Source organism: Gobius niger (genome assembly GCF_951799975.1).
Source record: "Gobius niger genome assembly, chromosome: 4".
NCBI classification, from domain to species: Eukaryota; Metazoa; Chordata; class Actinopteri; order Gobiiformes; family Gobiidae; genus Gobius; species Gobius niger.
This window is the reverse complement of record NC_136855.1, coordinates 34,438,487-34,582,665: the sequence shown is the minus strand read 5'-3', so window position 1 is coordinate 34,582,665 and position 144,179 is coordinate 34,438,487. Positions and strand designations below refer to the sequence as shown.

Sequence of the window (144,179 nt, the reverse complement as noted above, 5' to 3'; positions counted from 1 at the left end):
TCTGGGGCGGCGTCTAAGCTCATTACTCATTGGATTTGGTTTACTACCTAACCGCATTGTTTACTTTGTTATACGAAGGTGAGCGAATCAAAAAGGCTCCAGATAACAGAATGTGTTTGACCCCGCAGCCCTGACGAGGACACAGAGATCAAAACGTATTTAGGCTTGAACAAGTACAGGGTGTATACAGGTATTATTAAAGAGGGGGTATTATGCTTTTTTCAATCACATAGCACCAGTCTATAGCACACTACAATGATGACGAAACCTTCTGTTCGTCTGTAAATGCAGTAAATTAGAATAACTGCCTTGTATAAAATTGCTCTCTCAAAATGGCGTTAGCAAATGTCTTGAAATAGGCCTCTGTCTCTTTAAGAACCTCTGACCCTTTCCGACACGCCCCCTCCAGGAGGTGGAGGCGTTTCTAGGAGGAATCAGGCAAACCTATCCCTAAAATGGCCGCCATCAGAGTTTTTACAGATTACTCAAAAATGTGTGAATGTGCCAAGGAAACACTTCAGGCATGTTTTTAATGAGGGAATGACCGATTTTGCAAAATATCCCCCCTTTAAGGCATATTTGCCCCAAGGCTGTGTGCTGAGCCCCCTCCTGTTCACTCTGCTGACCCATGACTGCGCTCCAAAGTACGACTCAAACCTCTTCATCAAGTTGCAGACGACACAACAGTGGTGGGTCTCATCAGCAACAGAGACGAGTGAAACTACAGGAGTGAGGTGAGCAGTCTGGCCTTGTGGTGCACACAGAACAATCTCTCTCTAAATGTGGAGAAGACAAAAGAGATAGTTGTGGACTTTCGAAGAGCGTGTGTCCAGCATGCTCCTCTAACAATCAATGGTGCTGCTGTAGAGAAGGTGACCAGCACTAAGTTCCTGGGTGTGCACATCACAGAGAAGCTCTCCTGGACCATGCACACTGGTCAAGAAAAGTAATCACCGTCTGTACTTTCTCTGCAAGTTGAGAAGAGCCAGAGTCCCAGCCTCCGTTATGTGCCACTTCTACAGAGGGACTATAGAGATCATCCAGACCAGCTCCATCACTGTGTGGCACGGCGCCAGCACTGCCTCCTGCCGAAGGAGCCTCCAGCGCATCGTGAGAGCAGCCTCTCCCCTCTACTAAGGACATGTATTCCACCCGTCTCACCCGCAAAGCCGTCAAAACCACCAAGGAACCTTCGCACCCATCACACAGTCTCTTCAAGGTAATGCCTTCAGGGAGGAGACTGCAGAATCTACGGGTCAGTTCCAGACGACTGAGGAACAGTTTCATACACAAGGCCATCGGGAAGCTGAACTCCCTGCCTTCCCTTCAACTTATAATTAACTTATAATTTCAAACCATTCACATGGTTTGAGAAAAAAAAAAACTTGAATCTCTTAAAGTGATAGCCTGTAAGTTTATGGGCCTGATCTTCCGCCTGGTGCAACAACAGCATTGCTCAAGATGAAGTTGGAATCTCGCTGCTTCCCCTTCGCTTTCCTCTTCGCTTTCCTCTTCGCTTTCCTCTTCTTCGTATTGTCCAGTACTGATTGTTGATTATGGTTAGGGACGGCAAATGTGATGTAAGTTGTGTTTCTTACACATAGTTTTAGAAAATGGAAGTTCTTGGCTTTCAAATGAGGTATCACAATGGCGTCATTACGATTTAAGATGTGGATCTGCATAATAAACCTATTTTAACCCTTTTTTTTAAAAAATCTCCCCAAGGGCTGGATACCATTACAAATAAAATATATATATAAAAAACTGAAATAAATGTCAAGTGAAGTCATGTGTGTTTCCCTTTTATTTTTAAGATTGTGAAGCTGTGTGGTAGCGCCATTAAATTCACATTAGCCTTCAGCTTCATGGCCAAAACACTTGCAGTTATAAACACAGAAGTCTCCACTTTACATCCCGAGTAAAATTGCAGCAATCATCCAACAGCTGCTTGTTTTCTGCTATGAACTGTTTAATATGTATTTGTTTCAACAAGACTCCCTACAGGAATAAACCACAGACAAAAAACTTACCCCTTTAAGTGTTTACTTGAGAGCTGTTGCACCAAGTGAATTTGAATCGAATTGAGTTCAACTTTATCGTCCCACTAGGGGAAGTTTGCTCTGGGCGCATTGTGCAGATACAGCTGATAACATACAGACAGAATTTCTTCATCAATAAAGTTCTATCTTATCCTATCTTATCTTACCCAGGACACCAGCATCACCTTTTCAAACGCGTGTTTTATTCTCAAAAAAAAAAACGTACCTGGTGCTTGCTTTGTAATCCTTCATGCTGAGGTCGTCTCCTTCGGAAAAGTTCCAAAATGTTTTATTCTATCGCTCCGCATCAGACCACCTCGCACTTTCTTTAAAAGTCCAACCATCTTCACCCAACTTTTCTTTTTACCGCGATGAATTTCCTGCCAGCAATACTGATGCTTTCAGTTTGCGCTCCTATTTTTGGCCACATTAAGACCGCTTCACACATCCATCTGTTGCTAGCAGATAGCGCAGTTCCTGTTTTTGTGCTTTTAACCAATTTCATATGCACTGTAATCACAGTTCAGCTATAATTTTCTTTTGAGTGCAGATGTTGGCCGACTGCTCTCAAAAGTTGCATCACAAGTTGTATCGTAAGCTGTGAAACACGGTGTGCAAAATATATCACCTTTAATAAAGCAGTGGTGTCGCTACAAAGCAAATATTTATTCCATGTTAAAGGCGTAACACTCCCCTTGAAATCATTGTGAAAAGTCCAAATCCATGTAAATAAGTGCTTCAAAAACACAATAATATAGTGTTCGACTTCACATCCTGTAAGGCAACGAGACGGGGGACAGACCCTCTTCCTTGTTGTGAGCCAGTAGCATTGAAAGAACATCTGCCTTAGCCCATGTAGCCACTGCTGCCCTGGGATAAACTGATGGAAGCACGGCTGCCAATCTGCACCAAGCTACCTGCTATTCTTCACTCTCTTTTCTGTCATTCACGTCCCATAAACAAACTGATAGCACTATGGTCTGAGCGCGACTGACAGCGATCAAACAGGGACTATCTTTTCTCAATACAGTTTGCCCCCAATCAAATACAGTAACGTAGAAACGTGGCAAGGCAAAGCAAGTTTATTTGTAGAGCACAATTCATACACGAGGCAATTCAAAGTGCTTCACAGTTGCATAAAATTACAAGAAAACGGATCAAATCAATAAAGACATCAACATAAAATTAATCATTTATAGTAAAAGGCAAAGAGTCATATGCATGGGAAAAAATAACTTTTCAGCTTTTTTTTTTTTTCAGAGTTGAGGCCTGTCTCACATCCTCATGAAGACTGTTCCAGATTTTAGCTGCATGAAACTAGAAAAGGAAAAATCTCTCACACACTGTATACTTGCAACACCAGTGTTCTTTTATTAATGCGACGTTTCGGCCAGTGGCCTTCGTCATTTTGCTTCCACCCCCCCTCAGTGCAAACCCTAACCCTATCCCTGATACTCCTACATGTCCCTCTGGGTCAGGTAGGGCGGGGCTACTCCAGGTACACACATAGGAGCGCAGCACAATCCTTGCATACAGTCAGTGATTTTCCCCCCTTAATTCTGATTGGCCCTTGACTATGGTAGGCCCCTGGGCTCCAGCCCCTGCGAGCCCGTTGGATAAGGTGGCTCTGAACTTGACTTAAACGATCACACAAAGACTAAAACTAAGAGGGTTGCCAAAAACAACAGTGGTTCACAGTGTGACGAAGGTAATACGCTTGACCATGTCCATTCGTAATCCCTCATTGTGTGTCCACATTGTTGCATATATAGACGGCACCTTGCGCATGACCACGCACTTTTACTCCCATGAGTACAATTACCTCTGCTAATCTATCACCCAGCACGCACGCCGCCCGCATGCACCGCCTCCTTCCTCCCTTCCCTAACGAATCCAACCTGGACAGCCCCCACGCACAACGCTCCTAATCCAACTCGAGCATTTACATTTAGAACGCTTTCCGCTTTATCAAATCATGCCGACATTGTGGTAAATTCACTTTCCCTAAATCCCCCCCCCCCTCCTTTGGAAGTGGAGATTAAAAATGGCGGAGCGCGGCAGGTCAGGGAGAAAATAAAAGCAAATTGAAAGGTGCTCATTTGTCTGTTCGGACGCTTTCACGGAAACCGCATTGTGTCCGAAATGTAATTAGCGTTCCCCGGTTTAAAAAAAAAAGAAAAAAGTGCGGCGTGAATTCCGCGGGGCATTCACGGGCAGGCAGTGTGCAGTGTCAGACTCTAATGCTTTTCTGCTGTACGGCCTATTGACTGTCCGCCGCAAACCCAATCATCCAGATATAATTATGGACATCCAATATTGAAAATGGGGCGGCGCGGGGGCTTTTTTTAAAAGAGGTGGCGCTGACTTATGATCTCGTTCATTTTCCAAGGGCCCTTCGTGGCGCGGAGCGGGGCTAATGGACGGGCTAAGTAAAACGGCACGTGCCACTGTAAACACTCGGAGGGAGGAGGAGCGGGCAAGTGCAGTAGACAAGAGAGACAGAGGCAAAAGTGAAATGGTGCCAACTACTCATGACTTAAAAGGCCTGTAGCCAACCGGATTTTTCAATTTCTAGTTGTGAAATTATTTGCGGTTTGTCCTCCAGAAGATATAATGTAAAGTCCTTGCACGCTATGCATCTAATTAAAAAGATATTTTCTGTGTGTTGAAGGGATATTTCAGGATTTTTTACACAGGTGTTGCTGATTTCTGGAGATATTTTTTTTTGTAATTCATGCAGTTCTTATATTTGAAGAGTCACGTGGCGCTAGGCTTGTGCTAGGCTAGCGCATTTCTATGGTATCAGCTACACTGCATTAAAAACAGTCTGACCCACTCCACAGTGCACCTGAGGCAAATCACTTATAACGCCAGACTAACCAAATAAATATCTGTGTCGATCGAATAATTTTTGGAATATAACTGACCTTGCATCACATGAAAGATCGCATTTTGAGGGACTATTTTCTAGCAGATCACTCCGCCGCCGCATAGCTTATACAACCACAAAGCTGATGCTGCTCAAATATAAGGTATTTTAAAAGAAAATTTGTTAAAATTACAATTTTTCACAGACATTCATATGGTTAGTCTGGCGTTATAAGTGATTTACCTCAGGTGCACTGTGGAGTGTGTAAGACTGTTTTTAATGCAGGCTAGCTGATACCGTAGAAATGCGCTAGCCTTGCATTAGCCTAGCGCCACGAAACTCTTCAAATATAAGAAAAAAAAGAAAAAAAAATATCTCCAGAAATCAGCAACCTCTGGATAACTAGGAAATGAGGCCCTGTGTCAAAAATCCTGAAATATCCCTTTAATATGTTTATTTGGGCGCATCCAAACACCGTTTGTCACTTTTTTGCCTAAATTGTTTTCTAAATGTGGTCTGATCGTCATCAAAATTACAGGAATTTATTGAAATTGATTAAATAGTGTCTGCTTAAACTAATACCACCCAAACATTTACATTTTATCATATTTTTGTGGTCATAAACATTCACAGAAGAGCGTGGAATACGTACGTACACCATCAATCAGCTATTTAATACACTACTATTCACTTACTTTTTCCACGCTGTTGTGAATTTCTCAAGTCTTTCTGCACAATATCTGGATAAAGTTATGAATTCATATTTCTATTGATGATAGCACATTGTCCGGGCCCTGAGGCAACAAAACCGCCCCGCACCATCATTCCCCTGCACCAGACTTCATAGTCAGTATAGGGTTTTGATGTTGATGTGCTGTTCCATTTTTCCTCCACACATGACATTGTGTGTTCCTCTCAAACTATTCAACTTTGGTTTGCAAAGAGGCACTTGGATGCTCCACAGCACTACTGGAAAAATATTCAGTGGACTGATTAACCCAAAGTTTAATTTTTTGCGTTCTTCCAAAATTTTAAGATTAACTTTTTCTCTAATTACGCAGGATGAAATTAATTGTTTTTGTGGGGGCTTTAATTTACTCATTTTATCTGAAACGCCAAAAATAATTGCCTCCAGACCAGGGTCCAATGTGCAGTGAAAACCTTTAGCTAGGATGTCAAATACTCTAGACCAAGAGTACATGAATTAATGACAGTATTGAAAATTATGGGCTAAGGTCGCTACCTGAAATCCACATTTCACACAACTGGGATAAACATTTGAAAGATCTTATGTAGTTTATCATTTGAGTGATATGCAGGTAGTCTATGAATGACTTTGAATTGAAGTAAACAAAGTCTGGAATTAACTGAGGTTTTGTGAAATTTGTATGTCTAAAACTGAATCCCACGAGCGTTTGTAGACTTCAGAAGAAGGAACCTTAACATTTTGGATTGTATCATAGATAAAGGATAAAAAATATCCTAATATCCCAAAATAAATAAGAGTTTTTTTTATCTTTTTGTTTCTCGTATCATCTATGATAATAGAAGCGTTCCATCTCCTTCATCAATCAGAGTTTGTTCTGATACAGAAGTCTATTCCTGTGACATACTGAAGCAGTCAGAGGTGACACGGCCGGTCTAGTGATTGGCAATGATTTTTCTTGATGCAAATCCTGCTGATTGGAGTGGTCCTGCTTCTCATTACAGGAAACGTAGTGCTATGGAAGGTGTAAAAAGGTCAAACAAGCAGCATACTTATTCTTTTTTATGACTTTGTAGCAACCGTTATGACTAAAACACCGAATTATATGATGCTCTCTTGGCGAATGTTGAATCATTCTTGTTTGTGCCTCTTCTGCCTGTGATTCTCCCACATCCAGGTCTCTGTCATCAGGCCAGCACAGCAGCCGCAGTCCCACTCCTGTGCTGCTGGAATCCAACACCTGCAGAACGAAACACCATGAGAGACATGACTGACTGTGACAGGGAGAGCATAGACATATTAATTAGGATAGACCGCTATTCCTCCTCATTTCCATCAGTAACAGGGAGTCGAGAGAGGAGGAAACTCTAACATTAGAAACAATAATGTTCTTTGGAACCAGACTTTAAAGTTGTTTTTGTTTTTTTCCCATAGGATTACATGTTATGCTGCTCTTTCTGGAGTTGTGTGTCGCCACTAGGGGGCAGTATCACAGCGATGTCCACTTACAGACAGACACAGGCAACTCAATGCTCAATGGAAACAGATATGCTGCTTATATTACTCTATGTTGTGTCAGACTCCTTTAAGAATGGCTCTGTTATCTGGTTTGCATATATATATATTTCGTGTGATTGCATCTTGGTTATGAACTGATTTACACAGGTAGATTGTGTTTATTACAAGAGTAAGTGTTATTTATCATGGTCAACAGACATATGAGCTAATACTGAAATCCACAGCAGTAGGTCTCGGAAACTCTGAGGCTTCTATGTAAATCAGCCGACTTCCAAAAGTGTGGCGGTTCATAAGATCGGCTGCTGCAATGTGTGTCACCAACATTACCATTCACCGAAGAATTTGGATCTCTATTTTGTTTCATCGTTCAGAAAGGCTTAGAGAAATGAGGAACAAGGGAGAGTTATGAGGGATGTTTTGCTTCCTACTTCAGTCACTTTCTTTTAAATGTAAAAGGTTTTTGAACAGCTGCAGCACACAAGCAACAAATGTTAAAATAGCACCACAATCTGTTTTTGTATTTTCTTGAAAAGCAGTCTGCTTTAAATTTGAAATAAGGTCACTCATTACTACTGATGGGCAAAATCACTTTTAATTTTAAACAATACGATACCAAGGCCGGTTATTTATAAAACTGGTGATTTTATTAGGCTACATTAAATTGTTGATTTCACTTGTTAGTTAAACAAACACATTTCTTAAGGATTTCAGCTGCATCAGAACAGGCTGGTCAGATGTTTATCAGTGACGGGTAGATGATACCTCAAAGTGTGTGTCTCACTGCATCACACAGTGTTGGTACGTGAAAAAGCATTGCAACAGTGAGCCTGAAAAAAGCAAACTCAACACTGACTGAGCTCATTTATTCTTTTATTCATTTAATTAGAAATGTGAACCAAATAGTCTTTTTAACCAGCTGAGAGTGATAATATAGAAAGAGGAAAACTGCTCCGGATAATGAGAATAGAAACAAATGAATGAGAATTAAAGATAAGTATCTATTAACTATTTAACTATTAACTTTTAATCACAGTTCAAAATGTCCTGGGCTAAAATATTTCTATTTGCTGGTTTCTGGTCTGACGCACCCACTACATCTGCTCAGTGATGGACGGTAAAGACGCTTCACTTGGCTAACTGGGGACTAGGTTTGCTTCAAAAAGAAAAGCCTACTGAAAAGACTAATGTTTGACTGTTTAAGGCGATGCTTTATTGCCTTTTGCTTTATTTACAATGGAAAACGAGGCCCTATACATTTAGTTACTGTTTAGTTACTGTTTACAAGCTACAGGAATGATCCTGAAACACTTGAAGCTGAATAGCTATTCATGCAGTTTGCACCAATCTGTTGGTTGAAGCTTAACAAATTAATGACAATAAATAGATCTGTTGTTGAGCTCATGTGTCTATCTATTAAAAAGGGTTTGTTTTTAATTATGCTTAATTAATTGCAGACCCTGTAAAATTGAATTACTTGAGTTGTACTACTACTTTAAAGATAATAGAACTTGCAACTCCTGTCATATAATATGGATGCATCAGTTCAATACTCTGCTGTGGGGAGATAAGCCATCATTTACGTCTACAATTGCTTCCACACCTTTTATTTTGGTATATACTTGAAATGTAGCAATTTTGGTGCTGATATATCAATACTATGAAATTGATCCGTCCATACTCATTACACATAAGTTTAAAACAAGGCGTATTTCTAATGGCGCCTATGCCTCCAGATTCCTCCTCTCATTAGGCCGGTACAGTTTGACATACAGTTGCTGCCCTGGTGTTGTTTAACTGCGGGGTACATTAGACAGTATAGGTCTGTGGGTGTGTGCCAGTCCTCTGCTCTGGCGGCTTCCATGACACTGGCTTTGACGGCAGCACTCCAGCCGCCCACACAAAGGCTACAATCTGCACTGCTCCTGCTCCTGGTTTCACAAATACAGTACGTTAAAGTGTAGCTATTCCGTTTGCATTAATGCTCTTCACATTTGTCAAGCGCGAGTCAGAGCTGTCAGTGATGCGAGGTCAGTAATTGTAATAATAAGCCAAAATGGAAAATCTAGTAACTCTATTTATATTTGGAGGAAAACCTTACTTCATTTTACGGATGCACCGACCCGATACTGGTGTCGGATATCGGAGCCGATATTGGAAAAATTATGATGTTCGGTATCAGTTTCAAATATCCAATACTGGACCTGTTTTGGCTCTCATCATTTTAGAAACACAACTTTAACCAACTCAACCTTCTATTTATTTTTGTTTATTTGGTTGGGACAGTGCATGTTAATGATCATGTTTTCACATTTCAACCCTAACCCTACAGTTTGCTAATGCAACACATTGATGGTTAGCTACATGAAGCATAAACAACAAACTAAATAGGTGTCTGGTACAGTGGGGCAAAAAAGTATTTAGTCAGCCACCAATTGTGCAAGTTCTCCCACTTAAAATAATGACAGAGGTCTGTAATTTCCATCATAGGTACACCTTAACTGTGAGACGGAATGTGAAAAAAAAATCCAGGAATTCACATTGTAGGAATTTTAAAGAATTTATTTGTAAATTATGGTGGAAAATAAGTATTTGGTCAATAACAAAAATTCAACTCAATACTTTGTAATGTAACCTTTGTTGGCAATAACAGAGGTCAAACGATTACTATAGGTCTGTACCAGGTTTGCACACACAGTAGCTGGTATTTTGGCCCATTCCTCCATGCAGATCTTCGAGAGCAGTGATGTTTTGGGGCTGTCGCCGAGCAACACGGACTTTCAACTCCCTCCACAGAATTTCTATGGGGTTGAGGTCTGGAGACTGGCTAGGCCACTCCAGGACTTTCAAATGCTTCTTACGGAGCCACTCCTTCGTTGCCTGGGCGGTGTGTTTGGGATCATTGTCATGCTGGAAGACCCAGCCACGTTTCATCTTCAAAGCTCTCACTGATGGAAGGAGGTTTTGGCTCAAAATCTCACGGCCCCATTCATTCTTTCCTTAACACGGATCAGTCGTCCTGTCCCCTTAGCAGAAAAACAGCCCCAAAGCATGATTTTTCCACCCCCATGCTTCACAGTAGGTATGGTGTTCTTGGGATGCAACTCAGTATTCTTCTTCCTCCAAGCACGACGAGTTGAGTTTATACCAAAAAGTTCTACTTTGGTTTCATCTGACCACATGACATTCTCCCAATCCTCTGCTGTATCATCCATGTCCTCTCTGGCAAACTTCAGACGGGCCTGGACATGCACTGGCTTAAGCAGGGGGACACGTCTGGCACTGCGGGATTTGATTCCCTGTCGTTGTAGTGTGTTACTGATGGTAACCTTTGTTACTTTGGTCCCAGCTCTCTGCAGGTCATTCACCAGGTCCCCCCGTGTGGTTCTGGGATTGTTGCTCACCGTTCTCATGAGCATTTTGACCCCACGGGATGAGATCTTGCGTGGAGCCCCAGATCGAGGGAGATTATCAGTGGTCTTGTATGTCTTCCATTTTCTGATAATTGCTCCCACAGTTGATTTTTTCACACCAAGCTGCTTGCCTATTGTAGATTCACTCTTCCCAGTCTGGTGCAGGTCTACAATGCTTTTCCTGGTGTCCTTCGACAGCTCTTTGGTCTTGGCCATAGTGGAGTTTGGAATCTGACTGTTTGAGGCTGTGGACAGGTGTTTTTTATACAGATTTATAACGAGTTCAAACAGGTGCCATTAATACAGGCAACAAGTGGAGGACAGAAGAGCTTCTTAAAGAAGAAGTTACAGGTCTGTGAGAGCCAGAGATCTTCCTTGTTTGAAGTGACCAAATACTTATTTTCCACCATAATTTACAAATAAATTCTTTAAAAATCCTACAATGTGAATTCCTGGATTTTTTTTTTCACATTCTGTCTCTCACAGTTGAAGTGTACCTATGATGAAAATTACAGACCTCTGTCATTATTTTAAGTGGGAGAACTTGCACAATTGGTGACTGACTAAATACTTTTTTGCCCTACTGTATGTTAACGTCACATAATCAGAAAACCATAGCCTAAAGAACATACCAAACTGTTGATCTCACTCCAAATCACTAAATCTATTGAAATCTTCATCCTCGGTGTCACTTCTGAATAATCGCGATGGCAACGACCTGGGCATGGAGGCGTAACTGCGCTGTTGACAAGCCTCTCCCGGCAGCACGTTTTTCAAGCTCTCATTTGCAAACTCGTTCCTCTCACTGTGGCCATTTGCTCTGTTTTGTGTTCTTCTCTACGAGTAACCTCCGCTTCTCACTCACTCCAAACTTTCTTTCTGCTGCTCCATTCCTCTAGCGGCATGCAAAATTATATTTTGAATTTTTAAAAAGGATAAAAAAAATCACATATAGTGTATGTATGAAACACAACACCTATGAAAAAAGTGTGACTTATAGTCCGGAAAATACGGTACTCTTCAAACACCTTTTAATTCCATGACATCATCTCGTGTACCCGAGGCTGATGGGAGATGTAGTCAGAATTGTCACCATGAGTCAACAAATATGACATCAGCAGCAGATTAAAGCAGTGAGCTGTAATCCACAGTGGTAAATCCTCGGGCCGAAGAGACACCACCCCTGACACGGAGTGCTCTATTAAAGCTCACACCACTGAACAAAATCATGCGTCTGCACATCTGGAGCTGAAAGAAACAACAACAGGGACCCAAGACTTTGGTAAATGGTAAATTCACCCATTCTCATTCATACATCAGTGTATACGGAGACACTGGGGGCAAGGTGGATGAAGTGTCTTGCCCAAGTACACAATGACAGTGTGCACCTTAAGCAGGCGGGATTCGAACGCCCTTCCAATCATAAGACGACACGCTCAAACAACACTTTGCCCATTCTCTTGAACTGTTTTCCTTTTTCACATCACATACTAAGACAGGCAAGTTTGAAATGTCATAATTAATAATTTAATAAATGAACTTGTATTTTAAATACTCTTGTTTAACCTCTTAACCCCCGCCATAACCAAGTGCATTTTCTCCAGTTCAGCTTTACCAAAATCTACCACTACTACAATCTAAACTGATCATTTGTTACTCTTTTTTGGCTTTGTCGTCACACATTTTTGTCACTTTGTCATTGCCTTTTTTCACGTTATTGTCGCTCTTTTGTGGCATTTTCTTCCTCCTTTTCATAATTTGATGTATTTTTTTTCCCGAGAAGCTTTTAGATGTGGGTAAAGCCAAACTGGACAAAATGCACTCAGTTCAGGTGGTGGTTAAGAGGTTAGGGGTTTGAGCACCCAAATGATCACGGAGCTCTGTTGTGGGGTCTCCCATGGCAAAAAGGTCCAAGGATGACGGGTCAGACAAAGAGCGGTTCAGAAGCCCCTTATGAGAGACCGACAGGCCCGGTTTGAATCGTGAGGCCGTCCTTCTGTGGACCCACCACCTGCAGGAGGAGCCATAAGGGCTGGTGCAACCCGGAAACGGAAAAGTGGAAGAAAATGGATGGATGGATGGACAGACGGACGGATGGATGAAGCTATGTGAGGTTGAGAGATTGTTGTAGGAAAAGACAACTTATGTGCAAAGACAATAATGTGTGTTGGTTACAGGACGCCCGCAACTCACTGCATGGACTCTGATTTCTGCTCTGTCTGTGTCCGAGCCATAGACTGTATATATAAATGGACAGCTTCTCCTCACTCCTCCCCGTTTACCAATGACCACGCTCGTGGGGGAATTCATGGCGGATTTACAGACTCCCCCTCCCGAGCTCTGACGAAGCATGTTCCTAAAAAGGACATAAGGGCGGGATCTTCACTGTAGACTCGGCCCTTGCGTGACGTGTAGCTCGCGCTGCTCCAATGCTAACAGTCCGACCCTCATTAAGTATGAGATTTCAAAAATTCTTCTTACGAAAACCAGCCTGGTCCCCTTAATGGTAACTAACCCAGCGTTATCACAGGAGGAATATCTAGCTCTAGATAGTTCCAAAAAAAATTGGGACCAGGCTTTAAAGTTGTTTTTAACGTGTCTAAAGTCCAATGCTTTTCAATGGGGGACCAGCGGCGATATGGAGGTACTACAGCAATGGCGGAGCAATGGCGGCCTCTAGTGTTGTGGGCATAAAGCTGAGCAGCCAGCGCCCATTGGTCCGAGCTAGAAGCCTTACAGCACATCAACATCCACTGTGTAACTGTAAACCAACTATTATCAAGTGTTTTGTCAAATTGCCCTATCCTTTTCAAACAAACATATCTACAAGTGTGTCTACAAGTTTTATTTTCCATCCACATTCAGTAACTCCAAGAAACACCAAGTCTAAAGTGTTCAAAAGGACCTAAATGTTCTCGAATGCCAAATACTTGCAGCATCATTATCCTCCTCTTGTCGTGTCACGTTACTTGTTGAGATTATCTTTCTGCTGTGTTCCAGTTCTGAGTAGGCCGACTATAATCTTGCCCCGCTCAATGTCAAGAGTAAAACACCAGTGCGGGATGAGTCATGTGGGCGTGTTCACGGGGGATCGCACTGAATAGGAGCCGCTGAAACAACACAAACACGCAGTTAGCTTTGACCTTAGCTGCTTCTACGCAGAAAAGTTTGGAAACATGACATAGTGTTTTCTGTCATGTTGGTTTGTATCCTTTGACACAAGGACAGTGTGTAAAACAAGTACAGGTAAGGTACAAGTACTGGTTGTGTCTATTTTTGGACTACACATTACCTACATCTAAATGTCACAAAGACCAAGGAGGAGTTAGAGGTAGATTTCTGACCCAGCCAGACGGACATGAACATTGTGGACAACATAAATATCCAGGAGTCCACATAGATAACAAACTGGTCGAAAAACACAAATGCTCAGAGCTGACTTTTCTTTTTGAGGAGAACCTGGCCCTTTAAGGTATATAGGACCTCCTGCAGTAATGACTGAAAGGACAAGATTGGGGATACAGGTGGCCAAAATGAGTTTCCTTCACAGTGTGGCTGTGCCGCTGCTCCTTCACGTCGAGAGAAGCCAGCTGTGGTGGCTCGGGCAACTGTTTCAGATGCCTCCTGGTCGCCTCCCTTGGGAGGTGTTCCAGGCATGTCCTATTGGGAGGAGGCCTCGTGGAAGACTGAGAACAAGCTGACCAGCCTGGTGTTGCCTCGGGGTCCCCCTAGAACAGCTGCAGGAGGTGTGCATGGACAGGGAAGTCTGGGCATCTCCGCTCAGACTGCTGCCTCTGAAACCCTGGCTAAAGCGGAAGAAAATGGATGGATGGACCTTGCTGCAGATGTTTTACCACTCCGCAGTTACCAGTACCATTCAGAGTGGTGTCCTGGAGAGGTGGACACAAGTGGACACTAACAGGCTGGTTCAGTCCTGGGTCTATTGGGGGAAATGTCGGAGACGCCGATGCTCAGATTAATCAATTATTTAATAAACCACGTAACTACTGATAGTCGCCATTGCATCATTCGTGTGTGGTTGATGGGCTAAGATCGGCGTCACATGACAAGCAGCCGCCGTGTGGCGTGACCATATCCATTGCATCCCATACGTCCCATTGCGAGCTGCCGGAAAGGCGGTCACCAGTCCCCGAATCTGACGCCACAATGTTTTCACCGATAATGATCTAGTTTTTCTATTAGCTAAAATATCAAAATTAAACATGGTAGATCTGCTTTTATTTATATTTTTTAGTATTTAAGTGAATAAACCATCAATAGACTTTTAAAAAATTAGCCCAAGAGCCCAAGAGCCATAAGGTTAATGTCAAACCCTGGTAACAACTCTAATCCACACATTCAAAGTTTTTCAAATTATATGTCCATAAATGCTGTTGTGTGTAATAATGTGAAGAAAAGGCTTTTATTTGTGAAACCTAACCCTGCTTGGGTTTTGTTTGCTCATTTCTTTGAAACTACTTATAATAGGGACAGGGGAAATAAAAGTTTTTCCACAAATAAAACTAGATTGAGTTATTTATGTTACGATGCCGTTCAAAACATCCAATTTGGCTGCTCACTCTGCTGTGGGCATATTAGTCTGCGCTGTGTTATCCATCTGACCTTGTTTAACCTGGACCCAATCGGCTTTCAGTTTGTGCGCTTGTGCGTTCTGTGTGTGTGTGTGTTTGTGTGTGTTTGTGCGTGTGTGTGCAATGGCTGCCGGCCCGTCAGTCGTGTCAGATCCCGCTTCACACAAACTCCGAGCCAGATGTTCGCTGCAGCTGCCCCGCACTGTTTTAACCCTCCTCCCATACACTTACACTCAGCCCCTGCTCAGGAAGGGAAAGTTTGTTTCTAAGTTTATTGAACTGATGAAAATTCAGACTTACCATACATAACTTGCAAGTCCTGTTTGTGTAGCCTGTTGTTAGCTGAACAAAAGGCTCATGCATCTATCCATGACATCTTCAAAAGCAGCTTCAAGAAGCTAGCTGTACCTTGACAGTGTACAAATAATTAAAGCCTGTTGTCTTATCAAAAGGAACATTGATTATGAAAGGCTCATGTATGGTCGGTGCCATGCCCATGGTCCGACAATCCATTAGCCCGACGTCTCAATATTCCGAAAATGTACCATTGAGCAGAGGTGCCATTAGTCCGACATCTCTAACCCAGTTGTGTTGTGGATTCGAGAGCCATATACAACCATTGACCCTAACTTTAAGGCAATTTGAAGCCTTTTTTTTTTTTTTTTAGAAAAGCTTTTAGATTTGGGTAAAGCTGAACTAGAGAACATGCGCTCGGTTCAGGTGGGGGTTAAGAGGTTAAAAGAGGATTATATTTTTCACTGGAGTTTAAAAAAAAAAGTGGAAAAGTTATGTCCCCTCCTGGAACCGCCACCTTAACATGGTGGAGGGGTTTGAGCACCCGGATGGCTTCGTGCCCCTGGTAGGGTCTCCCATGGCAAACAGGTCCTAGGACAGGTCAGATAAAGAGCAGTTCAGAAGTCGATGAACTCTTGCATGAACCTAGTTTTATCTTTCAACCCCTACTCAATGGGACATTTTCGGAATAATGAGACGTCGGACTAATGGGCCGATCCCTGCAGTCAAAATCCATAAAGAGTAGAGCCTCCTTTTGTCTTCTGTGTTCATTCTTTTCATTCGCTGTTCTGTTTCCTCAATGCATGTGGATGTCTAGACTACATGAGGTAACTGCTGAGCCGTCTTTCATTTGATGTTTTATAAGATAAGATAAGCCTTTTATGTTTCACGTCTGCATCTAAGAATATTCCAAGTTTGTGGACCTGTTCACTGACAATGGCCATATAAGTCGTCTACTAAAACAGTGCCCCCAAGCTCCCATTGAGGGTATGTACATTACATTTAACCCAATTCAGAAACGACTTTATTTTACGTAGTGTATCTGACCAACTTTGACGACGATTCCAAAAGTCAAGCGCAAAGAAATTAATCACAAACTTGCAAAATTAGCCCCAATTGCAATATATGTTAGGGCGAAGTCCCAGGTCTTCAGCCCTGTTATTACGCCTCACAATATAGTGCCCCTTTTTATCCGATTAGAAAATCGATATTTTATTTTGTGTAACTAGACTCGGATCATGTAAAGGCTCATTGGGCTGTATCTAAAGGAACAGGCCACCGTTTTTCCATACTGAGATATGTTCTTACCTGAGCTTAAGGGAGTTGATGCGTACCTGTGTATATTCTTTGTGAGTGCCTGTGGAAGAGCTTGGTTGCTTCTTACTTCACCCCATTTGGAGCTATAAGAATATACTGGGAAAGGCCAAATGATAACAACATTTTTTGGTCTTTTGGCGTGACTGAGGGCACACAGTTCTTCCTTGCTGTGATATGTTCTTACCAGAGCTTAGCCGAGTTGATACATACGTGTCTGGTCTTTGTGCGTGCCTGTGGAAGAGCTTGCTAGCTTCCAACTTAACCCTCGTTTGGAGCTATAGGAACATGCTGGGAGAGGCCAAATGCTAACAACAACTTTGGTCGTTTTGCGTGACTGAGCCAATGGGCGCTGGCTGCTCTGCTTTATGACCACGACACTGGGGGCCGCCATTGCTCCGCCATTGCTGTAGTACCTCCATATCGCCACTAGGCCCCCATTGAAAAGCATTGGAGTTTAGACACCTTAAAAACAACTTTAACGCCTGGTTTCAATTTTTTCAACACTAGACTAGGCTAGATATTCCTCCTGAGACAACGCTGGGTTAGTCACAATTTAGGAAAACCAGGCTGGTTTTCGTAAAAAGAATTTTTGAAATCTCGTACTTTGAAATCCCGCCTGTATGCCCTTTTTAGGAACATGCTTCGTCAGAACTGGGGAGGGGGAGTCTGTAAATCCGCCATGAATTCCCCCACGACCGTGGTCATTTTGGTAAACGGGGAGGAGTGAGCATAAGACGTCCATTATTTTTTACAGTCTATGGACTGAGCGCACGCACAAAGACCAGACAGGTACGTATTAACTCGTCTAAGCTCAGGTAAGAACATATCTCCGTGTGGAAAAACGGTGGCCTGTTCCTTTAAATAGGGAAAACGTGGAACAGCTTGGTAGCTTCTAACTTCAACCCAGTTTGGGGCTATACCTCTGCTGGGAGAGGCTAAATGCAAACAACAGTTGCGTGACTTCGTGCACGCGCAAAGACCAGACAGGTACACATCAGGTCGTCTAAGTTAAAGGAATAGGCCACCGTTTTTACAGACTTCCCCCCGCTCACTTCCGTCAATAACCTTTAGGAGTTACTGCGCGGACGTTTTACTCCTCGTATCATTACGCCTCACAATATAGTCCCCCTTTTTATCTACTTATAAAATCGACACGTTACATTTCTGTGTAAATATACTTCGCATGAAAACACTTCACGTAACTTTATTTAAATAGGGAACACGTGGAAGAGCTTGGTAGCTTCTATCGTGAGCTTTTTTGGAGCTATGTGACATGTGGGAGAGGCTGCGTATGTGCTCCGTTTGCCTGGCAGAGCGCACGGACAAAGACCAGACGGGGATATATTAACTCGGCTAAAGTGAGGTAAGAGCATATCTCAGTATATAAAAACGGTGGCCTATTCCTTTAAGGTAAGAATATATCTCAGTATATAAAAATGGTGGCCTTTAAGAGAAAAGGGGGAACAGCACATGGCAGATTGATGTTACGCAAAGAACATTAACAAGCGCAAAGACACTATGTACAGACTATTCACAGTTGAGCAACACACACAGCACATGTACAGTACATACAGAGACAACTGAGAACAGAAAATGAACATGTGAGCACAAAAAAAAAACTTGTGCGTCCTCACTGACAGCGGAACACTGTGCTCGGCCGACAGGATGCGTTTGATGAGAGGATTTTTTTATGATGAATTTGTGTTTCTTTCTGCTTTTTGCTGTTTGCTCGAATGTGCTTTCTCCCTCAACCAATCAATCAATGCAGACTTCCTCGCTCTTAACTTTAATCAAACCAAAAGCAAACCACTGCAGAGGTTCCCCCGGCAGGAAGCAGATTTTCATTTTTCGTCTACCCCTATGTCATTTTCTTGAATTATTTCCACAAATGTGATGTAGCTTTCATACTGGTTTCAAACTATTCAAACTATTCTTCTCCCATCAAGCTTACAGCAACCGGTATTCCCAACATAAACCTCACACTGACATTTGGACAGTATATAGTAAACGCATTGACAATACCCAGCGACTCTTTCAATGCACACATCTGTTGACGTTGTAAATGGGGGCGTAACAATGGAAAAAGCGTGACAGGGAAGCAAATAAATTATGATAAGCTAACAGGGTAAGCTCCCCGAGGCAGCACTTGAAATGAAGACATTACATTTGCAGCATTCCTTCTGTGCTTTTTTTTGCTTCATTCCTGTCTGGAAGCGGCACAGATAAAATGGCTGCTCTGCTTGAATTGTTCATTGTGCTGGTGTCTCTGTACGTTAGCCAATGCCGTGTGATGTTCCAGACTGCAGAAGGCAACACAAAACAGGGGGAAATATATTCTGTGCTCAGACTGAGGTGATGCTCTGTAAGCAATCCAAGGGATCCCCTCTTCAGAAAGTATTCCTGCGTGTAACTGTCTCATATGTATTTCATTCCTGCCAGTTCAGTGTTTAAATGTATAGAATTGCACTTAGAAAAACAGATTCGGCAGATATTTTTTACAATTGTGTTGTAAATGATGACTTGAATTGTGTACAGTTTAGTGTACGGTGCGGAGTACGGTGAGCATATGGGTAACAACTATGTACATAAAGAAATATTAGTAAACAGCGCATTTATGAGTAAAAAAGACAGGTCAAACTTACAATTTATTGTCAGAAGCTCCTTTCTGCCTCCGCTCGGAAATCCATGATCCAAATATCCGTGTGCACAAATACCCTGGTGATCCTCTGACAGCTGCTCCATGGCCGCGTGTCTCTGTTTTGCGGGATTGTTTAAATTAGCCAAGTTAGCGCTAAGTTTGTAGCTGATTTTATTCAGAAATTCAGATTTCCCACCCTGACCCTGGCTGACACCTGATTTCCTCTTATTTGGTTCGTATAATTTCCTGGGCTTGAACAGAGAGTGCTGCGGCGTCTGTCAAAAATCTCTCCACAGCATTAGCAATAGCGGCGTACAAGCTGTAACTTGGTGCTAAGTGGCTAACTTTAATCAAACCAAAAGCAAACCACTGCAGAGGTTGCCCCAGCAGGAAGCAGATTTTCATTTTTCGTCTACCTCTATGTCATTTTCTTGAATTATTTCCACAAATGTGATGTAGCTTTCATAATGGTTTCAAACTATTCTTCTCCCATCAAGCTTACAGCAACCGGTATTCCCAACATAAACCTCACACAGCGTTAACTGGACTCAACATTGATTTTAATGATTTTTGATTTCTCGCGAAGACCGCTCAAGATGCAGTGTGAGCCTGAGGTTAGAGCTTTTGGTGCCATGCCATTGGTCCGACAACCCATTAGCCGACGTCTCATTATTCCCGAAAATTTCCCATTGAGCAGAGGTGCCATTAGTCCGACATCTCTCTAACCCAGCTGTGTTGTGGATCAGAGAGCCATATTCAACCATTGGCCCTCACCTTAAGGTCAGCGGACTCTTGCCTGAACCTAATTTTATTTTTCAAGCCCTACTCAATGGAATATTTTCGGAATAATGAAACGTCGGACTAATGGGTTGTCGGACTAATGGGCCGACACTGAGCTTTTTGTGTTTGCGCTAGCGTAGCATTAGCCACTTAGCACTGAGTTACAGCTGTGCTCACATTTGTGGACAATAAAGCTAAACAGTCCCACCCACTCCCGGTCACATGTCTGGATACAAAGTAAAATGTTCCATGTATTTTTAGCATGGAACAGTTTAAAAGCAGTTTAATCAGCTATGTGCAAACTACTGACCATTTTGCAGGTATTTTATTTAAGAAAGAAAACACTCAATACTTGAAAATACGACAAAATTATTTTATAACTTTTCAGTTTATGACGTTTTAGAATCTTCAATTTAACCTTGTGTGTTTTATGTCCATGAGTAGCACATATAGCTGATTAGCCGGCTGTTAAACTCTTAATATTTGAATTATTTAAAAAATATAAATAAATGGGACATTTTACGTCGGATCCTGACATGTGACCGGGAGTGGGTGGGACTGTTGAGTACTAATATTTAGAAAAATACAGCACAGTATTGGTAATTGGTCTCTCCCAGCATAAAATCTAAAACCAATATCTGAAGTATGACACCAGTCAAGTTTTGGATTTGAAAATGTTGGAAATATTCCGGCGCCCACTGTGAACCGTCCCACCAGCCCAACCAAGCTCCAAGATGAGTCAAGCTATGCAACCTCGCGACAACTGCTCAAGCTTCTGCAGGTGGCATTTCTCGTGAGGCTAGTGGCAGTTCAGTTTGGAGGGGCAGAGGAGTGTTTTTTTTAAAATGTTTTGTAATAATATGGGAGTCCTCCCCTGGACCCACCGCTTGCAAGTGGAGCCATAAGGGGCTGGTGCAGTGTGATATGGGCAGCTCCAACGGCTGCCCCCACGACCCGGCAATGGAAAAGTGGAAAGATGGATGGAATAATACGGGAAATTTTCGGGATAAAACTAACACGGGAGGAGGATGGGAAAGAGGGGCAAAAAACAGTAGTTTCCCAGCAAAACTGGACACTTCTGTGATGCAAATCTCTGGTACGTCTGAAACAAGCAAATTAAAAAGTCCGGGTGAATACTCAATTCTGACTGGCTAACTTGCGTGTGTTAAAACTGTATAACGCACAGTTATTCCGGCAACAGTTAGATCATGTTCTATATCACTCCACTCCTCTGAACTAGTTTCAGGTAAAACAGCTTTAAACATAAAATAAACTCCTGCCCCGGGCCACACTGAACAGTTTCGGTTTGTGTGACCATGGAATAAGCGGATTAAACAACTCGGAGCCGAGCATTATACAGTTTTAATGCACTCCGTTGAGGAACACTTGCCCCCACACCGGCTCCGAGTTGTTTAATCCTTACTGAAACAAACAAATGAACACGTTGTTAATGACTACCTACTCCTCTCTTTGTGAATCATTGGATACGTTTTGCAACAGAATCCTTGCACAATACATTTCCGGGGATATTTAGGTGGACATCTTGCGTCTTATGTAAATCCATCCTCGCTTTTTTTGCGTGTTCAGATTAACTCAGCAGACGATGCAGCGGCGGCCTGTGTCTGACGTGACATCTGGCCCCAGACGTATAATCATCTCCAGTTATTATCTCCCCGGAATTTAGTGTAACTCTTCAAGGCATCCACTTTTTAATTTGTGTTTTAGCCCCTTGCAATTATTTATTATGTCTTCGGATTTCTCTGAAAGGAACTTGAGTGACACTGTGCGGGGTGGTACAAGTCTTCTATTTATTGCACGTCATCGTTCAAGGCTTGGGGTAGATTTGAGATTTTGGCACAAAAGTTTTGATGCTGTATGAGTTTTCTAACAGACCAGCCTGTTTTCTACCTTAAACAACATATAATGCATGGTCAAGGCTTAAAACATTATTATTTTCGCTAGGCTATTGATATACATTGGACTAAAGCTCCTCCTGTAGGCGGCAGTGAGAATGACAAAGTGTTAGAACAGTGAAAACAAGCTTTCTCCTGGTGGTTCCCAGAGTCAATAATAAACACGGTGAGGCTGCGTTTCAGTTTCATGCAGCTAAAATCTGGAACAGTCTTCACGAGGATGTGAGAAAGGCCTCAACTCTGACAATGTTCAAATCCAGGCTGAAAACAGTTATTTTTGCCTGTGCATATAACTGAAAGTATTTTATCTGCACTCTTGCCTTTTACTGTAATTGATTCATTTTATGTTGATGTCCAGAGGAGAAGGAGCGACAAAACAGAGGTTAGGTAACTTTGTGTGAACGAGCAAGAAAAATAGTGCTCAAGACAGAGCGAAATAGTGCTCAAGACAGAGCGAGTCCAAACAAGACTTAAAAATAGTGCTCAAGACAGAGCGAAATAGTGCTCAAGACAGAGCGAGTCCAAACAAGACTTAAAAATAGTGCTCAAGACAGAGCGAAATAGAGCTCAAGACAGAGCGAGTCCAAACAAGACTTAAAAATAGTGCTCAAGACAGAGCGAGTCAAAACAAGACTTAAAATAGTTCTCAAGACAGAGTGAGTCAAAACAAGACTTAAAAATAGTGCTCAAGACAGAGCGAATCTAAACAAGACTTAAAAATGCATATAACTGAAAGTATTTTATCTACACTCTTGCCCCTTACTGTAATTGATTAGTTTTATGTTGATGTTTTTATTGATTCTATTTGCTTTCTTGTATTTATGCAACTGTGAAGCACTTTGAATTGCCATGTGTATGAATTGTGCTATACAAATAAACTTGCCTTGCCTTGCCTTGCCTTTCTCTTTCTGCTAATGGCCTGGTTGTGCCGTGATGAACACTCTTTGAGCGCCGAGCTGCTCAGAACACGTCCGGAGATGGATTAATGACTTTAAAAATGTGGAAGACATCTATTATGCAATCACAAACAGGGATACAACTCTTTATCAGGAGTTGTGCCTTTGTGCTCTGCCCTTGAAGGCGCTCATTCGGAAACACGATTTTTAAATTGTGAATCTTATCAACATTTGGAAAGAGTTGAAAACACCTACTCTAAATCTTTGGCCTTTCTTTATCAATTCTCCTGGTATTTAAGGTTATACTCAAAGTCTCAGCTAACCTTTGCTTGTTGTAAGAACCTCTCTTGTGAAAAGAGGCTATTTGGGGGGGATGTGAAAAGGTCAAGGCATAGATGAAAAAGCTGGAAACGAGGCACAAAAATGCACCCAGAAGAAAAACTGTCAGAGTGTTGTTTATACTCGATGATTTTCCTAAGCCTTAGTTCAGCAATTTGAAAAGTTCATTTCACATGGTATTCCAGATCAACCCAAAGTAATGCAAATCCTCTAGCTAGGTCTTCCTCCTGATACAGCATGAAAGAAAGGATAAGCTGTCAGGACTATCTGCACTTTCTATTATCAATGCACACATTTGGCTTCCCAGAACTGTCAGTTAATTGAACATAGTGGATTTTTTTCTCAGACAAAAGACATAGTTAATGTGGTTTCTCCTTCATTAACATATTTTTTATTTTATTGAGTGCGATCTCTAGAGGTCGCGATCCTTCTTTCCCTGCCATTCTCTCAATAAGGATTAGCGATGTCTTGCACAAATCTACGAATGGAAAACATCACAGACAGTGAGAAACTGAAGGCACTGGCTACGTGTTAAAAACTATACATTGGATGTACTATACTTCACTGCAGGAAAAGTCTGTTCATTGAGGAGTTTTTATCTCAGAGCTAATCAGGGACGTACACAGATAGAGCCCAGGTGGTGCTCAAGCACCTGCCCCTTTGCCCTGTGCCCTTTAAGTGCCCTTCTCCAGACCTGTTTTTTTCTCTCCCCAATATTAAGTGTTATTTCATTCATATTTCATTATTGTTGTTAGATATTTGCCCTGCTAAGCCAACATGTGCTGAAAATACAGTTTTAATTCAAATCGCGCTTCATTCCTCCTCTGCCTCTCGGGCCGCGGCAGCGCTGACGCTTCTGATCCCAGAAGGGCAGCTGTGCTGTCCCCGTGTTTCCTTGTAAGATGGTACAGCCCATCTAAGACGCGGGAGTAAAGTAAACAAAGTAAATTCGATAACTTTATGAACGAGCCAGCGCGACATGACTGGATTATTAAAGGGAAAGGAAAGGAAAGGGCCAACAGGGCGAGGAAGTCAGCGCCGCCGCGCGTGTCGAGACCGTCTGGACAAAGTCAGCGGTAACAAGTCAGTCACTTTAGCGGTTCTGTTTTGTCGCGCTATAAAATGATCTTAAAATGAGCTGTATTATTCAGACTAAGTCAGGGCTGAGCGTAGACCAGGGCCAGAGCAGTGTGAGCTGAGGTAAGGGAGAGGAGGAGAGAGAAGGGTGAGGAGGTGCCTGTGTTCTGGACACTGTGCATCTGTGGGAGGATTATTGTTATTTAAGATATTTTTGACATGGACAAAGGAATGATATTGACAAACCAGATGTTTAAAGTGTAGGCTATAGTACCTTTCCATTTGGCCTATTTTATTTGTATTTGTGCTAATCTTAAGTGCAGAGCCTTGTGATAGTCCTACATTGTCCTCTAAAGTCTATCTAGTTTATTAATATGTCCACATAATTGGACATTTTATGTTGCTGTGTTAATCAGTGGTCTGTTAATGTCACTAGTTACAGATTTTTTTTTTGTTGCGGGGCTGCCCTTATGTCTTGGTTGAGCACCTGCCCCTCAAAATGTCTGTGCACGCCACTGGAGCTAATGGTTAGTATCAAAAAACATCACCACAAACATCAAACAACTAAAACGTATTAACACTAAAGACCTATTTTTTTTTGTTGGTGTTAGCCGTTAGCTTAAAAACTGAAACACTTGATAAACAGGAAGTGCCCGCCAGTGAATCAGAATTGGTTTTATCGCCATTGTCAGTGAACCGGTCCACAAACTAGACATTTTCTTTGGTCCAATTGTGCAACATGAAGCATGCATTTTGGTTGAGATAAATAATTATAATAAGCTTGAAAACTATGAGGGCATGCCTAAAGTAGATTATACAATATTGAAATAAAATCAACAACAGTTTGATACAGACTAACAGCGTGAATGGATTTACAGGTGCATTAAGTGTTAGCAGTTCTGAGTGAGGACATACCACATAATACAAAAGAGCAGTGCAAATGTCTGAAACAGGTTATTATGTTCAGTCAGTTCAGTTATTGGGTTCATGAGTCTGATAGAGAAGGGGAAAATACTGTTTTTGTGGTGTGAGATAAAAGGTCCGGGGTGAACAGTCCGTATCCAGGGTGAGAAGGGTCAGCTGTGATCTGACCTACACACCTCCGGGTCCTGCAGGTGTACAGGTTCTTGAGAGATTGAGCCTACAGCCAATCACCTTCCATTTGCTCATGAGGCAATGTTTTTTTTTAGCACGATGATAGTGACTGTCCACTGCCTGCCATATAATCTTGAGGGGCTTTTTTTTTGGACAAGACACCGCTTCTAACCCATAGGGAAATAACAAGAAAGGAAGGAACCGTCTACTGAGGATCGGAAAGCCCATTGATCCAACAAAAAGCCGAAAACGTCAAAAGTGTGGATTTAACTAACTGTTCTGATCTGGGGTCGCTGCAGTGGGTGAGGTCGAGGTTCAACACTGGATCTTTTGACTTTGCAGAAGCTTATTGGAACAATGCCACAGCGAATGCATGTTTTAATCAAAGCTAAAAGCACTACAACCAAATATTAAAGCAAGTGGTCTTTTATTTGTGCTGACCTTTTTTATATAGCTCTGATGCCACTGTTCCCGCTAATGCAAAATCTCAATGGTCTCTACAGTCTGTACTGATTTTCAAGCAGGATATGACATCACTTAAATGTGGGTGACGGGTTGACAACGGCCAAGAAGATATAGCTGTTGTCAACCAATATGCAATGCGTAAGAACTGAACTGTCTTGATGCACTAATTACCACCATTCCCACTATGTTATCCAAATCCTGTCCATCTCCACTGTTTTGTATTACCATCACCCACACTGCAGCATGCCTGGGCTGCTTGTATCTGTCCACTGCTGCAGCTCCACACTCTGGTCAAGGCCGACTGGACAGCTTGGCCCCAGCCTCCCTCGGGACCTGGTCGGAGCTCATGCGAAGGTGGGTACTGCCAATGAGTTTGGATTTTCTCTTCTTCCGATAGTCAGGGTTTGGGTTAAGTCTGTCTGACCGTGTGGAGTCAGACACTATTCTCGGGAGGCAGATTATGAGAACTTTATTTATACTTAAAATGGCAACAACAAAAAAAGGACCTCATTTTAAAAGTACACATTTTTTTATACTTTATCCGTGTCCGGTGTCCTCATCTCTGACCATCCAAATCTGTATTCTTCCTCGCACACTGGCGCTCCATTGCTTTTAGACCTATTCAGCTCCTAAAAAAAAAAGAAGCAGGAGCCTGACTTTTAAGAAACGCTTGGACAAAAGAGATGGAGGCAAGCGCCAGTTTTTCCCATTCTGAGGTCAACAAAGCCATTACTTTAGGCGCGTCACTGAAGCGTCCCCGTGCGGACCCGCTGCTCTGTGCCTAAGGTGCTTTGCAGAGTGCTTGCTTGTGCATAATGAAGCCGCAGCCTCTCCGGGACTGCCGGTGTAATGGCCTCTCAAACACGGCCGGGGACTCGCCGTGTTCCTCAACTGTGACGTTCAGGAAAGTCTCCAGAACCACTCGCTGCACTACTGTACTCATCACTTTTTCTGGGGATGGTCAGATTAAAGCATTCGAGGCACTGCGGGTGAAGAGGGGCGGAAGTTTTCTTGGGATTTTTTGTGTCTGCGCTTCAGATTCTGCTGCATCTTTAGGGTGTTATTGACTTGTGTCCAGAGCCAGTTTGTAAAGACCCCCACAAATCTTCTGTCTTGGTATTTTTTTTATAACGGTTAGGAAGGTTTTTTTCACTCTGTTGAAAGTATTACGGCAAACCCTGTGCAAAGAAGGTAATTACCAGCTTCTTCTTACAAACAGTGCTTGACATTATCTCTTTTACTCTCACTATCCACTTAGACAAATGAATTGTAAATTTGCTTTGATGGGATTTGTTCTATAATACAAATGATATACATTTATCTATATATAGTCTAAATATAAATAGGCTTTTGTATTGAGCAAAAACATCAAATTAAATTGTGGCTAGTTAAAGGTGCACTATGTAACTTTTTATGTGAAAAAAAAGACTTGCTATTTGCGTGTATTTGACCTTTTAATGACTCAGTGGCTTTATGGGTGAAGCACGGCACCTTTGCTTTCCCTCACAGTGGCCTTGATGATGCTCCAGAATCAATTGTTTTAGGGTTTCTGGACAGTCTCAGGTACGACCCCTTACATGGAGTCAATATTTATTGACTAGGTTCGGGAGCAGGACTACGCCTCAACCTATCACCCTTTGCACACCAACCACTCTTGCTTTCACCTAACCACGCCTCTTATTACTCACGAGCCATTATATGCCAAGCCAAGCCTCGTCATCTCAGTTTGTTTGAAACTGTCGACCCCAGCCTCCTTCATATCTGTTCCATTTCAGCTATGATTCGATTCTCCTGCTTAGAAGGGGGGTCCCGAATAGCTGGGTTCATCCGAGACGGAGCCCCCACCCACAGTCTCGCCCAGTTTCACTCTACACTATAACCTTGTGAATAAAGTCTTAATTGCACTTTGTTGTGGCGTGGTCCTTGCTAGTGAAAACATTTGATCCTGGACTATCATAGAGGCCACTGTGAGGGAAAACGAAGGTGCCATGCTGCACCCATAAAGCCTAAAGTCATTAAAAGGTGAAATGCACACAAATAGTACGATTTTTTTTTTTCACCTAAAGCGTTGCATAGTGCACCTTTAAAATAGTACTTGCCATTTTCAAGCTCTGGCAATAAAGAATTGCGAGTTATTGAGAATGGTAGTGAGAGGGTGTATAACTCTGACCTGCGTTTGGCCTCTGACCCCTTGTGCTTCCGTCTGTCCGCCTGGTGTGGAGGTGGTTCAGTCCAGGGCTCCTCTGAGCAGGTCAAAACTCAACGTTTCTGTTGTTTGACCTATTCATTTAAATTGTTAGCCCTAACCCGAGCTCTGTGTTTGGTGCAGATGTGGGCCGGTGGCAGTACATGATGTTCCCTATGTTAAACAATGGATCCAAAAGCGGTGTGTGCTCTTAATGGGAGTGTGCACTCAAGACGCCGTAGGTTTAGAGGCTAACTCTGCATTTTTAGGAATCTGCACCTGCCTGAGGGGCAGAATCCTGCGCCAACAACCATTGCTGCTTCTGTGTACACTGACGATAAAGTGTCTGTACAAACCTGTGAAGGAAGACTTGGTGTATATAAATAGTATTTAAGGAAATGTGATTATCAGTCGCTGAAAGTGGGCTATCAAGACTTAATCTAAAACCTGTTTGTGCTAAAGTAAAATACCCACTCAGTTTCATAATTATCTACTTAGGTATAACATTGATTTGTGACAGATTTAATTATGGCTCTTTTTATGATCATTGAATGTAACATTTGTGTTTGCAGACTTCCTTCAACTCTCCCACACGTAGGGAAAAGATGCCTGATACCTGGAAATGCATGGAAATGCACACGTTACGGTTATATCTGAAGTAAAATGTCAGACATTCAATCAGACATGATCACATAAGGAAAAGTAGAAGATAAAAGCCATCCATCCATAGTCCAAGTCCCAGCTGCGCGGCTCTCTCTGCACCAGCTCCTTGTGATTCCACAGGCGGACGGCCCCTCGATGCTGCCTCAGGCCCAGCCATGAGGCCCGGTCACCAGGCGCTGCCAATCCGGGCGATGCAACCAGCCGTTTTGGTCTTTCATCATAAACTGTAGGACCCGTTTGCCCGTTTGGGAGACTCCAGAAGCACAAAGCCCATACGTAGGTCCTAGGATCATTCGGGAGCGCAAACCCTGGATAATAATTCATTACTTTTGTAGTCACACATAAAGCATAATGTGGATTTAAACAGTTTGTTGTCTGTGTGCTACCATTCAGACCAAGTTTTTCCCTTTTAACATTTTATAGAACTCCACAGAGACCAAAACACCAAACTAAGCAACTTGGCCCAGAGGCAGCTGCATAAATATGAGCATTTGTCAGTGATTGAAATTTAAATTATAACAATTTGTAAAACAAATTGTAGCAATTCAAGTTTGGCTCCCAATAAATTTTAATACAGTATTCAGAGTCATCTGAATGCAGCGAGAGGTCAGGTCACTTGGATTGGCAACGGTTTGCTTTTTCCTTGTTTGGATATTTGTTTCTCTCGTAACTGTACATTTTCAAGTCAATTTCTTTTTCTATTTGTCTTTGACATCCAGTGTGACTGCATGTTGCTGATCAATCGGATGCAGCTGAATTTTTTAATGTGCCCATGTTAGTTTCACCCTTTGCATAAAATGGGACTCTCAGTTGGACGTTTTGATGAGATCTGAAACGCACTCCTCCATTGAGCCTAAATGAGCAGAACAATGGTTAGCACTCATGCCTCACAGCAAGAAAGTCCCAGGTTTGATCTCCGGCTGGACGGGGCCTTTCATGTCCCCCCCGTGTCTGCGTAGGTTTCCTCCGGGCACTCCGGTTTCCCCTACCACTAGACAATAGATTCCTCTGTGGGGCCAGGACTCCCCTGGAAAATGAGAATCCTAATCTCAGTGGGACTTCCCTAGTTTAATAACAGTCAAATATATAAAAACAAATTAAAGCGGGCTGCACCAAAGTGGCCTTAAAGGAACAGGCCACCGTTTTTCCATACCGAGATATGTTCTTACCTGAGCTTAGACGAGTTGATGCATACCTGTCTGGTCTTTGTGCCTGTGGAGGAGAGTGGTCCCTTCCAACTTCACCCCCGTTTGGAGCTATAGGAATACATTGGGAGAGGCTAAATGCTAACATCGTTGGTCGTTTTGCGAACATCAACTCGTCTAAGCTCAGGCAAGAACATATCTCAGTATGTAAAAATGGTGGCCTGTTCCTTTAACCGTCGAGATGAACCGGTAGAACTGAGCCTAAAGTTCTCATTCAAGCCCAGATCTTCTTACTTTGATGTAAAAGTGCTCACCAGTCGGCAATCACTTTATTACTTTAGACTACTAGATTATAGCCTCATGTGCTTCATAATCTCGGATGGACTTTAGCTCCAAGTCCAAACATTGGCCACTCACAAAGGTGTAGCCTCACAGGGTGATTCTGGTGTCCTCTTTACAACCCCACAATGAGCAAATCTAATCTCCATTATTACTTGAGTAAGAGCACAATTTAAAAACCCCTTTGAATTACAAACGCGCAGATTGTCATTTTCCTTGTTGGATTTTGTGATAGCTTAGTGTTAGTTCTGATGTGGATTTAGTCCTGAGGGTTGAAAGATCTGAGCTCAGCAGAGTGCAGCGCACATGAAAGCCCTGTCGTCTAGGGCGGATAATTGTCTTCATCAAAGAGCCATAATTTAGTCCCCACATCAAACCTTACATTTAAATCCCTTTGTACCAAAAGACACCTTCCTGAACAGCGCCGCATGACGCTAGTGTTTACCCAAAGAGCTAATCTAATGAGGATTACCGTAAGTCTGTGAACGCTGGCGCTCCCCGCTTTGTTACAGGGGACATATTGTGTTATTGACTTTTTTTGTACTTTTAACCTAATTTTCTTTCATAAACCGGCACTTTCTGGACTGAGATGTTGGATGATTGTTCCTGGGATGTTTTGCTGCCATTCCTGCAGTTTGGAGATGTCTTCGCCCGCCTTTTCCAGCTCTTCTTTTGGGGTTTCAGCCTCCTTTGCAATACAATAAAATAATACAAATATAGTAATTTCCTTTGTGGAAGATACCAAATGAGAAATCGTCATCTGAAAATAAGGGAGTATTATAAAATGCTCTATTACCTAAACATTTTTCAGTCTTATACTTAACAATATTTGTTTATATTTATTTTTTCAGTATCAAATTCCTAGCTTTGAACCCACTATAAAAAGGAGGAAAAAAATCCCTTTTTTTTTCTCTCGTAACTGGCTTATTTGTTATGGTCCAGTCCAGCTCCTCCTCCTTTCTCCGCGACAATTTTTAAAAACTAAACCAGATCAAATCCACTCTAAAAGGAACCTTTTGATCTTATATGTCAACAAAATAAAACCATAAACTTTATCCTGGCTCTATCAATTCAATTTGCTCACAAAAAATATAGACATGTTTAGCTTTTCTCGATGAATCAATAAAAAGAAGCAACAAAAAAACGTCATAAACGCAGCGACAATGTGACAAAAAGTTCAGATCACTTTCATAGGTCTTTAAATGAGGCATCACAATGTTGCTCTCCAGTTAATAAGCTTTTAGATTTGGGTAAAGCCAAACTGGATAAAATGAGCTCGGTTCAGGAGGAGGTTAAGAGTTAAAGTGGGCATATCATGCACAGTCGACTTTCTTGAGGTTTGACGTTGTTCCCTCGTCAAAGATAGACCTGGAGTTGTATTTCACAACATTCAAGCCTCAGACAAAGCTGTTAAACGTAGATGTTTCTTCTTCTACGGCATCAGCGCCTCGTTCTGTACTTCCTGAATACAATTACATCATTGTTCAAACCCAAAAACTGTCCTCACATTTGAAAGCCCATAATCCAACATTATCGATTTTGAGCCGTTCTGTGCTCGATGGGTGTTTACCACACACTGCTGGAGCTGCTCATCCAACCGGGAAGTTATTTTTAAAGAAAATTATTCCTACAGCTGCCAGCAGGAGGAGCCCCAGTCCAGATTTTCACCAGCTCTTTCACCTGCATTTAATTCTTCCTATTTCATTCTTACATACTAGACATATTTTCCAATGAGAAAACTTAACATATCAAATATCAAAATGAGGGTTTTAAATCAATTTTTAAGCTCCATATGCATAACATGTCCACTTTAAGGTATTTATTCATGCCTTAAAGGGATATTTCTGGATTTTTGACATAGGGCCTCATTTCCAACAACAGTGTTGTTTTCTGGTGTGTTTTTTTTTTTTTTTTTAAATTCATACAGTCCTTATATTTGAAGAGTTTAGTGATGCTAGGCTAGTGCCAGGCTAGTGCATGTCTATGGTAACTAGTAGCCTGCATTAAAAACAGTCTGACCCAAGCACAGTGCACCTGAGGAAAATCACTTATAACACCAGACTACCGATGTAAATGTCTGTGTTGACTGAATAATTGTTTTAATATAACCATTTTGGATCAAAAATAACTTATATTTGAGCAGCATCAGCTTCCTGGTTGTAAGCTACGCAGCGGCGGAGTGATCTGCTAGGTTACCGGATCTACAGTAGTTTGTTTACCTGCAGTCGGCTTTACTACACGTGGAATTCACAAAGGAGATTTCTACAAATCAGATATGGCAATGTTTGGAGGACTACCTGAGGATTTTGAAGAGGTTTTTAAATACAGGCTACTAGTTACCACAGACATGCACTAGCCTAGCACTACCCTAGCACCACTAAACTCTTCAAATATAAGGACTGCATGAATGAAAATTAAAAAAAATCTCCAGAAATCCACAAGACTCTGGATAACTAGGAAATGAGGCCCTATGTCAAAAATCCTGACATATCCCTTTAAAGATCCTAACCTGAGGATCTTGCCAAAAATGTAACAAAGTGAGCAATTTAACATAGATTATTCAGTATTTAGTGAAGTGTTTGTTCTAAAATAAAGCTAGAATACTCTCAAACTATGACTAAACTAACTTTTCTTTGAAAGTAATATTGAAACTGTACTCAGTTTCACATTTTTTTTTTTTATTTTATTTTTTTTTTTAAATCTGAAGCAATTCCAAGTACCCCCTGCCAAGTGCTGGATGAGAAACGCTGCCTATTTCTAAATTTAGCCTTAAATCAACTTGAAATATTAATGCAGAGGCGCTCAGTCATAAAGCATGGGACCACTTTGAGTTACTTCATGAAACATCACTGCAAATATACCCACAAGTATAATATAAAAGTATCAAATAAAGACGCCGACGCACCCGTGACACCTTTTCAAGTCTACCTTTTATTACAAAAACAATAAACCTTCATCTGAACCGCGGCGGGCGAGATACCAATAAATCTATTTGTCTTGAGTAGAAATGAAATGTCTTCACTTTGATCACCATCGATTTAATAAAAATAAACATCATTGGAGGTGATAAACAACAACAATGGTCAGGTGTGCCTTATCGTAATCAAAATAGATCAGCTTATTACTCAGTGTTTACATGATGGAAACACAGCCATGAGACAAACGTGTTGGCTCCGTGGAGTGGACAGCAGACAGTGGGACAATAGCGGACTCTCGCCTAATTCCCAAATAGAAAATACATTGAAATTCTCAGGGCAACATTGTGCAACTTTGCTTGTGTCAAAATAAATCAAAGAAATGCACTTTTCTGAATTGCGCACCTCGCGTTACATATTGCAGTTTCTCAGTGGCAATTATTATTATTATTCTTTTTTATTATATCAAAGAACCATGCATGTGATTTTGAGGCTATATATGTTTTCAAATCAAAAGTTAAACAATGTTGCACTGGGTAAATCGATAATCTTTGCGGCGCAAGAGTAAAACTTGATGAGACATATTATCAGGCAAGATCGAAGAGGCACAAAATCATCTGAAATCTCAAAGCGCTTTATTGTTTTGTCCCTGATTTGTTGTTGACCTTCTCTGACAAACTCATTGATCACTTTGTTTAATGGTTCAAGGTTTTTGTACATTTCAGCCCTCACTGTCTTGACAAGTTGCCCTTTTAAACGCTCTGTTCTTGACATTTTTAGTCAAAGAGTGAAATCCTTTGTGCCCCAAAAGGTACATTGTAAAAGCAGTAATTTGTGGATGAAAAGAGAGAGCGCTGCATGCTGTCTGCATCGTGATATGATTATGAACCAACCTAGAAGGTTTTGTCTAAGGTCAAACCAACTCAGCGGTTTGCGACAACAAGGGGTTTAACTTTTTAGGGCTGATTTTGACGCCAAAGGACAAACATCACGGTAATAAGTTATTAAAGGCAGCAGCAAGTTTAATGCTTTTAAAGGCCCAAATATTATATAATAATTGCCACAAATGCATACAAAATCTGTGCATATTTCTTTTTGTAGGATTTGCAAAAAATCTAACAGAGATGAGGGGAAATTTCAATATTTAAAATCAAAGTAGATACAACTGGCAACTTTTGGACAAAACATTTGGGCGCTCGAGCTTTACAGCTCGAAGGTCCCGGGTTCGATTCCCACTTGGATGGAGTGTGGAGTTTGTGGAGATACAGTTCTCCCTGTATCTGCATAGTAGGTTTCCTCCGGGTATACTCCGGTTTCTCCTACCACTAATAACATATACAATAGGTTCCTCTCTGGAGCCAGGACTCCCCTGAAAAGGAGATTCTTAATCTCAGTGGGATTTAAATAGGGTAAAGGTAAAAAAAAAACAATTATGTGCAATTTCAGCCCAAACTTCAATCGACAATTTTTAAAATATTTTTGACGTATCTTATGCTGTAGAAATAGCTGAGCATTGTCATTATTTTCCAAGAAATTTAGTTTTAATTCAATTTAAAGCAGTACTAAGTAACTCTTGGCCCTAGAGGCCATAAGTGCAACTGCAGGTGTCGTAGCAAGTTGCGATTTTTTAATTTATTTATTGTCTTGGAGAGTAAATACTACACTGACAGAAAAGACGAAGGGACAGAGGGATATTGTACATCCAATTATACAATGGAAATCTTTAATTCACTCAAACTTGGCTGTAAATACTGTTTAAAGTGACGCTAGCCAGCAGTTAGCTTTGCCCGTTAGCCTGTTAGCTTCTTCTTCGTGATTTTATTAGTGTGTGTTGGTGACTCCGGTCCGGTGGCAGTCAGGTTGCAAACATGGTTTTCTGGCCAGAGACACCAGGGGGAGATGAAAGACCCTCCAATCATCCCATAAACACTACTACCCCCACAGGGACTACGAAAATGATTTATTAAGGTAAACATGTTACTTAGTACTGTTTTAATGCTTTTATAATAACATTTAAGGCCTTCATTTTGGCACATTTCACTAAATGGCTTTAAATGCTTTGTCAGATGTTGACAAAAAGGTTAATGGTAATGTTATTGAGTATTGAAAGCTTTTTTCTTTCTTGCTTTTCTTGCTTTACTCCCCACATTTGTCATAACTAATACAATTATTTATATGCAAATGTTGTTAGCAGTTAGCCTCTACCAACAAAGGTGTAGCTCCAAATTGGCGTGAAGTTAGAAGCTACCAAGCTATTACTACCAAGGTATTATTACGCCTTACAGTATAGCACCCCTTTTTTAATTTTGTGTAACTAGACTTGGATTGTGTAACTTTTCATGTCAATGTATTTAAATAGGGAAAACGTGGAACAGCTTGGGAGCGTCTAACTTCACCCCAGTTTGGATCTATACCTATGCTGGGAGAGGCTAAATGCTAACAACAAAAGCTAAGGTAAGAATATATCTCAAACGGTAGCCTATTCCTTTAAATATAAGTGAATTACATGTGTTACTTACCCCCCAATCTGCTGCCTCTGCCCGTCTTGCACATCAATTCAAAGAAATAGACCCCAATACTGACACTTGTCATATTAAAAAACATAAAATCTTTCCTTTTTTTCATCTCCACAACTAAAACCACATCACCCATGTCCAATCACGCACCCGCGACCAATAGCGTCCAGTGTTAAACGTAGCTAATTAAACCTCACGTCTTCCGACCTTCATTCTTTACCCGAGCTTCCTCTTCGCGCCTTCCCACACACAGCCCACTTTTCTCCCACTGTCTGCTTTCATCTGCTAGAGTGGACAAAAAGTACATTAGACCAACACAGTCTGAATAATTTCATCTCCCGCGTCGTGTTTCCGAAAAAAACCTTCTCCTCTTTTTCCCTGTTAAAAGCAAAAACGTAACACTGAGATCACACGATTTTTTTTCCTTTTTTTTTCTCTTTTTGTTTTTTTGTTTTTTTTACTTTCATAAAACAGATGTCTCGAACCAACAGAACGGCTCACACATTATTAAAGTGACTGTGTGTTGGTTAAAAGCAGGATTTCACAGTGGAGATGCTTTCGAAAAAATGAAGAGAAAAAAAAGAAAGAAAAAGAAGAACGAAACAAAAAAACAAAGATGGACGTATAGTAATAATGAGGAGGGCCATGCGTGAAGCGGGTGCTATGCAAGAGTAGAGGCAGCGCTTCGCCTGGCCGATGTGCATCCCGTAAAATCCAGCTTCGTTTTTTTTTTTTTTCCTCTCTTCCTCGCTCCGAAAACATCCACACAGGCTCGAGTAGAGTCCCAATAGTCAGTGTTCGCTCTTTTAAGTCCATTCCGTTTATATATATATTTATATGTACCCCCAACCCCCCACTTGAAGTCCTCGCTTGCTGTCACTCCCTGCTGTGATGAGTGGCGAAGAGTATAGGAGAACGTGAACACCCCTGCCTTGACCCCACCGGCTGCTCGTTTGGTATTTTGGTTGTTTATTTTTCTTTCTTTTCTTCTTTTTTTTTTTTGGAGAGAGTGAGAAGAGAGTAGTAGTGGTTGGTCGGTTGGTCGGTCTGGCAGGCGGGCGGGAGTAGTTGGATTTTGGTCAAAATGTCTTCAGTGGGCCAGAAGGAACGGGAGGAGGTTATGCAGGAAGAGGAGGGTGATGCAGAGCAGGGGGTCCACCGAGCTCAGGAGGCTGCAGCCTGGAGGAGACACAGAAGAGAGGCGGGGTCAAGTAACGCACGGTTAGCATTAGTGGCACATGTAAAACACACTCTGAGATTCAAAAAGGTCTTGGTCTCAAATCTTTAGTGCAAAAAACCAGTGGTTACCGTAAAGTACATATGTCGGGTGTTCCTGTTTTTCTCATTATGACTTTGTTCGATGCGATTGTGCCTGTGGTAAGTATTGATCATAGTTTTATACCAGAAAAGCAGCAATTTAATGAAGAAAAGTAACATATTTTTTAAAATGCTGCAGTTTATATGATCTAAAATGGTTCACAAGGCCAAATGTCTGTAGTAAAGGTAGGGGTGGGAACCTCTGGGTACCTCACGATTCGATATGATACATGGTTCGCGAAAACGATATTCTCATGATACGCCGATACTGCGATAATTGATATATTGCACAAAAATAATATACAATACATCCCAATTTTTTGAAACATGCCATTTTTAACCTTTATTTTGATATACTACATATTATTCATCATATACATTTTGTTTCCATGTCCTTTGTACCCCTTTTTCTTAAATAAATGAAAAACTGATCCCTGACTTACTTACTTACTGGGTCTATTGATCTGTCAGTGACATCACATCATTTGCATTTAAATATAGAAGAAATCACAGTCCTATTTCAAAAGGAATAAATCAACCCAAAATTAATCATATTTACAATTATATAAACTGTCATTAAATCATTAAAAGTAATATATTTGTGTGACAGTGTTTGGTCAAAGTGCTTAAAACTGTAGCACTGCCTCCTACTGACTGAATTCTTGATCATTATTGGCCTCTATTGACTGTGAAATCAGCAGAGCCGTGCTACCTCATTAATATGCATGACGTCATCAAAAGTATCAATATTGGAATAAAAAGTATCGTATCGTCCCGCAAAATATCGCAATTTATCGAAAAATCGATATATTATCACACTCCTAACTATATTATATAATAACTGGGTGTAAACTGTCTAAACTAGGGGGGGAAAGCCTGACATAAATACAGAATACTTGAGTATTAATTACATTTTCCCTAAAATTACAGATGACCCTGAGTACCATCCAGATTGATTGATTGATTGATTGATTGATTGATTGATTGATTGATTGAAGAAGCTCAAGTGTTGCAAATTAGCAGTTTTGCTATAACACTAAAAATGCTGTTGTTATGTCCATATCAAATAAACAAAAAAAGAAATAAAAAGTACTACCAGCAGTGATAGAAAGAGGGAGCATAACTTATCACCACTTACAATTATTATCAAAACATTTATGTAAAAAAGACACACTCCACATTAAGACAAATGAGGCACACCACTGTTCTGATGACAATAAACAGTGGAGGTGCATCATATTAGACTTTTTTAAATAATAGATTTGATTGCATTTAGATTAGATACCATGTCTGTGCCAGGGAAGCAAACTAAATGATAAGGATGGAGAAAGAAAGTTCGGCCACATTTTGATCTAATGAAAACAGCGCATCCATGTCTCCAAATCGGTCACTCACAGTGCCACATTGATTCAAGTATTGGAAATATTTTATTGAGTTTATTTATTCTATTTTTATTTTTATTTTATTGTTTCTCATTGAGGGTCACATATTGTATCCAGTGTGAAGGGATCAGTGGTCAGTGTAGAGAAACCGTGCCCTATGCCTTAATTTAGGCTTGGACTGACCATGATGTGGCCCTGTCTCACAATAAAATGCAAATTTTTGAGGTTTTTGTTGTGTGAAATTATGAAAGTAAAATTATGCAGTAAAAAGTATGATGTGTGTCAATTCAGCAAGAAGTCTCAGGGCCACCAAAAATTTGGTCTGAAGGCTGCATTTGGCCCCTGGGCCACACTTTGGGTAACCCTGATATAGCACATTTACAAACAGATAAACTGTCCCAAAGTGTTGTTTATTTTTTATTTTTTTCCCTTTATTTTACCAACCAATTCTCATTCACAATGACGACCTGGCGAAGGTGCATTAGAAAGCAGTACAAAGCATAAAACATTTAACAAAACAAACAAAATTAGGCTACAGCAAAATTATTAAAAACATTAGAAACATGTGGACTGATCCTGGAATAATGTAGTTTTTGAAAGATGCAATTGACGCAAATTAAGTGAGTTTTAAAGTTTGCTGTAAATTATTCCAGTTGTTGTACACACAATCTACAAAACAAAAATATGAAAAACAAAAATATAAAACATTTAGTGTTACATAAATATCTCACTCAACTTAAAAGCCACCGCAACAAAGTGAGTTTTAAGCTGCGACGTGAAACTCTCCACTGAAGTACCTGCTCTGATGTTTACTAGGAGAGAATTAAAAAAGTAAGAGACAGTCTAAGAGCAGCACAGGCTTCAAAACACGTGATAAACTCCGTGGCTTTGACTTATTGTGCGCTCATTTGTGCAGTCGAACAAAACAACGTTCTAATTGCAATCTATTTCGATTCAGCCCACCCTCGCAACTTTCCGAGCAGCCTTGAACACGAGCACACTCTCCTGAGAAGCAGCTCAGGCACTGCTTCAATCTCACTGAAGTCACCTGTGATTAGGGCTGCAACTAACGATTATTTTGGTAATCGATTAATCTACCGATTATTTTTACGATTAATCGATTAATCGATTGGCTGTGAATGGTGTATGAAAATTGTATTTTTTCATTTATTTTTAATCACATAAAGCTAAAGTGGCATCTCTTGAGGACATGTTGATGGAGTAAACTTAAACTGTGTTGTAAAGTGTTTTTGTAGTGCCAGTTCTGCTTTATTCATTGGATGAGACACAGACAGATGTCTACGAAATGTTCAATGTACAAAACTCTACAGACCCTAACTTGAAAAACAAAGTAGGTTTCCATCAAAAATAAAAAATGTTCATGTAATTTTTGCTCTTTTTAAGTCTGTGTTTACTAGAAAACGATTAATCGATTACTAAAATAGTTGACAACTATTTCAATAATCGATTAGTTGTCGATTAATCGATTAGTTGTTTCAGCCCTACCTGTGATACGCCATGGTTTCCTTCAAACATTTCCAGTGCGATGATGGTGCACACTTTTGGCTGGTCATCCTCATCTTAATCAATCAGCTATAGCCGACAAACGCAATCCCATCAACTTTGTTTTTCCCGTTCCTGGAGACTTGGACGAAATTGTATCTGAGTTCATGGGCAAAGTCCTCACTCTCCTATTACACAGTTTGTGCAGAGCTGTCGCATAATGGATGGTAAATCATAGAAATTGGAGCACTTTACACCACATTAATCACATGATAATAGGATGAAACCTCGGGATAATGTGGGATAATGTATTTAGCACTGTTTCCATATTATTACCATGAAAATACTCTTGGTAATTTGCATCCTTTAAACCAACAAAATGCTATAATTAATCAAATTATTACACTTTTAGGCACCCTGCTTTTCCTATCCTACCATGCCATTACTGTGCTTTAAAAATAGAGTGCAACTTATATCATTCCAATAGTTTATCGTTGAAAATAAAGCAATATAAAAACCTTTCACTGTAGTTTATAATGTCTGCCTTGAAAATAGTAACATTTAAACAAGAATTCCTTTTAATTTCTTTGTAATACCGAAAAGGGACAACATGTACTTTTCTAATCACCGGGAAATGACTGTAACGACTGCTTTCACAAACGCTACGCAATTATCAAATGTCAAAGCTTTTCCAAATCTCTACTAAAATGTGTTTTTTTTTCCTCGTTCCTCGCAGGGCATTTGTGCAGCCCGGCGATATCCGACCCCGAAATGCTGTAGTTCAACTGAACAAAGGATAAACCTGGCTGTGCGCGGGTGTGACACGAGGCGCTGCATTTGGCTTTTTCTGTATTTGCTACTCGCTAAATAAAGTCCGGGCCTTGAGTGCAGCCGGCCTTGTAAATTGGACAAACCCGCTCACATCTGGTCACCTCTGCACAGCTGCTCCTCTCCCTGCGCACAAAATCCTCTCTGCGGCGTCGGGGGGATAAATAAGCTCGAGTCGGTAACACACTTTCTCATTAGAGTCTCCCCTGGCTCCAAATTTACACAAAATCACGCACGACGCCAAAACAAACAACGGCGTCGTCAAAGCGAGGGAAAATAAGTGGACACCCGCACGTGCACATGGATTTTCGGATTTTGAGAGGCAACACTGGCTTTGTTTTGTTTCATGTCAACAGTAGTTTTTTATTCCTTTTTGAAACATTAATTTAAAATATAGGGCTGCACAATTGGATACGCTAAACTTTACTTGTATTCATTTCCGATGGAGATTTGCTTAGAATCGTTTGAATAATTAATCCTCTGAAGATTTTGTGGTGAATAGTGAATTCTAGTGAGTTCCAGGTATGCGATCACTTACACAACTTGAAGGATGTAATTGTAAATTCTTTAGCGGAGGAGATGTGTGCTTTTAGAAAAGTCGTCAAGGCTGAAGCTGTAGGCAAACATGCAATAAATAATACAATTATGGAGAAGACTATTGTTTTTTTTATGTAGATTTGTTCATATTTGCATCACTACCGTATTTTCCGGACTATAAGTCGCACTTTTTAAAGGGCCTATATCATGCAAAATCGACTTTTTGGAGCTTTTAGCCACGTTGTAAATGGTAAATGGTCTCAACTTATATAGCGCTTTTCCACCTATATTAGGCACTCAAAGCGCTTTACAGCAAGGATCCACTCACCCATTCATACTCTCATTCATACACCAATGTACGCAGACACTGGGGGCAATGTGGGTGAAGACGACCCGCTTTAGCTTCCTGAAACACCTGCTGATCTTTATAAACACAGACATCTCCTCTGCTGAACTACCATGTATTAATACCAATGTATAAAGAAGAAAAAATGTGTACTGGTCTATAAGTCCCAGCTGTTACAAGCACCATCAGTGCAATGGAAATACTGGACTTTTCTCTTTAGGCGCTGTCAAATTTTCCATGAGACCTACACGTACATTTACCTGTAGTAAAGTGTGTTGAGAACTTAAAAGTTTATAAATTTGCGTATGTGAACATGGCCTTGGGTGATTCCCGCGAGCTGGGTCCGTGGTGAATCGCTCGAGGCTGGCTTTTGATGAGCTCGCGCTCCGCTTTGTCCCTCCATAATATTTCAGCGGTGAGATAATTAATCTCATATATTTTGCACCCGAAGCCACGTTGCAGGCGCAGGAGGGCATCCTGCTGCCGCCGTCCCGGTGTGCAGTAAACACTACGGAGAGAGCTGGAGGAGGACAGTGATAGGGTTTGCCACCTGTCCCGAGTTGTTGTGCAGATGAGTGGGGTACGTCCAAAATGAACCACATGAGCGCCCCATCGTCTACAAGTTTGGATTTGGAGCTGCTCTTAAGTCTTTCTCACCTCTGAGTTAGTCATTAGAAATAGCCGAGTGTTTTGGACCCAGGTGCATTATTATTGATAACACATTGATAACAGGACACAATATTCAGTATGACCGTAAACATCTATAAATGGCAAAGAGCTACTTTTACTTCGGTGGCATGTGTAAATATGCGACTTAGGTGGAGTTCAGAGGATATTTCAACACAATTTACTTTGAGTTTACGGCTTATTCTTTGCTGTATTTAATTGTTTGCAGTCTATGTTCAATATGTTCAGAACAAAAATTAATCTTATTTAAATGTTACTCATCAAGCAAATGTAGAAATGCCTTCGCTAGAGAATATGATTATTCATATGGCTCTAAGATAAATTGAAGAGGAAATTAAGTGAAACAGGAGGTATTGGCACTCACAGCAATCTCAACCTGCCCAAAAATATCTGAAAAACCTCCCAAAAATACATGGCACGGCTGGAATTTCCTACATATTTTATTTGTTTACACAGACTCCTCTGATGATGCGGAACCACCTTGTTCTCTCTCTCTCTCTCTCTCTCTCTGAAAAGCTTTGAGAGCCTTGGATATGACGAGATTTTGTCTTTCGAAATAGTGAATCTCATCCAGAAATAATTTATATTTAAGTTTTTTTTTTTTACATAGAAAACAGCATGAACCAAACACGCATTTTTGAACCAATTCTTGGCATACATGTGTAGCAGATGTTTAAAATAAATTATGTTGTCACAACGCCACCCAGTATAACAGGGCCAAGGCAATTGATTTGCAAAAAGGTACCAATAATTTTCTATATGCCCTCGGACCAGCTTCAGCGTGCCTGCGAGGATAGTACATAGATACACAAGCTCACAACTTCAGGTCAGACTAACTAGCCACATTGTGCAACAAGCCAATAGACTAAAAATGCAATTTTAACAGTAGCATTTCACGAAACTGACCAACACCTTGTGAATTTGTGTAAATTCAACCCGGAAGACCTACCTGCAGCTCTCCATTGCCTTATCGCCGACTACACCTCACCAATCACCGCTTCATCTCAAGCCGCACCTCCATGACAGCCTATCACTGCCCAGGATTCCCCTCTTAAGCCACTTAAGTTCACTGCCTCGCCCTTTTCCCAGCGTGCTGCGCCCCACCTCCGCCTCTCCTCCACCTGGCCTCGCCTCTGCTCTTCTCATTGAGGCTCGAGACCTCATCCTCTACCACCACCACCAGTGTCCAGACTCTCCTGCATTCATTCGTCAGGCCCATGCATTTCATACAGTTGACTCACTGTCTTCTGCCGGGCTCTGAGCGCCAAACATGATTCCTACAAAACTCTCCTCATACTGCTTTATTTCTGTGAGACTTTTCGGGTTGAATTAGTTTTGTTGATAAGTTTGATTCCAGTGTTCTCTCAAGCTAATGCTGCTTGTGTGTCTATAATTATTGCTGTGCTTCTTATTTCACATATTCTGATTAGTATTGATACCGGATATCAATTGTAATCGGCAAACAAATCAACTCAAAGGCACTGCTAAATATATGGTAAATGGTAAATGGTCTCAACTTATATAGCGCTTTTCCACCTACATTAGGCACTCAAAGCGCTTTACAGCAAGGATCCACTCACCCATTCACACTCTCATTCATACACCAATGTACACAGACACTGGGGGCAATGTGGGTGAAGTGTCTTGCCCAAGGACACAACGACAATGTGCACTTTCAGGAGGTGGGATTCGAACCCCTGACCTTCCGATCATGAGACGACCCTCTCTACCATCTGCGCCACTGTCGCCCCGTATATAGTATACAATATATAGTTTTTTTGTCCAGTCAAATGGGTAATTATTTTCAGCAACATTGTCAAAACGGATTGACTTGGATAAAGGTGAACTGTCTCCAACTCAGAAACCAGTCCAGATGACCATTTTTTCCAACAAGATTATCGACATCGACTGTATCAGTGAGGGAGAGCACTGTAACGGGGATTTTTTCATCAGTTTGTGATTGTATAGTACCATGTGTAAGGCCATCTCAAATATGAACAAGCTACTTTATTTGCATGTACTGTGAATAGGAAGCTCAAGGACGGGCACATTGCATAATACCTCACATACCCCATTTCTGCAGGGTCACTGAATTAGTCAAAAGCCTGAATTCTTTATATGAATTTTTCGACGCTCAGACCTTGGCCATTTTCTCAATTCACTGCCAGCCGACGGTAAGAGAATATAAAAAAAAAATCCACAGTATTCACGTGTTTTCAATTGACTTGCGTATAATGGTACATCAACCTTTGGCATAGTAGCTTTAAACATAAAGTTTGTATCTCGAAACATGCCCGGAAGAATTTAGTTTTTTGTTTCATTACATAAGTCATCCAGTTCAGTGAAGTGGTCCTGAATTTGTTAACTGTCCTCTATTGGGTTTTTCTAACTATTTTTGAAAAAATACTAGTGCGTATTTGACCTTTCAGTGACCCAGCAGCTGTATGGGTGGTCAGCTTGGTGCCTTTACTTTCCATCCCAGTGGTCTCTAAAACGCTCCAGGGTCAATTGTTTTTTTTATGTTTTCTCTGCTGATGTAACTGTGTCCATGGTTACGTATACATTACATCCAGAAAACCTAAAATATCTCATATAAAATTGATACTGGGGAGTCGAGGTCACCAGGATGAAAAGCAAAAGGTGCCAAGCTAACCACCCATACAGCCGCTGGGTCACTGAGAGGCCGCACCAATATTAACTTTTCTTCCACGTAAAAAATTGCATAGTGCACCTTTAGTACTGACCGCCTCTGGTCTCTGCATACTGTTCAAACATGCTTCACTCACTCCCCACACTCGCCAGCATCTAATTCCTGCTGTCAAATTTACATTGAAAGAGCAAGCGCTTTTTCAATTGAAGCAATGATGAAATTGAAATGTATGGAGGGTCACAGTGGTCAATACAGTCATTCATATAATATATATATAATATATTCAATAAGGTGCATTCAAGAGAAATCGTTCCTCACATCTTTATATAGGCCTGGGACTTTGATGCCAACTCTATCTCACATTACGTTCACGTCACATCACACATTCTCAAGAGCCTATTCAGCTTATTCCGGAAGTTTGCGTGGGCGCCGCCAAGAATTGTGCCCGCCCCTTTTCTCTGGAGAAGTCCAGATAAAATCAGTTACTACACGAAAACAAAGCCGGTTTTTGGCCGTGCCTAGAAATGGTTCAGTGTTGACATGTTGGTGCAAATGAACATTGGCCATTATACACAAATCAATCTACTAAACATCAGATTTGAGCGGAGAATATTTTCCCTCGTTCTTTAAATGAACGGGCTTCGCGATTGACCGGAAGTGTCTGTACAACGGAAGTGCCAAGAGAAAACAAAAAGTGGCAAAAGTGGGTGGGGCGGAATAAGGTGAGACAGACAGCATCTCTGGAATTACCCATATATGGTCATGTTTGAAAACAGTTAAGAGGGAAAACAACTTTGAGAAAAATCTAAACTTTCTATCTAAATATAGATACAAAGACATGGAGAGGAGCAAAGTGTAAGTAAGTAAGTGGTTCAACAGCCCAAATAAAGAACGGAGAATGCTAACATGATGCTTCATGTTAGCACCGTGCTAATGCTAACGGTAGCTAGCATTAGTTTTTTCGCTTCTACTGAACAATCTGCTGTGAATAAACATCCATATGGAGCCAATTTAGACATGAATTTATTGGTATGTAATAAATATGTTTATATTTCGCCAGAAAATGTCTAAAAAGAGTGAAAAACTGTGTTTCCTAAAATATTTTGTTTTCCCCCTCGGCGAAGCCACGCCCCCTTCTATGACGCGATGCCGTCTGTTTAAAATTCAGGGCAGCTGAAAATTCCCTGGTAACTATGGTAACTGTCGAACTGCAAATGTTTTTCTTACTTTTTGTCTAATATCTTCATCCTCATTACTGGGAGAATTTACATGAAACAAAAAACGCCTCAAAGTTCATTGTCTTCTCTGTCAGCTTGTATAAACTAAGCTCCAATTATTTTCTTTAAAAGGTGTTGTTGGTCAGTAGAAAGGACTTTCTGCTATAAGAATAATATGGCGGGTTTGTCAATCCAATCACAACCAAACATTGTCCAATAGGAACAACATTTGTCCATTTTCCTTTAGGAGATTTCTTACAAAAACTGTTCCTCTCCCATAGATGTATTAGCCCCTGCCCTCCATCTGAGATTATGACATCATCACATTCTAGAACGTGAGCGCAACCAATAAAATGTTAGTTTTTGAGGTTTTAATTGTGTAAAGTTGCAGTAAAAAGTACCATCTGGCAATGTGTGCCCATCCAGCAAGAAGCCTGAGGGCAACCAAGACTTGATCTGAGGTCCCGGGCCACACTTAAGGCACCCCTGCACTAGAGGATTACAATTTTTTCCAGAACTATACGTGATATTAATAGCCCTTCAAAAATGTCTGTACAAATAAAGACACAAAATGTCCAGTATATCTAGCTCAAACACTATATTTACATCCATAGTTTTATCATTTTGGATTTAGGTGGAAAAATCAAAGAGAAAACTACATGCCCATTTATTGTACACTGGATTCAACTTGCCATCCCCACCCAATGACTCAGAAAGCTAATGGCTAAGTCGGAAATTGGAGAATTCCAGCGATACATGTTCTTGAAGATTTACATGCCTCCCCTCCACGCTCCCCCCGCTGATGAACTGAAAGCCGCAGAGATCTAACATGTGAGCGCCGCACTCACTAGCGGGCCTTGTTTATGGAAATGCGCGCTCACTCTCTCTCATATCCACTGAAACGACCCCAGTCATTACTTTATGACACCCGCCGCATCCCTAAGCAGTTTAGATGCCCCGGCTTTCTCACTTACCGACTCTGCCTGCTCATGCCTCTTTTGTATGCTTGGATGTGCACAAGTCAAGTATATTTCACGCTTCAGAGACATAAATTGTTTGGGCAAAAATAGACCTCAGCATATATAACATGAGAGGAGCGGGGAAAGGAGAGCGGCGCGTGTGAAGTAAACAATATTCAGGCGGCGGCGAATGGCATCTGGGAATGAAAACGTCTTGGGTCCATAGCCTAGATTGGGTTATTTGGAAGCCTCTGTTATCGCTGACATTAGGGGAGGACAATAAAGGGATTGGTTTATTGACGGAGGTATGAGGGGGTAGCGGGTCACGATCGCGGCCGTGCGGTTTGGCACTGCCTGACGTTAAAGATAAAATGGGCCTATTCAGAAATGCACGGCTTTGATGCACCAAAACATTGGCTTTCATTTCTATAAACAATTGGATAAGGCGAAGGTGCTTAGCCGAGATAAATTTACCAAAACAAAAGGTAAAACATTATGTCAAAAAATGTGTTGCCTTTGGGTCCTTTTTTTTTTCTTGAGGATTTTTTGCACTTTTTAGGCTATCAGATCTTTAGGCCTTTAAACTATAGCATGGATCGATATTTGTTCAGGGCAGCCATTTGACTACTTGAATGCTTTGTCATTATTTGGGTTTGAAATGACCAATGTGGCTTCATAATTGGCATACAGAAATGTGGCTACAAAAATAAAATAAAATTATCAATCTCACTCAAAAGGTAATATAGATATGCACATAATCAGTCTATGGTTAAAATAGGGACCAGTGCAATAGGGATCGGTGGAATAGGGATCAGTGTAATAGCGGTCATGTGTTTCTCAAATTCAATTAAAAGATGCTCTGTAATGGGAGGATGTGCTATACATATGAATTCGGTTCTTTGTTTCTCTGTACATGTCTTTATCCTGTGCTGTATGTAAATGTCTGTGCTGCTTTTGTGTACATAGTCTGTGTATATAGTGTATAGTTTGTGATTCTGTGTCTTTGTGACATCAACCTGCCAGGGGGTCTGCAGACACATTTTCTTTAAAATGTTCATTAATATGTATTGTTCCCCCTTGCTCTTAAATGTAATAAATAATAATAAAAATGTCAGTGGTATTATAACATTGAGTTATATAAATGTCATTACCAATATTAACATAAAATTGCCAATAGGAAATAGGTAGATAGCCCACCTCACTTGCTTTAAATGGAGGAGTTGAAGTACCTTAAGGATGGATCGGTGCAGCATCTGCAGTGCTGCGGTCTTTATACTATCAGACTGTGGTGAAAAACAGTCGATTTACTGGTCAATCTACGTTTACTACTGTGGTCATGAGCTCTGGGTTGTGACCGAATGGACAAGATCGTGGATGCAATCGGTCGAAGTGAGTTTCCTCTGCAGGGGGGCAGAATGCACCTGTAGGGTACGTAGCTCAGTCAACCGGGACGAACTCGGAGAAGAAGTTGCTTCCCCCTGTCTCCACGTGCAAGTTTTCGCAACAAAGACTATCCAGAATCAATAGAAACAAGCAGCATCTTAGAACGCCCACAAATAACCACAGTTGAGAGGGAAAACTAAGAGGAAAAATAACTCTTTCACCTATTTCTCAACCACTTATTTCACAAATGTTGAATTATGGATGTGTTTTCTACTACATTAAGTTTCAGAGACATGGAGAGGAACAAAGGGGTTCAGCAGCCCATAAATACATACATACATAAGGGAGAATGGATAATGATTTTGTTATTTGTTATTCTTCTATTGGACAATCAAGAAAATGTAAAAAAAAAATAGTATAGCCACAACTAACAATCAAGTAAAGTAAAAGTGGCAGCTGCCTTTTATCTGTTTCTTTCTGTTTCTTTAAATTAAGTCTAGCAACAGGTATATGTTTTGGCCCTGCAACTGTTTTTAAAGCAACTCATCTAGACTTAACTTCTGGAGCAACATGTAGAGAAGAAACTATTATTCAAACAGTAAACTTTTCATTACACAAACATGACATGCTTTGTTAACTGAGAGCTGTCAGACATCCAGTCAACCAGATGTTGCACCCGTATTTCAATTATCTTTGTTTATTGTCTCTTGTTTTGTCCACCATTTGCTTTTATGATAAGATGGCCACAATATTTTATCTGCCAATGCTTGCTATTATGATTTGTGCTCACCAGACTTTGAAGGTTGATTCACAGGTTCTGCATGAAAGATCAATGATGTGCTTTTAGTGGCAAACATTACAAGTGTCTGGGACAATACTGGATGTGTTCATTGTTTCCTTTGGATGCAGTGGATAAAAGCAACTTTATATCAGAGAGTTTTGAAGTGAAAGGTTAACTGGGAGGCTAAACACTAAACTAACTTTTCCGCTGCTAATCTGTAAGAGTATTGTCTTCTGTTCCCAGTCCAATTTTTGTCATTAAACTTGATTTGCACCTTTGTGGTTTAAAATCATGTTTTTAAAGCTCCTCCGTGGTTGAACAGTAAACTGCAATTTGGATTTTGGATTGGAATATTATTGTTTCTCAAGATAGTTTCCTCCTGTGATAATGAGGGGTGTCATTTTTTAATCATGCTTACTTTGTAGATTAGATGACTGGTTTTCCATAAAACAAATGAAGTTATCTTGAAGGAACAAATGAGGTAATGCTCACTCATTATAGGTGACTGTATGTAATGGTCAAATGTCCATAAAGCATTTGTGACATGATGAGAGGAATAAACAGTTAAAATATATATATATTTAAAATATATATATATTTTAACTGTTTTAAATATATATAATATATATTTAAAATATATATATATTTTTTTCAGATTATGCTAATTTTGTAATCGTTTAGTGTAATAATCGAAATTGTAATCACATTTTTAATTAATTGCACAGCCCTAATTGGTTACACCATTGGTCTACTCTGATCGTATGATCTTATACAGTCTGTTTGTATAAATACCATGTCCTAACTCTGGACTGACAGAGCATTTTTGTACAACCTGTGCAAAATGTCTCTCCATATGCATATGTTAAATAAACCTGCACGCTTGATTCATGACAACCTCTCTCCGGTTTTCATTTAATGTAGACTCAGTGTCTACCATAGCAGGGCTCATATGGTTTACAGGGAATTATAACACTACCACTGTCATGTTGATAAAGGGTATGCTACAAGTTTTACATTTCAAAATCCTTCATCCCAAAAAGTTGCCAACAGATTGTGATGCCATCCCAGGAGAAGAGCAGAGCAAAGTATGTAACCATGGTTCTATGAGTGAAGTTAGTATCATGATGATTGTCTGAAATGAATGGTAATTATATTGATCCCATATTAACATTTTGTCCATGTTGTTATACGAGTGAGGGAGAAAAAAATACAGCTAAGCCTGTTTATCTGCTTCTTTTGTTGGATTGTATGAAAAGAAAGCACGTAGCAGCCGGACAGTCTGCTCCAGGCCTGTCTGTATCTCATTGTAATCTAATGCTAGCATCACCCAGAGTAACCTGGCACTGAGAGCACCCAAGGACAACTCCATCCGCCATTACACCAACATGTTTTTAAAGTTATATTTCTAACTGATGCAACGGAGGCTTACATACATCGTGCTTACTTGGTGAAAGGTATAATCCTGGCATTCAAAGCAGTGGCTCCTTCCTTTTCAAAATAGACTGCATTTCCTTTTGATGAATGCATCCATTTTCCTCCAGCGTAGACAAACAATCGAGGCAGCTCCAACATCAGAGTGCGGATAAATAAGTATTTAACCAAATCCAGGAGAAATGATCTGCGTGCACTGCCATGTCAGACGGCTTCAAATGGGCTCATTTACTGTATTTCCTCTCCTGTGTCCCGTGTAATGAGTTTAATTTCCCCCGGGAAGCCTTGAATGAAAAATGCAATCTCATTTACCATTAGCACATTAGCATGAAGGGGCTTTAAAACCTCTCCCAGTGAGCAGTACATAACACCAGGGCAACTGTTCAGAAAGGAGCAGGTTGTCGAACATAGTTAAAATTTAATATGCTTAGATACTTGTTAAAGCAATAATGAAAAGCTGCAGGAAAGTGACTCCAAATTGAGACAACTGAGATGTGGACATCATAACTGAGCTAATAGTTCCAGACCAATACAAGGTTCAGGCTTGTTTATTTGATCTCTCAACAAAAACGTCTTGCATCTCTGTTAAGAAATTAGCACCTCTAACTCAAAGACCATGATTCTAAATGAGAGTCTCCAGGCGAGTTGGGTTTAAGTACAATGAGCATTGAACCTTGGTATAATGATGCTTACACCTTAAAAATAAGACTCCGGCTAATGTGTTTTCAGAGGTATATTTTAGATGCATTCTATGTATTTTCCTACATTCCAAACACTTCAAACACAATAGCAGTTTGATTTATTTTTGTCCTGCCCCAAGACCCTGGAGAATGATCTTTTAAAATAACTTTATGTCGTGCTTAACTGTGGGTGTAAACAAGTTTGACAGTAAAAAAATTTTTGGCTTTGCGTGGTGTTTGTCCCTAAGCAACGTCTTGAAGGAAAAAGTAAACCGAAAAAGTGTCGCTAAAGTAAAGTGTGATTAATGCAGTTTTATATTCTTAAAGGGATATTTCAGGATTTTTGACATAGGGCCTCATTTCCTAGTTATCCAGAGTGTTGCTGATTTCTGGAGATATATTTTTTTTTGTAGTTCATGCACTTCTTATATTTGAAGAGTTACGTGGCGCTAGGCTTGTGGTATGCTAGCGCATTTCTATGGTATCAGCTACACTGCTTTAAAAAACAGTCTGACCCGCTCCACAGTGCACCTGAGGCAAATCATTTATAACGCCAGGCTAACCATATAAATGTTTGTGTCGATGGAATAATCTTTGGAATATAACTGACCTTGCATCACATGAATGATCGCATTTTGAGGGACTATTTTCTAGCAGATCACTCCGCCGCTGCGTAGCGTATACAACCACGAAGCAGATGCTGCTCAAATATAAGTTATTTTAAATGCAAAATGGTTAAAATTACTCTATTGACACAGACATTTATATTGTTAGTCTGGCGTTATAAGTGATTTGCCTCAGGTGCACTGTGGAGCGGGTCAGACTGTTTTTAATGCAGGCTAGCTGATATCGTAGAAATGCGCTAGCCTTGCACTAGCCTAGCGCCACAAAACTCTTCAAATATAAGAACTGCTTGAATTACAAAAAAAATATCTCCAGAAATTAGCAACACTCTGGATAATTAGGAAATGAGGCCCTATGTCAAAAATCCTGAGATATCCCTTTAATCGCACTAAACCTTGTGTAATTAATTAATCGTGATTAATTCGGAAAAAAAAGTCCCGTCCCTAATTATTAGCACAAACATATTGATTTAATTATTGATCAATATGAGTTCTTTTGTCTTGTTCAGCCCTTGAACAGCAATTGAGTAATCAAGCCAAATCCAAGAAAACGTTTCCAATCCCCTGGGGAAATTCACAGACCCATGCTTTAACATGCGCTGGTGGGGCGACATCTTATCTACCCATTAAATAGCAACATCCAACATCCTCACATGTCTCACCTATACCTACACAATGTATCGGCTTTAAACTCAGTTCCCATGGTAACCTCACATGTGATGGAGTACTGTTTACTCATCGACGTAATGGTGAAAACAATCAAGCCGTCTCTCCCTCCGAGGCTTTGCGTGATGGAGGGGACACACACGAGCCGAAACGACGACAAAGAGATAGAGAAGAGCAGAGCCAGTGGGACGTTACATTTATTTTATCTGCGGCCGATCTTAAAAGTCACCCATGCGAACATCTTGTCAGGTCAGGATTATTGTAATTCTCTGCGCTTGAGGTTCAGCCAAAATGCCACAGCCTGCCTACAGCTCATTTTGATGCTTTCCAGACTTTGAACAAGAAACATAACTCTCTCCCGTTTCAGGGCACACGGAAAAAAAAAAAAATTAAAATCAATATCAACCTGTCTACAAATAAATTACACGTTTATAGGTCTGTCGACTATAATTAAGTCATATAAACCTCCCCTTCTATAAAACCGCGGATTTACACTGATTGTCTCAGCTGCCACAGTCTGTTGCGGTAAAAGGAAGCTTTAAAGGCTTTTATTGGAAACACGGGAGCACAGCTAGTTCGCTGAGAGGTAAGTGAAAGTTTGGGCGAAGTTTGGGCGCTTGATGTAGTGCTTCAAATAAACAACTATGTAGCTTTGAAAAAAGTTGCTGGAAAGGGTTTTGCGTGTGGGTGTGTGTGGGATCAAAATTGGTTCTCAGTTCCAACGCGGAACACTTTGTAATTTTGAAGGGTCAGATAGTAGAATAAACTCACATTTACAATTCCTAAAATCCACCAGAATGCTTTATGAAAGCAGTCACAGATCGTTCCTAGATGGATTTATTGTAAAAAGGATAAATATATTCAAATTCAGCTGAATGATGCGTGCAATGTGCTCCTGCGGGAATCGAAATTGCAATCTCAATTTTGGTCAATCTGAATTTTTGTTATATAATTTCAAAAATGTTCTTCATGAACACTGGGCGGGTTAATTAAATATGAGCTTCCACATGGATCCACTCACCTGACTATAATAATGCATGTGCCTGGCCAGGTTGAAGTAACGCCTCGGCTTCATATGTTCATACCTGCGCTGAGACGAGTTGATACGTACCTGTCTGGTCTTTGTGTGTGCCCTCAGCCATGCAAAACGACCAAAGATGTTGTTAGCATTTGGCCTCTCCCAGTATATTCCTATGGCTCCAAACAGGGTGAAGTTAGAAGCGACCAAGCTCTTCCACGGGCATGCACAAAGACCAATCAGGTACGTATCAACTCGTCTAAGCTCAGGTAAGAACATATCTCAGTATGGAAAAACGGTGGCCTGTTCCTTTAAGACCTGACCAGTAGTAAACCCAGATTATAACAGTTAGTTACACCTCGGTAGCAATGTTTTTTCTGGTCAGGCAGTGTAGGACAATAGTAAAGCACATGCTCAGTAAACGTCTGGGATGAAAATCATGATCCAGCGGTGAATATGACACTGCTCCATGGATTTATAATCTATAGAAGAGACGTGAAAATGGATGTTGTACCTCAGGTCTCGCTCCGCTTTGCTGTCAGTGAACAAACTGCTTTCATCTGCCCAAACACACATGGTAGTGGTGGAGTTTTTTGTCTCACTTGTTGCACTCGGTGGAGCGGAGGAGCGCAGGATTTCGCAGTAAAAGCCATAATAAGGTCAGTGGATTATTCATTACACAGCACTGTTGCTGTGATGTCCTTGTTTAGGCGGTTGTAGCAATGGAGCCGCGTAAACAATGTTTTGCGATCCACTCTGGGACTCAGTTTTCATTTTGTATGTTTGAAAAAATCTTGTTTTTTGTGGATGGGGCCTGTATTGTCAGGTTTAAAGCTAATCCTGAGGCAGCAACAGGACTTGGTTAGGAATTTGGAAGTAAAATACAATTCTTTTGCGTTAGTGGAAGCCTTCCTTAACTGTTTTGAGCTGAGGTTTATTTAAAAGCTCTGTCATAAGATCAGTCAATGCGAGCGTAAGATCCCAGGCCCATTCCATATCTGTATTCGCGCTCACAAACACACTCTCATTCAAACACTGGTGTACACAGACACCAGGGGTGTCCAAACCTTTTTTCATTGAGTGCAAATGTATATGGTGTGGAGGGCCACGGATCGGTGGTTAATGCTGAGAAAAAAATTCAACTTAGTGTGTTCAGTTGTAACTCTTGTCTAACACCTGTATTTAGACTAGGAACCTTAAAACCTGCTCATTCCCACAATAACAAAAAATAGTGTTTGAGGTTAGAATTGTGTTGAATTATGAAACGTGTAGAAAAAATTACAACCTCTGGTGATGTGTGCCAATTCAACAAGAAGCCTGAGGGCTGCCAAAAAATGGTCTGAGGCCGCATTTGGCCCCGGGCCACACTTTGGGCACCCCTGCTCTGAACAAAGTGGGTGAAGTGTCTGGCCAATGACACGACATTATCTTCCGGTTGAAGCTAAGCTGGACATTTTGATCCGTGGATGAAGGCTTTTACCAATCAACTCAATAACACTGGCACACTGACCTTAATACTTTGAGGCAGGAGAGTGTGCGTACGTGTGCGTGTGTGTGTGTGTGCGTGCGTGTGTGTGTTTTTTGCCAAATACGCAAATGCACATTTATTATATGGTTGCACACAATTTAATATGCACACACAAGTTTCGTGCAATCAAACTAATAATGAGATAAGGCTAAGTGGAGTCAAAAAAGTTCACAATGTATTCATACAGGGGAAAATAAAGAGGAAAATATTGGTAATGAGTCGCGTTAATGTTGGTTTGGATGAATGGAAACGCCGAGAGCTTAGTCACTGACTTTTAACAACATAATGAATTAGAAATAATCATTAAGTACTGAAGGTTGTGCTGTAGTTTGTTTTGTTTAGCCACTGAATTGGAAGTATTTGAATACATCCTTCATCCTTTGTTTGCAAAAATAAAAGCATTAGAATTTAGGTGATGTATCAGTGCAATTAATGACATTCTTTAAACAAAAAGTTAAAGCAATTAGTTCGAAACAAGGCTAAAATGTTAGTAAAGGCTAAATTAGTAAAGCTATGCCTAAAATGGATATTCAGTGCAGGCAGCACGGTGGTGCAGCGCTTAGCACTTGTGCCTTACAGACGGTCCTGGGTTTGATTCCCACCTAGATGGGGCCTTTCTGTGTGGAGTTTGAATGTTCTCCCAGTGTTTGCGTAGGTTTCCTCCGGGTACTCCAGTTTCCCCTGCCACTAAAAATCATGTACAATAGACCAGAATAAAATGAGAGTGTGTTTGAGAGTGCAAATTAGCCCATGGCTACAATCCAGAGTGACTAGTTTATTAACATGCCCTGTTCCAACCAAATAGACCAATAAATAATAACCCCTGAACGCCGAGTGTTGCTAATTTACGACATACCTCTTCCTGCAAGAATTTAGCCTCAGCTTGAAAGCAAAAGCACATCCAGTCTCTGAGTGAGAGGCGGGACATGGCCACACTGCAAACCCTCCAGAATATCCTGAAAAACAGTTCTTTTCCTCTGCACACCTTCATAACTCAGACCCCTCCATTGGAGACCAGCTCATGCACCAAAGACCATATGCAGCCAAGAAGAGCCACACAAAAAAAACATGAAATATATTTGATCCCACAAGCTTTAATGTTGTTTTATAAATCTGTTCTTCTTTTGCTGTTTTTATTCTATTATAATTTCCTGCTATGTTAATGAACCGAAACCTAGCACTAAACCTAAAAACACTCATAATATATATCTTTATTTAGCTGGAAATAAATTCAGGCGTCAGGGGGATAATAACATTTTACGTGACTATGTGTTTATGTTCTTGACTTAGCAAAAAAATTGTAAATCTTAGTCAGATGGAGTAAATCGGATATTTGTGATATATTGTTGCTTCTTGCAATATGGATATGGTCATTGTGCATCCCTCATTCAGGATGTGAAACATTTCTAGGAGCCAACAATCTGTATGAGCAGCATTGCTTTACGAATGGAGGCACATCCAGGATGTACCTTTTGTTGCTGAGCACAAAGAGAAAAGTGTGTTGATGTTCTTTACCGATGGATGCCCCAGTTTGCTCTACAAATATATTTCCGTTTCAGTTCAAAGACAATAATTAAAAGGACGTGTGGGCTTGTGCGCAGTGGAAGAAGTAAACAGAAAGTGCGTGTTGACACTGATTTAACCTGGCATGAAACCCGCACAGCGCCCAGATGGTCACACTCTCACTCTCACACAGCCTTGGACTCTCCTGCACTCCGCTCTTTGTTTATAAAGATAAATTATCTGTATATTCCTACCTTCAAAACTCTTTCTAAACCTTTACATTAACCAAGAATAGACGCAAGACAATTAAAAGATGCAGCATGAGAGAAGTTAAAGAGCAGTGGAGGTTATTGGTGATGCTTTTTTATTTTAAAAAAGGAAAGATTTCAAGTGAACAATCCTACAAGCAGGATGGAGTGAGCATTCATCCTCCACAGCAAGGAGGTTTAGGGTTAGATTCCAGGACCGTGTGGGACCTTTCTATGAGCATGTTTTCTCCGTGTCTGGCTGGGTTTCATATGGATACTTTGCTATAGGCTTATCCACCAGCTAGGCACCCCTGACCATGATCCGAGCACAAGATATGGTGATAGGTCCCAGGTGGTTTTCTGCGGCCGGCCACTCCTCCTCACAGGTTTCCCCAGTGGCACTGAAGGATAGGTCAAATACAGGATCATTTACCAAGGGGGGCATTAAAGTGTACCTTAACCTTGAGGCCAGCCACTCAAGTTTTCAGTCAGGACCCAGGAAAATCAATCTGTCTTGAAATTCAATAGCATGCGGCTTTCGTAATTTTCAGTTCTAGAATGAATGTTTTTTCCGATTTTTCGGATGCACATCAAAAAATTCAACCCTCTCACGTCGTTAAAGTCAATTGAAGAATAGTGAATCTTTGATAAGGAATAGCAGCGTGTCGCTCCATATTGCAGGGACTTGAATGAGAGCAAAATGGTTGCCCGAGCGGCGAATTCATTTGGGACTAGTCTTGACTTATTGTGATAAAACTCTTTGAGAAGAGTGTGGTTTTCCTTCCAAAGCAGCTCTGTGACCAAGCATACAAACAAACAAATAAAAAAGAAATAAATGAGTGACGCTATAGCCACAATAAGCCACATTATGTTGCAAAGTCACTGAAGCCTTCCATCTGACTGAGAACCACACACTGTTTGCTCACAGCCTGAAATAAAAATGTGCCAAAAGTTTTAGTTATGACTTTCATGTTTCATTTCAACCTGGGATTCTGTAGTATTATTAGCTTAGTCTTGTTTTGCAATATTTTGACAAAAAAACATTATTGCTTAAGTTAAATTTAATGAAACGCTCTGTTTAATTAAAATATCACAAAAAACATTGTTAACGCAATATTCAGGCAGTTATCAAATATTGACATTTTTTGTAATTAGAGACTGAAAAATTGCAATTAGTTAGATATTGCTGAAGCATTTAGACTTGAAAAGTATGTTTTATATAATAAGAGCAGTCAGCATTTTAAACACTGAAGTAAGTGCTTTATTTGTCATTGTACAATTGTACAGCCAAACAGCGTTCAGGTGTTGGATTAGTGCTGAACTGCTAGGCCTGTCACGATATCAAATTTGAAGTTCAATATATTGTGGCAGGAAAGTATCGCGATAAACAATATTATTGACTCTAACAATACTAGATACTGTGAACTCTCAGGCATAAAAATGACAGTAAACCATTGTTCTAAAAGTGCATCATAATATCCTAAAATACCACACAGGCTGCAATAAACATGAATTATAATGTAACTCAATTTGCTTCCGTTAGAAATCAAAGTTTTACAAAGAAAAAATAGGGGGGAAATGCTAATAAATGTACAGACGATAAATATCAAGGCCAAAAATGTATCGTTTATCTGTTATGTCTTGAACGATATAGTAATTATCGTGACAGCCTGACCAGCAAGTTTTTGGACGTAGGGGAAACCGGAGTACCGCCTCCTCTGATCCTCTGAAACGGTGCACCGCCTCCTGGGTTTGTCCCTTTTTCAGAGCGTGGTGTCCTGCACTGATCAGATCCTCCTCCTTCCACTTCCTCCTGCGCAGCTCCCTCCGCCCCGCAACAGTTCTTCAGTGTTTTAGAAGAAGAAATCTGTAGGTCTCAAATGTTTTAGCTCAGAAGCTAACTGCTTGTTTACTGAAAAAAGGATTAAAGGCTAGATAAGGTTTTCACGAAGGGCGGGACGCGCTTCTTCGGTGAGACCACAATCGGATGGATTTAGTGTGTGGCGATCACGTTTGTAGAGTCACAGAAGAAAAGCTTTGATTGGCCACAAATCATCAATATACTACACTTCTCTCGTCTAAAATACAGTACATACAGTAAAAAAAAAAAGCCTCCCTTTTCAGCAAACAAATGTGATAATACAGTCTGTTTCATCCATTGTTAAGTTTGGATTTGTGCCGCTTAGAGGGACTATACAGAGTTTTAAAATGCTTAAATTATGTATTTTCATTAACTTGCATCTAGCCCCTTTAAAGTTCATTGAAAAAATGTGAGTGAACATCACAAGAGCAGAGTGTAGTTTGTTTCTTATTCTATTATGCTAGTCTCGAGTCTCCACTGGGTAGAAGTGTTTACAGACAGACAAACATGAACAAAGAAGAAACAAGAAACAAGAAGGGACAGACGACAGCCCTGCCCCCTAGACGGCAAAAGGGTGTTTGGTTGGTTTTCATATTTTTTTTGTATTACCACGCATTCAATTTTGATTCGGAAAAAGTCGCCCTTTATATCCTCCCTTTCAGGCACAAAGGACAAAAAGAGTACATCTTGCCCTTTTTATTCAACTTGAGTACGTCTTATGAGTTGGGAGCCTTCGAACGCACATCGGTGTAGACACGGCGGTGCAGCAGCTGTCAGGACTCATTCCCACAGGAGCGTGGTTTTCTCATGCACAGGCCGGCGTCAGTCAGTCTCACTGTCTCACTTTGTCTCAGTAGATTTCGTCTTCCTCGTGCCCTTTCCATAAGCCTACGCTGCAACTCTCCGAACGCCGGAGCCATGGCCAATCGTGGGAAATAAACGCGAGTTTCCAAAAATACACACACTCGCAATGTGGCCGTTTCCATAAGAGGAGGAGGACTGTGAGGCTTAGTCTGCGCGGCGCAAATATGAATAAATGCGGTTTACTACATCGGCTATGAATTGTGCATAGTATTTCCTTTGTGATGCAGTAGCCTGATGCAGTAATCTAATGTCCGATGGAAAAAGAAAAGCCTAGACCTCTTTTAGAGCCTTTTTAAAAGGACTATTCAGAGTGGAAAAATGTTAAAATTAAGTATTTTCCTCCCCCTACATGTTCCAGCCATGTCCTAATGTGTAGAATGAGCTCAGACCTGTTCACCAAGGTGTTAATTCGGGTCCGAAGTGCCGTCATGCACAAACTTAATGTAGAAGGTGCAGTTACATGTATGACCTGAGGTGGCAGTAGTGAGTATAAAATGGCTAACTTGCATCTATCCCCTTTAAAGCCACTTTATTCCTGATTTCATCTAGATCTAGAGCTGGTGGTACTGAAAATGTCAAATGCTTTTATGAGGTGAGAACCACTGATTGATGCATTCATAGCGACAAAAGATTCCAAAACGCATCAATCAATCAATGAACGATTGTTTAAAGAGCCCTTTACAAGACTCAAGGTGACCAAAGTAAAAGAAACTCGAAGCCGATACAAAGATAAAAGGACTGGGGTGATGTGCTGTCATCTCAGCTGCAACATTTTTGCACCAACTGGAGACGACAAAGAGAATGGGGAACACCAAAGTAATATAGAGCTGACACAACAACAAAGTGCGAAGAATTAGCTTTGCACATGCGCTGATGGGGTTTTTGCGATGATCATGCAGCCGCAGGAGAAAGGTCAGCTCAGAATCTATTGTAGTAAGTAACTATGGTAACACATACTAAGGTCACATGACTGTCTCAAAAAGGTGCCCAAAAGTGGAGACGATGTTCAAAATTATGTATTTGATGTTGGTCAGATGAAAGGACTTTTCAACCATTAGATGAATCTGGCAGGTTTGTGATTCCATTCACTCCCGAATAATGATCAGGGAAAACATTTGGAGATTTTCCAAAACTCTGACTCTCCTATTCAACTTATTCCGGAAGTTTGCGTGAATAGTGCCCGCCCCTTCACTCCTATTAGTTTACATAGGACTGGAGAAGTCAAGATAAAATCAGTGCAGTGTTGACTTGTTGGTGCAAATGAACATTGGACATTTTACACAAATCAATTGACTAAACATTTTCCCTCGTTCTCCGCTTAATGAATGGACTTCACGCTCGAACGGAAGCGTCAATACAATGGAGGTGCCGATGGGCGGGGCAGAATCAGGTGAATACAGTTCAGGACTATGATGTCATATCGCTAAAGCATCATGGGATTTAAAGTAATAATAAACTAATGGATTGTATAATAGCTAAAATACTGGAGTTGTTGTTCACATTAAAGCAGAAATCTTCGTAGAAAATTGGTGTAATCACCCAAAATGCTGTTTTCTGACCAAAAAGCTGGGAAAATTAAAGAGCAGCACAACTAAGATTTTAACACCAGACATGCTCCAGGCTTTGCTGCAGCTGCTCCCATTGAAAAACCCAATTGACATCTATAGACGTCATTGGCAGGCAATGAGTTAAGTGGGAAGTGTGGGGTTGAAGAAACACCCATAGCGGTTATGTATGACAGTGTTTTCCTCCAATCAGACTCTGCGGGCCCGGGAAGGGGTTGTAGGGGAGTGGGAGGTGAACACGTGCATTTGTTTTTGTCTCGGTAACGCATTTACTACCAATCCGAGTGCCGATCCGCGCCACAGCGGGACCGGCAGTAGGCGGCATCTCTTTCTCTCGAGACACGAACATTGTTTAGCTCACGATGGGGTTAATAAAAATGTTAAGTCAAACATGTGAGAGCCTATAATGCTTAAAGAAGGCAGAACGACGTAAGTGAGAAAGTGAATGCGAGGCTCCCATCAGTGCTGCTTGTAATAGGCTAAACCTCAACTTCGCTAGATGCCTGGCGAAGTCCTTTCGGCACAAGATCTCGCCCAATGTCTTTTTGCTGTCGTTGTTGCAAGTTGTGTAAAAGAGGAAGTAGCAATAAGAGTACTGAACATAACAAAACAAATATCTTACCATGCTGCTGCAAATGAATACTTATTTCTTTTGATTATGCAGGATTTTTTGATTCAGTTGTAGCAAATGCTATGTCTCCATTTTGCTCATTTCGCTGTATTACTATGCCCGCTGAAGTGCTTGTGCAAGACAGTCATTTATAATACTCAAAACGAACCCAATCAGCCGCGCAGTCGTCGCCATCTAACCACACACCACACCACTACAATCAGCAATCTGGAAAGAACCGGTCCAATCTACCGACAGCACGGCAGCACTGCCTCCGGCTCAGCTCAGCGCTGCAGAGGCACACACATGACGGGCCGAAAAAAGGAAAAAAAATGACTTAATTTGACGCGCCAGCTCCTGTCTGCGTCAATCTGCCCCATGCTAATTATGTAATTAAGTTCTATTTTATTCTCCTTATGCTCCTGGATATATTATTAATAGCCATTTAACAAACACCAAAGAATAAGAAATCACACCTGATTTGTTATCCCATTTAAAGACTCAGTATGATTAAAACGCTTTTGAAACATTACCGTGTATTATTCAGTATGACCATAAAAATCAAATTGGTTGTATATGCACCAAGGTTCAAAGGGTGGGAAAAAGTAGAGGCTTCTAGTCCGGAGATTACGGTATCTAAGATTAATGAATGAGTATTTACCACAGATCATTTTAATTAGAAAAAAAAAAAACATCCGGGTTCTTACACCATGTTATAAGATTGATGTTATTAGATTACCTTTAAAACACTAATAATATGACATTTCTTCTCTAATCAATAAGTGACCTGCTACGAGAAAACGCTTCTGCCACAGTTTCTGGAATAACCCGCCGAGGTGGAGTTCAGAAACACTGAATTTTACTGCATAATAAGTGTTTGTTTATTTTTTATTCATTAGGATCTTACCTTGACAATGGCAGGTATTCCTGGGTCCCGATCATAAAACATTCAATACAGCCAGTGAATTCTGAAATATTTGTGCAGTTGGAAAAAACATGCTACCTTAACGTAATAGTAATAGTAATAGTAATAGTTTGTCCAGTCTTACTAAGGGCTGGATACCATTAAATTACCAGCACTTTAAAGGCACACTGCGTAACATTTTGGACAATACTGTTGCCACAATACTGTTACCATCCTGCACTGTCACTCAAAAAGGTGTTCATTCGGGTCCGAAGTGCTGTCATGCACGAGCTTAATATAGAAGCTGCAGCTACACCTATGACCTGAGGTGGCAGTAGTGAGTATAAAATGGCTAACTTGCATCTAGCCCCTTTAAGTCACATCTCCATGGAAACGAGCTGGAGCCGTACCCACTCCCGGTAAAGTTACAGTCATGTCTGAGGAGAGCTGAGCCGCTCACAGCAAAGGAACATGTTTGTTTGTACATTTATGAGTTTTTTAGTATCTGTCATAAAATTCAAGCTTGTATTTTATTTTTATTTATTGGGTGAAATTCTACGCGGTGTAGCTATAACGATACTTGATTTACGATACTTGAACCATACTTTATATATTGAATTTGTTCCATAAAAGGATATTTCTTTTAAATTTGTATCATTTATTTGAGCTGAAACAACTAAGTAACTTTTTTAGTGCTGTCCATGGACCCAAGAGGCATCAAAATTTGGTATCTAAAGAAATAACAGAATTACCTAAACTTTTCCCAACACCATAGTGGTATCATTTAAAGGTACTGGTCTTACTGTCACATGCTGGAAGAGAAAAATGGCCATTTACTGCATGTCTTGTGTAAAAAAAAATCATCATACAAAAGCCTAGGTCATTTAAACTCAAGAATATTTCTTAAGAAAAATGTGCTTTATTCTTTACCAATGTCCAACACAAGTTAGGTGCATGATTGAACATTTGCATATGTTGCGCGTGCTCCACTGCGTTTATCTGGGCTGTTAACTCCGAGGGCAGTCGCCGAGTCACCCTAGGACAGTGACGATGTACAGATTAGCTCAAGTTTCTTTGGAGCCGGCAATGTGAAACTTTGAGCTGACACAGCTCCAGATGAAGCTCTTGTTTAATGATCCTCGTCTTGTTCATGATGGCTGTTTACAGTAATTTAATGTGGAACATAAGGCCTGGCTTTACACTTGTTGGCATTAATCAAAATGACAGGTGGCTAATGTGCTTTAATCTGTGTAATTACAACAAACATATGCAATCACGAGCTTTTGTGTTGTGGACTCACTGCTTAAGCTAAATGCTCCTCCAACACTCCAAGCCTCAGACGGACTATTTCCTGAACAGCGCACTCATCCAAATCGCCTCCTATTGTGTAATCTGAAGCGCAATTTAATTATACTTAATCTTAACCAGAAAATTTCACTTTCAACAGCTGTCATATAAATCTCAGCTGACAGTGTCCTAACAGGGCAGTTCAGTTAGGGACATAAGATTTAATGCCCAAAGGTAAAAATAGCAATTTACCCAAATTACATCATCACATAAAATCCACTTTCACGCCAGACTCCGGTGCTTCCTGTCCTACGATAAGGGCATTTAAAATCTATTTGCAAACGGCGATATTACCTTTTATTATGTTTTCAGATATGGTGAAAAGGTCTTTATCGCTGCATCACTGACGATGAATGAAAATGTAATTCCATCTACAGAAAGGCATAAACAAGACTTTATATGCTGGGAATGGCTGTCTGAGTCACTGGTGTATGAAGCTCCATAGTTCCTTTATCTACAGGGCACAGCTGTCCCGGGCATTACGGGCCGCCATTCAGACATCACAATGTTATCCTGCTGACCTTAAACTTTAATGCCAGTGTAATGAAAGTGGGCTGGAATATATTCACTTTTTGCTCAATGCACTTTCAACCTAAGAGTAGCCGGGGTTGCTGAATTGGGTTGGGAATGTAAGTTAAATTTTACTCGAAAATGTATTGAAGTTATTATTTACCTAATGATTTGCCTCGCTTTTATGACAGATGAGCTTTTTTCTGACCCGCCCCAACCTGACCCAATGTAAATCAAACCCGACTTGACCTGAACCCGCACACATTACAAAGCCGCCGAATGAGCCGCTCTGCAGCTGGCTGACACTTAAAGTGATAGTCTGTAAGTTTACAAAGTGAGGAGAGATAGAGGTGGAATTTGAAAGTAAACAATCAAATCCCTCCCCTCTATAACCAGAAAGCCCTTCTTAGTTTGCACAATGAAGAGAGCAGGAACAGAATTTTCTAAAGTAAATGATCAAGCTCCTTTGCCCCCATCCTGATTGGACCTGACAGGCTGGTTCACAAGAAAAGCTCGTCTCATTGGTCAGTGTGGGAGGATACCAGACACTGGTTAGTTGCTGAGATCCGGGAAGGAGGGACTTTATAAAAAATAATACACGTATTTATTACTTACTTAACATCAAAATGCAAGGCTAGGTAGTCAAGTTTGCTCAATTTATAAAATTTGTAAAACATTTAAACGTCCAGACTATCACTTTAAACGGGAGCAGGTCATGTGACTGCGAGTTTACTGTCATTAATTAGCGCTTGATGCTTTACTTTGCAACTGCGCCGCTGAGGAACCTTTGAAATCGCTTATGGACTTATGAGGAAACCAGGAGCAGAATCTCTGACGAGGCTCAACTTTTACCAAGTCTTTTTGTCAAACTAAACGGCGTTTGGAGCTAAAGCAGAGCAGCCTTTACCTGACGCAATGAGAATCTGCTGTCCTCAGGTTAGTAAGAAGTTGTCGCCTTGTTATTTTAGCTCTGCCATGCTTCTCGCTGCTCCATTATTTTCATCATATGTGCGTGTTGGGCATATGCTTGGGCACTGCTGTTGTGCCTTATTTGGAGCAGAGATCAAAGTCATACAAGAGCTATAGGTGACATCTAAACAAAACATGCTAATGATGCGTTTGCCCCATAAAACCGGACATTCAACAAAACACAGCCGGCTTTGTGCGGCATTTATTTATAAGAATGCACTGCGCTTTGTGAGCCAACAATCTAAAAGAAAAAAAATAGGCTGTGTGCGATATCCGTGGGTCGACCCGCGCATCACTGGCCCTTTCTATCGGAAATACTTTGGACGAGCAATGAGGCTGGAAGTGGCTGAAAAATAGAGCCAAAACAATGTATCAAGTTGAAGCTCGTGTTGCCTGATTTTACAAGTTCCAACTTATTTCAAATAGACCAGTCATCCATGTCAGAATTCCTATTTGAAAACTCATATCCCATATCCCAACTCTGAGTTAAGATTTTAAAAATGGCTTGTATCTGATTTCTTTGATTTTGTTTTGTATATTGTGAAAGTAAACATTTGTATATATATATTTTAAAAAAAACATGAAGCATTTTTTATTATTCTGAACTCGTAAGGTGTTTTTCGACTTTTTTTTTTTGCATTTCTGTGACCTTGAAGCTTTGCTCGCTGACAGTTATGAAACGTGCAAAAAAATTCATATCTGTGGAAATTCGGGATGTGTCTAGACCAGTACACTCCAAAACTGAACAAATTGAGTTGTTTTGACAAGTGAATATTCAGTTGGGCATTTGAGGTTATTTCACTTGCTCTGTAATGTATTTTTCCTACTGAGATGTGTTCATACCTGAGCCTAGACGAGTTGATGCGTACCTTTCTGGTCTTTGTGCGCGCCCTCAGTCACGCAAAACGACCAAAGATGTTGTTAGCATTTGGCCTCTCCCAACATATTCCTATGGCTCCAAATGGTGCTCCTCCACGGGCACACTTAAAGCCCAGACAGGTACACATCAACTCATCTAAACTCAGGTAAGAACATATAACAGTATGGAAAAACAGTTGCCATCACGGGCAAACGACAACAAGAGCTCACTTCTCTCTCTGATTGACTCATAATAGGGCTGGGCGATATGGCCAAAAAATAATATCAGTTTGGACAATTACAATTTTAATCGATTTTATTTGAAATAAACTTTAAAAAGTCTCCTGATCTTTCATATGAAGAAAACTGCTCAGAGTCCTGCTGATTAATATTTCATATTGTAGCTACAAATAGGCCCATTAAGAAAACACAACCTTTATTTAAAAATTATTAAAAGTTATTTCTGTTTTAGATATTTCTTGTCTGCTCTGTCCTCTTAATGAGCCATGGAGTTTTCAAAAGGAGTTTTGTCGTCTTCATGCCTCTGCTGTGTCTCCATGGAGACCCAAAGAAAAGGGGCGGAGTTAAATGGGCCGCTCAGAGCAGAGTGAGAGAAAGGCACAGGAGCAGACCGGAGGGAAAGTGGGAAACTCTGTTTTGGCGGAAGAAAACTCCACGCCGTACTCTTAAAACACAACACGTGGCCTTTGTGAAGCAATGGAGCGTCTAAAACTAAATTGGCCGCGCGTTGGGGGGACATGGAGCGGTGGACTCAATTTTACGATTTACTCATTTTACAAATCGTCTGGTTTTAAAAGCATGAATTAATTGAATTAATTTTGATTTATCGCCCAGCCCTAACTCGTAACATCATTAATTACATCATAAATATAACCACACGGTTCGGAATAATAAAAATCATTGAGTCACGTCCATATTTGCTCTGACTTCGACCATCATAGCTGTAATCATTTGTGTGTGTCTCTGTGTTGCTGCGATTGACAAACATTACAAACACACAAAAGCAATCAATTAAAAAAAAAGTTAAAACATAACGAAGCAAAAATCCAATTCCAAACAGTGAACAAATGTAAATGATTTTTCTTGAAGTCAATTCACATGGAGCTTTTCCGGTTCTCATCCAACTTTCCAGCCGCATTCCGGTGAATAATTCGATGTGACAATGACTGATGGCTACGCTCGGGCAAACTTCTGTACACTGCGCTTGGTCATGTGATAGCCTCCACACCCCCGCCCCCCCCGCGCTCCGCACTCTTGACGGATGCGAGGCGATTTGTGCATAAAGCTCGCCCGTATATGACGGACAGCAGGGAGGATGGGGGACCCGTTTATCTATAACCAGGCGAGGCCACCAAAACCAAAAACTACAGATGAGAAATGAAAATACGAGAGGCAATTCCAGACACCTGCCACCTTATCTGCCCCCCCCCCCCTCCCCCCTCCGCCATATTAATTGTTTCTGCCACTCAGTCCGATGACATAGCAGGAAAAAAAGTGACAGATGCCGGCGTTCTAGAGCTCTCCTAACCACCCCCCCCCCCCCCCCTGCGTGTTATTGCCGCGGATAAGGCGCGGGAGCGGGCGCGTGCATGGGGTAATCTTTCAATTTCGCTACGCTTTTTAACCTTCAACTGTTGTCAAATACTTTGGGCAGATTCACCTCATACGAAACACGTGTGGGGGGAGGGGGGGGAGGAAAATCCTAACCCAGGGATGGATTCCTCTGGGGTTTCCTGTCAATAGAGAAAGTGTCAGTGAGCCTCTTAAGCTCCATTTGATTTAGTGGGGAGCAGACGTGAGCAGGCTGCCCGGTTGACAGTCCACTCAAGGACTCAAATGTGAAAATGCCAGCGCAGACTCCATGGCAATATTAATCAGGGCTCTTTCAGATATGAGATGTGGAAAAACGGCTGCGGGCCATGGAAGTCAAACTCATCTCGCTCAGTGCGGTTTTGTCTGCGAGAAAAAATAACCCCTGAAGATCAAGCACGACAACTACTGAAACGAAAGCGCTGTCATATTTTTGCAGAAAGTGTATTTTTTTTTTCTCTCAAGCATAATTCAAGGCAAAGTCACAGGTCACTGTTTCTTTTGATAAGATAGCATAGGCAATTCAGCAGAGCCGACGGCACTTTTAGAGTTTATTTTAATGGGGTTATTAAGTATTCAAGGTAAATAGTTACCTTGAGTTTGAGGCAGACCTTTGCCTCTTTCTTTTTTAACTAACACAAAAATGACGCCGTTGAAAATTCTTGTATTCAAATATACAAGTCCCATATTCAAAGTGATGCAGTGAGTGTTCAGTGATGCCAATGCATGATCAGTATTTGTAAGTTTAAATGTCAGCATTACCCTGTTATCTGCCAGTTTGTAGGGTTAGAGTTAGCAATTATGCATCCAAATCTCAAAGCGTGTTAACAGGTAATAGTCAGTGTGATACCTCATTTGTGTAAGATCAATGTGAGTGAAACAGAACTAACCCTAACCCACATTTGCTGTTCCCTAACTCTAATCATAACCCTAACCCCAAACCTAACCCTCCCTGATCTGGGGGAAGGCAAGTAACAAGTTAATGAGCTTTCTTTGGCAGCAGGCAGAATATATGACCAATATGGTTCAGTGAGTTCCAGTTTCAGCAAACAAACAAAAGGATTTAAGCAGCGTTCCACTTGACCAGGAAGTGTCAATTGTAACGCTCACCAACCCCATAATTACAACTCGGAAACTCGGGAAAGAAACATCTAACCGAGAAGGATCATTTGAAGATGGCTGCGCCCAACCTGACAAGTAGCCTAAGTAAATAAACCAAATGTGAAGTTTCAAGTTTCAGTATTTTGGTAGTTGTCCCAAAATGTCAAAGTGAAACGGATACGCTTTTCTGCACTGTTGCCAACCTCTCAATTAACGGTAAAAGGAAAATATGAAACTACTAGAACTAAAATATCCATGTATTTACTGTGAAGAATCATGAATCAAGTGTCCACCTTTGATGTTTCCAACCTGGACAACTGGAAGGCTAAAACGTTTGATCCTGGTTGGATTTTCCAACTTCCGACCAAACTGGAACCCAGCATTAGCCCAACACTTAAACCACCAAGCACCGAGCTCTTACTATGCAAAACCGACTTTTCAGTGCTTTTTACCATGTTACAATGTCGTTCACTCTGGAACCTCTCTGGAACCTGGAACTTTGTTTCTACACATCTTTGAGTAATCTTTGAATTTTCTCCAGTGCCTAGTCTTAGCAACGCGACGACCGCTCCCAAACAGCTCCTCCTTAAAGGAACAGGCCACATTTTTACATACTGAGAAATGTTCTTGAGCTTAGAGACCTGAGCTTAGACAAGATGATGCGTGACTGAGCACACGCACAAAGACAAGACAGGTATGAATCAACTCGTCAAAGCTCAGGAAAGAGCATATCTCAGTGGCCTATTCCTTTAAGTCCTACGTATCCAGGAAATACTTATCTCACCTCTTGATTTCTTGCTTCAGCTTAATAGTGATATTGAACACTCACCATAGCTTCACTACAGCCACACGAGCCACACGGAATATTCCTTTTCCTTCTTTATTGAAACAACTGCACAGCAAATGAGAGCAAGAGGAGGGGGATGAGGGAGGGGCTTTCACTGAGATCTTGTGAAAATCAGGAAGTTAAATTATTGGATATTTTGTCTCAGCTGTTTTAGGTCAACATTGCGTTTTCTTCTCAAAGTGTAATGATGGAAGACTCCTGCACAGCTGAGAGCTTGCACCATCAGGTATGCATGACATTAAAGATACAACTACAAGCGTTCAATATACAACCATAACCTGAAGCTACTTTACCCTATAGTCAAATGGCACAAGATTAAAACTGAATTAAAAGGAGACGGAGTGTACAAGTATGAGTGTGTTGCAAAAATACTGAAGAAAATAAAGTTTAAAAGGTCAACATCGTATAATCCTCACTGTTTTATCACCGTTCTCCAGATGGGCATTTTGTTCTTCAATAGGATACTTCAGAGCAGAGGCCTGGCAGTTGTGTTAAATGGGCCATTGGGCTTGTTATATTTTCTCTCTGACATGTGCTTGGAGCCGATACTAATAAGCATGTTACCTATTTATGACTCCGCATTTGGCCTCTGCTCATTAGTTGGAACTTTTCCCAGTCATGTTGCAGCTCTCATCTCCATTTGGCCCGTTTTGAAAGTTCCTGGCCAGCGGCGCGTTTACATTCTAATTGATTGAGGGCAGATTTTATTTGGAAGAGCACATTTGACGCACATAGAGATTCCGATGAAAGCTTTTCTGCCTTATTCAAGTGAACAACCCTGAGTAATTTTTAACTTAACCAAACATGACAGGTGGGAGCGCATCCCGCGGAAACTTCTCCGCTGATTATTCTGTAACTTTGCACCTTTCATTTAGAATCGAGCCAGTTTCCCACCTGCCAAATGTCTAATGGAGTTCAGTGGCCCCAAGAAATCATTACAGTTGTCACTTGCTCTCTCAAAGGAAGGGAAAGCAAAGTACTTCGATATATGATCTATATGTAAAAGACTTTGTAATGACAGAAATCCAGGCCATACCAGAAGATGCAACTTTGCAAAATGTATGTCCTTGTCCTTACACCAAAGTGGGGCAGGGAATGACTGCCAACAATCAACAGCTCTGAGAATCTCAGGAAGAGGTCTCCTGCTGGTCCCAGAGTCAGGACTAAACGCCGTGAGGCTGCATTTCGGTTTCTGCAGCTAGAAGAGACAGGCCTCTCCTCTAAAAATGTTTAAATCCAGGCTGAAAACAGTCCTCATTACTATTGCATATGGCCACTTTGCTTTTTTTATTTACTTTTTTAAATTTATATGATTAGGGTATATTTTATTGATTTTATTAGGGCGGCAACTAACAATTATTTGGCAATCGATTAATCGCTTGGCTGTGAATGGTGTATGAAAATGGTAATGTTGATTGACTAAACTTAAAGTGAATGTTTGTTGGAGGCTCTTGGCGCTAATTTTGCTTCTGATTGGATGAGACACAGATTGATATTCATGAAATTTTCAATGTACACAACACTATAGACCCAAACTTTTAAAACAAAGTAGGTTTTCATAAACACAGACTCTATTTGAGTCTGTGTTTACTAGAAAACGACTTGTCGACTATTTCAATAATTGATTAGTTCAATGTATATAGTTGTTTCAGCCCTAGATTTTATGTTATGTGTATTTTATTTCTTTCAATACATTCTTCTTGTTTTGTAAAGCACCTCTAATAACTAACAACGCAGACCAGGATGCCTTGACGCGTGGCAAAAAATCCGCCTTTATTATTTCCTGTGAGAGAAACACATCGAGGCTCGACCCCGATTCAGATCTGTTGAATTCAGACGCGGCGCCGCAGAGGAAAACACATGGCTTTTGCACTTCTGCAGTGACACAGACGGGTCTCTGGCCGCTGCAAACTTTGTTGGGAGCAGCAGAGACAGAGAAACCATTGTCAGGGCTCATGTGTCTGTTGTAAACGCAAAAAAATGACCACGTTTGCTCTCTCCCTTGCATCAGTGACCTACGTGTCTTGTTTTATTTATGATAAATGGATAAATCATATGTTTAAATCGCTGCACGGTTTGAGAAAAGCCTTTGAAGTGCTGCAACACGACGCGCTCCAGTGTGTGCTGGCGCGCCCATGGACTCATGGTGTGCTTTGGCCTTAAAGCTGAGGTGCCGGATTTGTCCTGTTCAAAACATTAAACATTTTGGCCCAAACACATTTATAGCTGTCACAATCCCTCCAAAATAAATGGGTGACGGGTCAGACAAAGAGTGGTTCAGAAGCCCCAATGCAATGTGATTTGGGCAGCTCCAACAGCTGCCCCCACAACCCGGAAACGGACAAGTGGAAGAAGATGGATGGATGGCTGGATGGATGGATGGATGGATGGATGGATGGGCTAAAGTGGGTGCAGTTGAGTTGTGTGTGTCATGAGCACTAAAAGGCCGCAGGTCAAGGTCATTTGCACATCAGATTTGCACCACTAATAATATGCAAGGTTTCTAATGATAAATCAGGAGCAACACGTCCATAAGTACTAGCAGACAAACCTGCTTTTCCTATATATTAGTATTTGCTTGTTCATAAAACAATGTTGTTTGGTTGTCCTACCTGAGAACAAGGGGGTGTGAAGAGCGGTAGAGCGCCAACCAGCTCAATTTAAACCCCTGCATGTTTTGGATGATTGGATATGATCATTTTAGAAAGTGTAGCTTGGTAGAAACAAATGCAGTAAAAAAAAAAAAAACTCCTCGATTCCATAAAGTGGGGCTTAAGATGCATCGCACAGTTAGTCAACTTAAGCGCTGACATTTTCAAAAGTTCCGAGAAATAAAGTTTTTGTTTATGCAGATGTGGGACTCAAACAGCACAGTCGTACTCTGCGAGAGAAAGATACAGTCGGCAGCATAATTGAAAAAGCACACATGCGGAAAATCCCCAAACCATCGTTCCCTAATGGGACTTTGTTTTGACTGAAGGGTCAGTCATGTGGCCTATAGGAGAAAATCGCTCTTGTTGAATGCCTTTGGACTTGGGGGGATTAGGATGCACGAAACCCCCCTTACCCCTCCACTGTTCTTCAAGCACCCTCCCTGTGCACCTTCAGCATTTCACATTTCAAAACCTAATTCAACTATATCGCGCTGTACCTTTCCATTTGCATCAAGAGCCGCTAATGTATGCTAATGCCTCACGCTGGAGAGCCTCAGAAAGGCCGCCGCATTTGTAAAGGTTAAAGATAATGCCAGGTCAGATGACAGATGTTAGCCGTAGCATTACACCCCGGACACAGAATCAAGTTAGCCCTTTAAGAGTCAAGACGCATCCTTACCTTTAAAGACTTTTGTGAGATTTAATATGTTTCAATACTAGTCCCTCAGGGAAGACATACATGGAGTTCTGCACTTTTGCGTCATTATGCACATCTAGACAATATGGTGGTCCTCCGTGTTCCTTTTTACGGTCCCAGCAGGATCTCCAGCAGAGGTTTTGCAAGAGATAATTTCTCTCCGTCATTGTAATGGAAAGAGTAGCGAAAAATACGCCATGAGCTATTCCTGTAACTGTCAGTAGCGAATCCGTCATTACATTCATTCTCTAGTCTAGATGTTTAAACATAGGCTTATACCTCATTATAGTTGGCAAAAACGATGCAGACTATATAACTGGATAGCTATAATGTCTTTCATTAAAGTGATAGTCTGTAGGTTTAAATGTTCAACAAATTTCAAGTTTCCGTGTAATTGAGTGCCTGGGTCTGCAATTTGACATATTGTAATTGATATTAAATCATAAAAATCATTTTTTGATCACTTTACGTAAATGACTAATAATTTATTCTCACCGTGGTATATTGTTTAACACTGGGGACTATTCAGCAACAGGGCGTACATGGCGAGTGCCACACATTTCCTCTCTCTTCTGTCACTGCTACGTGTCTATATGATCCAAGCCTCTTCGCTGTCTGCACCTGGTACGTGCGTGTATCGTATAGAAACCATTGCGGCACCAAAAGGCATAATCTCAGAAGGCAGTGCAGCTCTGAATTTTAATTACAACGTAATAGACAATAGGCGGGCCATCATGTGACTGAAGGGGCGGCGGTTTGAAAGCCACAGGTGCACACTGTTGCTTTGTCCTTGGGCAAGACACTTCGTATGAATGCAAGTGTGAATGGGTGAGTGGTTCCTTGCTGTAAAGTGCTTTAAGTGCCGAGAAAAATGCTATAATGCATATAGATAGAGCGGGTTGCCTCATGATCGGAAGGTCAGGGGTTCAAATCCCGCCTACTGTCGTTTTGTCCTTGGGCAAGAGACTTCACCCACTAGACACCAGTGTCTGCGTACATTGGTGTATGAATGAGAGTGTGAATGGGTGAGTGGTTCCTTGCTGTAAATTGCTTTGAGTGCCTAATGTAGGTGGAAAAGCGCTATAAAAGTTGAGACCATTTACCATACCATTTATATTAAAAAAAAATGGTTACAATGATGAAGAATTCTCGGTTAGCGCAGTACAAGGTAACTCTTGCCCCTAGAGGCCATAAGCGCAACTGCAGGTGTCGTAGCAAGATTTTTTTTTACTCATCAATTGTCCATGAGAGTAAATACCACACTGACAGAAAAGGCGAAGGGAGAGAGGGATATTGTACATCCAATTATACAATGGAAATATTTTTTTCACTCAAACTTGTCTGTAAACACTGTTTAAGTGGCGCTAGCCCGCAGCTAGCTTTGCCCGTTCGCCTGTTAGCTTCTTCCTCGTGATTCCATTAGTGTGCATTGGTTGCTCCGGTCCGGTGGCAGTCAAGTTACAATTGAGGTTTTCTGGCCAGAGTAAGCAGGGTTATATGAAAGACCCTCCATCATCATCCCATTAACACTTGTACAGTATGACCCCCAGAGGGACTACGGAAAGGATTTATTAAGGTAAACAAGCTACTTAGTACTGCTTTAATGTTCAGTGGACTTATTCTGTTCATGTGAGAGCTCAGATTGCCTCATTTTGTGGTGCCAGCAGATGTATGTCACATTATGGCAAGGACATAGTGTGCACCTGCAGGATTTGAACCGCCGACCCTCCAGTCACAAGACGATCCACTCTACTATCTGTGCCACTGTCACAGATGTCACAAGGGCTGTATCACTATTTCAAATGAGCAAACATATAATACCAAGACTAAGGTGTTTTAAAGTGTAAAAATAGACCTGAATGATACATGTTATAAGATCAATAATGCCACTGCACCAATATGTCCATAGACTCTCTACTTTTCTGCTTGCGCTGTATATTACAGTCTCCATTTTGTGAGCGAAGAATGTATCATTTAATACGCCTTCAAATAATACTTCCGCTGAAAACTGTCACACTGGGTCTCTTAGGGAGCTTGTGGAAACTAGATTTTCAAAGATTTACCGCAGAGAAGATAATCTGCCACTGATTTGCAAATTCAACCGAGTTCAGTCAAGTAAAGAGCAGTATGTGTGCTCTGTGTAAGTCATTCCGCCCGGGATGTAAGGGGAGATGAATAACCGCCGACTGTGCTTGGCGAGCATGTTATCTGAGGGCCGTCTAGTCAGCTAAAACAGTGTCAAGAATGGAACGATCACAATGCGGCACTTTAATCCGGACCGGCATGTTGGCACCCTTATGTGACTCGGAAATTGGATGATCCCGTTGTTAGCTGCTTCATGAAATGGATTAAAGTGAATTTGTGAGAGGGGGGGGGGGGCAACTCCGCCGGACGGCTGTGTAATTAATTGGGCTGAAATTAGTATTGTGTTGTGACTAAACAGTTCAAGCTTAATGTAGCGGCCAGGGGACACGCAGCGCTGCCAAGTCCATCAAAGTAGTGAATGTAAAGTACGGAGGTAATTTGTATTCAACGTTTCAGTGAGGATGGACTTCAGCAGCGGAAAAGACCGTATGCCCTTAAGGTTTACAGATTAAGCGGGCATCTTAGTAAATAATTTCTTTTCATCTGGGGGAAATGTATAAGGCAGGAGCGACTAAATGAATTAAACATGAATAATCAGTTGTTAAAACAGTCAATGCTTAATTCAGCAGTCAATAGTTGTTATCTGGTCTGTACACAGACTCTAACCAGGGCTTTAATACAGAGACAGCGCTGTAATTAAATCCGAATGGCAACAACATACATTTTATCATACAGGCACAAAGGAGCAATGACAATAATCATTTAACTTGATGACTAAGTGAGGGAAAAAAAACACACTTACAAGTCAGCTACTCTAATAGTCATTAGTTGGAGCCGTGTGAATTGAAAGGCATGGACCTCAATAGATACAGCTGGAATATCTGGAATCGCCCATATATGGTCATGTTTGAAACAGTTAAGGGGGAAAACAAAGAGGAGAAAAATCTTAACTTTCTCCAATTATTCAAAAACTATTTAACAAATGCAGAATTATTAATATAGTTTTCTACCCAGTAAAGATACAAAGAGTTTATATAGGCAGCAGCAAGCCACATTTTATGTTTTTTAATGGCAAACTGTTTTAATGCCACAAACTTAAAAAGAAAATCTGTGCATATTTCTTTTCTCATTAGATAAACATTCCGTCAAGTTACTTAATGAGGGATCATTTGGAAATACGAAAGCAAAATTGAAACCGAACACTTTTGAGTAAATAAAATTGTATTCGAATGTGTTTTGGACCATAATTTCTGTTCAACTTATTCAGCAATGTCGTTATTTTCCATGAAATTTAATTAGAAATTGATTTAATGCCAGTTTTTAAATCAAATTTGATCGTTTTTAATAGCATTCATGATTTTTAATGCATTGTGGCAAAGATCCTGGCTTGTACCTGTATACATTTACAGTTGATTATAGTTTCTGAAAAATCGCAATAGTCTAAATACAATCAAGTCATGGTCATATCTAAATCAAGTCAAGTCAGGTTCATCATCTTATTAACTTCATAGTTGTATTTCAATGTATTTCCTCAACCCAATACTTGGAGTTTTATTTCACAACATTCACACAGTTTTAACAAAAACACAGGCAAAACTGTTAAATTAAGCGGTTTCTTCTTCTACGGTGTCAGTGCTTCGTTCTGTACTTCCTGGATACAATTGTGTCATTGTTAAAACCCCAAAAGTTCCTCCATATTATTAAAGCTCATAATCCAACATTATATCGGTTCTGAGCCGTTCTGTGCTCAGTGTTTTTATCACGCTGCACTGAAGCTGTAAACTATCCCCTGAATCAAAACTGAAAGTTACTTGTTGTTTTTTGTTTGACGTTATTCCTACAGCTGCCAGCAGGAGGAGCCCCAGGCAAAATCTTCACCAGCTCTGGTATTTCAGTGTTACTACAGAGACATAATTTCAAATGCTAAATGTTTTTAAGTCTATTTTTTGCACGATATGTCCACTTTAAAGGGGCTAGATGCAACTTGGCCATTTTATACTCACTACTGCCACCTCAGGTCTTACGCGTACCTGCACCTTCTATATTAAGCTCGTGCATGACGGCAATTGGACCCGAAGTAACAACTTTTTGAGTGACAGGATTTTAGAGACAGTTGTGTTGAACAGGTCTGGGCTCATTTTACACCTTAGGACATTGCTGGAACATGTAGGGGGAGGAAAATACATAATTTTAACATTTTTAAACTCTTAACTATATAATAACTATGAAAAGACAGTAGTAGATAGATGTAGACTTTTTCATTCTCACTACTTGGGTCTCACTGATGGCGCGATAGAGCTGTTTCTCACCTAAAGAGAAGTTGTAAAGCAGTTGAACAAGGGCATTAATCTGAATTGTGCAGTTGAGACTGAACGGAGCTTAAGAGAAAGACAGCTTTATCCCGTGACGTGGCATGTGCTGCATCTGTAATCAGCACACGCAGCGGCAGCACAGATGTACGTTACATAAATGAGCAGTGAACACGGAACTTGCAAACTTCCCCGCTAATCACTGATGAGAATGTGGGTTTTAATTACAAATCCTAGGGCTTACCGAAGAATACACAATGTACTCCATGTGTCTGGCGAGGGTTGAGCAGTTGCGAAAGGCAAGAAGAAGCCTCGAGTTCAACATGGAGAAGAGAGTGAAGCCAAGAATGGTGCAATTTAGCTGTCTGTGGAAATAAAAACCTGCACTTATTTCCTCTCAAGTTTACAATATGGCAAGTCTGTGGACCCAACTTAACGGGTGTGTGCCTGTAGATGAATAAATGATGAATAATAAAAATAAATGAGCAATTGTTCGCCTCTCTCCACCTGCGTTCTCTGAAGCGGCTGCGTCATTACAACAGTCTAAGCTGCTCCGAACAGATGCAGTTATCTAGAAAGAAAAAAAAGGGTTTATTTGTTCTAAACCTGTCCCAATTAAACAAAACATGGCAAACTGGAGCATCTGAAGTGACATAATGAGATGTTTGCGCACTAAATCAACTAAACATTTGCTTTAAGACCTCTTTGTTAGCGCTGGAAAAGGAACGCAAAAAAGGGGATTCGGAGGCTCGACAGTTTTTAATTGAATTGTCGAGCGGGAAACTGACAGATTCAAGTACGGGATGGTGAAAATAAATTATGCCAGCCCCGTAGCTGAAAAATAGAGACTTCTGTCATAATTAAGAGCCGACGTTATATGGGAATATACTGTATAATGAGGAATGGGAACTTAACCTGTCTCCTGCTTGATTGGCCGCTCACTGAAACTGCTGCAGAAATCCCTTTTTTTCCACTGACCACCAACCGTGTCCGCCAGTCAGGATAATTACTATAACGACGCATCGTCCAATAAATGAAAGGGAAACAATATCATTTTTGGATCAATATAATATTTTTGTTATCTTATTTTTGTAATACTATTTTACCGACGTAAGTTGTGTTTTAATGAATTTCAAGTTATTTGTGTACTTTTAGCACATGTTCATTTTTTAGGTTAGTTTCGGTGGCATCAAGTGGTCCTCAATAATATCATTTATCATGATATTTTCCTATCTCAATATATCGAACATTTAACATTTACAATTTATTCGTTTTACACAGTCCTTTTCCAGATGCTGCAAACAGAATGAATTCATTCACACAACATTCAAACAGCGGCAAAGCGGGTGAAGTGTTTCGTATTTCATCACTTTCAACAACGTAATCCACCTGCTTTTAAAGATTAAATTCTATTGAAGTTCATATACGTTTCCTCCAAAATGTCTTATCGCCCACAAAATAACTTTATGAGACCTCGCCGACACCCGCTCTAGCTTTGGCCAAAAATGTGGAAGTAATTGGAGCGGGGAAAGCGAGTGACATGTCTTATCCAGAGATGCCGCAACAGTACACGCTTAACTACAGTATGTTGTGCCAAGCTACTGGCTAAAGATACAGATGGCATCTCTGGAATCGCCCATACATGGTCATGTTTGAAGCAGTTGAAGGGAAATTATAGGATCATTACTCTTCAAATACTTGCTGAATTATGAATATAGTTTTCTACCCAAGGAAGATGCAAAGACATGGAGAGGAGAAAAGTAGTTCAACAGCCCTTAAATATGTTAGCAAATATGTTCTGTTAACATCATGCTACATGTAAACGTTAGCTTCGACTGCCATTTTTTCGCTTCTACGGAACAATCTGCTCTGAAAAATCTATATAGACCCGATTTAGACCTGACTTTATTTGTGTGTGATAAAATTGTTTATATTCTGCCAGAAAATGGTTAAAAAGAGTGAAAAATGGTGTTTCCCATGAAGTGTGACATCACAATGATAAGCTACTTCCGGGTCCAAACTGTTGGGAGTTCCACTGATAAAAAAAAAAACGCAACTTTATCTAAATCTCCTTACAACAGATAAAAGGCCAACAATTGTTTTACACCTAATTCAGCTCTACATGTCATGATCTGTCTTCTGTCCCCTGTTTTTAGTTTGCTTCCTGGTCTAGTTCTGTGTTTTATTTTGACATGTATGTGCTGTCTGTGTGATTTTGCATTGCTTCCCTTGTGTTTATTAGCTGCCCCGCCCTGATGTGTTTCACCTGTGCCCCGGTACCTCCTGTATTTATACCCCTGTGTTTCCCTTGTCCTTTGTCGCGTCATTGTCTACGTCAAATCCGGTTTTAGTTATTTTGGTTTTCATTGTCTAGTAAACATCACCAGTTTTGTTGCAGTCCTGCATTTTGGGTTTTATTTTCTTCACTCCACCACAACCATGACACTACAGCAGGTTAAAATCAGCTAAATCCCAGTATAGTGAATAGGGCTAAAGCTCCATTGGACCCGGAAGTAGAGTGATGACATCATCACTTAACAAATGTATTCACCTTATTCCGCCCACTTTGGCCTCTGTTTGCTTTGTCTAATGTTTGCTGCTAAAATCTGATGTTTAGTCGAGTGATTTGCACCAACAAGTCAACACTGCACCTTTTCTCTGCGTGGCCTAAAATTGGCTTTGTTTTCGTGTAGCCACTGATTTTAAAATGACTTCTCCAGTCCTATGTTAACTGAGAAAAGTGACAGGCACAATTCATGGCGGTACCCACGCGAACTTCCAGAACAAGGTGAATACTTCTTTTCCCCTCTGCGAGGCCACTCCACCTCAATTCATATGTGAACATTTAACCCACAAAATCACTGCCACCCCAGGTTAATAATAAATACTAGATTTATTCACCTGAACAAAGGGGTGAGAAAAAATCACGCCAAATGGGTATCAACAACAGTACCTTATAATTTATTAGTTTTACACAGTCCTTTTCCAGATGCTGCAAACATAATGAATTCATTCACACAACATTCAAACAGTGGCAAAGCGGGTGAAATGTTTCGTATTTCATCACTTTCAACAATGTAATCCACCTGCTGTTACAGATTTAAAAAAAATATTGACTACAGTTTTTAGCTCGGCCACTCTCCGTAAAAACTGTCAACCCATTCTCTATATCTTGCAGGATATTAAATAATTCGCAATTTTAAAACACAACCTTCCAATTACAATAATACCGTATTGCGCCAAAGCAAAAACAAAGAAAAAGTATGTAAATGCTTGTTCCTCACAATCCTCCGACTAAAACAACAAAAGTGCAAAGCTGGTATTACATCTTCCAAGAATATATAGAAACTAAACAAAGCAAAATGTCATGGGGAATGTGTTTTTGGGGCCCCTATAGAATATTCACAAGGGGCTTAGAGAAACATCCGCTTCCTAAATCGGCCCATGCATCAGGAAATATAAGGATGTGTATCTAAAGGTCATGTTCAGCAGGAGCAGTATTGATCAAAGCCGCGGGTATAAATTGTCTGCTGGGGAAATGAAGTTAAATATCATATTCTATCACATTTTGATATTTTATGAAGGATGCGGCACACGCTGACGCGACAATATCCATCCATTATTAAATCGCAGTACACTACTCAACCTCAAAAAAGCTATGGAGACTGGTATTGCTCAACAAATAATACGTTTTGCTGCTTGGCTTGATTCCCTACACACACACATTGATTTGTATTTTTTTACTGTCAGACTTTCTCCCAGAAGTTTTTAGCCTCATCATCAACCCACTGCGACTACAAATTGCACTTAGTGGGTACATTGTTTTTTAATCATTACAAATTTGCCAACTGAACGCTGATGCTAAGTCATTTGTCACGTCTAATTACAAGCCCAAATGAGACTACATATAGAGTATTGCGGCGTTTCCGTGTCCTCATAATCTGACCAGAGGATGTGAATTTGCAGGGGCGTGCTGGGACTTCCTTTCGGCCCAGGACTTTAATCATTTAGACCAGTCCACATGCCAACAGAGTTTTAGCTCAACTCATAGGATGTTAGTATTACATGGGCCGCTGCGCACACAGTCTGAGTCTGATACATCTCCACAGTCAGCGCCGATTTATGTAGATGAAACATATATTATTTATCCACTTTTTCTACATTGATCGCTCACGCCTGTCTTTTTCTATTTTGCCGCACCTGCTCTTTTCTGTTCACTTCTTTACTCACGCAGACACTTCTCTGTCTCCGCTGGCTTGGACTGCACCAACTTGAACTAAAGCTGAAACACCCTTAACTTCTTAACCCCCGCCATTACCAAGCACATTTTCTCCAGTTTGGCTTTACCCAAATCTAAAAGCTTCTTGGGGGAAAAAAAATCGTCAAAATAGCAAGGAAAAGGAGGATGATATCGCAAAAAAACATGCCAAAAATGGCGGCACGGTAGCATATCGGTTAGCGCTCGTGCTTCACAGCTAGAAGGTCCGGGTTCGATTAACCCGAGGGACGGGGCCTTTCTGTGTGGAGTTTGCATGTTCTCCCTGTGTCTGCGTAGGTTTCCTCCGGGTACTTTCCCCTACAACTAAACACATGTACAATAGGTGAATCCTCCAGCCAGGTGTTTCTGACCACCACCCTGGCTGCACATCATGGAGCTCACTGCTCCTACAGGTCGCTCCAGCGGCATTGAGGATGGGTCAAATGCAGAGAAGGAATGTCCCTATGGGGATTAATAAAGCATACCTTATCGTTAACCTTAACCAATGGCCCAAAAACACACCAACAAAAAGTGACCAAACAGCAATAAAAAAGTGATGAAAAAGCAACAATAAACGTCAAAAACACAACAAAAAACTATGAAAAGCTTTAAGATTTGGGTAAACTGGGGAAAATGTGCTCAGTTAAAGGGACTATACAGAGATTAAAATGTTAGAATTATGTATTTTCCTCTTCCTGCATGTTCCAGCACTGTCCTAAGCTGTAGAAAGAGCCCAGACATATTCACCACAACTGCCTCTAAAATCCTGCACTGTCACTCAAAAAGTTCTTACTTTGGGTCCGAATTGCCGTCATGCACGAGCTTAATATATATGACCTAAGGTGGCAGTAGTGAGTATAAAATGGCCATCTTGCATCTTTACTGACATTAATATGACGACATTTTTTTTTTCTGTCATTTTCTTTTCAGGGACAAAAAAGTTTTATTTTGTTGGAATATTAATTTCAAAGATTTCATTCAATGGGAAACTTTTCTTAGTTTTTTATGAATTAATTTATAAGTGAAAAAGAAAATCTGTAAAAGATTAAAACTTGTTTTTGCAGGCTAGGAATTAGATATCTAAAAATTTGTTCAAGTTTGGAATCTATAGGAGCTACTAAAGTCGAGATGTTGTTGCAAAAGTGGAAATAAATTGCAATGAGGCCTTTTCACAGCACATTGTATTTAGTGTCATGTAACTGTGACTCTTGGGGCCCGATCTTGTGTTTCTAGACACAGACTATAGCGGATCTCGCTGTCACAATGAATGAAAAGTGTGATGCATCAGTCACTATTTTAACTAAATTACACTTGAGAAGAACGAAGTAACTTGTTTACCTTAATAAATCCTTCTCGTAGTCCCTCTGGGGGTAGTACAAGTCTTAATGGGATGATTGGGGGTCTTTCATCTCCCCCTGGGGTCTCTGTCCAGAAAACCACCCTTGTAACTTCGCTGACTCCAGGTCGGATGCACAATACACACTAATGGAATCATGAAGAAGAAGCTAACAGGCAAACAGTATGTCCAGCCAATTTGAGTGAAAGAAAATATTTCCATTGTGTCATTGAGTTGTGGCACAATGTACAATATCCCTCTCTCCCTTTGTCTTTTCTGTCAGCGTATTTACTCTCACGGACAATTAATGAGTAAAAAAAAAACGCTACATGTTACGACACGTGCAGTGGCGCTTATGGCCTCTAGGGACATGAGCTTTAATTTATCGCTCAAACAGCAGCCTAGGCTCCTGCTGCAGCCCAGTTAAAGCCTTAAGGCCTGGTGATGTGGGACAAATGTGGGAGTCCCATCGGGTGACGTCCCGACTCTGCCATTGTGAATGCACATTTACTGCCATAACTAAAGATAAACCGATATAGGACCTTTTTCCTCATGTCAGTATTGATTTCTGAAATCAAAAGCAGCTGATAGCGGAACTCTGCCAATGCATATGATTTTGCAGATATGCATGGCTGATTCTTATAACTGCCTATATATGCTCTTGACTTGCTCTTGCTTTAAATCAGTTAGTGTCATGTGTCAAGAGTTTGAGAGCCCGGACAAAATATGAGCCTATGCCATGAGGTTATATCGTAAAAAGTGATCGTGTCAGCAATAAAGATTGGCTGAATCAATATATCGGTCATATTCTAGCCAAAATATTTACATTCACTAAGAAAGCTATCACATAAATTCTAGTGCTTCACACACTTTTTTTGATTTACTGTGTTTTTAATCAGCATGAAAGCTCCATTTGTAATGAATAGACAAAAAAAAAATGTAAAAATTCAGAATTGGATCAAATTAAAGCAATGGATGGTAGCTCTTGTGTAATTTTGACATCAATTTTGAAACCAGTAGGGACCACGCAGTAGGCAATCATATTGACAATACCCCCTTTTCATTTTCATAACTGAGGTCATTATATTTTCTTCTGGGTTGGAAATACAGTGACAGTGCACTATGATGACGACATTATATTATTTAGAAAGGGCACAGAGCCTAATTTTATAAATGGCAAATGTATCACTACAGGGAATCCAACTGTGGGCGTCTTGTATTTCAGGGATGACTGAAAACTTTTTGTTTTGATTCATTAAGTGTATACCATGAGGGCTGTAAAACAAAATCAAATTTGAATGAAAATACAAAAAATACAAATACAAAGTCAGTCTAAAATGTTGGCACTGTGCTTTTTAATCAAAGTAGCTGTTGTATCAGATAGTGTCATGATATGTTTGCTGCTTTGTTTCATCTTGGGGGGTTTGTCAGTTTAAAGGCTGTCCGAGTTGCTAGGACAGATGACGCTGCTCTGTAAACCTTTGGTGGTGGTTGGTAAAGGGACTTTTAAAGTGCATGTGACACATATTATGGCACGGTAGGGCAGTGGTTTGCACTAGTGCTTCACAGCAAGAAGGTCCTGGGTTTGATTCCCACTTGGCCTTTGTGTGGAGTTTGCCTGTTCTTCCTGTGTCTGCCTAGGTTTACTCCGGTTTCCCCCACCACTAAATCATGTAACATAGGTGATCCCTCTAGCCAGGTGATACTGTGACAATGTCACAATTTTTCCACTTTCTTAGCTGTTTCTTTCGGACTATAGACATATTTATCATACACCAATAAAATGAAGCCAAAATCCAGTCCAAATTGAGTTTTTTTTTCAAAGCAAATTGTTTAGTAGAATTGGAAATCGGCACTCGTTGTCAACGTTAGCATATTATGCAGCATGAAGCTAATGTAGCTTCCAGGTTAGCATCGTCCGTTTCTTCTGTATTAATGGTCAGTTGAACCACTTTGCTCCTCTCATGTCTCTGTATCTTTATTTAGCAGAAAAAATATATTCATAACTCAGCATTTGTTAAAGTTATGGTGGAGAAAAGGGTGAAAGTATTCTTTTCCCTTCTTGTTTTCCCTCTGGCTGCTTCGAATATTACCATATGGGCAATTCCGAAGATGCCGTCTGTATCTATACCAGTGAGAAACTACTGAGTCAGAATTCTATATAACTTTTCCCATGTCACTAAGTTCATTACATAAAACTTTCTTCCCAACTTTTGTACATTAAATTGCTGCTTCACTGAAATAAAACTATGATTATTACTTACAACAGATGTTACCCATTTTACACATTGAATGCTGCGCTGTTTTGGGGATTTAGCTGTCCAGTGCCAACATTCCAGACCATGATATTTGTAGCACCACAGCCTATTCTATGTTATAGCTACATGCTATGGCTCGTTTGAAAGGTGAGACTCTAAGCCAGGGGTCACCAACGTGGTGCCCGCGGGCACCCAGGGGCCCTTTGGGGCATGTCCAGTAGCCCTTGGGACTTTTTCTAAAGTGTAAAACACTTCATTTTCTTGAATCTAATTCTTAAAATTACAGTTATTTCGGTTCTTGTGACTCAGTATGAGTTTAAAATAAAGCTATTTTAACATAATATGGGGTCAATATCCTATAAGTGAACAGTGTACGTTTAAGTCTTTAGGATTTGTTTTTAACTGGTAGCCCTCGAACAACTTAATGCTCTTAAAGTAGCCCTCAGCTGAAATAAGGTTGGTGACCCCTGCTCTAAGCTCTCTGTAAGTGAAAACAGGTTAATTCTACGTGCCTCGGTTCCTGAGAAATCCAAAGCTAAATAGAGGCTAGTTGTGTGCCATTTGAGCCTTTTTAGATTTTGGTAAAGCCAAACTGGAGAAAAGGTACTGGGTTCAGGTGGAGGGTAGAATGAACCAAAAATAAGTCAGATACATTCAATTTATATATTTATTTTCAATTTTATAGCAATAGAGGATTTGGGGAATATGAAAAGAATTCTCTGCCCAGAACGAGCTGCTCTGCAGAAATGAGCTTGAGCTCCCGGTTCACCAACGTGACTCCTAAAAGTCCACGTGGAAAAGAAGCAAACGCACCACATCACAAGAGAAAAGAAGCCGTCTAAATGCACACGCAGTTCATCAGATACAAGTCAAATAAGGTTCAGTAGCAGAAAGAGAGAAATGAGACAGATGAAGGAGGATGGCGCAGGCGCGGGGCTGAGTGGGAGGGACATGATCAAAAGAACAACAAAAACACAACAAATAAAACTACGAAAACATTACCAAAAAAACGTAAGAAATGGGACATAAACGCGGCAATAAAAAAGTCAGTTTTGAAGGTTTTTGCTTTCAAATAAGGTGTTACATTGGCCTATAGACCCTTTAATATTTTGTAAACATGATTCCAGGTTTATCTGGAGGCAGGAAGTGATTCCTATAGATACACACGGCATTTCTGGAATCGCCCATATATGGTCATTTTTTAAAACAGTTAAGGGGGAAAACAATTTTGAAAAAATGTAAATTTTCTCTAATTATTCAAAAACTACTGTAACAAATGCTGAATTATTGATATAGTTTCTACTAAATAATGATACAAAGACATGGAGAGGAGCAAAGTGGTTAAACAGCCCATAAATACATAAATAACGGAGAATGCTAACTTGATGCTACATGTTAGCATCGGGCTAATGCTAACGGTTAGCTAGCGCTTGCTACAACTGCCGTTTTTTCATTTCTACAGAACAATCTGCTGTGAGAAAATATCCATATGGGCCCGATTTACACTTGACTTTATTTATGTGATGAATAAGTTGATATTCCACCAGAAAATGGCTAAAAAGAGTGGAAAATTGTGTTTCTCTAAAGATTCTATTTTCCCCCTCGGCGAAGCCACGCCCCCTTCTATGACGAGATGCCGTCTGTATCTATCTATTTCCATTGGAGCTGTTGTCATGGTAACGACAAACAAATGTTTATCGTTTTTGGAAATAAAACTTATTTTATCATCTCAAATGTCATTCCTCTTGGACCAACAGAACCACATCTTTTAGTTGTAGTTTTACACTTATAATCGCTAGTTTTAGTTTAATGTTATTTCTCTTGATCACTTCCTGCCTCCAGATGATGTCAGCATTTAAAGGGTCTATAGGCTGTAAACTCTACAGCCCAGAAGCTTTTAGAAGCTTGGGTTAACTGGTGAACTGGAGAAAATGCGCTTGGTTAAGGCGGGGTTTAAGAGGTTGAGGTTTTTCCAATAAAGGGTAATTTGAGCACCTTCTATAAAACATGGCACCCACTTCCAGACCACTTGACTCAGGACTTGGCAGACATATTTGTACAAAAGAGGTTCACATTTAGCTTGAACATAATCTATTGTAACGCTCTGCTAGAATATTTTGTATTGTGTTTTAATGAAATGTAGGCGAATTGCTGTAAAAGACGTATTTACTTTTAAACATATAATAAAATAGAAAATCTAGATTGATCGACATGAGGAAATGTATCTTGTTTTCCCCCATATTTCCCAGCCTATACGTCACGCGCTCGGGATCCTGAGCTGACACCATTATGGTAGCATTAGCAGAACCCGGCGCACACACCAATAAACATCAAAGTGTCAATCATTCCAACACATGAGCCGCCGCTTTGACGCGCTCACTTTAATAGGCAACCTGATGATCCCACTGTCTGGCAGGCTGTAGTGTAGAGGCTCCAGCGAGAGAGCGAGAGAAAAAGAGCTTCATTCTAGTGCGGAGGAATCAGCTCTGATAAAGTCTTCTCCGCGCGGCCCATGTGAGGCGCCTTTTGAAAGAGTGATCAAAGCCTCCAGAACAGAGGCTTAACGCACGTCTCCAATTCTACAGCTCACCCACCTCGAACAGCGCGTATCAGAGCAACTGTAATGCCTCCATCACCTGCACAAGCACCTATCATTTAGAGGCGACGCTTTGTCCCTCCGCTGCCCGCTGAGCTAGGGCGAGGAGTAAAGCTAATCCAAGTGCGTGTGCGGATCAATCAGACCCTTATCCAGAACTTGGAAGAAAACGGCTTTTGATATTGACGGCAAGTAAAAAGATCAGAAATGGGACTTGTATGAATGGTAAATTATGGCTAATTTGGAGCACGTCAGGTGGGCTTTAGACTTTTAAAGATGGAGTATGTGTAATGTGCAGTGCCTCTGTGTGATTTTGAGAGCTGTAAGGTGGTGTGTTATGTTTTTTGACCTTACGCCTGAGCCAAGGTTATATTCTCTAAAGATTTCCTCAAAAGAAAGCCTAACCAAAATGCTCCAGATTTTTGTCTCACATAGACTCTGTAAAGATGCATTAAATGGGGAGAGAAAAGTTATTATTATAAATTATTGTCTTTAATCGTGATATGCTGAGTTGCAGGTTCTAGAATGTGCTGATGTCATCGGGCCCAGCCAGTTTTTCCTATTAAGAGCATTATACAGCCCTTTCAGTTCTGTATTATTAACCAAATAAGTGAAGTACATTACAAAATACTACAAAGGTATTATCCTACCAATGAACTTGTCTCAAAATGTTGCTTCTGTCAGACGCTCACCGAAAATGTCACCCACCTCTTCTACTCCTGATCATCAAGCTCCAAATTCTGGAAAGACACTGAAATCTATTTATCCCAAAAATGGTCAACTACGATCTCCTTCAAGTTGGCAAACATAATAACCTATTTCATGCACCAAAACAAAAAAATTGAAACAATAGTCACCCTATTTATTCTATTAGGGAAATATCATATACACAAATTCTCACAATCCAAACCCATATTCAAAGTACTCCTAATCGAGATTAAAAACCACATGGACGTTACCAAACGTATAACAAACAAAAAATCAATAAACCTAATCAACATATATGAAGAATTGATTCATTAATTAATGCTGTCATTTTCATCTCTGTTTAATTTGTCTTCCTTTGTTTTTTGTTTATGTTATTTGGTGTTGTTTTTGTTCTCATTTGTTTTTGTCATAGAGTTACATTATGGCTTGCTAAAATTGGAACCTGTAAAATGCCTGTACCTGTAAAAGTAAAATAAGGCTAAACGAAGCGAACATGAATTTTTAAGAATGTAAGTAAATAATGTATATATGTACAAATGATTTAATGTAAATTAAAAAAATAGAAAAAATTAAGAGCATTACACTTTCACAAGTCATAGCTCAAAAGAAAATGTTTGAATTACATAAATGATCATGATTCATTAATATCATTCACTGGGTCCATGATCTCTCTGTACAAAACCAAAAATTTCCTCAAAAACAAAATAATTTTTTCTCCATACAATTTGAATTGGACTTTAGAACGCTGTGATGTCACCTGCAACCCAGCAATACAGTACAATATATACAGTCAACACTATTTACATTGTAGATCCTCATAGATGGCATTAACTTATGAATAGATTGTTCAAAATAGCCACCTTTTGTTTTAATTTCTGCTTTGCACACTTTTGACATTTTCTCAATGAGCTGCACGATGTCGTCACCAGAAATATTTTTTCACTTCACAGACTGTTAAACCATTTCAGATGACGATCTTACGAAGCTCATTGAGAAAATGACAAGAGTGAAATTACAAAGACTTTAAAATACAAAATACATTGTTCAACTTTTTTTGTTTCCTACATAATCCCATGTGTTCATTCATAGTTTAATGTCTTCAATGAGAATCATAAAATGTCTATATTGTTGAAAATAATGAAAAGCTGTTACATAAAGTGTGGTTCCAAACTTTTGACCGGTACTGTACCTATCACGAGAAGATGGCGTGCTTTGCAAAATCAAATCGGCAATAGAACAAGTATGATGTTTCATGCCTTTGACTTTTTGTGATATTTCAAGGGTTTTTGTCTTATTTTTAGTGTACAAGTAAATATCTCTTATTTTGAAAGAATTAAAGCTTGTTCCATTAGCCATGAGACAGTCTAAACCTACTCAAAGTCAGCATTTTTTTTTTATCTAATAGTAATATTACTACGCCTTGCAATATAGTTCCCCTTTTTATCCACTTAGAAAATTGACATGTTTCATTTTGTGCGACTATATTAGGATTGTGTACAGGCTCATGTAACCATCTTTAAATAGGGAAAATTAAAAAGAGCTTGGTGCTTCTAGCTTCACCTCCGTTTGGATCCATAGATGAGAAGAGGAGAGGCTAAATGCTAACGGCGTCTGTGCTCTGTTTACGTGACTGAGGGCACGCGTAAAGACCAGACAGCTACATATCAACTCGTCTAAGCTAGGTTAGAACATATCTCAGTATTTAAAAATGGCCTATTCTTTTAATTCAAGGACATTTCAAGCAATTTATCTGAAATAAGATAGAATTCTTTTATAATGTTATTGCAAAATTCAAGACAGTTTTCGAACATCTACACATTTTCTCATGACGGAGCCCTTCTTTAGCCCAAGAGTTTATGAGAAAAGCATCTTGTCTTTAGTTTCATGCAAATTCCAATGAAGCAATTCACAACAAAAGTAGCATTTTATTCAATATTTCACACTGATTCACTCGGATTTTGGCAACCAATGAGAGCAGCTGGTTGTGTCGCTCACAACTCCTCAAGAATGGTGCCAAGTGCGCCTCATAGTTAGGAGCCGGGCAAAGAAGCCTGTTTGGTTCTCTTGCAGACCCTTGGGAAAGTGAACAGCCCAGCACTTATGCCTACTATAATGCAAACACATGGCTGTGAAGTGCTAAGTACAGGCCCTTTATAGCCACACATTGTGTTTGCACGTCTCAGTTCTCCACGCAGCATCTGCCGCGCAGCGTATCAGCCTCGGTGAACTGCTCTCAGCATCAGCCGCAGCTCCACTAGTCTTCGATGAGTTTTAATTATTCACAAGTACGCTTCATTGAACAGAACTGGGGCAGGCGGAGGCGCGGGGAGAAGGTAGATTACAACTCTGCATGCGCCCTCCCTTCGTCTCGCTCCCTTCCTCTCGCTGCACCATCTGGCAACCTGCTGGCACCGGCTCTAATAAGTCCCTGTTACACGTTCATACACAAGTCAACCAAAGTGCTCCCTGATCAAAAGAGATGGCACCCGAGTGACAGAGGTGTGGCTCCGGCGCATGAATACACAATGAATATGCAGGAGATCCATCAAGCTCGAGTCATTTCTGCCATCAAAAGGACGCGCACACACGCCATGTAAGGCAGACATATTCAGGCGCTCTCGCTGAGCCAAACTCTCATCTGGAAAACTCAAATCTCTTCCACTTTACTTCCTCACAGCGATCATACAACTCACCTGCTGAATCACATCTTGATTCAGCATCTTGCCTTAATACAAATTGCAAGATGGATCACAATTTGTATTAAGGTGGATTATGATGATATTATTGCAATGCAAATCTAGAGCAATTTGTTTCCTGGTCAAACTGTGATAAAATCAAGATTTAAGAGTAATTAACTCATTGACTGCCAGCCATTTTCAAATCCGCTCCCCACTGCGAGAAGTAATTTGACTGTTTTTTCAAGACCCACAGAAAATTTTGGTTTAGGTCTATGTCAACACGAAACCCACCAAAAGAAAGATTAGACACTCTTCTTTCATCTAAAAAAAAGTTTGTTTGTACCTCTTTCCATTCTTTAGTAATCGTCCGTAGAAAATAGGTGCAATTACCTAAAATGTGCCTAAAGCTTTGCTGCAGCTGTTCCCATTGAAAAACCTAATTGACGTCTATAGACGTCATTGGCAGTCAATAAAGAGTTAGTTAAGAGCCAAAACAAGGCGGAATTAGAACTGTTAGGCAAGAAAATCAAAATCAAGGGTTGGGGTTTCTCTCTTGGTACAGCGGCGCATTTTTGCCTTTTTCTGCCAACTGCATTTGTAGTTCCTGGGCTCCATATTGCTTCACTGGATACTTTTGTACATCTTTGCTGTGTTTTTGTGGAGGTTCAGTGGATTTGTTTTACTGCAGAGAGTCCGTACTAGCCATGAAGGACCCAGCTTTTTTTTAAAGTAAACAAACAGCTAGCGTATGATCTAAAGACATCTGAGACCTACAAATGTCTTCTTCTGAAACACTGAAGAGTCAGCAAGAGCCCCCACACCTGCAGCACAGTGGAGGCGTCACAAGAGGAAACGAAAAAGGAACAAACGAGGAGAAGATGGTGAAAGACTGCTGTGGTGTGGAGGGAGCTGCGCAGGACGAAGAGGGAGGAGGAGGAGTTGACCCGTGTAGGACACCACGCTCTGAAACAGGGACAAACCCAGGAGGCGCTGCACTGTTACAGATGATCGCTGAAGACAGCCAGGTTTCTTACGATTTCTCTACCCCTACCTCCAAAAACAGTCTGGTCAGGTTGGCCCACAACGGCGCCACACACACCCAGTCGCAGCAGCTAGGGACGAACCCAACACTGAACGCAATTTTCTTGGAAGAATTTACTAATCACTCCTATGTATGTACAAAAAAATAACCCAATACACGTTTAAAATCCTATAGTTGGTGATAATAATGAGTGGTGACTGGTCAGTTCTTCTAGCCCCGCAATCACTCGCTTTTGTCCAGCTCAGCTTCACCTGTGAGAAAACCCAATGAAACAGAAACTCATTGAATGCTACTTCTTATTTGATTACAGAGAACCCAGCGGGAAAATGACAGTTTTACTCTCCTTTGCACAATGTGAAAATCTAATATATGGTCGGGTCAGCGTTTATCTAAGGCCTTTATTTATTCCTACTCCAAAAACATTGCATCAGATTGCTTTAGCGGCTTCTCAATGCAAGACTTTCCCGCTTGCACAAGGGCTGGACAATCTCGCAAACTAATCAACATTGTGAAAGGATGCATTAGGCAAATCACAGAGACTGCAATTACTGCTTCTATAACATCTTCTGCAAACCACAACATGTGTTATTTTGTGCTATTATCTGTTCATGCTGACGCCCACACCTCTGCAACTCAGCTCAACTTAATGAACAGCACACCTTTGCTGCACAAGTGTAACTCAATGTGCTTCAGTTATACAACTAATACAGTGCACAGTGTTGAGTAACAACATGTATTTATACAATGTTGGGTAAAATCTGTATTCAGGTACTTTCATTTGAGGGTATTAAGAAAACAGTTACTAAAATCAAAGGAATACCTCACAGTTCTCAATCATTAAGTTTATGTTTCATAATCATAACATTAATAAGAAAAAGAGAACTAAACAGCCAGGAAAAGTGAAGTCATGTTATGTCCGTCTGGGCTGTGGTCATTTGTAAAGTGCTTTTTTGCATTTGGTAAATAAGTTCATAACAAGTGTAGCCTAAGCATCATCTTCACATCAACATCATCATGAATTAATATAATTATGCAAATCAACGTGAAAGGACACATTCAGAATACAGTACTCTGATTGGACAAAGCAACGGAATACGTTATTAAAAACAATTTGAGGTGAGTATTCAGTATTCTCTAACTAAATACAGTTTCAAAGTATTCTCCCAAAACTGATCTGATTTATAAATGAGCTTTACTAGGAAGATGAGGCTATAATTTGGACTTAAAACAACCTACTAAGTTTGATGATTTGGAAACATCAAAGAAAAAAGAGGCTTTGCCATATTTAATCTGTACCCTGGGGACAACCAGCAAACGAGATCTAGGGGTTTACACGGCTCATATTTGGTAAGGGGATATTAAGACCTCGACTATTAAGAGACTTGTCAAGTACACGTTTAGAAGTGCCATCTTCATCTTTCAGTCTTTAATAATGCAAAATCTAATCACGATTGCAATTCATGCCAGACAAATCGATGCTTTTTTTTTAAATCATTGCCGCCACGACCCTGAGAGTTACAACAAAATACGGCAACTCCTTTAGAAGTACTTTAATTCTCTCGAGTTCAGTCCTAGTTTTTTTTGACGAGTGAACCTGAACAGTCACTTGCTTTATGCACTATTAAACATTTGAATTATGAATGTAAAAAAGGAAAAAAGAGATTCTGAATGACAGCTACACTACCTTTGGTGCCTTTCTCTTTCTCTTGATCTTTGCTGATAGCTTTGCCGAGCCCCAGATCTGCCATAATGCAGACATCCACAGCCAGGAATCATAAGTGAAGCCAAAATCAATAGTGGAAACCGCCTCAATTTATTTCCTACGCCGTGAAAGAAACACAATTACATAATGGCTTTTAAAATAATAGTCGGCGGGTGGACTCCGGGGCTGCGAAAGTAGAAGCGAATTAGTTAAAAATCTGACTTCGAACGGTGGCAATTAGCAAATCGCTAAGGCAGCAATTATTTCAACGATGTCCTCTGGGTAGGGCTGGGTACCGTTAAACGATAGCAGTATGGAATCGGGAAAAACGTTTAGGTACTACTGCGATAGAAAAAATTAAAGAACAGAATCAGGAACCTAGATTCAAGTTTTGATGCTGTTGGTTCAGGGACAGCATTAAAAGAAGTGACTTTTTCAGCTGAAAATAAATGATTTTTCCCTTTTTTTTTCTACAATTTTTTTGCCTTGTGTTTGCCCCATTTTTCTTTTCTTTTTTTTCTCATTTTCCCAATTTGTTTCCCCTATTTTTGCTCATTTTTTATTACTAATATTTCCCCCCCATTTGTTGCATGTTTTTTTTTCTATATTTTTGCCACAATTTATCACAATTTCCCCCATTTTTCCCAAATTATTCCCCCTTTTTAACATATTTCTTGACATGAGATAAATCCGATAATAAACATTTGCAGATTCCACACATAATTGTTCTGTTTTATGGTTCTGGATGACAAATATTTTCGAATAAGTCTTGAAAACCAAGTATTAACAGGACTATACGGAGTTTAAAAAATTATTTAAAAAAATTAAAAAAGTATTTTCCTCCCCCTACATGTTCCAGCCATGTCCTAATGTGTAGGATGAATCCAGACCTTTTCAACACAAAAAAGGTCACTCAAAAAGGTGTTACTTTGGGTCCGAAGTGCCGTCATGGACTTCGAGCTTATTATAGAGACTGCAGTTACGCATAAGACCTGAGGTGGCAGTAGTGAGCAAAAAATGACCAACTTGCATCTAGTGCCTTTAAAGGAGCTATACCTGATTTTTTTTTTCTTTTTGTGTGGTAAAATCATTTTTGCCCCACAAAAGGATATTGTAAAAGTAGTCATTTGTGAAAAATTCTTTGATGTTGTGTACGGTCAACCAAAATAGTCAATATGTGACGAAAAGGGGTTTACCTTTTTCATCACATTTTGACACCGATGGACGGCTGTGACGGCAAAAATACCCATTTCGTCGCATTTAGACTAAAAAGGTTCAAAATTAGGTATAGTCCCTTTAAAGTACTGGTATCGGGAAAAAATGGAATGGCACCCAGCCCTATCTGCCGGAAACGTATTATGTTATTAAATATCCGGTGTCGATGGCGTCTTATTGTGTAAAAAAAACCTACTAAACTCTTTCCTTTAGACCATTACAAACATGAATTGCACATATGATTGCGAATGTATTACAGAAAAAAAAGAAAAGAAATCAACGCTGTTCAGCAATCGTTTATCCCCGTAAGAGAAATAAAACAAAACAAAACACGACCTGCGGGTATAAAGAATGTGCTGAGTCCACGCTCCGAGGTGGAACATTTGAAAACATGCCAGCAGCATCAGATTTCGGAGACAGGTACAAGAGAGAATGCCACAGAGTCAAAATTGTCTACAAGGGAAAGATAAACAGCCTGTCGGAAGCTACAAGATTTGATCGGGCAAGACAGAAGAACCTTGAGACAGAAACCGACCAGCGACTGGACTCGCACAGCATGCAGAGCAGTCGGGGAAGGGGGGAAGGAGAAAGAAGGAGAAAAAAAAGCCAAGACATCATTCTGTCGGGCGCCACTAGGGGTCACTGTGGCTCTATAACCGATGGTCCCAAGCCGTGACGGTGAAAAAAAACATGAGTGGGAAAGATTTAAAAGGCCTATTAGAATGGCTGAATCATAGTAAAGAAGGAGGCATATATTTCAACCTCCGCTTCTCTCCCCCATGCCGGAGCTACATGCGGCAGCCAGTGACAAGCGCTCGCACGTCCCAGACACTTAGTAACAGGTGAACTCATTAGCAGTAAGCAGTGGTAAATGATTCATCTTTCACCGGGAGGCACTGACTGAAAATAGAACCGGTAAACAGGTTTATTAGGATGGTAGAAAATACGATGCTTCTTGTAAATAAAGGAGGACGAGTGGAGAAGCTGCGGTGGGGAACAGTTTTAGCTCAAGGGTAGAGCTGAGGGAGAAAATGACGAGTTTAGATTCAATACTACAGAGGCATTGTTTTTTTATTTTAGCTTCCATATTTCTGTAATCCAAAGAAAATGAAGCCAGATGTGCACTGCCCTCATTCTGATGAAATAGTCACACAGTATTCTGAAAACCAAGACCTTGCCTGTTAATTTCAGCTAAAATTCCTTTTTAATAACCGTCAGTTTGTTGACTCTGAACCTAATTTAGTTTTCAAAGACAGATCTAACTGATTGAACTGTTATAAGGTAATATATGGGGTAATTATGGGTAAGCATACTAATGGCTCCTGTGACTTCAGTGACAAATCATCCACATCACAATTACAATGAACGCATCATTGCTATGCCAAGAAAGCTTAATAATCCTGTTTCTAGCTTACATCTTATTAAACACACATTCACTTTAGCATTACTTTAGTATTTTTTAAACTTCTATCACCAAGTAAATATATTAAGCTTTCTGAAGCACAAAATCTCAATCTAGCTCAACAGCAGGACTAAGCCAAGGTCTAAACTAGGACTAAAAAGTAGTAGATGCTAAATGAAAGTAAATACAAGAACAGCAGAAGAAGCCTGTGCACGTACCGCAGCTTGAGGAACACTGGTGTGCGATAAATGATGGCAAAAGAAGTGAGCGCTTTCTGCTGATAACTCTGTCTACTCAGCGACCTACTCAAACTTATTGCCTCCTCCACCCTCGGCACTAATCGATGCAAAACGCTGATATGGATTGCGGGTCACGGCGAGACTCACCCGCTCCGAGCTGTTGCCAGAGCGCCGCGGAGCCGGGTAGGGGAGACGAGGCGGCCGACTTGACCCCGGTGGAGGCGGTGGTGGAGGAGATGGACGGCAGGAGGCCCGGCTGCGCCTGCTGCGGGCCATTGCCCTTGGCGCCGGAGCCTCCTCCGGCCCTCTGCCCTCCCGGTCCCCCCGGGCTGGGCTCCGAGGTGGCCCGTCCGCCTGCACCGCCGCTAGATACTCCCCCTCCGCCCGCTCCCAGCCCCGCGTTGGAATTCCGGAGGGGCCAGCGGTTCTGGATGTGGGACACGGCTTCCTCGGCGACCATGGCGTCGGCGCGGGTGATTCGGAGCGTGGCGTGCACGGTAAATTCCTGAGTCTCGTCGGCCCACAGGTCGGACACGCGGCACTCGTAGATCCCCTCGTCTTCCTTCTTCACTTTGGACAAGCTCAGGCGGTGCGAGATGGCGTTGCCCTGGACGCGCACCGTCTGCAGGAAAGTACAGCGTCAAGTTAGCGCTAAGAACCTCTAAACCAGGGGTAGGCAAGGGCCGATTTTCTTCATTGCCAAAACACCAAGGGCCGAAACTCAGAATTGTAGCCCAAAGTAAAGCACCTTTTCTCTACAAATATAAGTTTTGCACATAATACATAACCTAATGGGGTGTTTTTCTGGGAAATGTGAAAATTTTGACAGTATTTTCCACATTTAAGAGTCCTTTTCACATATTTGGTCTCTAATTTATGAATAAATGTTTCTTAAAAATTCTCTTGGGGGCCAAAGGTTTTATGCTGGAGGTCCAAATTTGGCCCCCGGGCCTGACGTTGCCTACCCCTACTCTAAACTGAGGCGAACATAAAATCATCCGCAAATTATCACTATCCATAATCTCACACAGCCGACATTTCATGACCGACCACATCACTTCCTCAGAGGCTAAATTGGTGACTGCAATCTACCTGGATGTCTGAGTAATGTTAAGCACCTGTGCATTTTTACATGTTTGATATTCAGTCACCAACTTTGCCTCTGAAGAAAGGATTTTGTAAAATGAAATGCTCCACCTGTTTGGATTTATCAGACCTTGCTTGTCGTCTAGTGCGTATTGTTTGACTGTATTTTCACTTCTTGTTAACAATCTCTGTTAAAATGAGAATCTTCATAACGCCGTTCTCAAAAAAAAAAAAAGCCCAAATTCAGTAATAGGCTAGCAGTGCTGAATTGAAATTGGAGACAGGAAAAATTATGCTTTTTTTTGGTGAGGTTCGATCAATATAGTGAGATAATGGACCGTATCTCAAACGTAAGCGATCTGTTCTGACGTTTTGTGGATTGGCTTTGGGATGATTTGAACAAAATGAGCATGCAATGGTTACAAAAATACAGACTCCTAGCCCATTCTGAGGAAGTGAATCAGCACTTTTAGATTCTCAACCCAACCAACAGTAGAAATAGGGCCATCAGAGTAAGCGTTTTTAAAATTAGGAGTCAATGGATGTCATCCTAGAAATGTCCTATTTAACAGAACCCTGCTCCTCAAGATACCTAAAGTACTTCATTATTCACTCACTCAACTACATGCTTGCTGGTGGTAAGCTACAATTGTGGCCACAGCTGCCCTGGGATGACGAATATCTAGATAAAACAATATCCAATCCTTTTCAGCCGTGCAACAAAAGAAAATAGCATCCTTAATTAGATGTCCAAAACGGCATCAATAACCATGAAATCGCAATGTGTCTTCTCTCAGTAATACTTATAATTGACACTGTTACATTTCTACATGGAAGATTTCCAATTAGCATTCCACTAGAAGAATTGTAGCTAAAAATAGCCTGTGTTCGTCTGTCTCTTCTCGAACACATTGTGTGAGAGTTTGTACCCCTCGACAAGTATTTTCCAGTGCAGGAGTGAGCCATGGTTTGCGCTAAGCCCCAAACACTGCTCTGGAAATCCTGAGGCATATTTGTATAAATGATAGAATAAGAGACTAGCTACAGTAGCTTACCGTGGGAAGTTAGAACAAGCAGACAGAGGCAATGGCTACGCTTAAAAACAAGAGTTTAAAAACTACTATTCCAGCTATTTGCTTTATCAGAATATTGCTTCATTAAAAAGTAGTTAGGTTAGCCTGGCAGATTTTTATTAGAATTGTATTCAAAGCTAGTTCAGGTGAATCCATTTGTTAAAGCCCCCCGAAATGAATAGGGCTAAGGCTAATACTTGTTTACAGAACAGTAGGCTGGCTTCCATTTAGGCAACTAAACCAAAATGTGGGCCATTTTACTGTCACATATGTCAACACCTCTATGGACCTCTGTTTTTAGTATTCAAAGGAATGGCCCCTTTTGCATAAGTGCATCATTTAGTCCCCGTGGTTCTGCTGTGTGTTTCTCCAAACCCACACTGTCTACCGTTGGGAGTTGTTTAGATCAACAAGCTTCTCATTTACAAAATGCTACATTTCTCTTTGGATCAACTACAGCTCGCTGAGATTCAGGCAAATACAAGCTAAGATCAAACACAAACATAACAATCAAACAAATAAGAGGTTTCTTGAATAATACATGGCGCAGTGAAACACATTGAATGGCAGAAAGTGAGATGAGATGCCCACCACAGTCCGGCATGCTGCGTGAAGGTCATGATCATGTTTTATGACTAAAGGCAGAGGTTCTGGCATCAAAACGCATGGGCTGCTGACACAGTATTAGCTGCTCAGCAGGCCGGCACATTAGTTCACGCAGCCTCCATTTCCCCTAATAAGGGCGCCCTTTATCGGCTTAAACGCAACATATTATCAGAGCAAAACCTGTCAAAACATGTTTAACAATGGCACCGCTGTAAAGGCCCAGCAAGAGAAATATATCAGGCCCATAGTCTCCTCAAATGACTTTCCTCTCTTTTAGCCAATGCAGGTCCCTCATGGGAAATCTCACTTTGTGTTGTTTTATTCATGCATGTTTGAGTGATCCTTCGTATTCAGTCTGTCTCCTTAAGATCTCAGAACATTCAGTTCCACCTGCCGGTGTCATGAAGTGGTGCTTTGTTTATAAACTCCTGACAGCTACAACAGACACATTATGACCTCCACTTCGAATAATTTCTTGCTAGCTAGCAGCTATTGGTTTCAGCTTCATTTAAACTACTCCACTCCTTTCCGTGCCAGCAGAGGACGGGTCCAGGCGTTGTGTATGCTCATAAAACAGGGTTGAACTAAACTTACCTGTCTTCTATACATAAACATGTTTTCGTAAGTTATAAATTGCGACGCGTCAGTGGTAAAGCACCTACAAGTATTTCATAAAGCCTGAATAATGCGTGGTGTAGGACCTTTCAGAATGGGGAGTTAAACTTCACTGTCAGGACGAAATTGCACCGCTATTTCACGGCGATGAGGAAAACAAATAGTCTAGGCAAATTCCGCGATACCTAGAGAGCAAGCTTTACAGAACGCTCTGAGATGATGAAAGCCCGCTCTATCTCCGGCGCAGATAACATCCCACCTTCTGATAGCGTGCGAGCATCAGAGAGGGAGAGAGAGAGAGAGAGAGAGATTCCGAATGAAAGATTTTTTGTTGTTTTAAACTCGAGGAATCTACAACGCTTGGTGTAAAAGCAAAAGATGTGAGGCGCAAACAAGAAAGTGAGCACTTACGCTTATTTTCGTGGCCTCCCTCGGAACAATCTGCGGGGGGAAAAAAAAGGGAAAACAGTTTTAAATGGCACAGATGCAACAAGATATGAGCCGTTATATAACCCCGGCAACGAGACATGCTCACCCCCCCCCCCTCTCCCCACACAAACACACACACACACACACTCTCCGTCAGTCAGAGAGGCAGACAGCAGCAGAGAGATGGCAGCATACATTCTCTCAAAGGCACCATTGATAACCTACCCCCCCCCACACACACACACACACACTCACCGCCCCGCTCTTCCCCACTGCATGTTTTAATGTGCTTAAACCCGCAGAGGAAACGCCGCAGATGTGATTGTCTCCGAGTCTCGCAATGACTGAGACAGAGGGTGGGGGCAAGAAAGAAAGAGAGAACTCGGGGGTTGATTTGTCATGCTGAAGGGAAAACTAATTCCCAGCGCGTCCTGCCACAATATCCTATCATGGCGGTGTTAGGCGGAGGGACCTGAGAGGAATGTAATGGTGTTGATAACCAACCAACAAGTGCCCTCTCTGCATTCGCGGCGGCACGCACACACACGCACAAACCCGCACGGCACGCGCGCTCTCGGCCGCTGATTGTAATGACAAACAAAACGGCGCGCAAGGTCAGACGCGTATCGGCGGGGGTGCGATGACGAGCCGATAAGCGGCGGCGTTTCTGCGAATCGACGGCTGCCAAATGTCTGTGCATGTGTGCGGAAGTGATTATTGGCCATGATCACTACGCAACAGGTCCTTTTTTTTACGGACGACTGACTATGACTAGTAGGAAAACACAAACTATCGTCCATTAAAGGGGATGTTTACATTCGTTTTTGGGCTCTGTATTTATTGACTGGGACGTTTATTTGCGCTAGTGGGATACTTTTGATGGAACTCCAAATCCAAGCTGCGGTAAATTGTCTTTCTCTTTGTCATGTGTCGCAATATATAAGTCAAAATCCATTGTATCTGAGTGTTGAGCAGGAACACTGACTGGCTAGAGTACAAATGCAGTTTGTGTGATGCAAATCCTTCGTATTTTAATGTTTTTACAATACATGCCACTTTGTAATGTGTTGTTGTGACAGGTCTTTCACGAGCGGCATCGTCTGTGTTCAAAATTCAAAAACAGTAGTTATCCTCGTCCAGGATTGTGCAATCTCACAGCGGTGCAGTCATTTTGGTGTTCGCCAAGAAACCAGGGAGGTGGGTTTTCTGCCTGAGCACAAAATGTTGTTGTGTCTTTGGGCAAGGCGCTGACAGGAGGGGGGATTAGAGCAGATTAAAGTTTTCCATTCCATTATGCGGGCCTAAACGTTTTCAAGCAAGTCCTTGTCGTGTTTGTCGTCAGCGTGTCGGAGAGTGGGCTGTTTGAGAGCTCGGATTTTGGTGGAATTTTTTAATAACTTTGTGTTTGTTTGTACTTGGACTTGGCATCTCCCAGTGGGTGACTCTTGATAAAATAGCTTCATGAGTCACACAGTCAGTTTTGCAGCTTCTTCTGTGAAAAAAAAATCTCATTCTTTGTGCCCAAGACTTGCCTGAGGGTCATTTGGATTTTATTTTTTATATAACATCTATGCTGGTTGCCCAGTGTGTTGTGAGCAAAGCATTCAACTCTCAGCTAGTTTTCATTTTTCTTTCTCCTTTGTTGTATTTTTTTTGTCATAGTTTGTTTGCTGCATAATTACTTATATATATTTCAAATGGTTTAGAAATAAAACAATTTACATGATGTGATGTCACTTGATATCATGGGAGGTGTCAGATATAGCGCTGGATATCGTCATTATTAATATTATTTTTTCGATACCCGTTCTTTAACAATACTTGGTTTACGATACCGATACCTAAATGATACTTTTTCCGCTATCTATACCAAAACATCTGTAAGAACCAGAAACGAGAACAACAATGACTTCCTTTAATGCTGTCCCTGGACCCAACAGGCATCGAAACTTGGTCCCTATTTTTTTCTGTACCTGCTCTCAATACTTTTATCTTTTTCGATACCAGTAGTAGCTTTTTTTTTCTTCGATACTGGTATAGTTTAACGGTACCCAGCCCTAGTCAGGTACAGATATTGTGTGAGTGTTTGCGGACGGGCACTGTCACTGTAGCAACACATCAAAACATTTGGTTCAAAATTTTAAACTTTTAAATCAGAGTCTGTTTAAAGTCACCTACTATGTTCTTCTAATTTGTGTGTGTGTGTGGCGGGATCATGGCCTTTGCATCTCTGCTTGTGTGTATTTTTGCATAATGCCTCGTGTTTGATGCATATTTTATAAGCCATGTCCAGGTATGTTCCTCTACCAGCCGTGGAATATGTTATTTCTGAATCAAAGGCGCTATAAGATAAGATTTATATGCATGGAATAATGTTGTGTTGCTTTGCACGTCAAAAAAGCTTAGCAACCCTGCGATGTCTGTGGCCAAATTTGTGCAGTGGACCGATTTCTTCGCTGCAGTTTAAAAAAAGCAAAAAAAAAAAAAAAAAGGTCTGATATTTTTGTTCCATTTAGCCGTTCTTCTCTTTGTACTTTTTTAAAGCCCGTTTTGTGTCAAACGCACAAACACAACTGATGTTCTCTCCAGGTCTGTGCGACGAATCGCATGCCCCCCCGGTAAAAAGCCTCACTTGCTTCACAAATACAAATGTGTTCATCTATTTTTCATAGAGCGATCATTAACGTACACGACTCATCTAAAGGTCAGTCGTGTTTGATGTAACAAGTTCCCGAGCCGAACCACAGGGGGATAGAGTGTCGAGAGAAAAAATAAATAAAAGAAATCCCACTTTTTTCGGTGTATTCTCTGGAGTTGGACCGGCCTTGGGGGGTGGGGGGGTGGGGGGGTTTACCTTGGCTCTGCTGGCCGGCGAACTGATCTGCAGCTCCTCGGGCAGCAGCAGCAGCTCCTCCTCGGGGAGCTCCTCCTTTAGGTACCACCACTGGATCTCCAGAGCCATGGGTGCCGCGCCAACCGCCTTGAAGGCGCAGGGCATCTCCACGTCCTCGCCCTCCCCCACGCTCACATCTTTAGGGACCTCCGTAAATGCGGCTTCAGTGCATATGGATGAGAGATAGAGAGGAGGAGGAGGAGGAGGAGGAGGAGGAGAAGGGGGGAGAAAGAGGGAGAGAGGAGGAAGAGAGAGGGAGAGAGAGACAGCGGAGGCAGGGATGAGGCAATGTGAAACTGTTGCTTTGGATCAGTCTGCAGTTGACAGAAAATGCTGGCTCCTTTTTTTTTTTTTTTTTTTACCTCCCCAACCCAATCTGAAATATTTAGGAGACGTTATGCGCTAAAAAAAACATTTCAATACAACACGTGCGACCTGTAACCTACCTCGGACTTCATCTGTAAAGCAATTTTGCACTGTTTTATGACCTTCAAGCGTGATATATTTAAAAAAAAAAACACATAAAAAACGAACGCCATGCATTTTAAAGATTAGCTCTCATGCCTTTTTGGAATTAAACAGATAATGCTCCGTGTTCACTTACCATGTGCACAAATGAGAAAAGGTGAGTGGAGGATGAAGCACAGGAGGCTGTAGAGTCCGGTTTTACCCATGTCACAGTATGGCTCGTCACACGCAGCTCGGACATCAGACGGTCATTTGACCTAAATGCGGGGCAAATAACTCCAAATTCGGGCAAAGGGGAGAAGCACGATCCACAAGTAAAGCCATTCAACCGGGCAACATGTACAATCCGTGCGCGCGCGCTAGCATGTTTTATGTAGAGACCACGGAGGACGAAAAAAAGAAGAATAAAGACAAGTCAAAGAAGTGATTTTAATCCAAGTCAAAAGTCGTCTCCCTTTATTTCCCCGCTGTTTCCGAGGCAAACTTCGTCGCTAGCCCGTTTTTTTTCCCCCCGTTGTCGAAGCAAGGAGAGCAGTGCTGGGCTTCGCTCCAAAAACCCATCACATAAGCGTTTCCTCTGGTGGGCAAAAAAAAAAAAAAGAAAAAAAAGAAAAGCAAGCGCCGAGCCCCTCACACACACGCAGCAGCGGCGAAACAGCAGCAGCGTACGGCGCCTTCACCGACCGACTCACCGACCGCTAAACAACTTCTAGCCGCGACTCGACAACTGCCTGGCCGCCGCTCGCTGGGAGGAAAACCTGCTGGAGCTTTTTCTTCTTTCTCTCTCTTTTTTTGTTCTTTTCTCTGTGTGTGTGTGTGTCTCCCCTGTGTCGTTCGCTACTGCTGCGTTTATTCCGTCTTCCACTCGTCTGGCTGCTGTCACCGACACGGAGCCTTCCCGCCGTTTGATGTGCGTCGCGAGCGAGGAGGCGCGCGCGAGCAGCAGAGGTCCCTCGCGAGTTCTTCTCCCCCTCCCTCCCTCCTTTTCCGCCTCCCTCTCTCTCTCTCTCTCTCTCTCTCTCTCTCTCCCTCTCTCTCTCTCCCCGCGCGCTTCTATCTCTCCTGTGGTTATGTGCTAATGCTGCAGAGTGAGGACTAAAAGATGGATTTTTTTTTTCATTATACAAGTGCGGCCATTATAAGAAACATTCATACTGAGCGTAAATATTTGCCCAAGCGTGTTGGTTACGGGAAACTATTGGTAAAAAGTCTTGGCCCTCGAACCATGCAGGCTACCGCGCTTCGCCAATATAGGCAATAGTATTTGTAGCCTATACACAGGGGCGGACTGGCCATGTGTCCATTCTGGAAGAGCACAGAGGGGCCACTGGCTCTAGGGCCACCGGTCCCGCCTCAACTGAGCTTTACCCAAATCTAAAAAGCTAAAAAGAAAGACATCAAAATAGCGAGAAAAAGAGGATGAAAACAAACAAAAAATGTGCTGGAAAAGCAACAAAAAAGTGACAAAAAATGTGATGAAAAGGCAACAAAAACGTGAGAAAAACACAACAAAAAATGATAGAAACAATAATGAAAAAAACAACAAAAATGTAATAATAATAATAATACATTTTATTTATATTGCACTTTACATTTCAACGAAACCTTAAAGTGCTAGTTGTTTGAAGTAATTATGACAAAGTGCATTTTTGTCAAAAATATGACAAAAATGACGTGATCACTTTTGTAGGTCTTAGCTTTCAAATGAGGCGTTACATTGTTGCTCTCCAGTCGAGAAGCTTTTAGATTTGGGTAAAGCCTAGTATTAAAAAAATATGAATCTAAAACGAATTCCGTGGAGTATGGCGTACCACAAGGTTCAATTTTGGGACCATTATTATTTATTATTTATATTAATTATTTTGCTTCTGTTTCTATGACCACCTTTCCAGTTCTTTTTGCTGATGATAAAAAAATTAAAAAAAAATAAAAATAAAAAGTCGACCTGGGGAAAATGCACACTGAAGGCGGGTGGTTAGAGGTTAAAATATGTATTTGTGGAAGTGTCACAATTACGCTAATTTGGGCCAGGCTGGTCAGAGTCCAGGGCTGGTTTTCAGTCCCAGTCCGCCCCTGCCTATACATGTGAGTCTTCAGCCTCTGGTGCGGCTGTATTTTTTTTTTTTTTTTTTTTTTACTTTTAGCTACATAGACTGTAGCGATGGACTAACAGTGATGATGTTTGTCCCCCTGATGAAGGACTTCAAGGCTGAAACGCGTTGGGGTTTGTCCATCCAGACATAGCATAAAAATAAAGGCATTTTAACTTCACCAGAGAGTGCCTTTGTTTTTTGAACAGTGCACCTGTATTTAAAAAGGGCGATAATGAAAAAAAAAAAAACAGCATAAGGAAACCATGGACAATGTTGCACATGTAAAAGCTGGACTATCTGACTTTTTGTTGCTGTTGAGTACATTTATTTTAGCCACCACACAGTATGTTACATTGTCCTGCTTCACTTTGCCCCCGTTCAAAGCTGCACATGGATGTGAAATGTGCATGTAAATCATTTGCTTGAACAATTTTTATATGCAAGAAGGATTGTGAGAGCTAGAAACGAGTTTGGGCCAGAACTAAAACTGTCACAGTTTGAACAGGAAAAACAGGTACTCCGGCTTTAAAGGGGCTAGATGCAAGTTAGTCATTTTTTACTCACTACTGCCACCTCTGGTCGTATGCGTAACTGCAGCTTCTATATTAAGCTTGTGCATGACGGCACTTTGGACCGAATTAACACCTTTTTGAGTGACAGTGTAGGATTAGGTCTGGGCTCATTCTACACATAAGGGACACGGCTGGAACATGTAGGGGGAGGAAAATACTTAGTTTTAACATTTTTAAACTTCGTACAGTCCCTTTAAGACAAAAACATGGGAGTAAAAATGACAATCAAGCCTTTGTTCAATAATGGAAAGTCCAGGGACCTTCCAAAGCCTGGCACCATTTCCTTCAGCAGCTAGCGATGCTACGTATGTCCATGTTTTTCACTGTGCTATGGAAAAAAGGTAAACCTATAAAGTGTATTTATATAAGGGATAACCTGCTATAGTTATAAGTCTACATCCAAGCCAGATACAGACGGCATCTCGTCATAGAAGGGGGCGTGGCTTCGCCGAGGGGGAAAATAGAATCTTTAGAGAAACACAATTTTCCACACTTTTTTGGCATTTTCTGGTGGAATATGAACTTATTTACCACACACAAATAAAGTCCAGTGTAAATCGGGTCCATATGGATATTTTCTCACAGCAGATTGTTCAGTAGAAGTGAAAAAACGGCAGTTGTAGCAAGCGCTAGCTAACCGTTAGCATTAGCCCGATGCTAACATGTAGCATCAAGTTAGCATTCTCCGTTATTCATGTATTAATGGGCTGTTGAACCACTTTGCTCCTCCCCATGTCTTTGTATCTTTATTTTGTAGAAACTATATTCATATTTGAGCATTTGTTACAGTCGTTTTTGAATAATTAGAGAAAATATAAATTTTTTCAAAATTGTTTTCCCCCTTAACTGTTTTAAAAAATGACCATATATGGTCGATTCCAGAGATGCCGTCTGTATCTATGGAGGCCGTGACGCATGATTTGTTAAGATTTTCCATAGAACCCTGGATTGTACTGCAATCAATAAAGATAAAGATTTTGAAATGTCATCATACTATCATTAAAAAGATGTATGCTATGTTGTGTGCATAATGCGTATAATACTATTGCTCTACTATGGCTCTTCTGATCTGGCCTAGTGCAAAGATGTCACATGCAGCGCCACCTCATATAACACTCTGACACTAAGAACCTTTGAACACCACCAGGACAAAAACAGGCCTAAAAGACCCACAGTGGACTAAACTATTTCCAAACCAGTCTAACACCTCACTTAGTTATGTATTACTAATGCACGCATCTAATTATCTATGATCCGGAGTGGTACCACCTCAAGAAGCCCATGGTATCCTCAAAGGTGTTACACAAATCTCTGTGGTCTTATGTGGAGTCATGATTTGAACATTTATGTCTTTGCCTTTGAACCGGTAGACCTACATTGTGTTGCTCTCCGATGATACTCAGAATTTTGAAAAGCTACTAGGGGTTGGAGTCCCCGATCCCTCTTTATAGGCCACACCAAGTCAAAAGTACAGTGCCTCTCGTGAGTATTCATACACCTTGAACTTTTGCACATTTTGTCATGTTTACAACCCTAAACATGAAGATTTTATTTTGATTTTTTTACTGAACGTTCACACACAAGTAACACACAACTGTGAAGTGAAAGCAAAATGATACATGATTCTGTTAATTTTCAAAAAATAGAAAAGTGAAAAGTGGGGCTTGCATAAGTATTCATACAGCATTTTCTGAGTGCATTAAATTGCCTTTAAAACATTCCTCATAACTCCAGAATGTTCACACCTTGGCCTAACGGTTAAATAGAGGCCACCTGTGTGTAATCTACTCTCAGTATAATTTCAGCTGTTCTTTTAGGCCCTCAGAGCTGTGGTCGGAGTGTATTGGTCTAATCTTGTAGAGTCAAACCCCAAAAGACTTGTGCTGTTATTACAGCAAAAGGGGGTTCCACAAAGTATTCATGCATGCTGTATGAATACTTATGCACGCCCCACTTTTCACTTTTCTGTTTTTTGAAAAATAACAGAATCATGTATCATTTCGCTTTCACTTCACAGTTGTCTGTTACTTGTGTGTGAACGTTAAGTAAAAAAAATCAAAATAAAATCTTTATGTTTAGGGTTGTAAACATGACAAAATGTGCAAAAGTTCAAGGTGTATGAATACTAACGAGAGGCACTGTATAGGCCTATATTAACAGCTTTCTGCAATTGCCCAATGCTATGTCCTTATAATTGCGCTGCCACTGTTCTCATCTTGTTTACGCACGCCTGGATGGTGATTAGCAAGCGCAGTCTCAAACTGAATTAGCCTATTGTTTCTAAATATATATGTCACACAATCAACTGTATCACACAACAATTAAGTGTATTTGCCGATTTACCCACTGCGTCATTTTTCATCTTCAAAGTCGGTGATGGTCATTTAGAGATTACACGGACGCAGAAAATCATAAGATAAATGTCAAGTAAAGAAGAAACAAGGCACAGTTTTCCATAGTTACTCCTCAGGACTTTATAGACCCCATCTTTGCAGGCTGAAGACTGCATAGCTGTGATCTTTGTGTCCTCTCGCTCTCCATGTCAGCAGTGCAGCCTGTACTTCAAATGGAAGGCATCACCACAGAGTATAGTGCCTCAGACATTCCCCGAGGCTTAATTCTGATTAAAGCCCGTCGGGATCAAGCGGCGCGGGATGAAAAGCGTTTAGTGCGGAGTGGAGAGGTGTCCTGCTTTATGGCCTGCTTCATTTGGCTGTGATGTGACTGCTCATGTGAGCGTGTCAAACACCTTCACCGGCATCACTGTCAGAAAAGCAAAGCGGCAAAATAAAAAAAAAAACACTTGCGATAGAAGTCAAGGGCAACACGAAAGCCAAACGCCTATGTCAGTATGTGCAGATCTACACGGGTTGTAAATGTGTTTATGATAAAACCGTGCTGTCAGCTTATATTATGATACACAGTTCATCATCTGTCAATATAACATTTGTATTTGTTTGAAAACATTGAGGGTTAAAGGAACAGGCCACCGTTTTTCCATACTGAGATATGTTCTTACCTGAGTTTAGACGAGTTGATACGTACCTGTCTGGTCTTTGTGCCCGTGGAAGAGCGTGGTAGCTTCCAACTTCACCCCCGTTTGGAGCTATAGGAATATGCTGGGAGAGGCCAAATGCTAACAACATCTTTGGTCGTTTTGCGTGACTGAGCGCACTCACAACGACCAGACAGGTACACATCAACTTGTCTAGGCTCAGGTAAGAACATATCTCAGTGTGGGAAAACGGTGGCCTGTTACTTTAAGGAGACAATGCAAGTTGAGAGGGATTTTTTTTTTTTTTTTCAGAGATATCAATTGAAACCTTTGCTGAACATTACAGATGTAAATATAAGAACAAAATGTATTGCAAGATGTCTGTCATTTTATGTTTTCATTTAAAAATGAGACATTTTATGCATAAAAATGGCCTGAATATATTTTCAGCAACGAACCAAGATTTAAATGTATGGTTTTTCAGAGGGTATTTAGGATCTTGTTTAGTTTTTTAATATGGAAAAACTCAAATGTTGCCTTGCTTTTTTTTGGGTTCAAAGCTGAATAAATCAGACTGGGAATTAGATGGAAAAAAAAATTCCTTCTGAAAAAAAAGACGTCTAAATCTTGTTAAGCCCAAGACTGAGAGTTTGGAGTCTGTAGGAGATACTAAACCATCCGTGTCTCAAAGAAGGAAAAATACCATTTATGATTATAGCATCATCTCGGAGACGAAGCAATGTAGCTACTTCCGGGATATCCCTGCCTCGCTCGAGGACTAAACATCATAAAATGAGCATCGTACGGGGAAAGTTTAGTCTTTTTTACACTCTGACATGAAAACGAAGACGTTAAAATCGCCACTTCAACCAGCGTGTGAAAAATCAATACTTTCACCAGCCGTGTCTCGCCTTAATCCAAAAGACTTGTAACCTGAAATGTTCCAAAGTGTAGCTTTAAAAAATTCACATTTTCCAGTTCAGAGAAAAAGATGCAGTTAAATAAATAAATCTTTTATTTTCAGCAGCAGGCAGCTGTGTTTAGCCGCTGTCTTTACACATTTGGAACAAGCCGAGGGGTCACTTAAGCGGCGCGGTTATTTGGACCACTTCCTTTGCCTAAAAAAGAGCCTCTAAAAGCGTGCTATACTTACCTGACCCAAATTGTGGTGCTCTGGCTAAAACGCGCCTCAGGATATCTGGAAATGCGCTGTCTACTCTGAGGAGCCTTCCGTCTGCACTGGGCTAAGTACACCGGCGCTGTCCGTGGTGCTGAAGTCCCCATTGTAGCGCATGCCTGCCGAACAGTGCAGAGCAAAAAGTTAAAAAGCAACAGCATTAGTGCCTGGTCAGTGGCTTTCTTTAATGCTCTTTGGGATTTATTCCGATGTTGACTTATCTTTCAAAGCTGCATTGTACACGCGCATGTACGCTTAAGGGATAAACAGACATTTATGCTCTTTCATCTCCTCATCAGTAAGCCCGCCTTAACTGTGCGGCCACTGCAAAATTAGTTATTAGCTTTTAACGCAGTATCTCACGCATGCAAAGGTTTGGTTAAATTCCTGTGCAGTGGCAGTGGTTCCCAAAGTGAGGGTCGGGACCCTCGAGGCGGTCGCGAAATTTTTTCAGGTGAACATTTAAAAACGAAGTTGTCAAACAGAGGGTATAGTGTAAATTACATGAAATAACGATGTAAACAAATATATATTTTGACCATGTAGATTCTCAGTCATCCAGATGGTTGATTCAATCTTTTAACATTTAAAAAGGCAACCGTTTATGCATACTGAGATATGTTCTTACCTTTATTTAGATGAATTGATGCGTACCTGTTGGGTCTGAATGAAGTTGTGAATGAATAAAATACTATACTTATTATTCCAGGTAGTTTTTTACCCTTGAAATTGGCTCAAACGCTGATTACATTTTACAGTGGGGGTTCCCTGTTGTTTGTATCAAGATTATGACTCGTGACTTCACTGGGAGCGGGACACCACCAGCTCGTCTCCATGAAGATATTGTTGCTTTGCTTTGACATGAGGTATTCTCTCTCTGAAAAATGTGTTTGTAATGTCTAGCTTTGTTACAAATATGATTGTTTAGTTAAAATTACATCCAAAATGGTGGAGAAAATGGAAGACAAATCAATATAACCCTCAATGTTTCAAACAATTATACAAATATACAAATTAGGGCCGGGACCTTTTTCAATTAATTCCGATTCATTAATTACATACTGTTTACTGCGATTAAAAATATGAATCAAAAGGAATCACACTTTACTTTAGCTGCAGTTTACTTTAGACACTTTTTCAGTTTCCTTTTTGCTGCAGACGTTGCTTAGGGACGAACACGGCGTGAAGCCAAAAAGTATTTTACTGCCAAACTTGTTTATTAATCCGACGTGAACTTGTTTAAAAAGATCATTCTCCAAAACAAATCAAACTGCTATTGTCTTTGAAGTGCTTGAATTGATCAGACAGGCCTCACATCTCCATTTACCATAAGTTAACATGTAGGAAAATATAAAGAAGCATCTAAAATAAAACTCGTTTGTGTGCACTCTTAAAGGAATAGGCCACCGTTTTTACATACTGAGATATGCTCTTACCTCATTTACCTCATTCCTTTAAAGAGCTGTGGCTCAGCAATGGAAACATGTTTACGGCTCGAATTTGGTCTGTGTCATAGTTCCAGGAACAATCATCAGAAATGTGCTAGATTGTAAAGGTATAATGTTGCACCTCCTCCTCTCCTCTATGGGGCCACACGGGAGTGAAGTTGGAAGCGACCAGCACAAAGTACATGGTGAAATGGCCCCAACACTGGTCCTGGTCTTGGTGGTTTTCTGGGGGCCAGGAAAAACTGTTTTCTCTTTCTTGTTTCATGAAGTTTACAAATACATCCTTTTCGTCTTCATTTCTTTGCATTATGTTGCCAATGTACCAGTGAGCGTCATGAACACAGACAAAGTATTTTCCAGGCTGGTACTGTTCATGGTCAGCTTTAGGTTCTGCTTGGGGAAATGTAAACACACTAGTTCGCTGCAAGCAACATGAAGAAGCATTCTGTTGGATGTTGTCCTTGGTGAGATAGAATAAATGTACTCCTTCGATATTTGCACTTGTCCATATGTACAATAGCACTAGTACATCACATAAAGCAAGCAAAGCCTCAGATAAAAAAGAAATGTCTACCTCAGTGATGGCACTGCTAGCCAATATACAATCTACAAGAACTTTGCCAATTTGTGCAACCATCAGCAGGACTATGGACTTGCCTCATGACAGCTCTTCTTTGCTACTAGCCATGGTAAGAGTCCCTGTGATGGGATTGTGAAGCGTCTTGTAGCCAGAGCAAGTCTGCAGACAAGTGAGAATCAGGTTCTCACTGCAGAGGAAACTTCAGGAAACAAGAAAGAGAAAATAATAACAGGAATGTTCAAAGCTGTGTCATCTGAAGAAATATGTATGCATTGACTATTCCTTTCAGATAGTATAATGAAGCTGGTGAGAATTCAAACTTAAAGACGTATCTGCAGCGATTTGACGTAAACAAATGTATCTACAAACATGTGAAACTAAAATGTTATGTTTTTATTTGCCTGTGTACATTATAAACCTTGTTTTTTTTATTTGGTTGTATGGTTATAAATGCACTTGTTTTTTGAATTGCCTCAGTACAGGGTCAAATCCTGCATAGACTCGAGGGCCATTTTCGAGATTTTACGAGTAGGACCCATCTTTGTGAAGCTATAACTCAAAGACCCATTATCCGATCGACATCCTGCTTTTAGTGCAGCACGGTTATATCCTAGTAAACAAAAATCTAGGATATGAAGATGATCACTCAATACGCTTCTGTTGTAGAGCCCCTGACATTTTGGGGGAATCAGAACTTCAAAAATTGCCATATCTAGCAGGCTATAAATCAAAAATATTTACAATCTAGTACATTTCTGAGAATTGTTCCCAGAAATATATTCAGTAGAGATGACACAGACCAGATTTTAGCCATATTCATGTTTCCACTACCGACCTACAGCTTTTTAAAAGTGCACACAAATGCAAAAAGCACCTGGGAGCAGAAAGGTGGATGCAACACCCTGTTTTGTAAATTGTTTAAAAAAATAAAAATTAAAAAATATTGGGAGTTAGAGCAAATCACTTACATGTGTTCATTGGAGGAACTAAAAAAAAGGGTGGCTGTGGGTGAAACCACACGGGATGACCCTTAAATGCGATTAATTGCGATTAATTAATTACAAAGGCCATATTTGACTTTGACCCACCACTAATACAAATACAGACACTTTGGCTTCTGTTTCCATGCAGTGACGTCATCTGCATACTCTCTGTGTGTCCCAAATGCGTCTTACAAACATGACAACAAGACGAGGACGTGAGTAAAGTTGCGAGCCCGGTTTGAGAACACGGTATGAAGGTTTCCTCATTAAAGGCATTCCTGAATCGTTCAGTGTGTGAATATAACTTACATATCCAGTCTCCTCCAGCTCTAAACACTTGCACTCGGCCGAGTGTCATTAATTGGTGCTGTTTGTTGATGTTGTTTCAGTGCTTCAAAAGCCTTTCACTGCTTAGCATTCCTTGCTAATAGCTGCAACCATTGTTTATGGAGTAGATGCACAGTATTTAAACAGCCTTCAGTCCCCCTCTGTGCCACCACTGAACAAATCCAGGCATTTTGTTATTTCAGAAATTCCATTTTGAAAATCTGTTTTCGGAATACCAATGTTCTGGTATCTGAAAAGAAATGGACAAAACCTTAAGATTTCTCTTGCAAAGAAGAATTGTTTTGTATAACAGTTTAGGCATTTTTTTGTGCATAATGAATATATATTTTTAAATTGGTCCTGCTCTGGCCAGTCATTAATATAACTTAACTTTACAACGTTTGAATCTGAACTTCAATATATTTGGTTGCTAAATTAAAGCCAAGCATTTTTAGCTAGTTCTCTACATCTCAGTTTTAATTTTAATTTGCGATGCTTGTTTTATGACGTTTTCTCCACTAGTGAGCCATAGATTTCCAGGAAATCAGTACAACGTTGCGGCTCTCCCTCATCTTTCCCACGCTTATTGATTCACAAATAACATGTTTGGTATCCACGTGTAGGAATAAATCCGACCTAGATGACACGGTCCTCATCCAAAAAAGTAAATAACATGACTGAAATAAATAAACATTTATTTGTGGGAGACAACAGCGGCATAATAACCCAGCAGCAATATACAGTGCATGCGCATGTGCAGGTTTTTCGCGGGCATTAAAAAGCAATAAATTAACTGTGCCAAAATCAAGGCCTTGAATGTCATTAAAAAGCATTCAATTGGATTCAAACAGGCATTAAATGTAAATTTCTTGGAAGATTATGACATTGCTCAATAACTGTTACTGTATATAATTTCTGCACACTTTACATAATATGTAAAGTGTGGCCTCCCTGTCGCACATCAGTATAAGGCAAAGAAGCATGTAGTCCTCACTCAGCCAATCAGAGATCCCCTACATCACAGATCCCACAACTGTGGCATTTGACCAATCAGCACTGGTCGCGCTATAAACTTCCTGTTTTCTCTGAAGTCTTAGAAAAACTCTGGCTAAATTCATGGTACATTTCTTTACATAACATGAAAACTACCCATGGTAAGTTAATAAAACATTTCATTGGTGAATAACTGTGCTAAGTGATGATATAGTATGTGTTGGTTTAGGAGGAAGAAATAAGTGAAATTACAGCATGAAAAAGGCAGGCACCATATTTGATCATGCGCCCTGTTCACTTAAAGTTAATTAGTTTTGTCCATATTTGGACATGCCCGTTGCACCTATTATTCATACTTACAGTATTCTCTTGACAAAAGAACCAACAAACCCAAGGCCTGGTAATTTTTAGTAAAGCCTTTAGGCAAACAATATTGGAGGTGAGTGACCACTGCACGTAAAGCTCAGTCACGGTACAAAATCTCTTGCCCATGACAGGTGTGATCAATCAAACATCAATATCACAAAACACGTCACCCCTGAGACCCGGAAGTACTTTTTGTATATTTGATATAAACCTTTACCATATTATTTTGTGCCACTTATAGGGCAATTGACCAAATAATTAATTTTCTGCATGATAATGAAAAATGTAACAACAGAAATAAACATGTGTTATGCCCCCCAGTCACTTAAAGGGACTATACAGAGTTTAAATATGTTTAAATTAAGCATGATCATCCCCCTATATGTTCCAGCAATGTCCTAATGTGTAGAATGAGCTCAGACCTGTTCACCACAACAGCCTCTAAAATCCTGCACTGTCCCTAAAAAACATGTTACTTCTGAAGTGCCGTCATGCACGAGCTTAAAGGGGGGGTATTATGCAAAATCAACTTTTTCAAGCTTTACATCATGTTATTATGTCATTCCCACATTAAAAACATGGCTGAAGTGTTGCCTTGGCACATTCACGTATTTTTGAGTAATCTGTAAAAACTCTGATGGCGGCCATTTTAGGGATAGGTTTGCCTGAGTCCTCCAAGGAACGCCCCCACCTCCTGGAGACGCCTCCGAGCTTTCGTCACCAGCCGAGTAACCAACTACTGCTCCTCAGCAGAACCCCCTCCCCACTGATGCCACAGACAGCGTGTGGAGGGGGAGTGTCGGAAAGGTTCAGAGGTTCTTAAAGAGACAGAGGCCTATTTCAAGACATTCGCTACAGCCATTTTGAGAGAGCCATTTTTACACAAGGCAGTTATTCTAATTTACTGCATTTACAGACCATCATTGTAGTGTGCTATAGACTGGTGTTATGTGATTGAAAAAAGCATAATACCCCCTCTTTAATATAGAAGGTGCAGTTACGTATAAGACCTGAGGTGGCAGTAGTGAGCATAAAATGACCAACTTGCATCTAGTCTCTTTAAGTTTAAATGCTTTATTTCAAAGTATTTCAAGGAGTTCCCTATAAAGGGTTAAGAAATTAAATAGGTGTTGAATATTTTTTTTTTTTTTTGCATTAATATATAGTAATTGAGGATTAAAGTTAAAAAAGCATTAACTTTGACTTGCTTCGGCCTATATAGACGCTGATGTGTAGATTTTAAAAATAACTCTGGGTCCTGTTTTGTCCAAAATACTTTTTCTTTACACCCTTGCAACACTCTCCACTTCCATAGCTGTGACAGACTCCAAATTTTCAGTCTTGGGGATTTTTTAAATATCTAAGTCAGATTTCTTGCTCCAACAGCCTTGGTGTAAAGACACAACTGCGGCCGCCGTGTTGGGAGACGACGCGAAACTTTGACTCCATCACTGAAAACTTTAAACTGTCTTTTAAAAGTTGATTCTGTCTGGGACGTTAACAAGAGGTGAATACTTTGACTTCGTGGTAATTCATTTCTCATTATTCTCTCTCCTCTTGGAACACTGTATAGAAATGTAGCCTTGTGCTGGACCGTTTAATTAAACATCATTGCACGGGAAATTGAAAGAGGAAAGGCAGACTACTGCATATTCAGCCGCAGTAAAGACAGACGGCTTTGAAGCACGGCGCACAAAAAGAGCCGGTGAAAAGCAGAGATAGAAATGTTCTTCATTTTGTACATGAGCACCTGAACATCTAAAAGAAACAATGTGCTGCAACTTTAATTAACAACATCTCCAGGGAATTGTATAACGTTTTCACCTCATAATGATCAGACTGATTCAATGATATTATTTCATTATAAAAAGCAAATATATACATAGCCATGACCTTATTTGTATGTAATACGTTCTCAGATCTCAAAAACACGGCTTAAAGGGGCTAGATCAGGGGTGTCCAAACTTTTTTCATGGGGGGCCGCATACTGAAGCGTACACAGGGTGAAGGGCCATAGATCGGTGGTTAGTGCCGCAAAACCTTTGACTAGCAGAGGTTTAAATTGTGCCCCACACCTTTATTTCTGCTCAAAACCTTCATGCCAGCTCTGTCTCACAGTAAAAGGTTAGTTGTTAGGTTAGAATTGTGTGGAATTATTACATTTCAAATGAAAAAGGACTATCTCTGATGACGTGTCCCGATTCAGCAAAAAGGCAGAGGGCCACCAAAAATTGGTCTGAGGGCCGCATTTGGCCCCCGGGCCCCACTTTGGACACCCCTGGGCTAGATGCAAGTTCGCCATTTTATACTCACTACTGCCACCTCAGGTCATACGTGTAACTGCACCTTCTATATTAAGCTCGTGCATGACGGCACTTAGGACCCGAATTAACACCTTTTTGAGTTTAAGTGCAGGATTGTAGAGGCAGTTGTGGTCTGGGCTCATTCTACACATTAGGACATGGTTGGAACACGTATAGGGGGAGGACAATACATAATTTTAACATTTTTAAACTCCGTGTAGTCCCTTTAAGTACATTCACTTTATCACTAACCACCTGTGGACACATGTAACCAAAAGCCATTTTCAAGGAACAATTGTTCATCAACTTCCTCGCTGGTTGAAGTGAGGAGGGCTGACGGAGGGTGACTTGCCCAAGGACACGACGACAGTATGCACTGGTCAAAGCTGGATTCCCGCGCCAACCTTTGGATCCCTGGACAAGAGCTTTCGCAACTGAGCCAATACTGTCCTCAGCACGCAGCATTTGGTCTCCCCACACGGTTCAGCATCCTGCCACTAATGGGACGTGACTCTGCTTAGCTTCCAAAAACAGACTCTCTGTGCTCATGTGTCTGCTTTGGGTCGATTTAATTAAATTCGTCTAATATTGTTCCATCAAAGGGATATCATAACCAGCAGAATCTGTGGAGCGGATTAGACACGGTTCTAGCCAGTGACTGTCTACAGTAGTTCAGCCAATTGAAGCAACACATTGAGGCTGAACCCCAGACCTGATGGTTTAAAAATTGGCAGGTTTTTTATAATCATTTGCACACATCACCTTTTGGCATTACCATGTAGAGCTGGGTTCCGTCCCAAGGGTGGCAGATAATGACAAAAAATAAAATCTCAATATTTTTGGGACTTTCTTGATAATGACGATGAACTGGTATTTTAGCAATTCATCAGAAATATGCAGAATGTGTTGCAAACATCTAAATGTACATTGTTTTGTCGCTTAGAAATTTGTCCTGAACAGACTGAAACACTTTCCACATTTTTCCTAATTTAGCACATTTTCCTTCCACATTTCTTGACAATGGAGAGATTGTAAATTTGAATATCTTCCAATCTTGTAGATGATACATTGCCCACGTCTATACGGTTCATTCTTTTTTATTTACTATATATATTATATAACAATTATCGGTTTATAATACCACATTTCTTCATGCCTAATGATGTAGTAATAATCCAGCCTTGAAGAAGTGACATAGTTTGTGGTGTGATGTCAGTTTTGCATGAAGTAAATCCAATTGCTCCATCCATCCATCCATCCATCCATCCATCCATCCATCCATCCATCCATCCATCCATCTTCTTCCACTTTTTCGTTTCCAGGTTGTTGGGGTTGCCTTTGGAGCTGCCCAAATCACACTGCACCAGCCCCCTATGGCTCCTCCTGCAGGTGGTGGGTCCACAGAAGGATGGCCTCACGATTAACCGGGCCTGTTAGTCTCTCATAAGGGGCTTCTGAACCCCTCTTCGTCTGGGAGGTGTTTGCCATGGGAGACCCTACCAGGAGCACGAAGCCCCCGACAACAGAGCTCCCAGGATCATTCGGGCGCTCAAACCCCTCCACCACGTTGAGGTGGCGGTTCCAGTAGGGGATTGATTGGACTCAATAAGCAAAAAAAAAGGAAAAATAATAATTATAATGAAATTGAAGAAATTAAGCCTTGTCCATAATTTGTGCAGCAGAATGCTTTAAAGGGACTATAAGGAGTTTAAAAATGTTAAAATTAAGTATTTTCCTCCCCCTACATGTTCCAGCCATGTCCTAATGTGTAGAATGAGCTCAGAGCTGTTCACCACAACTGCCTCTAAAATCCTGTACGGAAAACTCAAAAATGTGTCACTTCGGCCCGAATTGCCGTCATGCACGAGCTTAATATAGAAGGTGCAGTTACACATATGGCCTGAGGTGGCAGTAGTGAGTATAAAATGGCGAACTTGCTTCCAGCCCCTTTAATTGAAACTGCAGAGGCAAATCCAAGCTTTTAGTGTAAATTACTTCACAAAATACAGTATATGTGTTTGGCTTGAATATAGTCTAATATACTGTCGTCTACATATCAAAAGGTTCTTTGGCGACTTGGCTTCATCTCCTCATTGTCAAACACCCGAGTGCTGTACAGATGAACTGGTCCGTCTAAATAGCCCATCACGGCTAAGTGCGTTGAGTGAGTAATAGTCTGTCAGTGCGGGCCCTGCCACTAACAGGTCATCGTCTGCAGCGCAACACTACCTAAGGCTATAGTCAGAGCACACTGCGGCTACTCATGACCCCTGATGGGAGACAGCAGAAGAACAAGGTAAGTTCAGATTAATTAAATGTATAAAACATTCATGGGACTCCATTAAAAGAATGTGTTCCTCTTCAGATAATGGATGGCTGATTCATCCCCTACCGTTGCAGTCAGCACTTTCTTAGTTTGGAGAAACGGACAGGAGTAACAGCACAGATGCTGTGCAGTGAATAAAGTCATTAAACAGCTCACAGGTATCATAAAGATTGTTAAATGAGTTCTAAACCATATTTGATTGTGTAATATGCACTCATCATCTATTTTGATTTGAGCATCCAAGTTCCACAAAGTTCTACATAGGAGAAGAGTTCAATAGAAAGATACATGCACAGATGAATAAGTAAATAGATAAATAACGTAGCAACATTCTCATCATTTTGTAAAAACAGTCTTTACAAAGCATGAGGCTAGCACCAGGGATAGCAACTTCCTATCCCACTGACGGATAATCACTGCCAACGCTTTAAAAACTTTACATTGCATGTAAATAATTCATCTGAGGATACTCCTGTTGTCATAAAGGCAGCTGTTTCAGTCTCGAAAAAGAAAAGGAATCTACAATGTGAGTCATCAAGTGTATGTAGAAAAGCCGAAAGAGTTTGGCGAGCTACCAAGAAAGGGCTAGAGAGCTACTGGTTGGAGATCCCTGCTGTAGATGCACCGGCTGTTTTTCATCTGTAGCGCAGATGTAAATAGTTTTCCCTGAAGGCAATAAAAATATACAAAGTCAGTGGAAATGCAATTCAATGTACACACAAATCATGACAATAAAGGCAGATAAATAAACATCACATCTACAATCAGCGCAAACAAGAAAAGAGTCAAGATATTCCAGCATTATTGAGAAACAGAAGTTGCAGTAAGTGCACATATAGAGAAAAGAAATGGACCCAAGTTGCAACCCTGTGGAACTCCTGTTTTTAAACTACGGGGAGGAGATTCGGAGTCATTGATTTTGACAGACTGCAAGTGTTTTTTTTAAAATTTGATTTAATCAATTTATTGCTTTCAATGAGAAATTGAATTTGTTGAGGTTTGTGAGCAGTATTATATAACTTGCAGAGTCAAAGGCTTTCTTTAGATCCAGATACACGGACGTTTTCAATTAAACTGTAGGTATGATGCTGATTGGGCTGTAATTGCAGACTGATTAAGGATCAGCATTTTTATAGATTGGAATGACAGCTGCGGACTTCCATACCATTTCTGAGATGAACCGATTGAGGATATTGATTACTGATGATGTGAAAGCTATGGCTAAACAGTGCTGTATCTTCTTCTGGAGCGCATGAGTGCAGGATGTGTGTCGTGTCTGAAAGAGCTCTGCTGGGCTGACGGTGGATTCTTCAGCTGCTCGGGAGGGAAAGCATACACGCCTCTATAATCTCCTCTGCTGTTTTGACCAGGCTGGTGATTTGAGATTTAGATTTTCCCCTTAATTCCAAAACCAGAAGGTAATCCCACGATGCATAATGACTCTATGGCGGATCTACAGAAGAGCACCATGATGTTCTCGCACATCCTAAACAAACTGCTCCCTGGCGTAGATACGAAGTGTGTACGTAGACGAAATGGAGGAAGTGAAACATTGAAATGGGTGGATACAGCCGAGGTTTTGACCGTGCAGCCATCTTTATTAAGGCTCGGAAACATTATGCCAGCTCTGTCTCAAACATGTTGTTTATTCAGGTTGTGATTGTGCATTCACAATGAAAAGTACAATTTCTGGCCAATTTAGCTTGAAGCCTGAGGGTCAACAAAAGTTGGCCTGAGAGCCGCATTTGGACCTCGGGCAACAAGTGATTGTGACACAAAAGTGAGAATAAAACTGTCAATATAGGCACAGTTGGTAGCTAAACGGTTAAGGCTAGTGCTCAGTAAATGGCATTGTTTTGTTTGTTTTCCAACATTCTTTCACTGCTTACACCCTGGGCTGTCAAATAAAGCCTGTGGGCCAAAAATCATTTAAAAACAATAACTCCTAAAATGAAGGCAGAGAATTTTTTTTTTTTTTTTTTTAGTATTGACCTTTATTTAACCAGGATAGTCCTCAGAGGAGTCCTGGCCCCAGAGGGGAACCTATTGTACACGTTTTAGTGGTAGGGGAAACCGGAGTACGCAGACGCGGGGAGAACATGCAAACTCCACACAGAAAGGCCCCGTCCTGGTGGGAATCGAACCCGGGACCTTCTAGCTGTGAAGCACGAGCACTAACCGCTGCGCTACTGTGCTGCCCAATGATTGCCCCATAGTCATTTGGTGGAGCTTTAGAGCAGTCGTTACCAAAGTGGGTGTTTAATGTAATTCTTAACTGAAAACAGTGTGAGTCGAAGCTAAAAAACAAAGTAAACCACATGAATGCATAAACCAGAATTTAAATGTTTGATGTTATCTATGTTATTCATTTATCCTTACAGTGTATGCAGCTTGTAAAGAGCAGGTATTGTGCATTTTGTAGGTATTTGGGAATAATCTCAAACACATCTTTATCTCTGTCGTGCACTGTGTTGGTTAGAACATGCAGTATTGATCTGAAACAGCTGAAACAAAATATCAAGTAGTTTCACCACCTGATTTTCACGCGATCTGGCCGGAATCCCCTCCCAACCTCGTGTTCTTGCTCACCTTTCAATAAAGTAGATTTTTATAGTCTGTTGCTCATGTGGCTATAATGAAACTATGGCAAGTTTGTTTGTTTTTTCTGGGTGATTTTTGCAAAAGGATTAAGTTCCACAAGAGATGGGGCGGTGAGGAAAGCATTTCCTGGATGGGATTTTTTTTTCTCCCAGGATGGGAAAGGCCACATGTGCATATCCATCCGATTGGTCAGATTCGTGCTCACGCTTGAAAGACACCTTTTGTAAACTCCACTATCTTAAAGGTACAGGCCACCATTTTTAAATACTGAGATATGTTCTTACCTTAGCTTTGACGGGTTGATATGTAGCTGTCTGGTCTTTACGCATGCCCTCGGTCACGTAAACAGAGCACAGACGCCGTTAGCATATAGCCTCTCCCAGCATAGGTATAGCTCCAAACTGAGGTGAAGTTAGTTGCTACAAAGCTCTTTCCCTATTTAAATATGGTTATATGAGCCTTTACGGTCCACCCATAGTCACACAAAATTAAACATGTCAATTTTCTAGGCGGATAAAAAGGTGAACTACATTGCAAGGCGTTATTATTACTACGCCTTGCAATATAGTAGTGTTGGCGTAGCAACTAACATCACCTCAGTTTGGAGCTATACCTACAGTATGCTTGGAGAGGCTATATGCTAACACCGTCTGTGCTCTGTCTACGTGACTGAGGGCACGCGTAAAGAACAGACAGCTACATATTAACCCGTCCAAGCTAAGGTAAGAACATATTTCAGTATTTAAAAACGGTGGTCCTTCAAGGTTTGGGCTAGGGTCCGGTATACGGTTAGTTTGGATTAGTTTACGCTTGCGTTGTCTTGTGGATGTGATGCCGTGGTTGGAGCTCCACTTATCATTGGCTGCTAATGTCGGAGACTGGCCATCCTGGAAAAAACAAATAAACTTCCTGGACACGTAGGATGATCAGGAGGAGCTGTTTGCGAGAAGAACAGCCACTGGAGAAGATCCAAAGATGCGTGAGTGGGTTGAAACACAGCTCTAGGTATACCCCTCTTTAAGTTCATAAACATGCTGGATATTCGGATTTTGTTTTCAAACAAGAAAAGAGCGCTAATGTATTCCATAATCATATCATGAATCTCCTTTTTAAAGCAGTAGACTGCATGTGAAATGACAACATAAATAAAACATCAGGATTCTGAATGACACACTGCGGTACACAACCAAACACTTGTTGAGCCGGAGAGACGCCTTTTGTCAATAATACTATTCGCACCTACCCTTTTCTTATAGAGATGTAAAAAAGAAAATATGAGTGTGATGTTTTCCCTCATTGCTTTTGTGCGGCTCCGCGCTGAATCTCAACAAGCTGCTTGCAGTTGATTTATTCCTGGGCCTCATCACTTTCCCCCGGCTCCGTCAGCAAGGAGTTGATCCAAGGGAAAGAGAGCGGCCAGGATTCAGCGCATCTGCCACAGAGGTTTTGAGGGGTCATTTTGACGAGTATGGGACCCATTGTAGTGAATAACGGTGAAGAAATTCATAGATCGATCGCTACTTTTTCACGAATTAAATGAACGGAAGGCGTGCTCAAATTGTGCCGACACAGGAATCTCACAGCCTCGTCAGTCCTGCCTCACAAAGAAGAAGTCTTTTTTAAACTGAACTTTATTGTATTGCGCTGTAAGATGCACATTTCTCTGGATATTTTTGTGTGTTCAAATGCCAAATTATTTTTTTTCATCATGATTATACGCATTTTTATTATTATCTTATATATTAAAGGGGCTAGATGCAAGTTGGTCATTTTATGCTAACTACTGCCACCTCTGGTCTTATGTGTAACTGCAGTCTCTATATTAAGCTCGTGCATGACGACACTTCGGACCCAAATTAACACCTTTTTGAGTGACAGTGCAGGAGTTTAGAGGCAGTTGTGGTGAACAGGTCTGGGCTCATTCTACACTGCGTTCCAAATTATTATGCAAATGACATTTTTCTAAGATTTTCTAAATTGTCAACTCAAATGAGAGTCAGCATATTTTTTAAGTCTTTACCTGGTAGAGGATCATTTAAATGTGGTGGAAAAAATTTCCAAGTGATAACAGTATTTTTTTCAAAAATAGATATAGTAAAAACCTCAAAATCCACTGTTCCAAGTTATTATGCAACTCATCGTTTCAATGCATTTTAAAGCTTGTAATTAACTGAAAATGGTCATTTGTTGTATTTGTAGCATTAGGAGGTCATATTGACTGAAATCAAAAGCTATTTCAATCAAAAAAATATTAACAGGTCAAGTTATATTTTAACATAGGAGCCCTTGTGTGATAGCAGCTTTAAAATGCTTAAATCCATTAAAATTGTAAGTTTTTGGACAGTTTCTGCTTGGATTTCTTTGCAGGATGTCAGAATAGCCTCCGAGAACTGCCGTTTGGATGAAAACTGCCTCCCACCCTCATAGAAGTTTTTTTTGTTGAGGCTCCAAATGTTCTCAATAGGGTTAAAGTCAGGGGAGGAGGGGGTTCACATCATGAGTTTCTCTCCTTTTTTGCCCATAGCAGCCAGTGATGCAGAGGTTTTCTTTACAGCAGGACATGGTGCGTTGTCATGCATGAAGAGGATTTTGTTCGGGAAAGCACGGCTCTTCATTTTGTAGCATAGAAGACAGTGGTCAGTCAGAAACTCCACATATTTTTCAAAGGTCATTTTCACACCTTCAGGAAGCCTAAAAGGGCCTAATGGGGCCGACCAGCTCTCTCACCATGATTCTGGCCCAAAACATGACTCCGCCACCTCTTTACTGACGTCACAGCCTTGTTGGGACATTGTGGTCATTCACCAACCATTCACTACTCCATTGATTTGACCATCCAGGGCTACACGGCGCTCATCAGTGAACAAGACTGTTTGAAAATGAGTCTTCATGTATTTTTGAGCCACTGCAGCCGTTTCTGTTCATCAGCATTCAATTAACCGTTTAGGGGAGAACCGGATAGAAGGTTTATGCACAACTGCAGCCTCTGGAGGGTCCTACACCTTGATGTTCGGGGGACTCCAGAGGCACCAGCAGCTTCAAATACCTGTTTGCTGCTTTGTGGCATCTGTTCTAATAATCTGATGTGTTTGTCTGGCAGAAACCGTCCATATTGTGCCATTATCTGCACAAAACGGAGTGTGCTCTGAATCATCCACACATCTCTTATCAGTATGATGATTATGCTTAATCTTTCATGAAATATCGAAGGTTTTCATACCTAGACCAAGGCATTCAACTATTTCATGCTTTTCATCAGCAGAAAGTCCCTTTTTCTTTCCCATATTGCTTAAAAATGATGATCTGCATAATAAAGTGGAACACCCTTTTTCAGTAGTTTTTCCCTTAACTGGGCTTAACCCGACAACTAATTATCCCAGGTCTCTGAGATTAATGTCAGTGATTCATAGAGCCCCAAGACACGATACCATCCATGAGTTTCATTATTATTGTTTTTTTTTTTACCTTTTTGACACAAAAATCCAATTTGCATAATAATTTGGAACGCAGTGTACACATTAAGACATGGCTGGAACATGTAGGGGGAGGAAAATACTTAGTTTTAACATTTTTAGTAGTCCCTTTAAAGGAATAGTTCACCGTTTTTCCATACTGAGATATGTTCCTACCTGAGCTTAGACGAGTTGATACGTACCTGTCTGATTTGTGTGCGGGCCCATGGAAGAGCTTGGCCGCTTCTAACTTGACCACGTTTGGAGCTATAGGAATACATTGGGAGAGGCCAAATGCTAACAACATCTTTGGTCTTTTTGCATGACTGAGGGCACACAGTTCTTCCATACTGAGATATGTTCTTACCTGAGCTTAGACGAGTTGATACGTACCTGTCTGGTCTTTGTGCGTGCCCGTGGAGGAGTGTGATCGCTTCCAACTTCACCCCTGTTTGGAGCTATAGGAATACATTGGAAGAGGCCAAATGCTAACAACATCTTTGGTCTTTTTGCGTGACTGAGGGCACACACAAAGACCAGACAGGTACGCATCAACTCGTCTAAGCTCAGGTAGGAACATATCTCAGTATGGAAAAACGGTGAACTATTCCTTTAAAGATGATGTCATTATTCTTAACTATTATTAAATTCTTGTCCATACTCGGCAAGAGTCGCCGTTAAACTCTGCAGTTGAAATGTAGCTGGAAAAAGTGCTTCTCGTGAACTTCTGGTGATATAATGTTGTGCTGTTTGGTGTGGGGCTGTGTCCATGAAATTAGTTGTTTGTGCCGCTGTTTTGACAGAGAAATTAAAAGGGAGGCACTGTGGTGTTTTTCTGTCTTTATTTCACTCGGTCTTTGGCTGCTGCATTCTGTGTGTTGGGGACGGTAAAATCACCCATGTTACTCCTGTGCGTCCAAAATCTGACTTATTTCCTGTAACTGAGGTTTAGTTGCGTATTATAGCGCCCACACTACACGATTCGAACACGAGTCCAGTCGGGACCCCCCACACTGCGCGACACGACTCTGTGCAACTGCCTTCAACTGGCCCCGACTCAAGAAGACTCAGTGCAACTGAAAACTAGAGCAAAATTGGGGCTTAAAAGTCGTGAAGTGTGCACTGACCTTTACATCCTGGCGGGGACTTTTTGTTCGAACAGTGTATGAAGTTATACAGGTCCCTTTCTTCCATCGGATTCACAATGAGTGGTATAGATTTGTCATATCTTTAGTTAACAGGTTGGTGGTTTGAATCCCTTCCTTCCATGCTGTCGAAGAGTCATTGCATATGAACAACAATGCAGCCTTTCCCGCTGGACCTGTTTGCATGAATGTGAATGAGTGTTGTTGAGTGCATGAGGATATATGCTTAAGAACAGAGGCTTGCGGCCCTATGGATTAAGGTAGGAACAGGCTATACATATAATCACCGTCGACTCAACAACGAAATCCACTGGAAATAGAAGCACAAACACTTACCTGTCAAGCCATACCAGAGCCAAGAGGTCTGTGGACTACGCAGTCAATGTGGCCCTCCACTTCACCCTGGAGTGCCTGGACTCCTCAGGAACCAACGACAGAATCCTGTTTGTGGACTTCAGCTCTGCCTTCAACACCATCTTCCCTGGACTGCTACACGACAAGCTCTACCAGCCCAGCATGTCCGACTCCCTCTGCAGGTCGATCACTGACTTCCTGACGGGCCGGAAACAGCATGTGCGGCCTTGGAAAGATCATTTCGGACATACGAACTACAAACACTGGAATTCCTCAGGGCTGTGCACTTCCCCCCTGGCTCTTCTGCTGCACCTCCAGTCACCAGGACGGTGATGAGTCTGCCAAGAGGGGGGAGGTGGACCGGCTGACATATTCGGTTTAAATGCAGTAAGGCTTTACTGTATATTTCTATAGATTCAGGCATGAGTTTAAGCAGTTTCCTCATTTGGTAATAAGATGATCTGTTTTGACCAGGTTTGATGCACTTGCATGAGCTTGCACTGTACATGCGCAGTCTGACTCGCTTGGCTGAATCCATAGACATATGTTTAATCCAATAAACATTAAGGAAGAGAAGGAACGCACACCACAAGTTACGTCAGAGGTACAGACGTTGAGGAAAATCTTCAAAATTTGTGTTAGTTTATTTAGTTCGGCAGACCTTTCTTCTAATCATTTATCTTTTTTGAGCCACAGTGCGTAATCCAATAAAACACCTGCACTATGACTGTAAACTCCGCACTGCAAATGCTGACATTTTGATTCCACATTTTACATTCTGTTTACTTTTATAATTTAGATTTTTGCCTCTTTAAAGTTTTTTTTTAATCCCTTGCCTCTGTTTACTATATACTTGTTTGCACATGATCCTGTTCTTTGATTGCACATTTTCCTGCCTATTTTTCAACCCCGAGTGTTTCTTGAGAGCTGATGAATTTCTCCATTGTGAGTTCAATACAGGCTTATGTTATCTTATCTTAAATGTTATGAGATCCCATCTTATATTTATGGGATTAATATGTTTTGTAGCCTCGAAAACCTAGTTTGTCCTTTCCAGGTCACCCATAATCAGAATAAAGTTTCAAAGTTGCAAAACATAAGTTTTTCTCTCCACCCTCATACCCCTATTGAAAACATTGCCTGATTGCTTCCATTTATTCAAGAGTACACCACAACCCTCTCCACAATGCATCTTTATTAGAAGCTGCGTTATATAATCAGTTTAAATGCTGGTGACCTTGTGCGCGACATATAAGTGCTCCGAATCATTTAGTAAAAAGTGTTCTCTCTCTTTCTCTCTCCCCAGCGGCGAATCGGGCCTCAATCTTAATCACTCCTATTGAGAATGACTGCCAGCGAAAATGCACACTTCTATAAGGGGGAGGAAAGAAGTCATTTCAAATCAGATGGGAAGCCCGAGCCCTCATAAACGAATCTCAAATCATCAGGTTCGAAATGTCAGGCCACATCTCTACAGCTCCGCATCCGCTAGGTGTTCTTCGTGTCATTTCGCATTCAAAGCGCGGCCCCGCCAAAGACAATATGTTTGCTTCGGACTGCGGCGGGGTTGACACTCTCCGCGTTTTTGAGTTACAGATTTCTTTTTGGGTAAACTACAAAGTGATGGGGCACATTCGATATGCAAACAAACAACAGGAGCAGATACAGGGAGCGAGGGAATAACCTTCACAATGGTGTTCGGAGGAAGGAACAGGAAGGGAAATTAGCATTTGTTACATTTATTATAGAAGGTTCATCGCTCCTATTGCACATTTGCATAGAGCATTTACTTTTTTCATGTGTTTTTTTCTTCATTTGCTCATTTAAAGTAGAAACGGTGACTCAGAAAAACTCACGCAAATTCAAACACGGCCTCTTCTCTCAAACCAACACTTCATTCACAGCACGGCAAACTTCTAACAATGCATTTGGCTGTTATCATCTGACACACAGCCGAGACACGCGCACTGTACATGTTCTGACGTAACTGAACCCTTGTCTTGAAAACAGTCGTCGTAGTGGCCTGGAGTAAATGAAAAGCCCCACTTTACGCAACGCTCTTTATGCATAAATCATGTGTTTAGGCTAAACGAAAGCAGTTGCAAAGGAAATGAAAGCGGCCCACAACTCGTCTGCGTGTGCCAAAACCAGCGCGCTTTGTGTCGCGTGATAAAAACACGAACAAACCACTGATACGGTGAATTCATTTGAAACGGAAGGCTCACTCCCAAATGAATTACTGTCCTCCGAGTTGATCCGCGTCCTCCCAGCAGGCTCTTGATTTGTGTCTATGGTGCTCAGTAGAGGGCCTCCTGACAATTTTATTACATAGACAATCAAACTGCAATCAAATAATGCGAACAGTGGTTTGCCACATTAAGTTTGATGATTGAATCAATGTGTTGTGACATTGGTTGTGATTGGGAATTTATGAGTGTGGCAATTGTGCAAAAGGCTAAACTGAACTTGGCGTGTTTAAATACTGTAATATCTCGGGACGGGCTTATGAAAAACAATGTCATTAATTATAATCCTCAGATGTTAAGGTATACTTAATTATCCCAGCCTGTAGAGGGAACTTTGTCCTCCGCATGTGATCTATCTTTCAGTGTTTCATGGGCCGACTTGTCAGAAGCAGTTAGCCACCACAGTGCCGCACCTTCTCCAGATTCTGAGCTTTGTTTATGGCCAGGAGTGACTAACAGAATGATGTACGTGTATAGGACGTGTCAGAGGAAAAATATAGGATGATGTTGTACATGTTAAAACAAGCCCGTGGTGGTCAGTGTTCAATAACTGCACTATGCAACTTTTTTATGTAAAAAAAAAAAGAGTTGATCTGCGTATTTGACCATTAAGTGACCCGGCAGCTGTGGTTAGCATAGCGCTTTTACTTTCCATCCCAGTGGCTCCGATGATGCTTCAGGATGAATGGATATGGTTGAATCAGCAGTGATAACCTAAAAAAAAAATATATATATAGATACAGACGGCATCTCTGGATCCGCCCATATATGGTCATGTTTGAAAACAGTTAAGGGGGAAAACAGTTTGGAGAAAAATCTAAACTTTCGATTTACGCTTTACTTTATGTGTATGTGATAAATCAGTTCATATTCCACCAGAAAATGGCCAAAGAGTGAAAAATTGTGTTTCTCTAAAGATTCTATTTTCCCCTTCGGCGAATCTATACATGCCTTTCAGTAATGTAACTTTTGTTGTCATGGTAGCCATTTTTAATACCGAAGTAGAATTATGGCGTACTACAACAAGTAACAATATCTCTACTCAGGATACAAATGAAAGACAACTGATTGACGGTGGCATTTTTATGTATTCGTAATCATTGCTCAAGAAGAAAACAGTAAAAACACGGCCCCAGAGAGCACACACTGATGTGAAGAAACCAGTGAGTCAGTGTTTAAGCTGCTCAAGATGTTAGCATGCTACCGGTTAGCATTTAGTTTCAAAAGCTCAGCTCTGACCTCTCCAAGAGCAAGCCCTGAACCACACTCCAAACGTCTAGCGATGGATACAACATGTGAGTATTTCCTCAGTGTTCATAGATGTGAGCCACACATGTGTTTATCACGTTGAAGCCATTGACAGTGGATGACAGTTGCTAACCGGAGCAGCATAAACACCCACTCAGACTGAGACTGTTGACATGACAAATTGTAAAAATCACAGAGAAAGGTTTTCTGTTTCCTCTTTGATGTGTTAATTTAGTCTGAGGAGTGAAGCAAATCTTCCTGCTGTAGCCAGAAGGACAGAGCTGCCTCGTCTGTGCCACATTTGCTGGTTATATCACATAAACGTGCATCTCTGGGGCAGTGTTTTAACTGTTATCTTTTGCCACAGTCAATCAGTTGTCTTTAATTTTCATCAAGTCAAGATATTGTTACATGTTGTAGTACTGCAAAATTCTACTTCGGTATTGGTGGCCGGAACTATGTATAGGTTGCATCCACAATCTAGAATGTGATGATGTTATATTGTCACGTGGAGGAGTTAAGTGGGTGGAGACACACATTTTCCTCCAACCAAATCGACTCCGTGGCGGTAGAGGGGTTGTGGGGGAGTGGGGGGTGAACATGTGGGTTTGTTTTGTTTCGCGTTCACGCCAAGCGCGGGCCGATCCGCGCCACAGCGGATGCTGTAGATTTTTTTTCTCTCAAGACGTGAACATTGTTTAGCTCAATATGGGGTAAATAAAGTTTCTATTTTGACCTGTGAGAGCCTAAGGCTTAAGAAAGAATGCAAAGCAGCGCAATGTAAACGAGGAAATGAATGTCACCTCCTGCCCCCTCACACGTGGCAGAGGCAAATAGCGCAAATAGCTCCACCACTCGGAAAAAAAATTGCTAAGAGCCTGCACCCCTCCGTGTGCCGCCACAAGATCTGGCCCAATGTTTCATGTAGATTAGCCCTGTAATTACAGAGAAATTGGCAATAAACTAAGACTAAGACTAGAATTCTGTATTTTGGCTATAGTAGTTACCGCCATGGAAATTTCAGCTTCTCCGCCCTCAATTTTAACCATAGGATCATTAAAATTTAGTGATATCACATGAACACGACCTATTGATCCTGGAGTGTTCTACAGGCCATTGAGATGGTAAGTAAAGGCGCTATGCTAACCACCCAAGCATCCGCTGGGTCACTGAAAGTTCAAACACGTATTAATATTAACTTTTTTTTTTTTTTCCATAAAAAGTTGCATAGTGCACACTTGAAGAGAGGCAAAAACATGTCAATGTAATAGAGCAAGGGATTTCCAGAACCTTCATACACTTTCTTACAGTTTCCAGAGACTAAAATGTCCTAAATTGTCCATTGCTATTGACAATGGTATGGGCACATTTCCTCTTCACATCATGGAGCTGTTACACATTATCCGGTGCTGGCCGACACATCTCCATAGGCAGCAGACCATGTTATAGCCCACACATATCAAATCTATCCAGTTTTTTCACAAGAAGATGGATTGAAGATTGCTTTCTTTTTCTTAAGCAGTCCCACCTGGCCGTTTACTATCCACTTTTTCACAGAGCTTGTGAAGAGAGAGGTAGAAGAGCTGAGAATATTGGACTCAACCAACTTGAAACGTGGAGGGGTGTTCAACCTCAAACGGTATCTCCTGACTCCTGATTTTTGCCCGGCATCATTCTAATCACTGAACAGCTGTGACTGAAAGGATGAAAAGTGAGAAAAAAAATTCCACAATTCCACAATTCGCAATTAAAATCCTTAATCACTTGAGGTGGTTTTGGATTTATACGATTAAGCATTAATGCGCATTCTGGAAGATGGAAACTGATTTTTTTTGTAGGAAGTTTGACGAAGCGGATAAAAGTACACGTGACTGTCGGCGTAGTGAACAGGAAAAGTAATCCATCAGCAGTGATGCCAGTAACTAACTACTGTAAACCTTTTTCAGTAACTAGTAATCTAACATGTTACTATTTCCAAACAAGTAATCAGATTTAAGTTACTTTTCCAAATCACTGTGAGTTACTATTTCGTAATTTTCTTTTGGGCGAGTGACGTAATATAATGTGACAAGTCCCGCAGCTGAATGTAACTAATAAAGTAACCTATAATCTAACTTAGTTACTTTTTTTTAATCAAGTAATCAGTAAAGTTACTTAGTTGGTTTTAAAACCAAGTAATCAGTATTCAGTAATTTATTACTTTTTCAAGTAATCTGTGGCAACACAGTCCATCAGTATCGTCTCTAGTCCAAAAATATTTCCCAGTTTCAGGAGCTCAAACATCATTGTTTTTGCCGCAGCGTTTATGCTAACAACAGTGCACTGTAACTATGGACCAAGTTAGCCAACTATAAAAATTACCGTGATACAAATGCCGCCCGAAAACGAAGAACACTTTTTGTTTGTCCAGCATTTGCAGTGCTGCGTGACTTCAGAGCAGCAGCAGCCGTTATAGATACTTTTGCTAAGCTTTAGCATGTGTCACCGAAATAAAAATGTATTCATGGCATTAGGCTACAAGTAAAAACAAGCAGCTAATTACGACAAGTTAAACTAGTCAAAGTAAAAACAAAATGACTTGCACTTTTAAGTCAAATCAAAAACGCTGCTGGGTAATTGGTTGTTTTCAGGTTCTAGAATGTGATGATGTCACACTACCACTGGGGGGAGAAGCCAGTAGTCCTATTAACGGCATTACACTTTCACGAGTAGTATCTAAAAAGAATATGTATGAATTACAAAAATGATCATTAATATCATTGACTGGGTCCATGATCTCTCTGTACAACACCACAAATCTGCTCAAAAACAAAAATATTATAGGCCTATAGAACACTGTGATGTCACCTGAATCCCAGCAATTGTGCCATTCAGCCGACTATTGTAACCAGGACACCACGGCCACAAAAAAACTCACAAAAACTCTTTGATGGAAACGTATGAAAATTTGCTTTTTTATGCGAATTTTAGACAGATGCACATTTTCTCTGATGGAAACGCAACTAATGGTGGATTCTTGGCATGCTTGTCAAGGTCCTCTGCAGCGCTTTTCAATTTATAGACAGTACTTTCATAATAGAGCTAAAAAGACTAAGAAGTGGCACTTAAATTTATGAGGAATGTTCAAAGACCTTTAGAATCTCCCCTTTGTTGCAAAATAAAGTGTTCATACAAACGTTCTTTCTGTTCAAGGTGTTATATTGCTATTTGACCATACCGGCAGATGAATCTGAAAAAAAAAAAGCCCCAGTTCCATGAAAATAGTATTAATAACAAGACGCCAAGCCATTAGACATGTGACTGGAGGACCTTTTGTGTGTGGATATTATTCACGTCCTTGTGTCCCAAAAGTAGTGGCCTCAACACAATGTGCCCAGAGCACACTGAATGAAAATTCCATGTTTGACTTAAGTTCCCAAATCAAATGATGTTCACCATTTTAACTAATGGCATTTCAGGAAAATAAACAGCCCAATGGGACCACAGTGATTCAAGATTCATGGCCAAATGACGAATAGCATTATTGCCTTTTATGGAAATGTGTGCGCAGTTTTATGGATAATGAGGGCTGCGGTTCCTTTACAGGAGCTTAAAAATCGTGTTTTCATGTACAGGTTTCTGGTCATTAAATGACAATGATATTTATGGAGGTGGCTCCGACCAGTGCATGCGGTCATATTGTCCTTGGGCAAGACGTGTCACCAGCTGTGCCTCTGAATATGGTGTGGGTGAGTGATTGGAGGTGGTTGGAGAAGCCCTTTGGTGCAGATTGTGCGAAACTCTTCATTAGTCAGCCTGAGGACAGCTGTGGCTATAGCTCGTACAGTATCTTACCATCAGTGTGGGGAAGCAATGAATAATTGTGTGCCGTTTCCCTCGGGGAAGCTTGTTGAGATTGTGAGGCATAATATAAATCCAAGCTATTATTACCATATTGTAATAAAAGCGTTTAAATACTAAGATTTTATGTCTGCTGAAGACACATTAACCAACTGAATGACCCCTTCCTACGCCAAGCTGCTGATAATGTACATTTCACCCACCTCTGCCCTCCTTTATTGTTTTAATATACAACCCTCGCTGTGTAAACTTATTGCTGCATACGAGCAACACAATTTAAATGATCTGCCTTTACTTGACATGCGGTGAACAGGCAATTAAGCTAAACGTTCAATATTTTGACATTGCGTCGAAGTCATCTTAAGCTTTAATCATACAGTATTATGTGTTTAAAATCCATACATTTCTCCGCCCTCGATCCTCTCTTTACAGCAGAGGCCCTGTTATATATGCTGCCACATGCTGGTATGGTACTATAGGCGAAACTGTGCATGCATTATTGCGGCGCCCAGAAGAAAGACACAGCTTGAGGGATGCTTGTGCTGATTATTCAAGACCTCACAGAAGGCGACTCTCACTGTTCCCCCACCTGCCTCTGATTCATTTCTCTTTTTCTCTCCTGTTTCCGCGCACTTACTCGCGCTGCAAATCAAGATCATTCTTCTCTTACCTGCGCACGCTGGCACAAGCTCTCAGCTCGTGCCACAGCTCACACGGCTCACGCCAGGCAGTTTTTTGATCCGGCGATCAATACTATGCCTGTAATGGTGAGCCGGATAATTCACGTACCAGTTTAGGAATTTTAAAATCTCTTCGGACATGCGCTAGACCAGATTGTATCCTCCCTGCTTGCATGAATGCCCCCTCTCCCCCTTCTGAAGATATCCTGCTGGCTGCCGACTACAACCCCTGGCTTAGTGTCAGTAGAAATGATATCCACAGATTCTCAGAAGCAGAGGCAACTGTCCTATTGCATTGGAGAGTGGAGACAATCTCGGATGTGTTCTCCATTCATGTGCAAGAACGTGTTTGTACCAACTGTGTGAGTGGGGTGCCTCGAGGTCTAATGCTGAACACGATAAGTGACATTTTTATTATTTTATTAACATTATATTAGGTTGCTGTATTGTTACCATTTAATTACAGGCCCATTTTGAACAACACTGAGCACATATGATTACATTGTACTTTGTTTCAAGGTGAAAACATGTTGGTATCAAGGTGTGCCACAAGGTTCAATGCTGGGTCCTATACTATTCATGAAATGGTCATGTAAATGGTCATCCTATAATGTGGAACTTTTTTTTCCCCGCAGGTAAAATGTTCTTTTGGTTTGGTTTCTGAAGACCCAAGTGTTCGAATGCGTTGGTGTCCTGAAAAGAATAAAGGACTTTTATGAGTCATTTGTGGCTCGGACCTGGAACCGTTTTCGGTGGGACATTAGCCGGAAAACATTTCTTTCTACTGAAAAAGTATTGAAAAACTACCTGTCTACTAAAATTACTGTTTTGTTTTTATCATAATTTTAGCTTTTTCGGCTTATATAATGCGTATTCAACAACAATTTGAGGAAATACAAAATTTTACATTAGATATTCACAACAATTCACAACACTATACCAGTTGAGAATTATTTCTTTAAACAATACTGTATAACTCTTTGAGGATTTGCAGCTTTTGAACATTTTTAGCAGCGTCAAACGGCAAATTGTATTCATTGTTTTATTATTTATGTTGAAAGTAATTCCCTTAATTATTATTTATTAAGGGTATGACGTTATAACCAACAGTACAAAATGATATCCACGGTTTGCGCTGTTGCCTCACAGTGGAGGGTCCCGGGTTCGATTTCCGGATGTGCGGGCCTTTCTGTGTGGAGTTTGCATGTTTCTCTCCCTCAGTCTGGACAGGTTTCCCCCATCAACTGAAAACATGCACAATAGGTTCATCCTCCAGCCAGGTGATTCTGACAATCAGCCTGGCCTGGCATCAAGATGCTCCTTATGGGTCGCCCCCAGCAGCATCGAAGTATGGATCAAATGCAGAGGACAAATTTCCACATGTGTACATTAAAATACACCTTAGCCTAAACATTACAATATTGGATTCATTTATGTTTTAATGATTGATAACTCAAGCACAGGGGGCTTTTTGGATTACAACACTGGATTATAACACTGGATTGCAACACAACTACAAGTATTTGACCAGAGACATGAAGTGCATTGTGACTAAGTGCAAAGGAAGGATGACTGAAACTTCTGTATTGGGGGGGGGCAAACACTTTTTCTGAATAAATCCACCATTGTCTTTTATTTGTTTTATATCCAACAGTCTGTCAAAGTTTATCCACTCAATTAACTTTCCAATTGTATTTGCGTCAAAGTCTCCCCCGGTTGACATAGTCGTAATTCAAATGATGAAACAGAGTGTAAGAGACAAGAAATATTGATATGAAAAATAATTACTGGGTCAACAAGACAGTCATGCCACAATCTTCAACGCAGGGCAGAGTGTGACTTTGTAGTGGAAGCACAGGTACTCTTTGTACAAATGTGCTATTTTTGCACTTACATAAACGCAGGAACCATCTGTTCTCGGCTGAGAGCAATTTTATACCTCACTGATTAGGCCATATACATACAAATATACATCCAGAGTGAGACAATAAAACTGGCTGAAAATGGTGCAGGCATCATAAACCAGAAACCCCTACAATACATTATAGTCATGGAGCGCTTTCTCAACCCCTAACCTAGATATTGCAACTCATCAACTATACGCTTTTTTCATCTTTTCCAAAACACGGAACAATTCTTATAGCTCCATCCACATACGTTTGATGTGCAGGCCGCCAGAACCAAAGCCTATATGTGATGCCAAAAAAGCAAAGAATAAGCTAAGCTCTGTTTGTTTTCAGCAAACAGTCACTGATTACTGGTATTGCCCTTCCAAGAGGACAAACAAAAGCGGCAGGCATCATCTTAAGAGAGTGTGAGAGAGCTGCTGGTTGACCTCTACAATCCTCTCTGCGCGCACTACAGCTGGAAAGTCTAGTATACTCTGAAAATAGACAAGTGCCGCCGCGAGTATTCGGTTCAACAGTGCTGCTTTGGAAAAGGTGAGGTTTGGCACTGATGGTAATGATCGGGGGATGTCTCTTCAACCGCATGCTCTTCGGTGGAGAGCTGGAGCCTTGGCCCCGCCGCGAGCCCTGATAAAGTTTGAACGGAAGCCAAGGGAAGAAAAAGACAGAAAGTAAAAATAAAACCGAGGTAAGACAATAGACAATGGAGCGGTGATTAGATAACAGCCTTGTTCTCAATGGGACGTACTTAACAGGGCAATTGATTTGACAAAGCTATATTCAGTATTGTTACAAAACCGCTGTCAAATGGTAGTTTTCAGGCATCACCAAAAAATTCAGAAAAAAAAGGGAATAAAGTAAATATGCTCAAAATGATCATTATATAAACTCTGATAGAGGCCAATGTGTCACCCATCACTGGTCTGTTGAGCGTGTGGCAGGTGTAGTTGTTGGGAAGTGGAAACAAATAAAAAACAAAGCAACAAAGAATGATATGTGGTTACTCATGGATATAAAACACACAATTTCAAATTGAAGATGTATCTAAAACATTACAAACTGAAAAGTTACAAAAGCAAAGTATTTCACAAGTTCTTTCTTGTAGAAATATCCGCGCAATGGCGAGAACAAGGCCGATTAGTCATGCCGTGCTTTTAAATTAAATATTAGAATTTTTCGAAAATGGAAAAATGAAATGAGATTTTTACTTCCATGACTCACCAAAGCTCTGTATACGAAACGTTTGGTGATGGATATTAGCATTGTATCTCGGTCTGCCAAACACTGTGATGGAAATAAAATGTTTCCAATATGGCTTTTCATGTTACTTTACATCAGTGGTTCCCTACCTGGGGGGCAGGCCTCCCTCTGCAAGGGGGGCCCAGAGCTTTGCCTGGTCAGAGGGTCATGTCGGGGTGACATGGTGGTGCAGCAGTTAGCGCTCATGCCGAAGGTGCCGGGTTTGATTTCCACCTGGACAGGGCCTTTCTGTGTAGAGTTTGTGTAGGTTTCCTCTGGGTACTCCAGTTTCCCCAACCACTAAAACATGTACAAAAGGATCCCCTCTGGGGCCAGGACTCCACTGTAAAAGAGATGTTTAATCTCAGTGGGACTTTCCTGGTTAAGTAAAAATCAAATAAAATAAGTGATATTATTTGAGCAAATGATATGGTTTAAAATCACAACATTTGAAATACATACTTATTAGCAATTATTATAAGCCTTGGAAACTCAACCTGTGCTCTTTTCATTTTCTTTTAATTCATTTAACCCTTGTGTGCCCCATAATGCAGAGTTACACTCGTGGTCACCTGGGGTCATTTTTGACCCCATTTTGTTTCTCTAATATCTCAGCCATAAAATAACCTATTTCAATAAGTTTGGGTTCTATCTTTAGTGTAGCTTCATACTAATGGCCTGATACAAACATTTTGTGTTTTTTATTTTTTTTCAGTTTGTAGGCCTCGTTTATGTAAAAAAAACATCAAATCCTGAACAAACAACAGTCATAAAATATCAAAAATCGAATTCTGCGGATAACTCGGACTATCTGGTCAGTTTCCAAGTGGAAATAGTCAAACTTTTGTGTTAATGCAATTTTTGAATTTTCTCATACATTTGAATGAGAACAAATAGTTACACTCGTGGTCACCTGGGGTCATTTTTGACCCCAATTTGTTTCTCTAATATTTCACTCATAAAATAACATTTTGAAATAAATGTGGATTCTATCTTTAGTTTGACTTCATAAAAATGCACTGATAGTAAATTTACCAGTTTTTATTATTTTTTGAGTCGGTGGGACGTGTTTATGTAAAAAAAAGTCAAATTTTGAGCCAAAAATGGCCCTGTAACACTGAAAATCCTGAAGTGGATATAACTCCAAGTATTTGGTGAATTGGGCACTGGGAGAGGCTCAAAGGTAGAGCAGGTTCTGTTTTTGAAAAATGTTTCATTTTTGAATGAGAGCAAATAGTTACACTTGTGGTCTCTGGGGTCATTTCTGACCCCGGCAAAACCCCATTCATTTCAATGGACATGAGCCGATCCTGCATGTTTTCTGTCTTTGACCTTTTGTACCGACTTCATTTGTGCTTCAAATATGAAACCATTATTATGTCTCCGTCCCAGAGGACCTCCTTGACATGCACATTCACCAGATTTTGAATTCACATATTTTTACAATAGTTACAGGGCCTAAAGCCTGAAAACAGCAGCAGCTCTCCATTCATTTCAATGGCAGTGTCCTCCATGTCTGTGATTCCAGCTATATTTTTTTACTAACTTCGTTTCAACTCCAAATCCATAACTTTTTTAAATATACACTCCACAGAGCCTCCACTACATGCACATGTACCAAATTTTGAATTCAGTCATTTTTTCATAGTTTTAGGACCCAAAAACCAGTGCTATAACCCAGTTTCGAAATACAGCCAAACTGTGATTCTCACTCTCTTATTTCAGGAAAGTCTCTATATTCTCATCAAAAAATCTGCTCAAAGCAGAGTTTACATCTTAATTCATGAACTTTTATCTAAATATTAAATGTTCTGTGCATTAACACAAAAGTTTGACTATTTCCACTTGGAAACTGACCAGTCCGAGTTATCCTCTGAATTCGATTTTTGATATTTTCTGACTGTTGTTTGTTCAGGATTTTGTGTTTTGTTACATAAACGAGGCCTACAAACTGAAAAAAAAATAAAAAACACAACATTTTTGTATCAGGCCATTAGTCTGAAGCTACACTAAAGATAGAACCCAAACTTATTGAAAAAGGTTATTTTATTAATTAATTAATTAATTAAAATTACCCCAGGTGACCATGAGTGTAACTCTTTCTCATAACATTGTAATCACTTAGTCAAAAAATGTAAAAAAAAAAATTACTTGTAAAAGTCATGGATGTTAACGCATATCCGAAAATTCAGACCATTTGACAAAACTATGACAGAGATACGCATCGACAAAGTGGCCCCAGGGACGACACAAGGGTTAAAGTAAAATTTTAAATACAAAACAGGACAAATCGTATTGTCCCTTAAGTATATGTACATGTATTGTGTTGTTACAATCGTCCCTCCCCAGTTATAATCACTATCAAGGTTCAGTTTTGGAAAACTGTTTACAATTCTGCAGTTGAACTCCTTGCATGACCTTGGAGGGAGTGAGGATGGACCACACTTGGACTGGCTTCAGTGCGATAGTAGCATTAACTATTTCACCCACATTTCATGCAACACTTTCTGCCTCAAGCGGGGGAAAATAAAGAAAACGTTGCTTTGCACTAAGGTGAATACAGACCGTAACTTACTGAAAACTGAAATGTGCAAAGTCTTTTATGGCTCTCTTGGTGACTTGGCTATAATGACCCTCTCATGCCTGCCAGCTGAATCAATTTTCAGGGCAGGGGAGGGGTCTTGACACTGCATGCAACTGCTGTAATGCCCCCCGGTGGTACATGTCCCGATCAAAAGAAATCTAGTCAGTTCATCGCCTCAAAAGAAGGTTCGCATCCGGGACTGAACACTGATTGTTTGCTCTTTGAAAACTTCGGTGTTTGGTGATGTTTTTGAGGCTAATTAAATTTCTATTTTTACACCGGCTTTGATATGAATGGCAATCCACTGTATACCTACTTAATGACTTCTCTGTTTATGTTTGCTCTAAGCATTGTCCCGAAGGTGTTAGCAAGGCACTATATATAACAACAAACAGCAATTCTACATCCCATTCGTAAGAAGCTTGTTTTTCGATATATTAGGCCATAATTGAGCCTTATCAACCTGCTTTTGGACACGTCAGCGTTGATATTTCACATTTGATATCCGAAAATGTAGACACTTGACAAGGAAGGACAGCTCTAATAGGCTCTTGTTCCCTTCGCTGGCAGAAGGGGAATGAACAATGGTAAAAACAAAATACAAGCCTTTTTAGCCATCGACATGCTGCTAACAAATCGATACAGCCGGTAATTAACGTAGTTTGAGTGCAGAAAGACAATTCGATGATGGCGAAAAAGGTTTGAAAGTTTGGTGGACACATCGGGGTTCTGTCTACTAGACAACAAAATCCTGGAAATACAAGCCTGTCAAGCTGTTCTATATACAACAGGATTACTAAAACCTGGATGAATGAAGCGAAATACTACCCTACATGTTATAACTTGATTAAACATAATAGCCTAGAATTACTAAGCCTTTTGCCAAACACTTTTACAAGATAATTGCAATTAAATACATATGACGGTAATGAACAATTTGCAAAGGCTGCAATTAAGTAATATAACGTCCCCCAGAGAGAACAAAATACTATGCTATGTATTAGGCCATCCATCCATCCACCCACCCTACCCATCCATCCATCCATCCATCCATCCATCCATCCATCCATCCATCCACCCACCCACCCACCCATCCACCCACCCTACCTACCCATACCCATCCACCCATCCATCCATCCATCCATCCATCCATCCATCCATCCATCCATCCATCCATCCATCCATCCATGGTTCTAACCAAGCCTGTTGGACCCTCATAAGGGACCAACTGAACCGCTCTTTGTCTGACTCATCAACTAGGACCTGTTTGCTATGGGAGACTCTACCAGGAGAAATTTGACTTCTGCGTATGACCCATCCTTTAATACTATACTATACTAGCGCAACCTGTGAAGACCAGACCAACAGCAGTGCAGAGCCCATGTACCGATCTCCAGATGTTGAGCTGAGGCCTATACATCGAAGCTGGTTTACCGAGCACATTTTCCCCAGTTGGGCTTTACCCAAAAGCTTCTCAACTGGGACTCACACAGCCCATAGGCCAGAGTAACGCCTCATTTGAGGACCGACAAAACTTTTTTTCCTTGCATAGTTGCCACGTTGTTGTCACTTTTTTGCCGCCTTTTTTATTGTTTTGTTTTGTTATGAAGCCTAGGCGTTAATTCAACCTGGGAGACTATTTTCAGCATCGCATACCTCCAGCCAATGATCACTTCCGAGAGGGCCGCACCTCCACCTCAGCCATCAGCGTAAGAGCCGCACCTCCGTAGCAGCCAATCATCGCCCTGGGTCCTGCTTTTAAGCCCCAGCAATCATGGTTCATTCGCTTCCCAGCTGTGCTGCGACCCGCCTCCACCCCATCTCCGCCTCTTCGGCCCACGGCTTCTCCCTGCTGCATCCTTCACGGGTCTTCCATACCACCACCAGTGTCCAGGCTCCGGGGGAAGACATCCCTAACTACAGGCTGTTCATTCATACTGACTTTCATACTTCGATGTCTACCGCTGGGGTCTGATCGCCAAAACTAATATACACATGTCAATAAATCTTCCTAATTTGCTTTTGTCTGTTTGAGTCTATCCAGGTTGAATTCAGTTTTTCTTGTTTTCGCCGCTATTTTGACTCTTGTGTTTGGTTAAGGTAGAGGTTAAGAGGTTCACTTTTCCTGAATTTGTTCCTCTAACCCGGGAAGGAAAACCCAGACGTAAAGCTTCCGGACAAGTGGTAGGCCTACAAAGCGTGTTACCAGTCACTAGCTGACCCCGAGTTTCCCTGAGGATTTGTGAGCGTGTTCTTGTTGAAACAGGAGGAGTCAGTGCTAAGCGGCCAATCACGGAGGGAAATGAGGATAAAAACGCGACAAAAA

General features: G+C 40.9%; 1 protein-coding gene across 1 annotated transcript; it reads right to left on the bottom strand.

Annotated features, from left to right (window-relative positions):
• Positions 1-36,148: 36,148 nt before the first annotated feature.
• vstm2b (V-set and transmembrane domain containing 2B) lies at positions 36,149-105,333 on the bottom strand. The gene is made up of 5 exons (XM_079554758.1): positions 104,531-105,333; positions 103,888-104,087; positions 101,016-101,045; positions 97,372-97,846; positions 36,149-36,890 (listed from the first exon to the last, which is right to left on the bottom strand). Exons 1-5 carry the CDS (start codon positions 104,598-104,600, stop codon positions 36,802-36,804), a joined length of 864 nt encoding a protein of 287 aa, XP_079410884.1. The 5' UTR covers positions 104,601-105,333; the 3' UTR covers positions 36,149-36,801.
• Positions 105,334-144,179: the final 38,846 nt, after the last annotated feature.

Excerpts from the sequence above, each read along its gene's own strand:
- vstm2b (XM_079554758.1), bottom strand. The coding sequence starts at position 104,600 with ATGGGTAAAACCGGACTCTACAGCCTCCTGTGCTTCATCCTCCACTCA. Across the intron at positions 104,088-104,530 it reads TTTTCTCATTTGTGCACATG|CCGCATTTACGGAGGTCCCT; the intron begins GTAAGTGAACAC and ends TATGCACTGAAG. Across the intron at positions 36,891-97,371 it reads CTGGCAACAGCTCGGAGCGG|GCTGCAGCCTCCTGAGCTCG; the intron begins GTGAGTCTCGCC and ends TGTCTCCTCCAG.